The sequence below is a fragment of the Ornithorhynchus anatinus genome, chromosome 11 (assembly GCF_004115215.2).
Source record: "Ornithorhynchus anatinus isolate Pmale09 chromosome 11, mOrnAna1.pri.v4, whole genome shotgun sequence".
Classification (NCBI taxonomy): Eukaryota; Metazoa; Chordata; class Mammalia; order Monotremata; family Ornithorhynchidae; genus Ornithorhynchus; species Ornithorhynchus anatinus.
Window position 1 is genome coordinate 42,593,829 of NC_041738.1, and position 139,198 is coordinate 42,733,026.

The window sequence follows — 139,198 nt, forward strand, 5'->3', positions numbered from 1 at the left end:
ATATTAGAACCCAGATCCTTCTGATTCCCAGGGCTGTACTGTATCCACTAAGCCACACTGCTTCATATTCATCAACTTGATTAGCTGGTATTTACCCTGGTGTTTAATACAGTGCCTGGCACATAGAACATAAATACTATAAAAAATTGCGTTTCCCCCAATTATGGGGAAATTCGGAAATGCAGACAAATGGGAGAGTTGGGAATTTATCTGAAGGCAGATGCCAACTGGGTATCAGTCCATCTATGGCTCAAGGTTAAGCTCAGAAACACGCAGGAACACAAGAGGCTGGTTTGATAAGCCAAATTTTAATACCTTCCATCCACAGCACACACCTTTGAGACTGTCCAAAGGGCCTCTCCTTGTCTCCCAATCTCAGACATTTCATTCTTATGGAAAAGAACATTCAGCGACCATCTTATTTACCGTAATGTCCTTCATTGAGGTCCCTCTGAATACATTCCTTCTTGAGTGGGGAGAAGAGAGATGAAAGGAGGTTTCCTTCCCAGACCCACTCAAGTCCACCTTCGGCCCAACGGCAATTTGAATCAACTTAAAAATATCCAAAAACATTCAGGACCTGGTGGCTCTTGGAATCAACCCTGGCTCGAGGTTCAAGTCATTTCATTACTGTCATTTATATGGGTTGCGGAGGCAAAGGAGAAATACAACCAACTGAAGACATATACGTCAATCACAACGTAGCAGCGTAACGTCCGAGTGTTTATGGTTCATTTTAACATTTCAGTTGCTTCACAGTTTGGGGGAGAGAATAAAAGAGAGGAGTTGGAAAGTGAGAAGTCGAATGAACTCAGGATAGATTCCAGTAGGCTGTGTTCCTCGTAATTGGGATGGTTGTTCTAGAGTGCTAGCAGAGCCCTGAGAAAGTCAGCCGGTTCCCCCCGCCAGCCAGCCAGCGACTTCAGCTTCTTGGATTCTCTATCCACTGCCCTTTGGATAATAATCTGGCAGTAGTTGTTTTCACCCTGTCTTTTTTGCAGCTGAACTTGGTTGAAAGACTTGCTTGACTGAGCTGGCAGGTAGAAGAGGGGAGGTCATGGTGCAGAGCCGTTAACTTTGCCTTCTTGGTTTGCGGAGTGGCACTTTCAGAGCTGGGCACACCACCACCACAGGAATTTTCTTTCCTATAGTCCATTTAACTAACTAGTTCAGCAGACTATCCGCTCTTCAGCTATTTTCTATTCATTTACCCTGTAGAACAGGCACTTGTTTTCCACAGCACAGTCATCGTTTCCGAAGCACGAAGAGCAATCTACCGGCTGGCAGAAGAGGGACAGTGCTTTAATAAGGGCCCACTCAAGGGAGTTCAAAGTCAAATTCAATTTCGGGAAACCTGAGTTATAGTCCGGGTACCGATACTGATTCACTGTGGGGCTGTGAGTCAAGTCCAGCCTCTCTGTGCCTTGGAGTTTTAATCTGTAAAATGGGGAGAGGTAATACCTGAGGAAGAAGAATGCTATGCAAATTCAAGGAATTATTGGATTTCAAAGGAAATCCAATCAACAGTTCTGAGGCATCTAACTCCGATTTTGTCGCGAATGGGTGAGGTGCACAGCCTACTGCCATTTGATGACGAGATCAGTGAATGGGTGAGTCAAACACACAGAAACACGACCAGAGGGCAGGAAGAACTGTTTATCAAAATACTTTATTTTAGGAGACCCCTCAAAAAAAAAAAAAAAAGACCCTCCTCCTTAGACAGACGCCCCAACAATACCCTTTTTTTGTTGGTTTTTTTGTTTCGTTTTGTTTTTTAAATCAACTAAAACAATCTGATGCTTAAAATAAAAGACAGGAAAATTTTCCCAATCGGACTTTAGTCAAGAATATATATATATATTTATATATCTTTTTCTTGTTCCTGGGGGTGGGGCGAAGAAGGGGAAGATGTTGCCAGTAGTTCATAGAAGTATTCGGTTTTCCTGTTGCACAGTAGACAGAGCTGCGTCGCTGAAGACACTGAACACACAGCAAGGCTAACTAGAATACAACTCTTGGCTAGCAAAGAGGATCAGAGGGATGGAAAAAAGAGAAAGAAGGGGAGAGGACAGCGAGAGAGAGAGAGAGAAGGGCAGGGGGGAATCCAACATGGCTGGAATTTGGAGTCCTGGATTGATAATTTACATTGAAAATGTTGCTGTGAGTGCCTCCACCTTGCTGCTGACTTGGTCTGTCTCGCTTCGGCTCTGGGAAGGGGCTGATCCACGGTCTCACTGGAAAGCAGCTGGGAATCAGAGTCATCTTTCATCTGAGTGTGGCTTTTTTTCCTCAGCTGACAAACTTTTTTTTTCCTTTTGTAATTTTTAAAAAGAATCGCAGCCGAAGTAAGACATTAACTGCAAAATCCCAAATGGCTGCGTTTACACTATTTATAAAAACACGTAATAGTCTCTAATCCGGGCTTGGAGGGGGCTGGGGGCCAGGGAGAGGGGAACGGGAGTGGGGGAAGGAGCCGGAAGGTTCATATGCGCTGGACTATACTTTTCCAGGGATTTTGGCCCGCTTGCGAGCAATGGCATCTTCCACAGCCTTCAGCTGCTTTAGCAGCTCCTCCCGCCGGGATAACGTGCTCGATTTTCCAGACTTGGCGCCAGCCGCAGCAGGACCAAGGTCGGAAGCTTTGCCAGGCACACTTGTGACTTTGCTGGAACTCTTGGACTGTGGAGACAGCTGGCGTTTCCTGGAAGGGGAAAAACAAAAAATTCAGAGGACTGAAGATCAATCGGAACGCCATGGCCTAATGGAAAGAGCCCGTGCCCACGATTCAGAGAACCAGGGTTCGAATCCCAATTCCGCCACTTGCCCGCTAGCTGACGTTGGGCAAGTCACTTCTCTGTGCCTTAGTTTCCTCAGCTGTAAAATGGGGAATCAATACCTGTTCTCCCTCAGACCGTGAGCCTCATGTGGGACAGGGACTGCACCTCACTTGATTGCCTTGTATCTACTCCTGTGCTTAGTACACAAACCCCATAATCATCATCATCATCATCAGTATGTGCCCTTTCGACCAACCTGGGGACTCCCCGGCCCCTCCCACCACCCACCTCCACCTCCAATGCCGGGTGACTTTATATTTTGCTTTATCTTGGACGGAGCTGCTGGCAAAGATAAAAAAGCATCTTGACCACTTCTGAAGAATAACGTTCAAATATGACACCACCTAAAAATCAGTCTGTATCAGACAGTTTGTTGAGCTCTCAATTTTGTAGGTCTAAGGTGGTGGTTGCTCTTCTGATTACATTTCTGCAGTAGTAAATTTCTCCTTCAAGAGCAAACAGTCTGAGAATCCTCCCTCACTCGGTTATTTAGCAACACCTGGGCTGCCACAGCTGGGAAAGGTGAGATGCCTCTGAGTCCTGTTACTGCAGTGCCCAGAACCTTGCAGGCCTCCTGGAGATAGCAACAACACTGAGAGGAGACTCCACTCTAACCCTTTTCCTTTGATTTTCTTCTGCCTTTACATGGTACTTGTTAAGTGCTTCCTATGTGTTAAGCGCTCTACTAAGCGCTGGAGACTTGACTCCAGGGACTTAACTAGGGTGGAGAAAGTGGGGCATATGCCTCAGGCACAATCCAGAATGGGCTGAATTTTATTTTTAAAATTGTATTCGTTAAGTACTTACTATGTGCCAAGCTCTGTACTAAGGGCTGGGGTAGATATAAGTTAATTGGGCTGGACACAGTCCCTCTGTCCCATGTACAGCTCACAGTCTTAATCCCCATTTTACAGATGAGGAAACTTGAAATACTCCAAGTATTAAACTGCACAGTTTTTAAAGGAAAAGGCTCAAGCACCTGAGGTTGGCTTTTGGGTTTTTTTCAGTCCCGTCTCATCAGCATCCCAAAGCCCTAGGTGCAAAAAAAACTCTTAAGCCTGTTGTTCCACCCCAATTAAAGCTTTCAGATTAGTCTCTGGTCTTGGAGTAGCAACTATGCCTCTGGCAGAGGGAACATATGATTTGGTTGATCCCTGATTGGGAATTAGTTAAAGGGCACTCATCCAGGATAGGCCTGGAGAAAGGGAGAAAATGTTCCCCAATTGAGGATGTTTGGTTAGTTGCTCAACCCTCCAACCAAGTCTTGCTCAGGCCCTTCTTCCTGCCTGGAACTCTCACCCCACTGATCTGGCGGGGCATGGCTCTCTCCAGCCTTCAAAGTCCTTGTAAAATCCACCCCTTCCAGGAGGCTTTCCCTGATTCATTTTTCTTCTCCCTAGGTCAGGGCCTCCTAACCTCCCCACCAAGTCTGTAAATTCCTTGTGGGCAGGGCTTGTGTTTACTTCATTGTCCTCACCCAAGCACTTAGTTTAGTGCTCTGTATACAGTAAGCATTTGATAAATATCACTGATTGACTGATTCCAGTTCAGCATTTCTGGTGCCACTCAATTTTCCTGCACTCACAACCACCCCATCACTTTGAACTGCCATACATCTGCTTTTCCAATATGCTTCTATCTCATCTCTTCTCCTGCTCTCTGTAAATTAGTGTCTGTCTCCCCACTTAGGGTGTAAGCTCCCTGAAGGCAGAGATTTGGCCTACTTCTATTGTTCTCTTGCAATAAATACTAGATTGATTGTGGCAGCATACGCCCTCTCTTCCGCTTGGGGATTTTATGCATTTTTAACTTGCACGTTTACAATCTAACCGAATTCTAATTCTGTGAACCTCTACTTGAAGACAACCTCAGTCAGTAGCTTTGGAATGAACCGAACACCTTGAACATCAGTTGTGGTTCTAATTGCTAATTTCCTCATCATATTTCCCAGCCCTTGAAATCTGGTAGGGGTAGACTTACCTAGAAGGGATTTGGGCATTTGACCATTAGCCTGTGGGATTACTGTTGGGGGTGGGGTAGGTGGTAGGTAGTGGTTGGAGGGATGTGTGGGCATGTGTTGTGCGTGTCTACATCTAATACTGCCCCTTAGTAAGGTCACGCAGGATGGCCCAATCCCAACAAGCGCAGGGCCTGGAAGTTCACCCAGTGACCTAGCATCTCAGGAATTTGCCCAACCTATTGGCCTATTTCACCCTCTGTGAAATGTAAGCACAGTAAAAAATATTTCTGGGACTGATTATCCAGGCTCTCTGCTTCTTCATCTCCTCCTTCCTGCTGTTCACCTCTTGGCTATTTCCTTGTTCGCTTGTACCTTCACCTGAAGCTGGGTAGGGTGGGGGGTGGAACGGAAATCAGTCTACCTGGTTACTGTATTAGCGGTTCTGGTAAAGGGTGGGCAGAGGAGAAAGGTGGAACAGCAGCTAATTTGGGGGATTTTCAACCAGGGCAGTGGCACCGCACCCATGGGCTGTTCAAGGCCCAGCAGGCTCCTGGCAGGATTGATTGAAGATGGCCAGGTTTCTGCATTCAGGCTTGGAGAATGGGTTGATAGTGCTGCCTGTCTGGCAAAGTCCACCCTCTAAATCCTGGGCTACGGGTTCCTGAGAACTCAAGGACTCTCCCTACTTTTTGGAGACGTGGAGGAGCCCGGAACCCACAGCTGAAGTTCTGTCCTTAAATTGTTCTGCCATTCAACATGAGGATCTAGGACTCCATGGGGATTTAAACGACTCTGCTCTCCGTTGCCTTGGGCAGGTGAGAGCTGGTTGGTTTGGTCTGTAAGCTTGTTACAGGCAGGGACTGTGTACTGTCCTCTCCCAAGTGCTTACTACAGTACTCTGAACACAGTAAGTACTCAATAAATACCACTGATTGATGACCAAGTGATGCGCATATGCATCTTTTGGAGAACACCACTTGTCTGGTGCCTGGCTCCTGCTCTGTACCATTAGTTGAAAAGCATTAGGTAAACTGCCCTCCCTCTCTCGGCTGGTCAAGAGCTAAGAGACCCAGAATTGAGGACCACCTGGAAAGGAGCCCTTTACATTAGAGACCTAGCCACAAGTAAACATTCAGATCACTCTCTTTTTCTCTGAAAAGCAAACCCCTCAGTGCTTTTATGTGGGGATTTGAGTTGAGGAAAATTTGATGTGCTGTGGAAGTATCACTGGTAATCTATCCATCGTAACACCTTGTATCTCCCCCAGTGCTTAGAACAGTGCTCAGCATATAGTAAGCCTGAACAAATACCAACATTATTATTTACTGAGGACCTACTAGGTACTAAGTGCTTGATACAGTACAAGACAACAGAATTGGCAGACACATTCCCTACCCACAAGGAGCTTACAGTCAAGGGGAGACACATTAGTACAGATAAATTACAGATATGTCCATAGGTGCTGTGGGGTTGAGGTTGCGGTAAATATGAAGTGCTAAAAGGGTACAGATCCAAGTGCATAGGTGACACAGAAAGGAGAGGGAGAAGGGGAAGGCCTCTTGGAGGACAGGAGATTTTAATATGGCTTTGAAGGTGGGGAAAGTGGTGGTATGACATATATGGAGGGAGAGGGAGTTAGAAGTCAGAGGTAGGATGTGGGAAAGGGGTTGGCGGAGAAACAGATGAGATTGAGGCATAGTGAGCAAGCCGGCACTAGAGAAGCAAAGTGTTAGGGCTGGCCTTCAGGAGAAAGCAGTGAGGAAAGGTAGGAGGGGGAAAGCCGACTTATTGCTTTACTGCTAACTTAAGGTAAAAAAACGAACATCCAAACCAGAACTCCTTGAAGACCTCTGAGAACACCTGCGTACAATGGATGATTCTGGCAATTCTCGACAGTAACACAAGCACCAATAAGTCGATAAGGGAAGTCAGAATAAGGATTTATATATCACCGTCCTTTTAGATCAACAGAGTACTGAAGATTTAATATTAACAAAAGGAACTTACCTATCTGGTTGAGTCAGAGATGGTTTGGGGTTCTGTCCTCTCTGGCGTTCCTGTTTTGGGGAAGAGAGTCTCCCACCTGGTTTCCTATCCCGAGAACCTGTAAAATGGAACACAAAGGATTAACACTGATCTGTCACACATTCATCAGTATCCACTGGGAGGTCCTCGTGAGCAGGGGTTGTCTACCAACCCAACTCTACTGTATTCTCCCAAATGCACAGCACCTACGCAATCAATACCACTGATTGGGGCCACTTGACATGTGGGGTTTTTTTCAATGAATGCAGGTGCCTTCAAAACTGGACAATGCCTTTTCACCAATTACTTCATCTTAGTTGAAAAATGGTTTCTGGGTGAGCAAATCTTCTGCCCCAGGACTTCTTTCCATTATGCAAACTGGTCTGCCAATATGGAGCTCCTGAACCTTAGGAGCGAGTGAATGGTTTTGCTCCCTCTCTGTGTTTCTCTGAGTTAGCCCAGGCTCGGTGGGAGGAGAGAGGATCAAGGAGAGAAAAATACCCTTCCACTTTTATCTACCTCGTCTACTTCCACCCGTTCCATTCTTGTGCCACCCACTCTAGGGTCCCTTAAGTCCACCAGAGTTTCATTCTGCCTGGCTTTGCCTGGCACTTTTAAGATGACAGATTTGGAGTGAGTAAGATACTTTCAAAAGCCAGGCTAAAATGAGACTTGAGGGATAGGGGTTCAAGTGGGTCTAAAATGAGAAGTAGCATAGCCTAGTGGAATATGCATGGGTCTGGGAGTTAGAGGACCTGGGTTCTAATCCTGGCTAGCCAAAGGTAACCATGGGCAAGTCTCAGTGCCTCAGTTACCTCATCAGTAGATTGAATACCCATTTTCCCTCCTACTTGGCCTGTGAATTCCATGTGGAATAAGGACTGTCCCCCAACTAACTTTTTTTTTAATAGCATTCATTAAGTGCTACTATGTGCCTGGCACTGTTTTAAGTGCTGGGGTACATACAAGCTAATCAGGTTGGACATAGTCCAGGTCCCCCATGGGGCTCACAGGGAACTGAGGCACAGAAGTTAAGTGACTTGCCTAAGGTCATAGTGCAGACAAGTAGCAGAGGTGGGATCAGAACCCAGGTCCTTCTGACTTCCAGGCCTAAGTTCTACCCACTAGGCCATGCTGCCTCTCTAGTAGACTTGTATCTACCCCTGCACTCAGAACAGTGCTTAACACCTAACAAATACTTAACAAATACCATATAAAGTGGGTTGCAAATCACATTAAGAGGCAGTTTAAAGACATGTGAAATACTTGAATAAGGAAACAGAACTGCAATTGGAAGAGAGATGTGGGTACTATTTTAGCAGTTCCCTTAACCAGCTGAATGGCAGTCCAGGAGCAATACTGACTGTCAGAATGGGTGGTCAGTCTATGTCCAGAAAAAAAAAACCCCAACCCCAAATGACAACTTGTCATTAAAATGACAACTTTATATAGTTCTCACCTCTGTCAGGTGACACGTTAGCTCGTTTGGCTGGAGGAGAGGGCTGCCTATCCTTGTCTGACGGTTCATATCTCTTCCTGCTTCCTTTATCAGACGCCTAGAATGATAAGAAAATAAAATCCAAGAGCTGCAGAAGGAATGTATTGTTGGTAGGCAGCAGCAAATACCAGTGGTATGAGAAAAGAGGTGGTAGGCCAAGGTGTTCCTGCATCTTCCAACACGGAATTAGATAGAAAACTGAAAACAATTCTGTTTCTTCAGGATCAGCCTTAAAAGCCACAGCAGTGTGCGTGTCACTGCGGGGAAAGACAACAGCAAGGAAATCCATCAATTAAAAAGGAGTAAGGAGACCTGGGCTCTGTTTTCAACATTCACTGACTTTCTGTCCTTTCTTCTCTCCTTGACCTTGAGGGAGGGAGGGAGGGAGGCTGGAAAGGAAGGAAGAGGGGAAAGGAAGCACAAAAATATCTGTTCGACGGGAATAAAATGAGAGTGGATGAGACCGAGTCCCCCGGGATCTATGCTGCTCCAATGCATTGTGACCCAGATTTATATGGATAATCGGCTTTCTATTCTGGTAGAGCGGGCACTATGCAAGTTCTAGGTTTTTAAGGCCACTAGGACTAAATGGTCTAAATGGTACCTCGAGGGCCTGAAAAGGAATAATGTGGTTCCCAGAGTGCCCAATTTACTACATTTGAAAGTCGATTTCCAAACAAACTAGGGCCAGTCAGGGCCAGGGAACCAAAAGCCTGGGAAACAGAGAACTGGGGTTGGGGGATCTTTCTCACACATACACTGGACCAATTTTGAGTTATTTGAACTTTAAAACAAAACAAAAACTACCCCAGGAACCTTGATTCAGAAAACTGGTTGGTTCAGTAAGCAGATGGTCAGATAATTATCTTTCTCCTGTAGCAATTCCAACAGCTTACTTTGAACTGGGAGAGGTGCTGGGGCACTGAAAACTGGGAAACTTATCTTTCCCAGAAAACGCCTTCTGGGAAATTTAAGAGAGGTGGGGGTTGGAGGAGGAGTGGGAGGAAGAAGGTTCCAAGAACGGATGTTCTGCTCCTTCTGCCCGCTGGGCTGCTAGTATCCCTGACTCATTCATTCAGTCGTATTTATTGAGCGCTTACTGAGTGCCCCAATCAACTCTCCTTCCACCTCAGGGCTGCCCAGAAAAGGTGCTCGGGCTTCAGGAGAAGTCTCAGGGCTGGACCCTGCACAAATTAACCACTGGGAACACTGGAAGGTACTGGAAGGTCAGGACTCAAAATGTAAGACGACTCTCATTCCCTCCATTTCATCTGGCTCCCTTCTGCAAGTCCCAAGGAAAATGTGGGGCAAGATTAGTCACTTTCCTGCTGCCCCAGACATTCTAGGGGAGGGACACACTCTCTTAAAACTCTCGCTAAGCGGTGAGCTTAGAGACAGGAAGGAACGATCCTCTCTCTCTGCTTTCTCAAAAGATCGGCCTCCATTCTGCCTTTATTATGGAGACAACTGGAGGTGCTGGAGTCCATATCTTATCCTGCTCCTCTTACCTTGTTTAGCAATGTCAGCTTGATCTCTTTGTGGGCGCTGAATCCCCCTTGCTGTTGTTGTGATGGCTGTATCTGTTGTGGTGGTAGTGACTGTTGTGACGATTTACTACCTGGTGTGGGCTTTGTGGATTTGGGGGGCTGGGAGGACACCTCCCTTTTCCGCTTCTCCTCTTTAACACTGTCTTCTTTTTTAGATTTTCCTGCTGATGCCAAAAAATCAGTCAACAGTCTGTAATAAACTCTTCAGGTATGTCTTTGGGGCAGGTAAGAGCAGGGGACTTGTATTTGGTTCACTGATGTGCATACGTTGAAATAAATACGAATGACTGAAAGAAATTCACCAAATCTCTCAACAGCAACAGAGAAAAGACGGCCAAATAAAGGAAAAGAGGTTCTTAGATCACCTCGGGCTTTGGTTGACCAAAGACAGACTATTCCAAAGAAGATACTGAAATGACAGCTTTTATATTTTGCTATACATATGAGAGGCAGAATTTTCATCTCAACATCTTCCTTTCTGCTCTTTTTCCTGCAAACAAATCTGAAGTCATAGATTAGTTTACTCAAACAGCTGCATGTGCAAATGGGAAATGGAAGCGCCAGCTAAATTTGGGGTCAGAGTCTGTGCTTTCCATTCAGGTGAAATAAAACGAGGACTCAGCCCTTGTTTTTTCTACGTCATGCTAGGATCCCCATTTTTTACGCTCTTCTCTGTGCCAACTCAAACTTTACGGGGAAGCCTAGATCACCCATAACTTATTAAGTCGAAAGATGTGCCCAGATAAAGAGTCTCTCTCGAGCCCTGGTCGCTTCATGCAGGAATTCTCTTGGCGAGAGTTCAAGAGTTCAGCGGCCCAAAAAGAAACCAAAACACTCTACCTTTTTCTTTTTTGGGTTGGGCTGGGGTTGGAGAGCGGGAGCTGGCAGAGGAAACTGGGCTGGCTAGATCAGCGTACATGTCTTCTGAATCTGCACTGCGAACAGAACTGCTACTGGACGAGGCGCTAGAGACAGAGGATACGCTGCTCACACTCAGGGACCTGAAAAGACACAAAGGCATATATGCCACCAACATGACAACCATTTTGCAGGGCAGAGGAGAAAGATTTTCTACAACACCCATGTATACCAGTTCTAGTTCATCAGTAGTTCAACCCTGGTACACTCAAAAGATGGCAGACTTAGAGTTGAATTCTTACCAGCTGAGTCAAGGGCCCTAGCCAACTTTAAGAGATAGGTTGCTGGGCAGGGAGATAGGATTAAAAACCACAATATATGGCTTCTAGCAAATTTAACAAAACAAGTTTGGTACATTAAACTAGATTACCAAAACAAGGAACGGTGATCACAACCCAAGAGAGACGAGAAGAACAGGTTTAGGGCATTTCATTTGGGAAGCGGATTTCATTAGAAGCACTTAATCCACGTTAAAATTAAAGAGAGTCGAAGCTCTGGGAAATAGTCCCCACATGGTTTTAGATGTCTCCTAGTTTCTAAAAGCACCGACGTCTTCACAAATGAACTGAACATGAGCTTGAAAGGCATTTTCCCCAGAACTAATACTTTGGACTGGCATGCCAGACCCACCGGGGCTTTGAAGCAGCACTCTAACAGATGCTTGGGAGGAGACACATACCTGGATTTCCTAAGGCCATCAGTCAGTGGGTTTGAAGAAAAAAGGGAAAGAGAACCACATATTTTTTAAGTCTATGTCTTTGAAACATGTTGGGCTAAATTAATCAAGTTTGGGCATGAAAGTGTTAACTGCCCCACTGCCTGGTACACTCACAAAACGAGTTTTATTTTATTGTCTCACTCTGCTGCCGCTGGATTTGGGCATCGCAGGTGGCTCTAAAAATTGATGCAGTACGTGGTAGAATTTTGTTTTCCCTTTTGGTTACTTTCTTCCCTCTCAGGCATCCTTTCCTCTCTCTTCCTCCCTTCCTCTCTCTCATTTCATAAAAATCACCTCTCTCCAGTTTTCCCTAAGTTTTGAAACAATCTTCCTGACCACAGTGAGGACCTACCCTCTCTCCGCTCAGGAAGACTCAGAAAGGAAGCTTTCTGGAACTGCATAATGCTGCTCCACGGCTCTCTGCCTGCATTTATTTTAAAAATGGTATTTGTTAAACGCTTACTATTTGCCAGGCACTGTTCTAAGCGCTGGGGTACATACAACAATCAGATTGGACACAGTCCAGATTCCACATGGGGCTTATAGTATTAACTTCCATTAAACAGATGAGGGAACTGTAGTGAAGAGGAGTGAAGTGACTTGCCCAAAGTCACTCAGCAGCCAAGTGGCAGACCCGGAATTAGAACCTAGGTCCTTCTGACTCCCAGGCCCATGCTCTATCCACTCCGCCATGCTACTTCTGCTCAATGCTCTTCTCTGGATCTCTTCTCTCATGTCTGTGCGGGGGAACTCAGAGGTCTCTATCATAGCCCCGGTCAGCTTGGCAAAGCAGATCTTTGCCGACAACTCAACTCACTATTTCTGAGGGAAGTACGGGACTTTCACTAGCTTGGCCCTTTGGCTTTAGTTTTTGAGGCGTGAGCATCTTCTCAAGCCAAAGATCAGAAGAGATGGGGCATTCCCCAACAAATATTAGGTGCCTTGCTACTAAATTCAGGATTATTATTATTTTTTTTAAGAGTTAATGACCAATCAAGTTCAACAGAAACTCCTCATCTGAAATTTTACATAGCGTTGAATAGCCTTCGTTCTTCTATCTAGTACTGTCCTCAAGAATCAGTGGGTACGGAAGAGTCGGGTAGCCAGTTTCACTTTTCCAAATTTAGATAACCTGAACCCTGGCTCTGTGGTCTTCTTCTCACTTCACTGGAGTGGTTTTTCTGCTCTCTAGTATGCTAAGCTACTAGAAACTGGTCCCTGAATACCTGAGGGTGAAGGAAGCTAACGCTCGGCTTTACTTCTTACCGGGACTTCCTGGACCCTGAAGGGGAGGGAGAAACAGAGGCAGAAGTTGATCGGGAATGAGACCTAGAGAGAGATCTCGACAATGACCTTGATCGGGAACTAGAGCCGCTATAGCTGCTGCCGCTGCCGCTGATGCTGCCACTGAGGGTCCGCCTGCAATACAAACAACGCTCTGGTCAGCCACGTATTCGCACACCTCAAAACATAACTACAGTCAGGTACATCTGCTAGGGTGGAGGGGGGTACATCTACTAGGGTAGGGGGAGGGGAAAACACCATCCTCTTTAAGCTTCAAATCCATAAAGGGGAAAAAAGAAGTAAATTCCTTGATGAAAGCGCAATTTGCTCGCTATTTCCCACTCTGCCAGCAATCTTAGCTGCATTTAGGCTCAAAAGAGAACGCTAACTTATCAATTAACCAGCCTTTCAAGTTCAGTATGGGAAGGAGAGTTGAGCCAACTTGCCTCGTGAATGTTTTTCCAAGTTCATAAAATAGTTTCTCTCTTGGTGATAAGCCCACACCCGCAGATTTAAGAAGTAATGTGTATTTCACACGATTAGCTCCGAAAACTTGCTAAGGAGGGTTTCTGAGTATGGAAAACAGGGTCTTGAAGGGAGAGAGACCCACAGTTAAGGAACAGCGTGGCCCAGGAGTCAGAGGACCTGGGTTCTGATCCCGGCTCCACCACTTGTCTACCTTGTGACCTTGGGTAAGCCACTCTGAGCCTCAGTTTCCTCATTTGTGAAATGGAGATTAAGATGGTGAGCCCTATGTTGGACAGGGACCGTGACCAACCCGTTATGTTCAATCTACCCCAGTGTTTGGTATAGCGCTTAGTACCGTGATCTGCACACAGTAAGCGCTCAATAAATAAATACGATTGAATGAATAAAGGGTCCGGCACAAAGTAAATGCTTAGCAAATGCCATAAAACAAAACAACAAACAAGGTTACTACTTCCTCCTTGAGTCTTTCACTTATGTGCATCTGTGCAGGTGAAATCTTAAAAGACTGAGCAAAATTTATTGTATTTACCAAAGAAACAGAATCAACTTCCCAAATCTCAAGCCCATAGCCTGGTTAATACTGCAAGCTTGTTAAGTTACTCAAGGATAGGTAAATGCCACCATTATTATTATTACAGGTGTCTTTTCCACCAACAGGTGAAGGAAGCCAGATTCTGGGCTCAGGCAGAGCCCCCAGACCAGATTCACACTGGCAGCCAGGTCTCTGCAGCCAGCTGGCTTTTCTATCCCAACTCCATACTCCTAAACATTTGCTTCTCCTTTCTGTTCATATGGAGATTATGGTTCATTCCCAATGACAGCTCATAAATCCCAAGGACCCTAAAAAAGCTCATTGATTCTTACCTTCTAGGTGGGGTCCTGGTTTGACGTTCCTTCCTCCTTGCCTCCCGATTATCTCCTGGTTTGGCAGGCTCTGATGCAGGTGCAGTGGTTTTGGTGGACTGCGGTGGGGCTGGAGGTGCGGCTGGTTTCTTCAGAGATTTCTCTCTGAAAGGGGGAATTCAAATAAGCCATGATTAACGATAATAAGGAGAGGTCTCATCTACTGTAGTTCCAGGATAAAATTCAGAATTATGAAGTGGCATCAGCAGAATGAAGACATTTCCTTCTTTTGGCTTCAGTGTTAATCCCTAGTGGATCAACATCCCAACAAATGTCGCGGTTTAGTCAGATAAGTAACCGCCTCTTTTACGTGGTCCTGATTCCACTCACCATCAACATTCGGGAGCATGTCACTCTGAGGGGTAGTCACTGAGTCCTCGGTCCACACTTTGGACTCGGGGAAAGACCCCGAGGAGCAGATTCCCATGTGGCAGTAGCCTGGCACTCACCCCCAGCTCCACACCAAGATGCCCAGGGTGCTTAGGGACAGCAGTGGCCATAATCTGGGAGCAGGGTGTGCAGCTGGGCTGGCAAGGCTCTGGCCTTGACAGCTTGAGGACCTGATCCTATAGTTTTTCCCAAGCCTAAGGGAAGGGCTACAAAGTCCAGGGCTTATTCTTTCCTGCTGGTGGTAACCACTGGAAAGGGGATGGGATGCATGAGGAAGGAGAGTTCCAAGGGCCTGAGCCTCAAAATGGGCTCAGGTAGAGGCAGGTGAAGGAATGCACCAAGCCGAATTCAGGGCTCCATCTGGTCCTCCTTGTTTCACCACTATCAGCCCATCCATTTTCCCTCCTTGTTGCCGGAAACCCCGTTTCTTAACTTTTTAGGGTGGGAGAGGAGAGGATAGCGGGTTCCAGGAGAGTGGGCTTCAGCTGTCTGGAAAAGAGACTTTTCCCGGGATGTAACAAGCAAGAAAGGAGCTGATGTCAAAAAGAGTCACTTTCTAGCCCAACAAACCCCATGATAATAGAATCCTAAAGGAGACAAGAGAAGGTTTCTCGAACCAAGTAAGAGAGATGGGATGGCAAATGGCGGAACAGGTCTGGCCCGGTGGTTTGCATGCTTCTACACTGGCACTGCTACAGGGAGTAACACCAGATAATCCTGAGGTTCCTTTCTTCTCCATTTTTCCTTTCTTTTCACTGGGAAGAGAGTTGTGCTATTCTGCCCAACCATTCGAATGAAAAATTCTGAAAATTGCTCAGGTTTCTTGGAAAAGAAAATACATTACTAGAGTTGATTTTTGAACCACGGGATTATTGTTGATCACAGCAAGCACTGAATTAGCACTGCGCCAAAATTCTTTTGGCGGACTACAGTCCAAGCAAGCCATGAACTTTATCAGCAGGGCAGCAGGGCAATTGCTCTGGGGACCTGAGTATGAAGGGATTCATTTGAAATGCGGAGCTCATTATACTTCAGGACTTCTGGGAACACATTTATCTTAATGTCTGCCTCCCCCGACTGTAAGCTCCTTATGGGCAAGGATCGGATCTACCAACTCCATTGCACTGTACTTTCCCAAGAGCTTAGTTCAGTGCTCTGCACACAAGAAGCATTCAGTAAGTGCCATTTACTGACCGAACGCTTGGAAAGGCCTGGTGGCCAAGTGCCCTCTCGCCCATTGTGCAAAGTCCAAGTCCTGAGAGACATGTTCCAGGAGCTCTTGGAATTTTCAGCTCCACCCTCCTCGGAGCTGTGATGACACGAGGACCAGATATCACGGTGGCATACCATGACCTCAACCCGATGCTGCGGGGAGGGGAGGGAGAAGGCGGGGAATAGAAAGGCCTGAATAGAAATTCCATCCCATAGATGAGTTGTTGTCTCTGGGAGCCCACGATCCTTGCCTTTGCCCAATGAGGCTGCCTCTCGAGGAAGGTTGTGATGGAAGGACTGGGAAATGGGAGGATGAGATTTAATATCAGAAATTACAGATAAAACAATATCTGCCGGCCACCATTTAATATTGTCTTTAGTTCCTACAACTAACACAATCACGCTTTATCACAAGCAGCAGTCCTTTTCGCTCATGTCACTCGGAAAACTCAATATAAAATTGATTTTTGAAAGCACTGTGGATTGCTTTTTGTGAGAGGCCCAGTCAACACACTGACAGCAAGAAATCTACTGGGTGTTAGTTTATCATCTTTTTCAATGAAGGAAAATTTTGTGAAGGTTATGTAAATGTTTAAAAGGTCACCCAATGATAACCATAGTCAAGTTAGACCATACTTCCCATTTTTTACCTACTAATTATAGAACACACCCTCACCTACCTAATCCAAATGTTTTATCAGAGAGAGCTGTTACGTATTTGCTTTCTCATTTTATTGTCACTAGAGGCCTTTCCATCAGTTATGCAATCACTTACTACCCTGGAGGAAGGATTTCATGAGATTTCCAAGCTTTATAAATTTGAAAACTTGGACTTGGATCCACTTTGTAGACAGCAAGAAAAAAGAATCCCATAAAAAGTTTGCCTATATGGAGTTTCCTTCATCAACTGAGCAGCAAATATCCATGGCCCCAATGATATTCCTGGTTAACTCCCACATACCATCACCCCTTTATAGAAGCAAAAGGTATGCCTTATTTGTCAGTATCGTCAGGACGAAAACTGGTAAAAATTCAATCAACCAGAATAACAGTCAATCCCGAAAGGCCTTGGCTCCACACATTCTGGATAATCGGGTTTTTAATGTAGTGTGAAAACCGGGGAAACTACCATACTTTAGCTAACTTATTTACCTAAGAATACAAATCACACATCTCTTCATCAGCAATTTCATACTCTCCAAGCTTACCCTTTTCCAGCAGGCAGGGCAGGCTCGCCTTTAACTTTAGCAGAAGCTTTGTGTGGGGATGGAGTTGGAGAAGGAGAAGGGGAAGATGAAAAGGACCGTGACCTGGGGAAAAACAAAACAGGAGCTCTCAAGTAAAAACTCTGGCATGCTCCCTCCACTGAGTTCACAAATTCAATAACTAAAGGCATATTAACCATGCTTTGAGTGCCTGGAACTTTGAGATTATAAAAGGTCTGAAGTTTCGCCAAGAGGTTTGGGTGGGCCTATTCCTCTAATTATTAGGGACATTTTGAATCCTCTTCACACTTCAGACTTAAAGTGTCTAAATACCCCTGAAATTCACTTTAAATACCACTGAAATTACATGGAAAAAACTCAAAAGAAGGTTACCAAAGAGCCCCATACTCAACAGTGATTTCCTGGACTGGGAGTGACAGAAGTCAAATGACTACCAAACTATGTCAGAGGAGGACAAAGAAGATTACAGCAATTAAGTGATTCACAGTACTGACATCATCCATGAAGCAAACACCTTTCTTGCAAGCACTTACATTTAAAAAAGGGTCAGAAGGCAATGTTTACATCATTTTAAAATTTTCAAATAAAAACCTCTATATGACACATGAACATTTCATCACTTCCTTCAAATAATGACAGCAGTTAAACACTTCAAGAATGGATCTATGCACATTACACAATACCTCGGTTGTCATCCTGTAAATAAAGAAGGGTAAGAGTATAAAGGAAAAACTTGTCTTCTTGAGAGGCTCTCTAATTATAGTGGAAGCCAGCTGTAAAACAATTCAAATCATGGCAGACTCAGATATAACAGGGAAGGGTAATTACTTCAGCAGGCAGTCCACAAAGAATTTTGTCAACTAAGACTGTTAAAGACCTGCTGACATGAAACACAGAGTTATCACAAAAATCGACCAAGACAGTTACGGTATTGACTGTACAGTCAGTTTTACAATACGGGGATTAGACTCTTAAAGAGCCCCTTGGTAAGGGAAAACTTGTGACCCAGGAGAGGCTGCCCCCAACCACGCCATCAGGACTCTCTATGGTCTCTGCTCTAGGCTTGGGAGGAAGTGGCTGAGGCTTGTGATTTTGATGATTTCAGGGTAGGAGGATCCTGAAACGCTTCTCCTCTAGCCACAGCCTTACTGCTCCTATCGAATTTACCACTAATTTTGTTTCTTAATATTGATATGTCATATTAGCCTTCTGTAGACTGTGAGCTCCCTGTGGGCAGGGAATGTCACTCTTTAATGTTGTACTTTCCCAAGAACTTAATATAATACTCTCACCCGCTAAGTGCTTAATATATATGACCAAATGAATTAGTTTTCAGCGTGGCTCACTGGAAAGAGCACGAGCTTTGGAGTCAGAGGTCATGGGTTCGAACCCCGGCTCTGCCACTTGCCAGCTGTGTGACTTTGGGCAAGTCACTTAACTTCTCGGTGCCTCAGTTCCCTCATCTGTAAAATGGGGATTAAGACTGTGAGCCCCACGTGGGACAACCTGATTTCCCTGTGTCTACCCCAGCGCTTAGAACAGTGCTCGGCACATAGTAAGCGCTTAACAAATACCAACATTATTATTATTATCTTTCCTTGTGTGCCTGTCGCCAACTCCCTCCTGCCCCCGGCCCCATTTACTCTCGGGCTCTGAGTTCCTTGGGGGACAAGACCGGATCTACATCTTATCTTTGTACTTTATTCCCAGCGTTTTGTATAGTGCTTTGCACTCTGAATGCTCTCTGTAAATATTATTTACTAGTAATGATAATAGGATTTATGATGCTCTTACCACCATTCAGAGCTGGGGGCGGTGGGGGGGTGGGGGGAAGGTACCCCACAACCTATTACAGTAGGCACTCATTGACTAATGTCGTGAACAAATGCACAAGTGTTTCTTCTGACACTGCACACTGTTCTACTCCCAGGTGGCAACCGTCAGATAAATGGTCCCTAATTCTTCCGATGTGCTGAATTCAAAATGCTTAGTGAAAAGTTGCCTTTATGGCCTTCACAGAGAGACTCCCAACTCTGGCAAAGGGAAAAGCTGCTTTGGCAAGAGGTACTTGTAAGTTCATTCCCCTAAGGACAGAGTGTGACCACCTCCCCTGCTTTTTTTTTTTAGCGGGGGTGGGGGAGGCATATTTATAAATGTCTGTCTCCCCCTCTAGACTGCTAGGTCATCACGGATAGGAAATGTATCTACCAACTCTGTTGTACTTCACTCTCCCAATGCTTAGTGCAGGGCCCTGCACACAGTGAGTGCTCAATGAATACCACTGATGATAACAGGGATGAGTGTGGATGGGGAGATGGGCTAAGTGGATGCAGAGAGGTGTTTGGGGCTATGTTGATGAGATAAAGGAATCTGGGGTACAAGGGAAGGATGGTGTGAGGAAGGTGTTGCAATGGGAAGAGTACACAAAGTAATGGAGAAGAAAGCAAAGGGCAAGGGTAGGATGGAGCAGAGGATATCTAAATCAGTGTGTCTTATTTAAAATCGTAGTCAATTTTAAATAGATGATTTGAGGTGCCCCTCTAGACTTTGCCCGCTCACTTTCCAGTCAGCTCTGGATCTGGTTACTTAAATTTGATTTATTTTATTTACCGAATTGGATTCTAATTCCATTAGACTCCAGGACATACAGGACTAAGGTCCTTTACATTACACACTGAGAGTATTTAAAAATAAAGTAAAAATCAGTTCAAACCCCAAAGAGGAGCAGAACATGGACTTACTTACTTGGAGGGGGTTGGAGGAGGCGAGGGGGATAGTGTGAAACGAGTGGGCATGAGTCAAAGGAAGCGTTAGTTACCTGGACCTGCTGCCTGAGAACGAGCTGTGTCTGGAAGATTGGCTAGAATAGGAGCTATAAGACGACGACCTGGAACGGGATCGAGAAGAGCCAGATCCAGAGTAAGATGATGAACGAGACGATGACCTAATATATTGAAGGGGGGGAGAAGAGAAGAGAGAAACAAGTCACTCTTTCAGTCCAACACCATCCCGAACATTTTAGTTGATACAATTAGAACAGTGCTTAATTTGTGCTAAAGACTCTGAACTCCACCTTCTCACTCCTAAACATCTCCAGTGAGCTGTTTCACCTGGCAATAGGGAGGGATCTGGTCTATCTGTGCCGTGGTGCCTCTCCCGGAAGAAATAAAGCAACAACTAACATTAATAACTTTTGGAGCTGTAGAGCACAAACTAGACTCTCTATTAGAGCACCTTCCCCATTTCTTGGATTTTCAGAAAAACCCACTTTCATGATTTCTGCTCCCTTTCCCCTCCACTTCTCGCTTGCTTCCCTTAATAAACTAAAAAGGGCCCCCTTTTTAGTCCTTTACTCTCCTCTTCCTAGGGAACATTTGGTGTAAAAATTGCGGGATGCCTGTCCCTTTAGGATCAACCTTTGACAGCAGGTAAGTAATGACAGAAACTCCAGTTTTTTGGGTTAAAATATTCAGGAAAGATGCTATAGGTTTGGGGCCTGGGTGGAGCATATCCCCTCCAATTTAGGTAAATTGCAAGAAAACCACACTTCATTCTTTCTGGCTTTCCTGCAAAGTACCAATCATCCATCCCAGGATTCGGTTTTCTTAGCTAAATGACAAGCATTCATTTAACACCCACACGGTGTACCAAACTGCCCTACTCCCTTAAAAGGCATATTAAATACAGGGTCTTCCCTTGAGGAGCTTGCAATCTAATAAGTGACAAAAAAAGACAGACTACTCAAGAGTCCTTCCAGGTTGCTTTCCCACAAAAGTTGCTTCGCTAGCACTTCCTGTTACCCCCATCTTTTACTGGGGAATTTTTTTTTAAATGTGGCAGGAAAGCATACTTTATTAATATTAGAACCAAAAAATGGAATGCTGTTAGCTGAGCAGATGATGGTTGAACAGGATACGCAATGCCACGCTACACCACCGCACCACGCAGGCCCCTGGAGGGCTCCCTGTCTTTACCTCGAGGAATTTGAGGCAGAAGCTGATGAGGCAGATGTTTTTCGTCTCCTGCGAGCCCGGCTTGGAGAAACAGACACCCCAAGTTTCTTCTTAGGGGACTTGGATCGGCGCCAAGGATCTTTCCATTCATCTGCTCTCTTGACTTGAGGGCCAGTTGAGGTGGCCTCCTTCTTTGGTGGCTCAGGCTGACGGCTAAAAAAACACACAAAGACACACACACACACAAACAACATTTTAGTACAAAAAGGGGAATGGTCCTCCAGACACAGAGTGAGACTGACTCAGTGGGAAATCTAGGCCCAAGATTGAGGCTCATTCATTCACTTCACAAATCCTGCATGTGTTTAAGATGACATTTTGGAAATTTAAAAAAACAAAAAAACAAGATCAGATCTAAAAGCTAGCAAGCAGCACTCTCTTCTTGGGAGAACAAACCCAGAGGGAGGATTTTCCTTTACTATCCAGGCCTGTTACACTTTGTGACATTTCAAAGAAGATCACAACCACCTCCACATACGATCAGTAGAGGAAAAATATGAACAACTTACAAAATTAAATACCTCCTTGAAAATCTGATCATTCAATAGTATTTTCTGAGCACTTACTCTGCAGTGCACTGTACTAAGCACTTAGGAGTACAACAGAGGTAGTAGGTATGATCCCTGCCCTTATTCATTCATTCAATCGTATTTATTGAGTGTTTACTGTGTGCAGAGCACTGTACTAAGCATTTGGAAAGTACAATACAGCAATGAAGAGAAACAATCCCCCTTATGAAGCTTATAATCCTCAGGGAAGACAGACATTAAAACTAATTACAGGTAGGGGGAAGCAAGAATATAAAGATAGGCACATGAGTGCTCTCAGGGCTGGGGAAGGAAGGAGAATGCCACAGTTGGGAATTCTTTCACGAAAAAGGATTTGAAGTCCCCAAGGAAGAGGCTGAAAGGTAACAAGGTTTTGTGGAACACTAACAACATAAGAAATGAGATTAGCTCACAACACGTATAAACTCTAAAGTACTTTCTCCATTTTCTTGTCATTTTATTACTGCAGCTATGGTGTTCGTGTAAAACCTGAACTGTCTCAAGGTCAGCCTGCCTCCCCCCACTGAAGGTAAGAACTAAAGGGATATTAGATCTACCATTGCTCCAACTAAAATCCCTGACCAATTTACTCCACAGGGATACGTTACCACATAACCTTGTTTTACAGGATAAAAATAATCCAGGAAGGAAATGAGTCCCATAACCCAGTCAGCCAGAGATTTGTATCATCTCGGTGTAACTGAGAAGCTGTCACCTTTACATTTCCTGGACTGTTCACTGCCTTAGGAATCAAAACACAAAATTCAATTTCACAATCGGGATTTTGGACAGCCATCAGAATAATCCAATTTGGTTATCACTCAACCCCAAGAGGCGTTTTCTTGGAATGTGCCTCAAAAATTTAAGAACATAAAAAATGTCATTATTGGGTCAGACCAATGGTTCACCCAACTAAGTAATTTTGTCTCTAACAGCAGTACTAGGCCGCAGAGAGGATCCCTGGGAGATGGCTGCCCTCCTTGACATTCAGCCTAATATTTAGGGATGCACCCTTAACTTCTTTGATGTTACTCTCTAGATATCAATAATGAGCTGCTGGTCCATGAATTTATTCAAACCCCTCTTGCCAATTACTTTTGGCCAGCACAACTTCCTGTGGTAAAAAATAATCCATATGTTCACCACCCGCTGTGAAGAAATCTCTCATGTTTGTTTTTTATCTACGGCCTGCAAGCTTCAATGTTTGTCGCCCTCCTCCCCTCTATTTTGGTGTTGTGGGATTTGTTGAAAAACAATTGTGTGAATGCCCTATCCATGTCCTTCATTAATTTTGCAGACTTCCAGACTGGAATCTCCTTCTTTTCTGTTTTTTCTCTTCATAAAAGCTCCATTTCCCTGACCACCCTGGTTGCCCAACTCTGATTCTCCTCTTCCAGCCCTCTATATGCCCTTTCTGAGATGGGACAAACCAAAATTACAGGTGCAGGCAATGAGTGTGTTAATACTCTGCCACTATCATGTCTTTTGTTTCAATTTTAACATCACCAAACACAGACCTGCTTCAGTTTCGGACTCTGGGGGAAACGGTCTTAGGAATGGCAGCAACAGTGACATTTGATGGCCATTTCTGGGGAGCGGAAATTCTCTGATAGCAGCAGTTCAATCAATTGTATTTATTGAGCAGTTACTTGTGCAGAGATGAGTTAAGTGGCAGAGGCGGGATTAGAATCTAAGTCCCCCAGATGCAATGACAAGGTGGGTAGGTGGGTGCAGGTAGGTGAGAGAACAGGTAGTTAACCTTTAGAACAGAACAGGGACTCTTAATGACCTGCATCTGATGGAAGTTAAGGAGGAAACTGCTAAATCGATGATAGTTTCCTTACCCTGAGTCCAACTAATTTACAAGAGTTAAGATTTTAGGCTGTAACAGCAGTGAAAGCAAAAGAACAAATCATTTGTTTGCCTCCACCACTAAAGTCATGTCCAGTGGAACAGTTTCAGTTTGTGGGTAGTCTAGTTAATCCAGATTGTCTTCAATCCTTTATACCGTCAACATTTTCTTCCCACCTATTCTGCAAACGAGTGCTCAGACTCGGAATGAACTGGCTGCTTCAAAGGAACAGAATCAAACCCGAAAGGTAAACCTGTAGTCTCTATTTTTAATCTGGCCAGCTGCCATTACTGGAAGTTCAGGAAACACCGTTAGCAGAATATGAAGCAATGGCCTTCTTGGGCAGTAAAAGCCAGCTGGTCATGGGTCCGTCATTGGCAGAGAACTTGAGGACGTCCACTCAGGCAGGCAGGGCTCCTACTCCACAAGCCTTCGCTTGATACTGTCAACCCTAATTACTTCTTCTCGGGGCCAACCACCTGTTTTTGATGCAACTGAAATTCCTTAACCTACAATCCCTTTCAACCCAGTTTCAAGTTGGCAACCACATACTGATTATATCCTGTAGATTCGGTAGAGGATCTGTGGTTTTCTTTTTTTTTTTTTTTTTTAAATGGCATGTGTTAAGTGCTTGCTATATGCCATATAGTATACTAGGCAACGGGGGAGATACAAGCTAATCAGGTTGGACACAGTCCATGTGCCACTTGGGGCTCAAAATCTTAATCCCCATTTTAGAAGCAAGGTAACTGAAGCACAGAAGTCAAGTAACTTGCCCAGGGTCACACAGCAGACAAGAGGCAGAGCTGAGATTAGAACCCAAGGTCCTCTGAATCCCAGGCCCAGGCTCCATCCACTAAGTCATGTTGCTACTCATGACTACTCTTAGTATTTCAGAGAACTGTTCGGAGCGGGGGAGGGAGGAATCAAGTTTACAGCAGACGAGAACCTGACCTGAAAAATGAAGTTAGGTTGCGTTCTGCTAGATGGTACCTTGGAAAAATAAATTAAGAAACTTTTAAGTGAAATACTAGGAAACAGGTCAACTGAGAGTTTAACTTTTATACCTTTAATGAAAAGAGAATCCTTAATAGTAAAACACACCGAACACAGTCAGATGAGGAGAAATATCATTTCATGTGACAACTTTATGTCCTTCTGGTGGAGAGTGGATTTTTTTTTAAAAAAGCACTTTGCCTAAAATCTACTAAGAATACAAGTAAAGGGGAAAATCCTTCCATAAATGACGACACAGGAAATGATTTCGCTTTTCCCCAAACACCTAGAAAATATAAAAAAACTTATCTCTTGAGGCTGCTCAGAGGCCGTAGAGTTCAAGCTTCAGGACCATTGGTTAAAGAGTTATCAAAGACGAAAGTTCACCTCTACTACAAAATATAAACATACCTAGGAGGCCATGTAAAATGGTTCTAAAAACCCCCCACCTTCCTGATGTCAAACTTTCCAAAGAAATGTGAGATGCAAATGTAATAAAGGAAATAGAAATCCAGATCCACTTTGGAAATTCCAGCCTGGCTAACTTCCATGTTTGTTAAACCATCCTGCAGTAGGCATGAAAAGTTATAGAAATCAAGCTTGGAAGTATATCAAAATAAAAATCCTGGCCAACAACTGAATGTCTTAAGCATTCTTAAGACTGTAGACTATAAGATTGTTCTGCGCAGGGAACATGTCTGCTAACTCTTTTGTGTCATAATAATAATTATGGCATTTCTTAAGCACTTAACACGTGCCAGGCACTGTTCTACACGCTGGGGTGGATACAAGTAAATCAGATTGGACCCAGTCCCTGTCCCATGTGGGGCTCACAGTCTCAATCTCCATTTTACAGATGAGGTAACTGAGGCTCAGATAAGTGAAGTGACTTGCCCAAGGTCACAGAGCAGACAAGTGGCAGAGCTGGGATTAGAACACATGACCTGCTGACTCTCAGGCCCGCGCTCTATCCTCCACGCCATGCCGAGTACATAATACAGTACTTTGTACATTGTAAGCATGCAATAAAAACCATTCATTGATTGATCTTTCAATGGCATGGAAAAGGGGCCACCTGAAGCACATCCCCTCTTTTTATTAATAGTATTTGTTAAACACTTACTATGTTTCAAGCTTTCTTTTCCTTGCTCTTTCCAGGGAAGAACTCTTTGACTCTTTTTGATATCATCTGATGAAACTCATTCATTCTTGACACTCACTGAATGAGTCTTCCACTTTTGTTTTTGGAGTCCAACAAAATGTCTAAGCAGATTAAGGTATTTTTTAATGGTATTTGTTAAGCATTTACTATGTGCCAAGTACAAAGCATTGGTGTAGATTCAGCTGATCAGGTTGGACACAGTCCCTGTTCCACATGGGGCTCACAGTCTAAATTCCCATTTTACAGATGAGATAACTGAAGCACAAAGAAGTTAAGGTGACTTGCCCAAGGTCATATAGCAGACAAGGGACAGAGCTCGGATTAGAAATCAGGTCCTTCTGATTCCCAGGCCTGTAATTTTAACCACTAGTCCACACTGCTTCTCAGTGGAAGAGTTAAGGGAATAAGTAGCTAAAGGACCGTTACAGGCTTAAAAGAAATCCCCACATTTTCAGACTGCTGTTAAGACAAAACAAGAGATGTGTCTGTGGTCCAAGAACTATAATTTCAGGGCAGTGAGGCAGACAAACCAAAACCACCATCCACACTGTTCCTCAGTGGATAAACGGGAGCTCACTGGCTTCAGGGAAGTAGCAGGCTGCCCTTGGGGGTGAAGGGAGTTTTTCCTTAAGGAGTAAGACAACTGTAATAAAGCTAGCTCTGCGGCTCAACTAAATGATGAGTTGAGGCCCAAGTCGAAGCCCTGTAAGAAATGAAAGTTATCTTATACCTCCCCGAAAAGGAATAAAGTAGCACCTCAGCACATGAAAAGAATAGCTCCTAATCTAAAACAAAGAAATGAGAAGTCTCTTCTGGCAGAAGGCAGATATGGAGATATTTTTCAAAACCCATCAATTGTTACCCCCAAAGGATAAAGGGAAAATACTTCACTATTTGGGTATGAGGAGCAGAGGCTATTAGAGGTTCCCTCCTGGTATCTGGCAACTACAGGATTTTTGTGAAATTACTTAACTGCAATTTGAAAACTGAGCATGGAATGAGAGTGAGAAACCAAAAGGGAACAGGGAAAGAATGAGCGATGATTAATTAAATAAGTCATTGTGCTTCCATCTACTGACCCTCATCATTTAAAAGCCTATGGTATGTGGTGATTATGCCAAATTCACTGCAAAGTCACAAACTATCACTTTTAAGGTTGTTTGGACTTCTGGTGAGGTTTCTGAAGCCTTGGAAAAAGCACCCAGGCCAGACTTACTTCAGATTAATTAAGAGAATCTGGAGCAATTATTTAATTATTCTGACCCAGACACACCATCCAACTGGACAATTCAAGCTCCCCAAAATGCCCTTGTGGGACCTGATTTATCTGAGTTGTCTGATTAGATGGGTCAAATTACTTGGATAACGTCAACTTTTTATTTCCCCGTTTAGGTTAGGCTAGACGCATAATCCTAGAAATAACAAGCCTGACAGCTCGATTTCTACCCTGTATCCCTCAGTGACAAATCCAACCTGTATGAGGCTTAAATGAACTTTCTGTGAAGTCAGTTTCCAGGACACAAACATATTTTTTAAAGGGGTGGTGGCCACCTTATATTCAGTAATACTATCTATAGTATAGTATTTGGGTCAGAACAATAGTTCTGCCTCTCACCTATTACACACTTTTCAGGTTACTGGTTCAACTGAACAGTTGCCGGAGGCCCTGGAGGGGTTGTGGCCAAGTTACATCACAGTGCATTTTCAGGATTAGGTAACAGTCTAATGTAGGTTCCAGTAAAGAATTATTATTGAGGTTTTCAACGTCACAGGAGTGAATCAATTCCTTAGGCTGGATCACTGACTGAAGGAACTAAAAGCAACGCCACTTGGTGCTGGGTAACTGCGGAAAGTCTGGTAGGCTTAAATGGGACAATAGCCTGCCTCTGTTACCCAATACTCAGAAGGCAGTAAAAACATCCAGGTGAGAGGGTGGTGATAATTACGTAAAAATATCAGTCAATGATCAGAAGCAGAGTCAAGCCTCGTGAGCACATGATCCAAGCCTATCAAATGCCCTGGGGAGTGGCCAGGAATGTCCAAGAGCAACGGCGCTGGACTGTTTTCTGAAATCAGGGTGCTGGCTCTGGGAGAGGTGGGGGCAAAGGTCAAGGGAGTGGCTCCCAATGGGAAGTGTGGTCCTGCCCCTGTGCAGTACACATGTGATCCCTACGTCGGAAGTAAGGATTCCCTGGGAAATGAACCAGAAGGTTAAAGAGAAGCCTTAAGGAAGTCCAGGAAAGTCACCATGGGATGCTGCACTTGGCTGTGATCCCGGCTTAAATTGGGGGTGTCCCAGATCGAAGCAATGTGGCTGGAGGTGGGGCACATATAGGGTCACCCAAAGGGCCATCCCCACAGATGGAAGCCAGAGGCTTCACGATCCTCACTGATCCTCACTGGAGCTGCCAAAGAGCTACAGTTTGGTCCCCATCTTTCTGTGTTTGCCCTGGCACACAAGACACTGGCCCTGGGGTGTACTTGGCATTGGAAGAAACACGTTCCTGTGGATTGCTCCCTTCCAGGACTTGGGAAGAGCCCTCTAGTGACAGTGGCGGCAGCAGTTTCTATCCTTATTTCTCTCTCTGCTTTGCTGTTCGGCTTATGGCTGGGCTCCCGGGAGATTTGAGAATTCCTGGGATCTCAGCAAGCGAGCAACAGGGACCGGGGATGGTAAGAAAGCAAGCCAAAGCTCTTGTTTCTGGTCCCCCAGAGTTCTCTCCCCTGCTGGGGGCCCAGCAAGGTGAAGGACATAAGCACCAAGCCACCGCTACCTTCGCCGACACTGTGGTCAAAACCCAGGGGTCTTATAGGGCGGGGGCAAATGAGAGGAGCAATTTAGGCTTATTGGTTGCCACTCTTCCATTTCTTGCTGGGCCCCTGAGAAAAGTGAGAGGTCTGAGGGGGAGAGGGAAAAGGAGGGGGACCACAAGAAGCAGAAGTGCCGTGGCAAGTAAAGATAAGAAAAGTATAGCTACAGCCGCAACCGCCTCCCCAGGGATTCCCACCTCGGTCGGGACGTCACCAGAAGCTATTGAGTGCGCTGTACTGTACTAAACCTTTGCAGTATATCAGAAACACAAGATACATTCCCCGTCCACAAGGGAAGGCAGACACAGAAATATCAGTTATGCATAAAGGGTCACTTAAGTCCTTAGGGTGAGCAGAGACACGTAAGTGCACGAGAGAGCTGAAGGGGGAAACCATCAAGGGTATTTACTGAGCACTAACTGTACCAAGAGGACTGTACTAAGCGCTTGGATGATTATGATACAAAAGAGTAGGCATAGCTACCCCTGCCCCCAAGGAACTTACAGACTAGACGGAGAAGCCGATACTAAAATAAATTACAGATGGCTGTATGCGTAAGTGCTCGGGACTGGGATTGGGGTGAATCTCTGAGTGCTTAGGGGGAACAGACCCAAATTCACAGGTGACGCAGAAGGTGGGGTTTAGAAGGCTTAGTCGGGGAAGGCCTCTTGGGGAAGATGTGATTTTAAGAGGGATTACATAGACACGGGTGGGTGGTGAGAAAGACGAGATCAAGGGAGAGTGAAAAGGCTGGCATCAGAGGAGCAAAGTGTGCAGATTGGGTTGTAGTAGGAGACCAGAGGCACAGCCAGGAGAGGGAGAACTGAAGATTTTTTTTTAAAGCCAATGGTAAGGGAAAGAAGATGAACTGGGGGCAACCATAATTAGTTATGGAGGAGGCGGGACTTTAGGTGGGATTTATACAAGCATAAATAAGCTGGTGATGCTAACATGGCTGCCATTTGTCACCTCCAGCTTTTGAGCACCTTAGTAAATCTTCACTGTTCCTGCTACTTTTCTCATTCATTCTATCATATTTATTGAGCACTTACTGTGTGAAGAGCACTGCACTAAGCGCTTGGGAGAGTACACTATAACAATAAACAGACACATTCCATGCCCACAACAAGCTTACAGTCTTTGTGGCTGCCCATCCTACTGTCTTTGCTCCTGATCCAAGTCCCCCTTGTCTGATTCAATTTCTTTCAAATGGCGCAAAACATGGCCACTTCTGCTAATTGTCTACACTGCCATCTCCCAATAGCCATGGTGATTTAAAAAACAAAACCAAACCACCCCCCAAAAAAGGCAACTAGATTTTTGGCATATACTATCATCCCTAGAAAACTTTCTGGGAAAATAGACTGATGCTAAAATTAGCAACACTTATATGCTTAGCAACTGCTGAGAAGGTGGAAATGAGGAGAATACAAAACTCAGGGGGAGAATGGGTTAGATCCAATAGATAGTTTCAGAATCACGTCACAGAGGACTCTGCTATGGCGCCATCAAAAGAGTGAGGGTTATTTTAAAAACAGATTTAAGAGCCTTAGGGAAACCCTGGCTTTAAGCAATCTCAAGCTGTGGCTCGTGAAAGCAAATTAAGTTAATTAAGTCAGTGAAAAAATGAAGGCATGAGAAGCCTAGCACTTCCACCTATTGCATAGTACCTGCTGGCTCACTGGCTCTCTTTACAGAGCTAGGTGGATGACTGTTTACTACTGACTTACCATGCTAATTTAATAATTAAGAAACCTGTCAAAGCTCACCCTACTACTAAAGGGTTCCAAGCCCAATGAAAAACTAAGTTCCATATTTAAAACTATGCAGTCATTCATTCATCACTATTAATTTGATCCTGAAAATGATGCATATCGGAATAAAGGGCTAACCTGGTTCCAGGAAAATAAGTGAGCCCTAAATGAAGTATGGGTTCCTAAACAAAATAAAATTCATTAATGCTTCTTAAGACCCAAAACTGGAGTAAAGCAATACTTGAAGGAGCGTGGCCTAATGGATAGAGCACGGGCCTGGGAGTCAGAAGGACCTGGGTATTAATCCCAGATCTGTCACTTATCTGCTGTGGGATTTGGGCAAGTCACTTCACTTCTCTGTGCCCCAGCAGCCTCATCTGCAAAATGGGGATTAAGACTGTGAGCCCCCAATTTGCTTGTGTCTACCTAAGTGCTTAATACAGTAACTGGCAACTAGTAAGTGCTTCATAAATATGTCAATTATTATCATTATTGTTACTATAAGCATATTTTTAAAAAGTAATGACACAATAGCTACAAGATCAAATGGCAATATAAATATATGCCAAACATAAAATAGCTTGAATCAGGGTTTTTTAAAAAATAGGTGTATAAGTAAATACTTAATTTTCAAACTTTTATCTTCCACATCCTATTCAGCAAAAACACTATGTGCTAACACACTAAAGGGCTATCATGAATCTAATACTAAATAGAGAGAAATCAATCGCTGAAATAGCTTTTCAATCTCTCTATTCAGGTCAGTTCCAGTAATTCAAAGGTTGAGGGCATGGGGAAAGAAATGGAACACAAAAGGAGGGAGTGTTGGGCAAAGGTAATCTTTGCATGGGCTGCAAAACCACAGCATTAATGGCATGTGGCAGTATGGCCTAAAAATAGCAGCAATATTAAAATTCAACAGTGCTGACACAAAATGAAGGGTGTTATAGCGGGGCAGCGCTATATTGCTGAAGTCAGGGACAATCCTCTAGACTGTAAGCTCATTAGGAGTAGGGAATGTTTCTGAAAAACAAGGGGGTTGGCCGATGAGAGCTGACACCTGGGTGAGGACGGTCAACCCAAGCCCCTCATCTACCAAATAGAAGGCCTGCTTCTGGGATCTCAGCTCTTCCCCTATCTTCGAAGCCATTCTGAAAAACCAGCTTCCTCGGGAGACTTTTTCCAGTTAATTTTCTTCTCCCCGGGTCAAATTCCCCCTTCGATACTTCGGTCCTTCTAGCCACCCAAAGCCCTTGGGTAGTCTTCGTAGTTCTGGAGAGAAAGTCATATGAAAGAGAATGTTCAGAGCTTAGGTGTGAAGGTGTTCTACTGAGATGAGATGAGGGCAAGTGAAGGGGGAGTCTGGCAATTGATATCTCAAGTGAAAGTCTCCCAAAGTGCAGATAATTCCCAAAATCTCAGAGCGGGAAGAAGGCTGGTCTGAAGATTTTCTGAGGCGGGGAACGTCTTGGAACTGGGCAGCTTTCTAGGTGTGAAAGGGGCTGCCCTTGTTATGGAGGCTCAGCGTGTGAGAGGGCAAAGTGGTCTCAGGAGTAAGCCCCTTTGAGGGAACTGGTTCCTTTAGACCTACAAGCTCCAAGCTAGTAATAAGGGTATTTATTAAATGCTTACTATGTACAAAGCACTGTGCTATGAGCTGATTTAAATACAAGATTATTAGTCACACTTTCTATCCTAACAGGCTCACAATCTAACTAGGACCTGAGGAACTCATGCGTTTTTTTTTTTCATTCCTTTCTCCTTCTCCATGCCTAGAGTCTCCCACCAAAAGAACTGGGCTCCAGTGAGTGATAACTGTAATAATCTTATTTGTTTAGCACCCACTATGTGCCAAACACTGTTCTAAGGGCTAGGGTAGATATAATTTAATCAGGCCAGACACAGTCCCCGTCTCACAGGGAGCTCACAGGCTAAGTAGGAGGGTGAACAGACCCTGAATCTTCCTTTTAAAGCTGAGGAAACCGAGACATAGAGAAGGTAAGTGAATTGCCCATGGTCACACAGCTGGTAACTGGCAGAGTCTGAATTAGAACGCAGGTCCTTTGACTCCCAGGACCATGTTCTTTCCACTAGGCTACACTGCCTCTCTACACTACATCAGATATTTGAAATAGGAAGACACCCAAACTTTTAACTTTCATATATAGAGACACTAATTTGAAGTCTTATTGTTAGGCTTTTGTTCATTATTTTACCTTCTACCTTGAAATTGGAGAATTTGGCCTTTTGACCTGGTGAAATCTTAGTTTAGTTCTTTTTTTGTTGAATTGGCCAATAGGCTTGCAGGGAATACATCTAGTTTTAAATGAGCTGATTTGACTGCACAGAGGGCAGTTGGTTTTTCATGAATACTAGGCCATGACTGTTGAAATCTGATTTAATTCCTTTTTCACGTCAAGTGAATTGGTTTACAGAACAACTTAATCTCTGTCAATCTTCTCCTGCAATACATGTTATACTGAAGGAAAATTAAAGGAAGTGGAATATGAAACATCGGTTCACATTGGTTTAACATCGGTTAAAGCTTGGAAGTAATGACTTGATTCACTTCTCTGTTTCTGAAAGGGGGAAATAGTGACCCTTACAAATTTCTGAAATGTGAAACCAGTGGAGTTCTAATTACTTGTGTGAAGGAAGAATTTAAGAAAATATGTGAACTTTAGAATTCTAGTTTTGTCCTAAAAATCGTAGAATTCTGCCTGAGTTACCAAGTCAAATGGAACAAGGTTGTGGAAGAACGAAAGAGGCCTAAGGAGGCCATGAAGGGAAATGGGAGAACCAAAGATAAAAGGGAGTGTGTGTATGGGGGAGGGGGACAGGAGGAGAAGTAGGGAAGTAGGAGTGGAAAGGTGGCATAACAAAAAATCCATTGGCCTCTAGTTTCCCTACAATATATTTGTGTATATTTAGGATTAAGCCACATTTAAAGGGAAGTAGTTCAAATAGCAAATGAGTCATGACTAACAGTATTTAAAGTGTTGATGTATTGAACTTTCATATTTATTCAGCTGCTTTGATTTCTCTTTTATTTAATTGTATGCAGTTACACAGGTATTTAATGTCTCATAACATTGCTCTGTTTAATTAGGAGTCTTCTGTATTTAACTTGCTACTTGGTATCTGTAGTGGATGTACAGTGGATGCATAGGAAGAAAATATGTGAATTCTGCAGTTTTTCCCCATAACATTTATTCTTCCTCAACAAAGGGAACTGCACTGCTTAAGGGTAGGAAATTATAACAGACTAAGAGCTAAGTTGATAGGGCTCAGCCTTCCTCTACACCGGGAAAGGGAAAGACGGGAAGTTCTGAAAATTATATCCTAGTTCTGCAAATTCACACAGATGTTTTTCAAATTAAAAGGAAAAATTTCACCAACTTGAGGCTTTTTCATACCAAAAGCCTCTATCATAAGACTTGTGCTTCTCTTAGAATAGCTGTTGGAATCAGAAACCCATAAATACCATCAAGAAGAGGAAAGACGAATGAAGATGCTTACTCTTAAAATGGATCATGTTCTTGATTGGAATTAACATCAGTGTTGTATAGTATGAGGTCAAAAAACTCAAATAGAATCCACTAATAACTTTTATATTGATCTTCCAGGCAGCCTAGGTGCCTGCTTTATTATAAGTGAAGGGGCTATATTTGAGTTGTTTAAACCAGGGTCCCTGTTTCACTCATTCTGGGTTTTTGATAAGGCCTAAGGGATTCCAGTCAGGGCAGAAGGGATCTAAAATGGTAACTTTCTGGCCCATTAGCTCTGTTTCCTCCTAGTCCCCATCTCCTCTAAAATTCCTGTTCCCTTTTTGCCCCAGCCCTCAAAATGAAAAGTTGGCTCCTCTGGTGTCAGGCAGTAGTTTGAGTTACAGTGAACTCCAGGGTTTGTAAATGTACCTCGTTTCAGCTTTACAGCACGTTGATTTCAACTTCACAACACCTACCGTCCTTTATGGAGCCAGCTCCTTTTACTGTGTACAGTGCCATACTTCACTGAAAGAGATGGGACTGGAGGGCTAGTACGAGTTGTAGGGAAATGGGGAAATCATTTGCAAAGCTGTAAGCGGAGAGAGAAGAAAGTATAAGGGAGTGGAACGGGAGTAACCAGATGGAGGGAAGGGGATTTGCCTGATTGCAGAGCACAAGAGAGGGTCGAAACGCCCAATTCGTCTGTATCCACCCCAGCGCTTAGCACAGTCCCCGGCACGTAGTAAGTGCTTTAACAAATACCATAATTATTACATGAGAAGCAGCATGGCATAGTGCAAAGAACAGAGGCCTGGGAGTCAGGCGGTCAGGGTTTCTAATCCCGGCTCCACCGTTCGTCTGCTGTGTGGCTCTGGGCAAATCACTTTACTTCTCTGTGCCTCAGTTACCTCATCTGTAAAATGGGGATTGAGACTGAATCCCATGTAGCACAGGGACTGTGTCCAACCCGATTTGCTTGTATCGACCCCCCGTGGTTAGTACAGTGCTTGGCACATAGTAAGCATTAATACCATAATTACTATTATTACTCTACCATTTAGGCACTTTTTTCTTCACCTCTCCATCTTTCTATTTATTCTCCTTTGTCTCCTACTAGAAAATGGTTTTGTGTACCTCACCTCGCCAGATGGTAAGCTCCTTTATGGCAACAGTAGACTTTTTTATTTATTGTTCTCCTCAGATAATTTGGTCCAGTGTCTCTGACCACGGTAGGTATTCAGTAAATACCACTACTGATTTATTATTCTCCAGGCTCCCCAAGATACTTCGAGGAATGATGGATCTAAGCTACTAAGGCTACTAAGAGGCTACCAAGCTACTAAGATGTCAAGTGAAGAAGGTACTAAACTCAACAGAAATATCCAAGTGGATAATTGGGGAATGCTATTTTGGGAGTCACTGAAGTAGCAACTGATGATGAGGGAAGTAAGGCCAAGGTCTAATTGTGCTCTTTGTCCCCCTCATTTTACACTGTGGAAATATTTGGAAAAAAATATAAGGCACATCTCTGAACATGAATCGGATAAGCACAGTGAAAGGTTGGGTGCTTTGGGGGGAAGACAGAGGGAGGAAGGGAACTGGGTTCCGGACAAAAAGTGAGCTCTCTGTTCATGTGGCAAAAAGCAAACAGCCAAATCCCAAGAGACAACGTAGGAAAAGGTGAGGAACAAAAAGGTGAATTTCAGGTCCTTCTCTTTTCCCTCTAGAGAAGAGACTTCAATGACAATACTGGCAGAGCACATGGGATTTAAGATCAACAGTTGTACGCTGCTTTAATCTACATATGAATTTCTGGAAACGACAGAATCTGTGACAACGGAATTAGGTTCCATTAGAAAAAAAGACCAACAAAAAAAGCCCTACAGATCAACTCTGGTGAGTGTGGATTAAAATGAATTGCAGCATAAAAGTTTCAAAGTTTCCTCAGATCTAGGAATAAAATGAAGAACGCTGGAAGAAATTCTGTAATTTCTGAAAGCTTACCATAATGCCAAATTTAGAAGAGAGGAAACCCCTTTACTAGGGGAGAAAAAGCAAATAACTGGCAAAAAGGAACAAACTGGAAAGGGCCACACCCATCATGCATAATCAGGATGGACTAGGACACTGTACAATAGTTCAGTGGACAACCATAATGGCTAAGGCTCCTGAAAACTAGTGACAATCTCTGATTTCTATTTATCTGTTTGTATCACTTTTTTTATAGCATTCTCATCTTAACCATATAGACAACTGTAGAATGAAGACACTGCAAAATATATTGATAGTAATCGGGAGAATCATTACAGTTGGCTAAGTTTGCACAGCAAAGTAGAATTTAGAACTATCCACCCAGTCAATCCAGGCTACTGGGGCTAAGGAAGGGGCTTGTGGTTTGAATGATTTAGATTGACTAAAGGACAGTTTTACAACACATTTAAGATGTCATGACCACCAGGGAGAGAGCTGGGTTATCGGTGACAGAGTATTGCTTACCCTAAGACTAGACACAAATTTCAACAGACCCTTTCATAACTGCGAGGCAATCTGTAACTTGGCCAGGAGCCTCATGAAAGAAATAACTGGTCCAGTGAAAAAACTTCTGGTTTAGGTGGGGTAGTGTTGAAAACAGGAAGAAATTAGGGATAGGTGAAAACAAATATGGGATGAGGTCTGAAATGAAGGGCAGCCTCTCCCAGGGAAGCTCTGCAGGTTATGAAAGCCATGAAACATTTGTTAGAAAGACCGTACGATCCGAAGGTCAGCGATAGCTTACTAAGCGCTTAGTACAGTTCCTTACAGACAGTAAGTGCTCAATAAATATGACAAAGAAAGATCCGCACCTGGGGACTAGAGGTTTGCTGGACTTTGACCTTGGGTGGAAACAGAAGCTGGAATGAGAACCTCAGCTTTCTGGAGTTTATCCTGGCCAGAGGGCAGAGAAGTGGCTTTTCCCAGGGGACTGCCACGCCACCACACTTTCCTCTCCCTTTCGCATCTTCCTTCCTGACGTATACAAAGCCCCAGGAAGCCAGTGTCTCTTCCTTGATTTCTGCTGCCACCCGAGGTTGACAGTTACTCATCCCAGACAGTCCAAAAATGCCGTGGACAACGATGATACCTAGAAGCCAGTTTGTCTGAGAACTGTCCAAAGGACAGAGTCAGAAGTGCCACTGTCCTCATTTTATAATTTGGCTTTTAATTCTCCAAGATGAGTTTGTGCTTCCTTCTTTAAGAGGTGGAAGCACATAAAATACTGAAATAGGTAAAAATATATTTGTAGTTGGGATATCGGCAAATGCACCAAACTTTAAAATGACAATTCATCAGAAGCCCCTCTTCCCTCTACCAACGCTACTGTATTGTACTCTTCCAATCAATCAACGGTATTTAGTGAGCGATTACTGTGTGCAGAGCACTGATCAAAGCGCTTGGGAGAGTATACTACAATAGAGTTGGTAGTCATAGTCCCTGCCCACAATGAACTCACAGTCTAGAGGGGAAGACAGACATTAATATAAATTATGGATATTACAGTGCTCTGCACATAAGCACTCAATAAATGTGATTAACTGATTACTACGTTCCCTGAAAATCATCAAACTAGGCCATAGCAGGATCCATGCAGGTAGGGAATTCCTTTAAGAACGCCTCTTCGTTGAAATACCTGCTGCCTGCAGCAAGTGGACTTTAGGTAAGGGTAGTTGGAACAAACTGGCTGATCACAAAGGTATGCCAGAAGCCAGGTTCCAATCTATTCAGGGCCTTGAAAATTCAGTCCACAGTATGATTTGGTCTCAGTTACAAACTGGGAGACAGGGCCAATTTGCTCATTTCTACCTTACCTCGCTGATTTCCTACTACAGTCCAGCCTACACACTTTGCTCCTCCAGCGCTAGCTTGTTCAGTGTACCTCAATCTCATCTATCTCGCCACCAATCCCTTTCCCACGTCCTCTCTCTGATCCAGAACTCCCTTTATATATGATAGACCACGATTCTCCCCACCTTCAAAGCCTTATTAAAATCAAATCTTCACCAAGACGCCTTACCCAATAAAGCTCTCTTTAACCCTTCTCCCTCTCCTTTCCGTGTGGCCTATGCACTTAGATCGGCACTCTTGAAGCACTTGATATTCACAAGTGCTCAGCCGCATGGCATTTTCGAATATATCCATAATTTAATGATATTCAGGTCTGCCTCTGCGTCTAAACTGTAAGCTCCCTGTGAGCAGGGAACACAACTACAAGCTCTCATATTGTACTCTCCCAGGCACTCAGTACAGTGCTCTGCACACAGGAAGCACTTAAAAAATATCACTCATTGACTGACAAAGAGTGAGAAAGAATGGGAAGGAAAAAAAAAAAAGAAGAAAAGTTTGAAATGGTGAAAGCAGAGGTAACCCATGACAAATAGATTTCTTGGTCTGAATTCTTTCACTTGTAAGGGTCCGTAGAAGTTTTTTGATAAAGCAGAGAGGGTGGGAGAAAAAGATAGCATACTGACCTGGAAACACATTCTAGATACTAGGAGAGTCAATGGCAGTGGAAAGATCTGGTTACTACATTTACAGTTGAAAAGTGAACAGCCTAGTATTATTATATAATATACTGAGCGCTCACTGTGTGCAAAGTACTGTACTAAGCACTTGGGAGAATAGTAAAAGAGACCACAACTGAAAAATCATCCAGTCCCACTTTCATTTGAAAGGCCTAAAGTATCCATCAAAAATACATCCACGTGGTCTGACAGATAATACTAAAAGAGGTGATTTGGCAAACAAAAGATTTTCAAGGTGGGAGGGAGCTGGTTGGAAAGCAGTTTGGCCTAGTGGAAAGTGCCTTGGAGTCAGAGGACCTGGATTCTAATCCTGACTCTGCCGCTGACCTGCTGTGTGACCTTGGACAAGTCACAGCTTCTCTGTGCCTCAGTTCCCTCATCTGCAAAATGGAGATTCAATACCTGTTCTCCCTCCTACTTAGAATGCACATCCCTTGTAGGTCTTGATTTTCTTGTACCTACCCCAGCGCTTGGTGCAGTGCTTGGCACATAGTAAGTGCTTAATACAATTATTATTATCATTGCCCCAAGTTACTGATGGCATAGAAAGCTATAGGCAAGAGTAAATAAAAGGTGATCTGGAGGGTAGAGAACCACAACAAATTAAAGAAATATTAAATGTTGTGAGGGATGCTAGGCTTGATAGCAAAATTGGAGAGGGAGAAAAGTTACAGGAAGGTGTGAGCATTAAATCTAAGGCAGTTTTCAGACAGAGGAGAAAGTATGATTTGGGAACAAAGGCTACGATAGAGAAGATGCAACAGAGGTTACTTAGTGATCAGGAGGCAAACGGTCTTCGGCAGAGTTTTCAGATGTTTTTCCATCCAGTGACACATAGTGTTAAAGGCACTCTTTCCAATGGAATACATTATTTTCCCAGGTGGTAACCGAAGAGAGAAGATGTCCAAACAGGAAAGTGTTGGGATGGTTTCATTTATTCCCTGAAAGATTCCCTGAAGGGGTCATGGAAACTGACACTAGGTCTAGACTCTAGAGTATCACCACAAATTTTAATTATTAGCTGGTAAGATTTTCATACTTAGCTCAACTTTGGCTCTCTGGTTGAGAATTCAAATAGATCTAGAAGAGGTGGGTTTTGGCAAAGATTTTTCTACATTTTTTTCTTTACATAAGACGATTTTTAAGTTGGATGGGGGGGGGGAAATAAATCTCCGATCTCAGCCAGAAACCTCACAGCTAGAAAAAAAACACCTCATGTGTTCTTCAAAGAGCTTAATTTTTCCTGAAAGGAATAACAGACACACACCTGCCTTGCAATATAAGCGATACTTTGTTGGCCGGAAAATTTCAATAGTATTTTCAACAAAAAGTCACTATTCCAATCTTGGATGACTAGAAACAGAATTTTAGCTTTGGGAATTCAGTCTGGGGAAATTCTAGGTAACAGATCACAAAGTTTATAGTGGTCAGCAACAATGAGCTATTGCTGTCAAGTTGGGTGGAAGAGTTATGGTTATATGAAGGCTGGCAATTTGCAGAGGGTGAATAACTAAAACACAGCCTGACAGTTTGGATTCGAGAGGCTAAGAAAAGAAAATGAATGGAACAGAAGCTCAAAAGGAAGTGAATTGAAAAAGGAAGCCAAAAATGGAACAAGAAGCAAAAAAACATCTCTTTCTGATATTCACTGTTTAGTTCTTCGAGCACATTTTGTCAACAAGGGAAGAATGCTGGGTCCATCTTGGTGAACCACACTGGTAACTCTGACAACGACTGCTTGGGTGTCCTGGAAAAGTCATTCAACTCATTAGGACTCAGTGTTTGGTCTGTTTGTTCTAGGAATAATACATTACATGTAAGGTCTAAAGCTGTTAGAATTTCTACTCTCCGATAAAGCATTAATTGGGGTTAGCATCGTACCTCTCAAGGTGTCATTCTGCTGAAAGTGAGAACGAGGGAGAGGAGGGGGTAAAATGGAATTCAAAGCATAAGCCTGCTGGGCACTACAGTTTTGGGTACCATTTAGAGCACGAATGCCAGAAGTTTCGTTCCTGTGTTTGAACCAAGCCCCGAATTGAGGGCTTCTAACGTTATGGATAGCTCCCCTGTGGACCACAGAGTCCTAGTATCTGCATCATAAAAATGAAGCTATTAATTTCATTTATAAACATTGCTTTCAAAGTATAGGGATTCACATTTTATAGGCTGGCAATAGGATAATTTTACTCTAAATAACTAGATTTTCGAATTTCTAGTAGCAGTTTTACAGGCTCATATTTCCAATTCCTTGGATTGACTGGAAAACACGAAAATGAATAGGAAAGTTTCTAGGGAACTCTTCTAGAATTCCAGCTTACAGAGAAGTCCAAAGCTGTTCTGAGCATGTTGCTGAGCTCTCTGATACACTCTGAATTAAGCCCTGGCATACAGACTTGCCTGCCTCCTCCTGGCCTGGCTCCACTCCCAAAGTTAAAAATGATCTGGCTGGTAGCTAGGTGATGAGACGGCAGTAAAATGAGTTCTAGTTCAAGGGAGGAGAGCAAGTGGAGTGAAAAAGATAGGGGATGGGGACAGAGAGAAGAGAAGTTCAAAAAAAGAAAAAAAGACAATAGTGGTTTAAAAGTCCTTCTGGGACATAAGCCACCCAAGTCTGGCTTTGGAAGCGGTAATAATGATGGCATTTGTAAGCGCTTACTATGTGCCAAGCACTGTTCTAATCACTGGGAGAGATACAAGGTGATCAGTTTGTCCCAGGTGGGGCTCACAGTCTTAATCCCCCTTTTACAGATGAGGTAACTGAGGCACAGAGAAGTTGAGTGACTTGCCCAAAGTCACACAGCTGACAAGTAGCAGAGCCGGGATTAGAACCCACGACCTCTGACTCCCAAGCCCGGGCTCTTGCCACTAAGCCACGCTGCTTCTCTAAGCAGTAGATGGCTAATGACCAGTGAAGTCAGGTGGGGGCTTCCTGGGAGGGCACAGCTGCATAGGGAATCACAGAGGGAGGATGTCAATTAGAGGTGATGAGAGGGCAGGACTCAGAACAGTTATGGGGAGGGGAAGAGGCCAGTAATATACCACAAGTGAATAACTATACTGTCAGGCACCGTACATTCCAAATTCCAGAATAAGCCTGTATATTAATTTGACAATGGAAAAGGTTTTTGGCTCAACAGCACAGCACACTGCAAGTATCTCGAGACATTTTCTACCAGCATGTGAAAATGAACACGAAAAGCGGCTTAAAGCATAAGCTCATAAACATCCGATTGAATTTCCATATGCTTACAACCAAGAAAGCAATTTACTTTCTTAAAACTCCTATTTTAAAAAAAACCACGCGTTCAGCAAGCCAGGGAGAGTACAGGTGCCGGTAGTCGGCACCGTGGGGGTTGTCCAAACCTACCAAAGGAAAGATTAGCTGGTAAAGGTTTCTTCTAATTTGCAGGGGGTTTTAGCCCACATTTTCCACTGGGGCATCGTACTCGACTGCTCTTATATTATCAAGATACACTGGAGCATCCATTTGAGGTCACCAACGCACAAGTGGACGACACAAACCGGAAAGTGCAAAGAGGCAATCTGGGGATCTGGTCCTGGCCCTCGCGGTCAATAATAATCAAAGAACCTGCCGCACCGAGAAAGGACCTGAATGCCCACCCACTCCTACGGCAAATGGAAGCCCTTACCTTTGTACCGCAAATACAACTGAGCTCTCATCTCCTGTAGCACCACTTAGTGGTCATTCAGGCTAATTCAATATCTTGTTCTCTCTGTAGATGCGCGAGGGACACAGAATCTCAAAAGCAACTGGAGACAGTGGGAAACCATTCTGACCCTTTCAGTAACTTTGGTAAGCAGGCTGAAATCTCTCCTGTCTCCTAACTCCCCCTCCCCTTCCCCAGTGTTTTTAATTTTTGGAAAATCCAGGTGCCTACCTTGGTGGTTGAGGGGACCTGGGTTTTGGTTTTTCTTTTTCCTTTTCTCGCTCTTTCTCTCTGTCTCGGTCTCTGTGCTGCCTGTCCTTTTCATCTCTTTTGGCTCGTTCTCTTTCCCACTCCTCTTTCCTCCGTTGGCGTTCCTTGTCACGCTCCCGCTCTCTTTCTCGCTCTCTTTCCCTCTGTCGCCGCTCCCTCTCTCGGTCTCTTTCCCGTTCTCGTTCTCGCTCTCGCTGTCTGTTCTCTCTCTCTCGCTCCCTTTCCCTTTCCTTAGTTAAAAAAACAAAAACAAAAACAAAACACAACTGCTTAACACATTTATTGCCATCTCTTCTTTTATCATTTTGTAAAATTAATGCACATGGAGGCTGATTGGGCAACCGTGGTCGGGGTCTCAAGTGACAATCATACTTCAAAATCGTACTTAAGAACAAAGAAACAATGAAGCTGGTGTGGGCTGCGATGCAAATAAATGTAAAAGGCATGAAACTGGGGGTTCTTTCTGGTCTAATAAACGTCTCTAAGGTCTCTCGGGGAATTCCTGAGACCTATTCTGAGTTGTTTTCAGAGCTCTTCCTTCACTGAGTGTACTGTTCGAGTCTACCATTGTGATGAAGTCCAAAATTACTCTCATCATGTGATAAAAATGTTCCCCGCTGCCTCCCACTCATCTTTCCGCACTCTTCCCGCAACCAAGCGTGGATGGAAAGCCAGGGGTGAGCTTTGCTGCTGCCTTCAGGTCGAGCCTCTTCCCAACTGAGCATTAATTCTCATATCTAGTCTGGCTTGGGTATGGTGCCTGGTGCTTATTTTGGGATTTCACTGGGCCTTCCAGCTTCTTGCTCACCATGCCTGCTTTGTGTTGGCACTGGTCACTTGCATCCTATACCAATAACTGTGCAGGTGCTCCTGGACCTGCCAACGGCGGCTTAGGACAATAGGCTGTCGCCCCAACACTATGCAAAAAGCAAAACCCAAAAGTCTCCGTGAATGGTGGGCCTCCCGCAGACTGGATCTGAATCCGCCTGTGCAGGGGACTCTATTTCTGTATCCAGGCCAGCTCAGACTTACTCCTGAGGATCCCAGAATGCAAACATTTTCCCAGCCTCCTGCCAGCTGGAACCCAGCAGCCAGAATCACAAATGGGGCTGAGCAGAGCCTGGACCCAGCAGGGAGGAGCTTGTTGGGAACTCAAACCTGCAGTGGCTTTTATATGGTTGCTCAGCCGGCGGCTTTGGAGAGGAGGCTTAATGGAAGTGAGCTACAGGGAACAGTAATATGAATGAGTTTATGGGGGAGAGCTAAAGTGACAGATGTGCTGCTATTAAAGCATTAGACAACTCAGATGGCCTTACCCTGTAATAGCCAGACTCCAGATTGCGAGGCAAAACCATTTAGGTAGTGGAGAATCTAGAAGCAAGGCCAGAGGCCAGTCCTCGGAGGGTCTCGGACTCTACCGTGTCAAATTTTGACGAGGCCAATAGTTTGCCTCAGAAATGGCTCTACAAGACACTTGCAGGACGCTATCTGGTCGTTGGTTCTCCAAGCTCAGAATGGAATATGAGAATCACAACTCTGATGACAGCCGACCCATACTGGCTCTGAGTCCAGGACACAATGGTTCTTAAGCAGCTGCCCAGGCCCATGGAGGCTTGAGGAGGCCTGGGCCTCTCCCCATGAAGAACATCCTCAGCAGAGCTCTGAAAAGGCCCGGATTTCAGCGACTGGGCTTGGGAGCAGGCATGTTGATAGTTCCCAGGGGATAAGCTCCAGTCTGGGGACTCCAGGTCTCAGAAGAGTAAAGAGGGACATCAAGCCATTCACGATCACTCACATGTGCCGATGCAACGAGAGTAGAAGGATAAAGAGGTTGGAGACAGAACTCGATAAGGAAAATTTTCTATCACTGCACCCATCTGATATTCCACAGGGGCAATTTCATCACATCGAAGGTGATGGAGAAGGCTCAAGCACCAGACTAATATAATCTTCCTGTCTGGTCAATGGCTACAAACCTCTCGGACTAAACCATTTTACATACTACCTCTCCTAAATTCAACCATTTAAAGATTGGCAACAATAAGAAACAACACAGGATGGAAAATTTTTAACGTTACATCGCCATACTTACTCGGTAATTATGATAGGGTTCTGTCTCTGTGTATTGCACTCTGAAGTTCTCATACTGTCCACCACGCCAGAAACGTTCTATTTCATAGTCATAATAAGGATCTGTATAAGGCTCAATTCTGTGTTTAAAAAAAAAAAGAGAGAGAGAAAGATCAGAGAGTAAGTTCTACTGCACAAAGGCCTGGGGAGCAAAGGGAGGAAACAGCCTGTCAACACCATGGATTATTTTTTAAACATAGTGTGTGTCAATACAAAAAAGTTGGGAGGGATAATAAATATTGGTATAGCACCTTCAAGGAAAAAACTGAGTGTTTAAGTTTAGGAATCAGGGTCTACACCTGGGGAGGGGTCAACATTTTTGGGCAGAGATTCAAATACCACTTATTAAAAGCACCCTGTAGACTGTAAGCTCCTTATGGGCAAGGATCGTGTCTACCAATTCAACTGCACTGTACTGTCCCAAGTACTTAGGACAGTGCTCCGCACACAGTAAGTGCTCCATAAATTCCAATGATTGATGGATCGACTTTTAAGCATTGATATACGAAGCCAAAATGATTGGGTATCAGCATCATCATCATAATCAACGGTAAGCACTTACTGAGTGCTTACTAGGAGTAGAGCACTGTAATAAGCACTTGGGAGAGTACAATACAACAGAGTTAGACACATTCCCTGCCCACAACGAGCTTACAGTCTAGAGGTATGGTAGTAGGTGTGTGTCTGTATTTCCCGGTGGTCACCAAATTCATCCGCACCCTCCCAAACTGTACGGTCCCTACTCCCGCATGGTGCAAAACACTCAGCTGTGAGCGTAACGCTGCATTAAGCCTCTAGAATTAAGACGACACAACTTTGTCTCCAAAGACTTTCCCTAAAACATTCTTTAACCTCTCCTTCCCCACTGCTCCCATCAATGTTTTCTAACAGTTTGAAACAAGGTGTCACAAGGCACTACTGTTCTTTAACTTTTCCCATTTTTGATGCTTCAAACCTGAAGCCTTCTGGTTTCAGGTCAATTCATACATATCAGTCTCAGGTCAATTCATACAATGTTGATAGTTCAAATATAGAACATCCTTGGATTAGCTGAGGGGAAAAGAGCTCTTTAACTCCATGGATAATTAAACAAACAGCAGAAAAACCCCCAACACCCATTCATATGACCCACTCATGCCGCCCCCAGCCACATCCTCAATGCTAATAGTCAAAACAATTCCAGCAATAGAATGCTAGGAAATTCTAGGTGTATACTATATTTTATAAATTTATAATTTATAATACATGATTCAAGAAACCGGTTGAATGTGAACTATCCAATTTAGCTCTGAATTCTTGGAAAGTGAACCAGAGAAATGGCTAAAAGCCATAAGGCAGAAAATTGCATAAGGGAAATATTAAACTTCTCTAAGAAGGAGTTTCTCATTACTTACCTCTTTTCTGTATGGTAACATAAATGGAATCTATTAAACATTGACTATGTGCCAAGTGCTGGGGTTGATAAGAGGATAACTAGCTCAGATGCAGCCTCAGTCCCATACAAGGCTCACGATTTAAGAGGGAGAACAGGTGTTTTATACCTATTTTTTGGATGATGAAACTGAGGCATAGAGGGTTAAGTGACTCGTCCAAGGGGGCAGAGCCGGCCCGTCAAGGGGCTGGGAAGAGAACACAGGCATCCTAACTCCCAGTTTGTGCTCCTTCAACTAGGCCACACTGCTTCCCATGATTGACTGGAATTCAATCACCAGTAACACTACCATGGGGGGGAAAAAACCAACTTACCAACAATTCTTTTAAATGACCAATATCAGATAAAGGTAGCCAACCACTTGCTTGACCAATGTTAATTATCTCTCTCAGATCCACTGCTTTGAACTACACTAGGACTGTGGTACTGGTGAGATTTTTTATAGGAGAGTGTCCCAACGCGAACTTCCCTCCCCTCCTCAGGAACAAAATAAATACAAAAAAAGATTTCTGGAAGGAAAGGAAAGGAGATGGCTCCTTCTATTTCTCAGGCTGGCAATGTCTCTTGGCAACGCTCAGGGACTCCTCTCCAAAAGCATTTCTAACCTCAGTGGCCCTGGCATCAGCAAACTCCACAGGGAGAAGCAGCATAGCCTAGTGGATAAAGCATGGGCCTGGGAATCAGAAGGACCTGGGTTCTAATTCTGGTTCTGCCACTCAGTCTGCTGTGTGACCTTGGGCAAGTCGCTTCACTTCTCTACACCTCAGTTACCTCAATCTGTAATATGGGGATTAAGAAAATGAATGAAATCCAGGTCCCAAGCAACATGGACAAGAAGGGCAAATTCTGGCAGTTAAGCCTCCCTTCCTCCACCCTGCTGGCCCACAGAAATAAATCCATATGGAGCTCGCACACTTAGCTCCTTTCTAGCTACTTGAATCAGACTACCTTGTTTTGTGCTTTAAGTGGAAGGTAAGACCAAGGGATCTAGCCTCCCATTGTGGGAATCTCTTTTCTGAGACTGGAGTTGCTGGGGGGAATTTGGCCCCCACCCTGGACTCCTGAAGGACAGCCCTGAGTGTGGCAGTGCAAGCTGGGGAGGTTACAAGGTGAGGCACAGGCGGGTCTCCTGGGAAGGGTGACCGGCAAAGCAAGGATTCTCCACTTCCCCAGACAGCTGTGGGCACTGAACATTAAAGCCCTACAAAGTAGGGAAGAAACCTCATTTTTTCCCCTTACACTCCCTGGCCACACAGGCCTTGCTTGAGGCTTGCTTTTCAGGGTCAAGGAGGCAGGGTCAGAATGTCCCAGCAGCCCCGTCGAACAAAGCTGGGCATGATGTAATTGGTTCCTCTTGGCTTCCTGAAAGCCAATTTTGTAGAACAAGAGGCAAATGGTCACTAGTTTTTCAGAATTTGTTATAAAACTGTATCCCTATAGTCTCAGGTATTTTCTGCCCTCTCTCATCCATGACCCCTCATAAATTTACTTCCAACATTCGCTCTTTATAGGCAGGGAACATTCATTCAATTGTATTTATTGAGGGCTATGGGTAGAGCACTGTACTAAGCGCTTGAAAATACAATTCAGCAGCAGAGACAATCCCTGCCCACAACCGACTGACAGTCTCGAACATACCTACCTACCAACTCTGTTGTGCCAAAGTCTCCCAAGCACTCGGTACAGTGCTTTGCACAGTAGCGCTCAACAAATTCCACCGATGGATTAAACCTCCACTTACGTATACACAGAAATATCAGAGCTAAGTCACCCTTCCGGTGGAGCAGAGAGCAGCGACAGCAGAGCAGGTGACCCGAGAAAATGGCTCTTGGGAGTGTCAAAGATGAAGGAATTCTTTTAGCACAACACTCTGCTACTTTTGGCTGCTCCTCCTATTCTCCCTCTCCCAACCCTTCCCATTATCTGTCCCCATCGTTTGTCATTATGGTTCTACCCCTGATAGTGCTTTAAAATATCTTCAAGGTTTCACAACCTCTCCTCTAAGCAATGGCATTTACAAATGATAATCAATTGTCTTCCACTAACGAGGTTAAATATGACTGAACACAACCTAGAGTTTTAAAAAGTCAATTAAGGAGGGAAACCTTATATCCAGTGATTAATCAACTCATAATAAGAGGTGATTAAGCTAAATTTATAAATATCGACAACCAAATCAGTCCCTAATAATGCATTAATTTCAAGGTTTTAGTGAAACTACGTGAATGGGCTCAAATACAATTTCATTTAAATCTGACCACAAAAGAGCAGTTTTGATCTGGATGAAGGATTAATCAAGCACTGTCGTTTATTGAGCGCTTATGTGCAGAGCACTGTACTAAGTGCTTGGGAGAGTACGATACAACAGAATTTACAAACTTGCTCTCTGCCACTAGATGATTAATGGACAATGATTAAGTTTTCCAACAACTATGTATGCAAATAATTTTGTATAACCTGTGCGCTCACTGTAATGTTCTCTGCCTACCTATTATGCAGTAGGAGATGTGTACTTTTATATTTGCATGGCTCTGGGAGTCAATACTGGCTTGGCCATGTTGCTCGCTATCAGATGGAAGAGACCACGTCTATCCAACTTGCTTTTTAAATTGACCAGCTCAGTGCTATACATGAATAAAAACATTTAATGATAATATGTGGTTCCTTGTCCTAATGAAAAATGAGCCCTATTGAGGTAAGAACAGCATTTCTTTCTTAAAAAACAAAGATTTATGACAGTACTCGAATGGCTTGTGCTCAAAATCACAATAAATTGGGATTATACCTCTGCCCCAAAAGGGAAAGATTTCCTAGGAATAAAATAATTTAATCATGTAAATTGTGTTGAATGCTGAACAGACCAAAGGAAAGGAGTATTCTTTTCTCTAAGCCCACAAACCATTTTCTTCCTGACACCACAGCAGGCTGTATCCAAACAGGCTGGTGTAGTCTGGCAAATGTTCCTCAAATCCCTTACAAATGCTATAGCCAAAATACGCAGTGAAAACAAACTGATTAGTATTACAATAGTAATCACTCTTATAACAGTTGTGACTAGAGGAGATACTTGTTCATTGTTCCCAAACATGTATTTCAAGAAACAAGTGGCAGAGAAACAGTACGGCCTAGTGGCTAGATCGGGGCCTGGGAGTCAGAAGGACATGGGTTCTTTTCCTGGCTCTGCCACTTGTCCGCTTCACTTTATATCTCTGTGTATCAGTTACATCTGTAAAATGGGTATTAAGACTGTGAGCCCCATGCAGGAGGTGGACTGTGTCCAACCTGATTAGTTTGCACCTAACTCAGTGCTTAGTACAGTGCCTGGAATATATTAAGCACTTAACAAATATCATAAAAAAAGGAGCATAATCCATGGAGGGTCTCCTTGCAAAAAATCTCAGCAGACTTCCCCATTAAGTCCTCTTCCCCCCTCACCCCGCTCTCTCTCCCTTTGTCATCCATGCACATGGATCTGTGTGCTCTGGATACTTGGTATTCACCCACCCTCAGCCCCACAGCATTTATGTACACGTCTAGCTATGGATAGAGAATGTTGTACTCCCCCAGTTGTACTCCCCCAAGCATTCAGTACAGTGCTCTGTATACAGTAGGCACTCAATAAATGCAATTAACTGACAGAATCACCTTCCACCACTAATTTCTCACCCTTCAAATAGTGGTTCACACAAAGATAAACTACTCTTTGCTCCTCTTTTGGTTAAGTGATTTAAGAAAACACATGAAAGTTTTTCTACTAGGTTCTTGGCTAGCTACATTTTCTGCAAATGGTGCTGCTGATGATTATCTCCATCTGCATCACCACCTTTGGGTGCACCGGCATGGACTAGTAAAGAAAAAAGTACCCACTTACAATGTGCCTGCTAAGAGCCTTGCCTTATTTTCTTTGGAACCAAGTAAAAATATTAATTAATGATTCCTTGTTTGGGAGCTAAATTTGTAGGCTGGCACTAACAAAATCTTTAAGAAAGCATGGATCTGGGATAATGACAGTGATTGCCGGATACAACCATCAAAACAAAGGCAGCAGAGAAATGCTCTGGACTTGCTGGCAATTGGTTGCAAAACCCACAAAGTGGCAAAATTCCGCATTTGCACGGCTAATTTAAAAGTGTTCATGCGCGACAACAAAAGGTCCAGAAGAAGGGTGCTGTTCTTGGACAGGTCTGGCTGCCTCACCAGTTGTGTGAAAGTGATGTCATCTCAGTTTTATGTACAAACATATCACTTGAGACGCATTTCATTACATTCACAACTTTTGAGGTTTAGTTACGCACTTATGCCAACAAGAATATTCTTTTTTTGCTCACCTGTCACACTTCTGCACACTCAGAATTTTTTTATTCACTCAGTTTGGTTAAAAAAAATATAATTCATTTCTGCACTGGCAAATTTCAGATTAGGATCAACCACTGAGTAAAGGAAAAGCAAACAGCAAGGATAAAATCAAAGACCCATTCAGGGACATCTGATCCACTCCATTAAATGTGGTATTAAACTGGAACAAATTTAACTTGGCCCAGGTACCATCTAACCCTGTCAACTCAACAAATGTTGCACCGGACTTTTCGGCTAAATAAATCTCAAAAAGCAGACATTCATTTTCCTTTCACACAAATTGTCAAAAAGACTAATAAAAAGTCATACCAGGATTCCCCTGAAACAAAATCACAAAAGAGGAAGAAACAAAACCATTTCTTACGTTGTGTCCCTGACATCTCTAGTGATTCGGTAATTCCATTCTCGGAAAAATTCATTTTCTTTATCAAATTCCCGCTCATCTTCTCCAATGGTCACTGTAAATCTCTTTTCTTCAAAATCAGGCTCCTGCTCTTTTCTAATGGTGGCTTTTTTTAATACCTGCCAAAGAGAAGGGACAAAAATCAATACGCAACCCTTTATGACGCATGATGGTGTTAGAACGAATGACAAGACAACCAACCAGCCACTTGGATGGTAGTTGGCCATCTAGCATTCCTCTCGCTCCTGACTGTGTCACATGGGCCCCTTTCCTGAAGGGGCAAGGGGCTGAATTCGAGAGCCTTGGAGTGGTGGTTTACACAAAATTAACAAGAGTCTTTAAAAGGACAAACCAAATCAAAAGCTTTCTGAAGAAATAAGGGGATAGTTAACCTGCAGAAGGTCACTGAGTGAACTGAAACTAAATTCTGCATTGCACTGGGCAGAAGGCGAAGAAAGCCCAAAATATCTGTGCCCTGCCAACCCGCCCACCCTGGCCAACCCCCCCCAGTCACACTTCTGGATTTTAAAAATGCTCCGAACTCAAGCCAGAGGTATAAGAATACCTATGGATTTAGTTCATAGACAAGCAAGGGTCTGGAAGACTTACTTCAAATACTTTGCTAACCCCACCTTCTTTCCTAATTATGCAGCACAGCCTAGTGGATAGAGCATGGGCCTGGGAGTCAGAAGGACCTGAGTTCTAATCCCTGCTCCACCACTTGTCTGCTGTGTGACCCTGCGAAGTCACTTCTCTGTGCCTCAGTTACCTCATCTGTAAAATGGGGATTAAGACTGTGAGCCCCGTGTGGCATATGGACTGCGTCCAACCGGATTTGCTTGTATTCACCTCAGCGCTTAGTACAATGCCTGACAAAGTAAGCACTTACCAAATACCACAATAAATATAGCTTAATAATTTAAAAAACAAAATCAAATTGCACCAAAGACCCAAAGACCACGCTTCTGACCTTCTGTTCTCATTTAAAAGTGCAGCAGGAGAGATTAAAATGGGTAGACAAAAACTGCCCCTTGAAACAACCATAGTTTTTTTGACATAAAAAATACTATTAAACACTTTGCATTTCCAGCTTTTTGGCTGCTTCTTTTCACCTCTTTAGCGTGACGGAGTCCTCTCTCCCAGGCACTCTCTGCTGGGGGTTCTGGAGGAGGTGGAGGTAAAATTTCATCAACTACTGGTCCACCCTGCTTAAAGAATGAGAAAAATGACAACTTCAACTCAGAGATTAAGTAATAGCTGAAATATAAACCTGTCATCCAAGCTTCATCATAGGCAATCTCACATAAATCAGTCAAAAATCTGTAAAAAGTAGACTGGTACCCACCTAAACAGTTTATGAATACTGCAAGAGGGTCTCCTGAAATTTCATCAACTCAACTGATTTAGTTTAAAGGACACCAACAAATTTCAACATTTTGGGTTCATGAAACAAAGGCTCAATCATTATAACAAGATCAGAATTGCCGAAGGACGATCTCATACCCAGGGATTCGCTGGCATCAGTGGGTGAGGCCCAATAGGTGGTGCACCATTAGGCGAGAAAGGGTCGGGTTTGGTGATCAAGGAATAGTTTCCTTTGTCATTCACTCCTGGATGGATAAATCTACAATTCATTCCCCAAGTACAGTGACCTGTGAAAATGCAGAAACCAGATTAATGCCACTTACTTCCAATTCTGCTGCCCAGACATCCCTCCTAAATAAAGGTTTTCAAGATACAGCATTCTTTATATACAAAGGTCATGGGTCAGTTATACATTTTCTCTCCTAAGATAAAATGCCTTAGAGTTCAGACTTTCTTTTATTTATGGAATCTTACCAATCACAAACTTGTTTATATAAAAGCTATACAAGAACGGGAGTGCTTAGAATTAACCGCTGTCAATTGTCAACCCCATTTGACGGAAAGAGTTTTGCCTGCAATGCTTACAACTTTCTACAGAATTTCTTTTCAGTGGGCAAGAATGCAAGCTTTGGAAACGGAATACTGACATACCTTGGGACACAACCACTTTGACGCAGGTAAGTAAAGCCTTCCCTCTCCCCCTGGACTCAGATTAAGCAATCAAAAATGAATAGATCTTGGTGGTAGCTCTGCCCGCAGACTGGGTCACATTTTCCAGGGGTTGCTGAAACCCATGAGTAGATACTGGAAGGCAACTTTACTTAGAAATGGGTAATGCCGATGTCAATAAGCTAGCTGCGTTTCATTCAGAGGAATCATTCTCCAACAAGGACTAATTGAACTCTGGTAACCCAGTACATCCTTGAGAAACGCCAAAACAGATGAAGTAGTTATGGTCTTCCTACCATCAGCAAAACTGGGAGATTAAGAAGTTTTATATCAAGTTTCCAAGTCAATGAATTTTTTAAAATGACTGATACCAATAGAAAGAGGAGTTCAAAGGAGGCCAGAGTTGTTTGGAAAGACCTAGCCCGCTACAAATAACTTTTTGACGAAAGAAGGCTGTTGTTCAACCTAAATTGAAGAAATTATTCTCTAAAGATAGCAGAATAAGTGGCTACTTCTGTGGTCTCCTACAAGCTCATTCCCATTACAACTCTTCATTTAGCGTTGTGACGCTTTGCCTTGAATTACTTTAACAAAGATTACACCCTAGTTTAGTGATATTGACTGTTACGGTTTATAATACGTAAAATTATTTCATTGGTTAAAGTATTTATTAGGAGCTTGCTATGTGCTAAGCACTGGACTAACGAACAGGATAGACAGTTCAAGTGTGATACTGCCTCAAATCGAAATGGGGTTACAAGGAGTCACACAAAGATTCATACAAACAATCAAAAAGCTAAATTGCACCTTACTTGTCCACAGGTTCTGGAAGGTATCTTTATTTACATGTACGTCTATGGTAAAAAGCAACTCATTCTTCATACCTGATAGACAGTTACTCTCTCCACCTTCAAAGCTTTATTGAGGGCACAGCTTCTCCAAGGGGCCTTCCCTGACTAAGCTCTCATTTCCTCTTTCCCACTCCCTTCTGTGACACCCTGATCTGCTTCTTTAAGTTTTCACCTCTCCCTCAGCCCCACAGCACTTTATATACCTAACCGTAATTTATTTATATTAATCTCCACCACCCCCCATACTGTGAGCTCATTGTGGGCAAAGAATGTGTCTACCAACACAGCTGTACTCTCTAAAGCACATCATATAGAGCTCTGCTCTCAGTAAATGCTCAATAAATACGATTGATTTGTGAGGCACTCGGTTATGATCCTTGAAAATGTGGCTGCATTGGGAATGGTTGTTTCATGGGGTATATATCGATGGTATTTATTGAGTCCTACCAAAGCAATAAATGGGTTTTGGAGCAAATTAAGCCAATGAGGTCTTTGGAAGACCAAATGACTCATCTCAGTATATTTTGGACACATCATGAGGACTAATTCTCTGGAAAAGACACTAATGCTGGAAAAGTCCAGGGAAAACGTGGAAGGCAGACCAGCAGCTAGATAGATAGAAACCATAACAACAATATTGGAAGAACCGTTAGCACTTATGGGTTATGGCAGAAGACAGGATGTCTAGGAAAAAAATATATCCATAGTCTCTATGAATCAAAATGACTCAACGGCTCTTGATTATAATAATACTACATGCACAGCACTGAACTAAGTGCTTGGGAGATTACAACAATTAACAGACTCTTTCCCTGCCCATAACGAGTTTTCAGTCTAGAAGGTGTGTCTATATTTCGACAAACAATTTATTGCATTATTCATGTTGCTGGGTGAGAAAACCCAAGGCTAGGTGCGCCACAGGAAAACTGATTTGGCTGAGATCCAAAGGAAGGTATCTGCATTCATGTAGAGTAAATCCTGAGCCCCAATCCAGGACCATCAGTTTTTGCTTAATAAAAAGGATAAGAAATGTGAGATGTGGTAATGAGGTTGAAAAAATTTTTATCCATTTGCTCATAATTGATACTGTCATTAACATTACCTTCGTTGACTCATCTTAGAGAAAAGATGAAAATTTACTTTTTTCAAATAAAGCTAGTTTGGAGCACAATGCTTGACCATTTCTCACTATGGTAACTAGTAGTCTGAATAGAGAATCGAACAATCAGTTAGTGCTTGCTGTGTGCAAAGCACTGTACTATGTGCTTGGGACAATACAACATAGTTGGTAAGACAATTCTTGCCCACAAAGAGTTTAGAGTCTATAGGGGGAGACAGACATTAAAATAAACTACTGATATGGGAAATGGGAGAGAATAAGGATATGTAAGTAAGTGCTGCAGAGCTGAGGATGGGTTGAATATTATTTGCTTAACGAAAAAGCACTCTATCCCAAAAGTGTTAAATAGAAATCTGCTTTGTAAGCACTTTGCTTGGTCTGCACATTTTTCTGTATTAATGGATTCTACTTTTAACCACATAATTCGGCTGAATTTAAAAATAAGAGCTCTTTAAGGGCACCTATTATTTACCCATCTAATCTCAACTCAAGGCAAGAACATTTTTTTCAGGTAGCAAAGTTCACATGTAAGCACTTTGTTTTTACAGCTATACAATATTTACCATACAAAGCAATAAGGAAAATTAATTTAAAGAATAAAGGTATTCCAAAGCACAGCATCAAGTTCCGAGGTATAATGAGTGTCCACTGGGGAGTGTCAGCCGTGAACAGGCGCGGCTCAATGTAACCATCAGAAATGGGGTGGCTCTTTGGGGACAAAGCACTCATGCAATTCAAGAAGCAAAGACAGAGATATTGTGACAAATGTCTCATACAGACACCTAAGTGACTCTGCCAATGCTCAGTCGCACTGCACACTAGTTAATTTGGCCACATTCAATTTCGGAGACGATGCCCTCTCTGTAAGGAGAAATTTAATTCAGGAAATGTAACCAAGATGGGGAAAAAACCCAAATATAAAGAATAGGGTCTTTCCCCAAACTGGTTAGAAGCAGTAATTGTGCTTACATGATATTTGTTAGAGCTGTAATTGCAGTATTTTCTATTGCAAGATACGGTATATAAAATAATTTTATGCAACTGCTAAATACTACATTTTTAACATATGTAGTTTAAGCATTAAAACTTTTTAGTCAATGTTTCTGGATAGACAATGCCAATCCTTTCCTCTTCTGAACTGGCGTACCCTTTCATTGAAGTTTATTAATTTTAAAAAATTATTTTACAGGAGCTACCTATCTCCAAAAGAAATAACATTCACGAATGTACTGCAGAGTTACTGTATCTAATGTGGAAGGGCCTGTGACAAAATAAATTCTTAGTCTTAGAGAAGAAATCTAGTAAACTCTAGAAGAACTCTCACAGACTTAAATATAAAGACACCAACTACCACATTCTCCAACTAGGGACATCTGCACAACTCTGGTCACAGTACAAGTTTTCACAATGAGTTTTGACTATGACATTGTTAGGGAATTATGTACAGTTCTTCTGACAACGCAAGTCCATTTGGGTACAGTGCATTGCCGGGTTGTTAGAAACGGTTTGTGAAAGTATACAAGGGTGCAGGCACTTAGCATCAGACAAGGCTGAATTCTACAATGTGAGTTTTTCACCAAGTGAGGACCTTTGTGAGAAGGCAGTCTCTGCATCACAAAAGAAGTGGGGATATTACTAATAATTTCCCCTGAGGTTTACCAAGTTTGCTCTAACAGAAAAGACTACTTTTCAACTCAATGAGATTTTCAGCCTGCATCCACAGGTTTTGTGTAATTCGAGGATAAAGAATGTAAACGGTAATTCCTTGGTTGTTCTTGCATGACCAATGTGCACCTTAGAAACATGGAAAAAGACAATTCAGAACAAGAAGAAACAGAGTTTCCACAAAAAGGGTTTCTTCCTTTCCACTAGAGAGAAAATTCTGGTGTTTTCCAAAGGCCCTATAACAACTCACTGTCAAGACAAATTACTTACAACTTTTATGTTGAGTTTTTACTCAGGGACACATACTCTGATGGGGCCATTGGCTGATTTATTCCAAAGAAGGAGTAAAAATAATATGAAAATGGGTGCTCTATATTCAGCATATGACAGAGGAAAGAGCGGGCAAGGAGGCTAGCTAAGATCTGCTTGTTCGATCCACAAGGGCTCCAGTAATCATGGCTGAACCACATACCCAAACAGAATAGTGACCAAAGTCAAGATTCAATCAATACCTCAAATTGGAAAGACCACAGAAAGAAACCAAGATTGAAGTTTACAAAATGTGATTTTAAATCGCTGAGGACTAAGGTGGAGAACGCAAAGCTTGACTAATTCCATAAGCCATTCTGTGCACACAGATGCCCTTGTACCCAAGGCTTGTGTTTAAGGGAAGGGGTGGGAAAAGGCTTAACAGCTAAAATAATCCCAAATCAGGATATTTTAGCCCCTTTCCACCCTAAAATTAGTTAAGTAGGGAGATAAAGTTAACCACGTGGAAAATTTCCTCTAGCCAGGTTCCAGACTGAAACATCAGGGAGTAGGCAGCAAGCAATGAAAGCACATGGGAACTGAGCTTCTCTCTGGGGCATTCCCTTAGGAAAACTAAACTCTGCTCCATGTCTGCCCAGAGAGGGATGGGACTCTATCCCTATGGCAGGAGAGGCAAGCTACACCCAGAAAATCCCAAGGGGCTCTGGGAAATGTAAACAAATCAGCCCCTAAACACTTTGAGACATGTAGTTTTTCTCCCCTTGCCCCCATCCTTTCCTTCCTTGCCATTCATTTGTCAGGCTTTAAATCGGGCCTTGTTTAGGTTTTTAAAAATACAATGCTTTGGCTAAGGCCTGGCTGTCTAATACAAGATGAATAAGCAGCAGCAATAAATTTGCTATGAAATCATGGTAAGGCACAGTTTTGTCACAATTTTTACACCTAAAAATATGTTTGCTCATTTGGAGGGTGATGGATATTATTTCATGTAACTACAATTCAAATTCAAACTACAAACAATTTGATTTTTCATAAATTCCTGATTTGGAAGCTGAGGAAATATTTACTCTAATGCTTAAGAGTAAACCGTTTCTGATCCCCAATTTTTCCCTCTGGTAATTCATCATGGGCTTCATTCATGAATTTGTTAAATTATTCTTGAACTTCCTAATATGTTTGGCCTGCACACTTTTCTGTATTAATGGATTCTATTTTTAACCACATAATTCAGCTGAATTTAAAAATAAGGGCTCTTTAAACGACCACCTATTATTTACTCCATCTAATCTCAACTCACTGCAAGAACATTTTTTCAGGTAGCAAAATTTATACTTTATTCTGACAACATCCCCATTTCCTCCATGCCTTTAATGGATCACTAAAACCAGTGCCACGTTTATTTGATTTTATAAAACTGGATCAGCATTTTTAAAACAATTCCGGGGCCTGTCTTAAATGGGCCATCCCCCGGCCACCTGCAAGTCAAATGGGCCACAATGTATTCTTTCGACTCCATGTTTCGGAGCAAACACAGTGGCCAAATTAGAGAACAGTCTTACCACAATGTACATTTATTTGTCTAGTAACTGTACTACCTCACAATCCCTAGGAAGAGAAATGACTGTACTTCATTGTGACAGTATGCAAATGAACCAAAAAGGTAAACAGTGTCCATACAGTATGGACTGAAGCGGTTCATAGTGGTAAAGTTTAGTGAAAGTTACTTATATAGAGCCTAGAAGGCAGTAGCAGTGCATTACTTGTCAGAGATAATTTTTTAAACTCAGATTAGTCACTTCAGGTATTTTTGGGGATGAGGGGGGACAAACCTCCTGTGGTTATCTATTTAGCCCACACAGACTTGCATCTAAATAAACATATTAATATGTACAAAATGAGTGTTGATTTTTCACTGTTAGCATCTGTAGAGACAGGCTCCGACTCAAGCACACACAGACTTGTATTTAAGTATACATACTAATATGTACAAAAATAAGTGTTGATTTTTCACTGTTAGCATCTACAGAGAAAGGACCCAACTCATAAATGATTACCTTTCATGAAGAATCGGCAGGTGGGCCGTGGCCTCACCTTCCTATCACTGGGATCCTTCACTTCCCCCTCCTCCAGATCGTCATCCTGAAAGAGTGCAATATACGATTAAAGCCACCTGACTTTCACAATCATGTGTACAAAATATTTTTTTTTTAAAAAAAGCTTCCAGGCTGACTGAATATCCATTAATTCTTTCCATTAATAACCCAGGATAGGGAAGAAGTATGTGGCACTACAACTGATATAAATGCTTTGGGAGTTGGCAGGATTTGACATTTCACTTCTGAAGTATGATAGCTTGAAAATGACACACAAAAAGAGGAATCGAAGCTTTCGAAAAAGACATATTGATTTCTAAATGGCCAATTTGCCCACACTCCTGGGCTAAGTAAGAATTTAGGTCAGATATAAGAAATAGAAATTTCATTCACTCATGGAGAGGAGTAGGCTGGTAAAAAGAACACGTGGGCTGGAAAACTTTTAGTACTTTGGTTGAAAGGCTGGGCTGCCAAGTGAGAATAGCCACCATCTGCACTTGCTCACCCAATAATGACTTATACTAGGAAATAGCATAGAGCAATTATTTTTTACCAACTGGGGGGAAAAGGGCCTGAAAAAGATATTTGTGAGCTGGTAAAAGTTTTGTATAGTTCTGAAAGATTGATGGGGCAAATCAGTTTGGAGAGTATCCTTACCAAACAACAACGGCAAGTTACAGGATACTGGGAACAATCTTTCCCAATAATTTATTAAAATTACATTTTTAATCTTCACAGGAAACTTCAAGTTCATACTGTGGTAGCCACGTAAAATCTTTCTTCAGACTCCCTACTCTGCTTTTTGTTTCATTATCCCTTTAAAAAAAAGGGTTTTCATAACAGGATCATTAACATCAAAATCTTGCTGCATCTGCTCTACATCAGTGATCCTCATGGAGGAAGTATGCGGGTATGGATGAGTTGTGTGTGAGAATTCTTTATCCATTTCTTTCAGAATGAAAAATACAACAAAAGCCAACTCGTTATGAAAATATAAAAGACAACATTAAAAGCAGGTCCTTTGCTTGCTCAAAAGCAACCTCTTCACAAAAGTTTACCATCCAGAAAAATTAGTGGGTCCAGCAGTTCAAATCTTGGCTCTTGGACAACAGTTGCCAAAAATTAGGTGTCTCAGATTATGCCCCAGGATACAAAAAAAGTCGTACCTTGCAAAGAAGAAATCAGACTAAAGAGCAACTTTCATATGCCACTTTCATCTTCTCTTCCGCTTTACAATCAGCTTAATTTTAGGTAAGAATATCGCTTTAACTCAAAGTTCTTTCCATCCAAACTGCCTCATGCTGGTCCATGCACTGTCTACTGCCATCAGCCTCCTCGTTGAGCTTCCGTCTCCAGCCTCTCCCCTCTCCAGGCCATACTTCATTCTGCTGCCCAGAACATTTTCTACAACACTGTTCTGCAGGTCTCCCCCTTCTCAAAAACCTCCAAGAGTTGGTCACCCTATCCACAGCACGCAGAAACTCCTGAACACTGATTTTAAGACAATCAGCTATCTCCCCACTACTTATCCTCCTTCATCTCCCACATCCTAACCCACACTCTTCAGTCCACTAAAGTCATCCTCCGTTGCCTTGTTTTGTGACCCCTTGCTCCCATCCTCCCTCCTGCTTGAAAATCGCTATTTTTTTTACAGTACTGGTTAAACACATACTATATGTCAAGCACTGTTCTAAGCCCTGGGGTAGATACACATTTATCAGGTTGGACAAAGTCCCTGTTCCACGTGGGGCTCGGAATCAGCATGGCCTAGTGGAAAAATCACAGGCCTGGGAGTCAGGAGGACCTGGGTTCTAATCCCAGGTCTACCACTTGTCTGCCGTGTGACCTTGGGCAAGTCAATTCACTTTTCTAGGCCGCAGTTGCTTCATCTATAAAATGGGGATTAAGACTGGGAGCCCTATGTGGGATACAGTGTGTCCAACCTGATTAGCTCGTATCTATCCCAGTGTTTTAGAACAGTGCTTGACACACAGTAAGGGCTTAACAAATACCATTATTATTAATATTGGCAGACCACACTCTCCCTATCTTCAAAGCCCTATTAACATCACATCTCCAGGACGCCTAACCGCTCATCTCCCCACCATAGTTCCCCGCTCCTGCATCACCTATCACTTGAGAACTTGCCCCCTGAGCCTTCCCTCACCTTCACCCCCAACCCAAAACAGCACTTGCATAAACTCTGTTGCTTCCCCTTGTGTTATTTATTTTAGCATGGATCTTTAAAGTCATGGATCTTGTCTACTAATTTTACTATGCTCTCTCAAGCGTTTAATACAGTTCTCTGCACAGAGTAAGTGCTCAGTAGAAATTACTAATGGGTTGACTTGGCAATTCTAATTTCTCTATTCTTTCAAAGGGTAATTGATTAAGGTCATAGCCTAATACTACAATAAGACTTATAATACATTCAATTTAAATAAAGGTAGAAAAAGGACGAAAATAAGCAGGTTGAGAAGTCAAAACCAGACCTTTTGCTCAAAACTACTGTCAAAATATATATAAACAGTTCCTATCAAAAAATATTTTTAGAGGTCTCAAGTAAATTCCCACCAATTCAAAGTGGGATTATCTAGGCCTTCTACTTCTTTTCCTCCTCTTTTCACCTGACATTCTATCCCTTTCTCTATCACTGCTGCTAAGGGGTTGGCATTAAGTAAAAGGACACATTAGTCAACACTGTATTCACTGAAGTATACTTCTAATAGAAAAATTATTGGGTCTCACACCAAATTTTATAAAAGTAATTCTGAGTCACTTTTCTACTTGTTAGCAGCTCAGATAAAGTCAAAGTAAGCAGAATGGAAAAAGAAAATGAAGTGAGAGTAGCTGAAATAAGTTTAGGGATTTCAGTTATCCATAAAAAGGACCAATTCACCTGACATTTTGCCAAAAATCTAAAAAGGGCAAAGGGAGATGTTACTCTGACAGGCTGTTAGAAAAAGCCCTGCTTGGCTCATAGATCGATCCAAAACAATGTTGGAAGTTTTCGAGGAAAAAAATGAACTCAAGCAGCTTGTTCGAAGTAATTCCCACCCCGAGTTGTTGTCATGAAGAAACAATGCCTTCAGACAAAGTATCAGAGTAGGAAAGGCCTATATAATTGTAGACTCAAACTTCGGGATCTGAAATTCTTTTGAAAATAACTAGCTAACTTCTCTCTCAAGCTTCTACTCTAACATGCATAATTTACCTACGAGAATCTGAAGTATTGTTTCATCTAATGGTAACAGTCAAGCTAAGAAACAATGTCTAAATTGAACTTAGGTTGTAAGAGCAACTAATTTTACATTATCCTGATCGCATTAAAAGCAGAATGATTTTTCAAAGTTTTATAACTACTGTAGCACACTGGATGACAAGCCCCAGAGCCACCACCTGGGCCAGATAGGTAAGATTCAGGTTAGATTCTTAGGTGGGAGTGATTACAAAATACCACCGCCAAAAGTATTTATTGAATGCCTTCCACACACAGGGCTCGATGCCACTATCTCAATAATAAATTCCCCAACTGCCAATCGCCTAGCATGCAATGGAAATTTAGCCTTTCCTGGCCTAAGTCTCAACTGTGAATTTCACAGGCCAAACATGATAGAATCCTTCGGCCTAGCATTAGTCCTGCTCCTTTTTAAGAGTCAAAGTGACTAAAAAAGGGAGGCTCAAGAGGAGCCCAGTGAAGACCGTGACACTCTGAGAACCGAACAAGTTGCTGCTAACAAGTCTCATGGTTGTCACGTACAGGCAATCCAAAAATGTCATGTTAACACAGAACTAACCTCCTACCAAAACAGCTAACAAGTAGATCTGTCTTTCAGTTTGAAGATGATGTTGCTTTGAGACTTCTCTTCCACACTCTCTCCCCTCAAAACTATCCCCCAACCACATACAGAGATCACCCATCTTTAGATTGCCCCCTCACTCCGCAAATCCTATTTATGCTGCATTTGGACCCCCTACCCATTTCGAAGCACAAATCCACATCCTCATCATCACCCTTCCTGCTTACCAACTCTCTTGCTCACCTCCCCTTTTGCCTACCTTGCACACCAACCCCCGACCTGGATTTCATCAATTCCCTCATTTCAGCGCTTATGCCACAGAGCTGACTGTGGGTATTTCAGTTTTTCATCGACTCCCTCCTGAAACTTCTCATGCCCCAAGCCCCTTCCTCTCACACCTGATGACCTTGCCAACTACTTTACTGACAAACACTAAAACTATGAGGCAGAAACTTTCCAAAGCCTCCTACTCAAGTCCCCAACTCTCTCTCAAGATCTCTCCCTCCCCTGCCATTTTTAAAATTCTACCCTCTGCACTGGTTTTTTTATGGTATTTGTTAAGCGCTTACTATGTGCCACATAAGCACGGGGGTAGATGTAAGCTAATCAGATTAGACACAGTTCATGTCCCACATGGGACTCACAGTCTTAATTCTCATTTTACAGATGAAGTAATTGAGGTCCAGAAAAGTGAAGTGACTTGCCCATAGTCACTCAGCAGAAATGCTGGAACCAGGATTAGAACCCACGTCCCCTGACTCCCAGGCTCCAGCCACTAGGCCATGCTACATCTGTACATTTCTCTCCTAGAAACACTTGTACCCACTCTTCTCTTTCTCACTGCCATCTTCAACTGCTTAATGTCAGATGAATCCTTCCCTTCTGGCTTCAAACATGCCCACATTACCCCTTACCTTAAAAAAAAAAAGCTTATTGGATCCCACTACAGTCCCCAGTTACTATCCAATGTCCCACCACTACCTATTCCTGTCCAAATCCTTCGAACAAGTTGCACCCAAATAGAGCTTCCACTTCCTCTGCTCTCTGGGGGGGCGGGGAGGTGGGCTGCAGATACCTATTTGCTTGGTTCCTTCTGAAGGAATCAAACCATGAATCTGGCTCTCTCAAGTCAACGCAAGATGCAACACTTTCCAGGCCTCTCTGGGTTGCTACCTGCTCTGCCTCCTTCTTCTTGGATGTCCTCCCATCATCTCAAACTTAACATGTTCAAAACAGAACTTCTTATCTTCCCACCCAAACCCTGACTGCCCTGTGACTTTCCCATCACTAGAGACGGCACCACCATCCTTCCTGTCTCATAAAGGCCACACCCTCGGCGTTATCCTTGACTCCTTTCCCTTAATTCAAACCATCGCTAAATCCGATCGGTCCGTCACAACAACGCTAAAATCCACCTTTTCCTCTCCATCCAAACTACCACATTAATACAATCACTGATCCTATTCCGCCTGGATTTCCGCATCAGCCTTTTAGCTGACCTCCCATCCTCCTGCCTCTTCCCACTCCAGTCCACACTTCACTCTGCTGCCCTGATCGCTTTTCTACAAAAATGTTCAGGACATGTAATAATGTTGGTATTTGTTAAGCGCTTACTATGTGCAGAGCACTGTTCTAAGTGCTGGGGTAGACATGGGGAATCAGGTTGCCCCACGTGGGGCTCACAGTCTTAACCCCCATTTTACAGATGAGGTAACTGAGGCACAGAGCAGTTAAATGACTTGCCCACAGTCACACAGCCGACAAGTGGCAGAGCCGGGATTCGAACCCTTGACCTCTGACTCCAAAGCCCGTGCTCTTTCCACTGAGCCACGCTGCTTCTCACCCTCCTCCCTCCCCAAGAAAACCTCCAGTGGTTGCCCATCCACTTCCGCATCAAACAAAAACTCCTCACCACTGGTTTTAAAGCTCTCCACCACTTTGCCCCTTCCTACCTCACCTGGCTATTCTTCTACAACCCAGCCCGCCCACTTCGCTCCTCTAATGCTAATCTTCTCACCGTGCCTCGTTCTCGCTGCCGAGCCTTTGCCCTCACTCTGCCTCTGGCCTGGAACGCCCTCCTGCCTCAAATTCAACATTTTCAACAAATTCATCTCCCGTCATTCAAAGCCTTAGGGAGAGCACACCTCCTCCAAGAGGCCTTCCGTGACCAAGCACCCCCTTTCCTTTTTCCCACTCCCTTCTGTATTACCCTAACTTGCTCTCTTTGTTCTTCCCCTGTCCCAGGCCCACAACGTTTCTGTACATATCTATAATTTATTTATGGTAATGTCTGTCTCCCCTCCTCTAGATTCTAAGCTCGTTGTGGGCAGGGAATACGTCCTGTATTATACACTCCCAAGCACTTAGTGCAATACTCTGCAGACAAGAAGCACTCAATAAGTACAACAATGAATGAAAGAAAGCTACTTCACTCGCCCAGTCCCAGCCCCACTGTTGCCCAGTGCAGCTTAATTACCATATATACCACACTGCTCAACATTCCTCTGAATGGGTCAAGTACTCAAGTACTCTAGAGTATCTAAAAAAAAAAAAAAGCCAAAATTTCATAAAAGTCACCCTCAATTATTTTTCAGCATTACATGATGCACAATAGAGTATTTGCCATAGCATTTTTTCTTTACACCTCTACCTGCACAAGAATAATAATCCTAAATTACTTTGATTCCCCTTCCAGCAAAGCACATTACTAATAATAAAGACAAAGAAAAATGATGAAATTTCTCCCTAGAGCCAAGGATGAAGAAAGCAACCCTTCCTCTCTTTTTAGCAGGGTCAGATCTTCACAGTAATGTTTGTTCTTCCCATCCTTCAAAATCAGGTTCACAATTCACCTTGAAAATGTAACCTTGCTAAACCAAGCTCACTTCACTCGTCACTTTAATCACTAGAGAAATTCCCTCTATTCTTCACCCTTTGGATATTCCTAGTCACTTGTCTAATTACGTTATGCTTATTTTTATGTTTCTATCACTTTTCACTGTTTTACTGCCATTAGATTTTAAGCTCCTCAAGGACAAGATCTATGTTTTCTATAGTAATAACCCCACCAATCATAGGATTTGCATTCTTGTAAACTGTTGGAAATGGCAATGGGACACATCCAATGAATGCTGCCCATCCCAGAACTAACCGTGTGGAACTAAAGAAAACAACCATGTGGGTCTGGGATGCTTTTTGATCTGCCTGTACTGTATCTACCAAGTTCTTACCACAGTGTTGGGATTGGTATGGACTCAACAAAATACCACAAATGATGAGACATTCTTGCTCTTCCTCTGTGACTCCCTTCAGCATTCAGTACAGTGCACAATTAATAAATCCTGCTGACTGAAGATGGGAAGAATACCCTGGGAGGGAGAATTAAAGATTGGCAATAGTTTAAATGTGGTCCTGGTTGAAGGAGGGGAGGGGGAAGGGGGTGTCTTCCAGTCTCAAGGGTATTCACTTCTGCTAAGAGATAATAAAACCTGAAATTCCACATTCCTGCTTGTCTCCAGCTTCCACTTAAACTTGTCACAAGTCCAGTGGAGGAAAAGCAAGGAAGAGTTTACCCTCTCAACCAAGCCAATTAGCCAGAGGAAGAAAGATGTACCGAAGACAAGAATATCAAAATGGTTGGATACTTATTTAGTGAAGGGATGCATTACTGCCAAAAAACTCTGTTGGAAATGTTGCTGATAGGACTGTACTTAGTTGCAAAGCTATCGATTACTTACATCAATCTCCCCATCATCTATTTCTCCATCGTCTTCCTCTTTTTTTCTCTCCTTTAGAGATTCCTGGTGCTCCTTTGGCTCCTCATTTTTACAACTGGATTTCTCCTCCTCTTCGGGAGTGCCTTCGCCTTTCTCCTCCTCGTCTTCTCCACCGGCTTTCTCAGCTTCATCCTCCTGAACCCCAGCAGCTGGCTCCTCGGGAACCTCCTCATCATAATCCAATTCATGTTCATCCAGCTCTCTTGTGACCGAGGAGGCCTCGTCTCGAAGGTCGTTTGTCCTCTCTTCTTCCTCCTCCTCCTCCTCATGTAACGGGGAGCTCTTCAACAACCCGCTCTGTTCATTATTATCAGAGTCCTGGGACTTTGTTTCACTTAAATGGTCCTCCTCATCTGAGTGATTTTCCTCTTCGCCTTGACTTAGTGCCCTGGACGCATCTTCCTCATCTTCCTCCAAATCTGTGCCCCTCCCACCCTCTCCATCCAGTTCCCGATCCGACCCACTCTCTTTCAGAATGTCATCGTCCGAGAGCTCCTGTTGTTCCTCTTCAGGAGATCGGGGATCTCGTTCAGGGCTTTCAGACACATCCATCAGTACCTGCTGGTCTACAAAACAAAGACAGATATATATATACATATATATTTACTCCCTAGGATGCAGATAGAGACATAATAATAGTAATAATAATGATGGTATTTGTTAAGCACTTAAAAACGTGCCAGGCACAGTACTAAGCGCTGGGGCAGATATAAGCAAATCAGGTTGGACACAGTCCCTGTCCCACGATGGACTCACAGTCTCCACCCCCATTTTATAGATGAAGTAACTGAGGCTCAGAGAAGTGAAATGATTTGCCCATGGTCACACAGCAGACAAGTGGCAGAGCCAGGATTAGAACCTATGACCTTCTGACTCCCAGATCCATGCTTTATCCACTATGCCATGCTGCTTCCACCAACGCACTATACCAATTGCTTCTGTACCAGTGCACTTGAGGGGAGGGGCTGTGGCGCTTCACTGCCCAGGGGCAAAGGCAGTGAGAGGGGAACCTGCTGTGCTGTGGCAGTGGGACCCCCTCAGTGACTTGGTGGCCCTTACCCACTGTCACTTTAGATCAAGCCCATTTTGGGGGGGGCGGGGAGGGGAAGAACGTCCACATTCAAGTCAAAGCAAGCTTCTTCCATCAACTCCTTCCGAATCTCCAGCTTGTCTCTCTCCAGCTACCCGCAAGTGAGAAAATTGGGTTTAGTGTTTCTACAACTCTTACATCCAGCTGATCTTGACCCAAACAAGAACTGTACACAGACATGACATTTTGAAATTACAAAGACATTTGAGAATATAAAGCTTCCCCAGGAAAAGAATTCACTGCTCTCTTAAAGTGAGATTTTCTTAAATGCCATCGTTACAAAACTCGATCCTATTAACAGACATCTATTCGATTTATCGGGATTTATACTTTGTCAACAAAGGAAAAAAAAATCAATAAAATTCTCACTTTAGGGGATGAGTTAATACGGATGTGTTTTATGAAATAAAAAGTAGGATGAAGCTAGCCCTAACTTAACATCGAGCTAGCCGCAAAGTGGCAATGTTTTGTGGGACTAGAATCTCTCCAGAACACTGAATCTACCCTATGGGATCTGGGATGGAGTAACTCTAGAATACCACACAACCCTTTGGGGTAGCTGGAGAAATGTCTTCTGGAACTCTAGAGGCAGAAGTATGTTTGCACTTCACTGCAACAGGTGTTGCACAGACCATTTACAGGAGCTATGTTAAAACCACCTAAAAATCAATAGGAATTAGAAAAAAAGAACTGTATTTTCCCAGGGATGTGATAAATTAAATGAGTGGCCTGATAGGCTTGGCTATCTATCTTAACTCTCATAAACAGAGGCCTTAATTCAAGGTCATCTGCTTAAAACATGCCCCTTTAAACTAACTATTGCAAAGCCACCCTATATTACATAATTGACATTATTCTCTGACTCAGATCAAGAATACTCCTTTCCCTCTCAAACTCACCAGTGCTGGAGCAAACAACTAAGGTTACCCCATCTATACTCTGATACGATCTTTCAATGAGCATATTCAAAAATAGTGGAAAATTTGGAGGGAAAAAAGAATACATAATAAGCAATATGCTTGCTGAACAGAATTCAAGGCTGCCAGATACTATTCTAAAGGTACTGATGGATTTTTTTTGGTATTTACACTATTTAGCATACAGCTGCTGAGATCCCTCACTTTGGAGTAGGAAGAATTCCCAATCTCTTGATGGCTTCCATACACAAATTTCAAATACAGGAGATCTGGGATTAGAACCCAGGATTTTTGACCCCCAGGCTCATGCTCTTTCCACTAGACCATGCTGTTCTCCCACACAGCTTGCAGAATGAAATTTGTGTATGGAAACCATCAAGAGGTTGGGAATTCTTCCCACACTAAAATGAGGGATCTCAGCAGCCTGTGAGATGCTAAATGGGATCTACAATACAATTATAGTACAGAGCAGACTTCAACTAATTGAGTTTTTAAAAAAGAGATGCTGGACTCGAAAATGAAGAGTCCCACTCTAGCTATGGCCCAGGTTACAGCCAATCCATGATTCATACCACCTAGGGATACAGTCGATGTGGCTTAATGTATATTACCCCACACAAGAGCCCAACTGTCTTGAATTTCCAGCCAAGAGCTAAAGGTAAGCAAATCTCTTCCCTCCCTCCAGCCTGGGATGAGATGAAGCAATCAATAATGACTGGATCTTGGAGGAAGTGGGATGAAACTAACCCTAACCTAACACGGAAACTAGCCTCAACGTGGCTCTGTGTTGTGGGACTGATTTTCAAGGCACAGAAAAGACTTTGGGACAGAGAACCAAAGGAGTTGTTACATTTCAGAGGCAACTTCATTTAGAAATTGACGGGGTAGCTGTTGATGAATTAATCGCATCTCAGAAGAAAAGCAGTATGGTCTGATGGAAAGAGTAGTCCCGGGAGTCAGAGGATTAGGTTCTAATCCTGGCTCTGCCACTTGCCTGCTGTGGGACCTTGGACAAGTTGCTTAACTTCTTTGTGCCTCACTTACCTCACTTGTTAAAATGGTGATTAAAATCCTACTCCCTCTTACCTAGACTGTGTCCAATCTGATTAGCTAGTACCTAAACCAGGACTTTGAAGGTTGCTTTCCACATAGTAAGCACTTAACAAATGCCGTTAAAAAAAAATAAAAATCCCGGTCCAACAAGGACCTCACAGAACTTTAACTATCCTATAATCGAATTACAACTCCTCATTTAATGTGTTCGGCTTTGAGATATTAGGTTAAGCGAGACTGAACGACACTTTAGTGATGTCTAACACTACAGACTACAGCATGTAGAGACTTCATATTGCTTTTTCCACGGGTTCTAGAACTTATCCTAACTTGGAACATTTACGTCTATGGCGACGTTATCTCACATTGTCAATGAATAGAACGCTGCTGTACCTTTCAGAACTTCCTACTGATGACAATCTTCAGTCTTCATCATTTGCCATTCAGGCAATCCCTTTAGGTTATATGTTAAGACTAGGTATTCACAATTTGTTACAGCATTAAAAATAATCAGCTGGAATAGAGAAACGAGTACACAGTCAACAGAAGAGCAAAGGGAACTTATTTTTTAATCCATCCTTAGGGGCTTAAACGTAGGCCCACATTTTTGCTCAAATCCCCAAGGCTGGTGGGGAAGTTCAGAAAGACACCTAGGCCAAAGTTAGGAGTTAACTAAAGGAAAATGATAAGGTTAGAACAATCTCAGCTCTAGTACCTTACACACCCTTTCTCTTCTCTCCCACTCATTACCGATATTGCTCCTTGAACTCCACAAATAACCAACTGCCGGGTCCTTGCCAAGCTTAGCCTGCCTCAGACAAGACAACCGTCTAGTAAGGGGGCCTGGAGTGAGTACTGTGGGGGTGGGAGAGCAGAAAACAGCTTTTGCTGGCTTCTTCTACACTTCCTTTTCCCCCTAACCAGTGCTCACTGGCAGGCTGAGCCAGGGGTCGCACTCCACAACCTCTGGACTGTAAGTCTAGACTCCTCTCTAGACTGTAAGCTCATCGTGGGCAGGGAATGTGTCTGTTTATGTGTCCCGTACTGGGATAGAGTACGGGCCTGGGAGTCGGAAGGACCTAGATTCTAATCTTGGCTCTATTTGTCTGTGTGATCTGTCACTTCACTTATCTGTGCCTCAGTTACCTGACCCGTAAGATGGGGATTGAGACTGTGAGCCACACGTGGGACTGGGACTGTTTCCAACCCGATTTAATTGTATCCACCCCAGCGCTTAGTACAGTGCCTGGCACATAGTAAACATTTAAATACCATAATCATCATTATATTTTGGGCTCTGCACAGAGTAAATGCTCAGTAAATATGACTATGAACGAACAACTTCATTTCTCAGGCCTGGGCGAGACGAATTGTTTTCATAGGCAAACTGGTGAGGAAATGGAACTCCTGTCATTCTGCCCGAGGAACACAGGATCTGGAATCTCAGAACTCCCACCACCCCTTGTCCTCGCAGCCAACTGGCAGGGGCCGACGCAACCTTTAGAAATTTGATGACTTTGGGGGAAAATGGAATACCACCTGGGAGGGCGAAGAGGGGGCAGGGACCCCTAGTGCCACCCCGAGAATCTCTGATAGCAATTCTTATTCAATTATTGTAGGCTGAATATTTACTATTTAACTTCTCGTGATAATTACGATGATGATGTAATATTAAATTCATTCAATCATTCAACCGTTTTTATTGAGCACTTACTGTGTGCAGAGCACCACACTAGGCCCTTGGAAAGTACAATTAAATAAAAGGGCTCTCTTTGGGAGGCTCTTTGCCACAATAAAATGCCCGTTTTCTACCACTTAATCCATTGAAATAATCTGTGTTTTATTTTAGAATCTTATGTCAACATTAAGAGTATTTACTGAGTGCCCAGTGTGAGTAGAGACTGTACTGGATTCTTGACAGAAGTAGAAAACCCAATTCCTTCTCAAAGATGTTTACCAGTGAATAGAGCTTACGATAAAATCTTTTTAGTTCCAAAGACATTTAGAAATGAATGAAACCTAGATTTAAATAGACTATCAGTAAATTTGCTTGGAATTTAGTTTTCACTGAAGTCACAACTAAAGTATCATATAACTGATTGTCATTACAGACTTCTCTCCTGTCAAATACAATGCAAACATAACTTACAACACTTTGATTCTCATTACTGTTCTATTATGTACTTCAGTATTCTATTTCCAGATCTTACATGTGAAAAGCCAATCATGGAAATCATGACTATAATTTTGCTGTAAACTTATGTTTACAGCAAAACCAGATTGATTTTCATTTATGAGTAAATTTCGATGTAGAATGACAATGACTTCTAATCAGTCTGCCCTACCTGGGCATAGGAAAATAAAAGAGGCAAGTAAAGAGAGAAAGACAAATAAAATAGGAACATGAACTCCACTAGAACTCTGGTTTTGTTTCCATGGAGGATGGGAAGTTGATCCAATTTTAAAGCCTGTGAGGTTAAGTGTGGCATGAAAAGAATGATTAGATGGCATGGGTAAGGGCTGAATACCTTTCCAGCTTCAATTTCCTGGCCCTGCTTCTGCTTTCTGATGGAGTAAACATCCAGATACACAAAAATACAGTTTCTGAATTTGCTAGGACTGAAGTAATTATTATGAGCTCACAACGCTGTTGCAGAGCAGCGATGGCATTACTAACGGTAGCTGGTGGTTTCTGCCTGAAAGCAGACTTATTCCTCAAATTACACTGCTCTAGAGTATCCTTCCTGATATAATTGCGAGGGAAGTTTAAAATCTGGGCCCACCACCAACTGATTTGTTTTATAAATCCTTGTATTTAAAATCAAGGTCTGAGATTTATTTTAGATGTGCTGACTTGGACTAGAAGGTGGCTCAAACAAAACAGGACATCCCCAAATTCTTAAAACTTTTACACCGCCTAAACAAAACATTAAAAAAAAAATCAATAAAGGGGGTTCTTGGCTGATTTTAGCCGATGGTGGAGCGGGCAATAGGCATCAATAGAAAACTCTTGGCTGACGCTCATTTATTTCCATAGTACTTTTGCCTAATATTGCTACAACTACCCTTCTGACTCTCCAAATTCAATTTGGGGTTCAGGTGCAATTCCCTGTGCATCTGCAGGGGAGGACCTGGTTATAAAGACACTACATGGATATATAATTGGCATCCTTCGAAGAAAACACCCCTGATGGTGAGAAACTACACCGTATGTACTCCTAGAAAGAATACTGCTAGCCGTCAGGGCATTCTTCATTCAAGCCCCTCACCTGCTGAGCCCCCTAATATGTGGTCACCAACTAAATTCTACACCTTTATTGTAAAGCTCAAATCTAGAGATGTAATGAATTAGTGAAGAGCAATAACTCTACAGCATCCTATCTACACTGCAGTCACAGGGCACTCTGTGATTAGAATCCTGGTCTTCGGATTCCCCGCGCCAACGGCAGCAGTCTTTGCCCTGTCCCATTCTCACAGGATTATAAATGCATATATCGTTTTTCTAGCTCCAGGAAATTTAGGATCACGGCCTCTCCCAAGGGCTAGCAGCAGCCACTATCTCCAGCAGAGCGCACCTAGAAAGATGATAGGAGAACTGGAATCCTTAATACAGGAGAACTGGACTCCTTAATAAACCAATCCTATCTATTGAGCTCTTACTGTTTGCAGAGCCCTATACTCAGTGCTTGGGGGACTACAAAAGATTTGGTAATGTTCCCTGTCCATAAGGGCCTTGGTCTAATCAATCATATTTATTGAATGCTAGTGTGCAGAGCACTGTACTATGCGATTGGGATTGCAATTGGGAGAGTAGACTGTAAGCCCAATGGGCAAGGACTATACCTGTTGCTGATTTGTACATTCTAAGCGCTTAGTACAGTGCTCTGCACATAGTAAGTGCTCAATAAATACTACTGAATGAATGAATGAATGAGAGTACAAGATAACAATGCAAAAGAGTTAGTAGACACGTTCCCTGCCCAAATTGAGCTTAGAGTCTAGAGGGGAAGAAGTATCTGACATCACTTGGCCTAATGGAGGGAACATGGGCCTGGGAGCCAGAAGGCCCTGGGTTCTAATCCCGGCTCTGCCACTAATCTGCTCTGTGACTTTGGGCAAGTCAATTCACTGGGCCTCAGTTCCCTCATCTACAAAATGGGAATTACGACTGGGAGCTCCATGTGGGACAAGAACTGGATCCAACCCGATTTCCTTGTATTTGCCCCAGAACTTAACAGAGTGCATGGCACATAGTAAGTGCTTAAATACAATTATTAGTTTGACAGTACATATCAAAGACTAAAGTCATGAAATCTCGACAATCATTACTACCCAATTAACGACAATTCTGACAGGAAATCAATTATACTTACTGAGCACTTATTATGCACAGAGCATTGTACTAAGCGCTCGGGAGAGCACACACAATCCAGCAGAATTAGCAAGCACCTTCCCTACCCAGAAAATGATGGAAAACTGGTGAGCCGAAGGCCGTGACAGATGCTTGATCGACTGACAGCAATTTGCTAGAGAGGAAATTTTGGTCAACCCACTATCGGTCTGTGTCAGGCCAGTCCAGTATAATTTAGGAGGAACAGTTGCTCTCAGCATCTGTTAGGTTTCCGTTTGCTGCACTGGTAAGTAACATGAGTGTGATCAGTGTTGGGACCTCCAGCTCTCCTGGATTGATTGATTGATTGAGTTGTATTAATACCTTGATGTCTGGCCACTGCCTCACCATCTCATCAGCACATCCATTTTGGTTTATTTACCTTTGCAACCTATGGAGGGGGACCTTCCATTTGCCATTTGTGGCTTGGAGCACAGCTAAGAGGTCTCACCTATACACACTACACACGCACTAGGGAAAGCAGCGTGGCTTAGTGGAAAGAATATGGGCTTGGGAGCCGGAAGATGTTGGTTCTAATCCCAGCTCTGCCACTTGCCTGCTGTGTGACCTTGGACAAGTCACTTAACTTCTCTGTGCCTCAATTACCTCATCTGCAAAATGGGGATCAAGACTGGGAGCACCATGTGGAACAACCTACCTTCTATCTCCCCCAGCCCTTAAAACAGTGCTCGGCTTAAATACCACCACTGTTATTATTTGGAGGCGAAGGCGGCCGACCCGGGGCAGCGGGTCATTGGCAATACTGAGAAAGTTTCTCACTGATTACCTTTCCTCGGGTTGTTAATGAAAGCAAGCCTACCTGGCTTAAATCAATCAATCAATCAATCATATTTATTGAGCCCTTACTGTGTGCAGAACACTGTACTAAGCGCTTGGAAAGTACAATACAGCAATAAAGAGAGACAATCGCTGCCCTCAAAGGGTTCACGGCCTTTTGTGGAGAGCAGAAGAGTGCCCTGCCGGTAAACTGGAGGCTGCATGACAGCTTCAAAAAGTAAGTAAATAAATAAAAATAAAGGCAACCGAGGGGAGCCAACACGGGTCATTCAAAGTTGTGCATCCAGGGCAGTCCGGGGTTGCCAGAGACGGTGGTCAGGCCAGGCAGCTTGGATAACAATAATGATGGTATTTGCTAATTGCTTACTATGTGCCAAACACTGCTCTAAGCGCTGGAGCTTCCCGCGGCTCCCTCATTCAATCGTATTTATTGGGCGCTTACTGCGTGCAGAGCACTGTACTCAGCGCTTGAAAAGTACAATTCAGCAACGGAGAGAGACAATCCCTGCCCATTAGGGGCTCACAGTCTAGAAGGGGGAGACAGGCTTTGAAAACAAGTAAAAGGCATCAATAGCATCAACATAAATGAATAGAATTAGAGCTATACACACACACATTAAAAACATGCAAAATGGACATTAATATAAATAGAATTATAGATAAGCACATATACACACAATTGCTGTGCAAAGTAGCTCAGTGGCAAGAGCACGGGCTGGGGAGTTAGAGGTCATGGGTTCAAATCCCGGCTCTGCTGCTTGTCAGCTGTGTGACTTTGGGCAAGCCACTTCACCTCTCTGGGCCTCAGTTCTCATCTGTAAAATGGGGGTTAAGACGGTGAGCCCCATGTGGGACAACCTGATCAACTTGTATCCTCCCCAGTGCTTACAATGGTGCTTTGCACATAGTAAGTGCTTAATAAACATCATTATTATTATTATTAGAGCAGAGGGAGGGAGTAGGGGGAATGGGGAGGGGCAGAGGGAAAGACAGCGTGGCTTAGTGGAAAGAGCACAGGCTTACAAGTCGGAGATCATGGGTTCTAATCCCGGCTCTGCTACTTGTCAGCTGTGTGACTCTGGGCAAGTCACTTCCCATCTCTCTGCCTCAGTTTCCTCATCTGTAAAATGATGAAGACTGTGAGGTCCACGTGGGGACCACCTGATGACCTCGTCTCCCCCAGCACTTAGAACAGTGCTTGGTACAGAGTAAGCGCTTAAATACCATCACTATTATTCAAGCGCTTAATACGGTGCTCTGAACATAGTAAGCCCTCAATAAATATGAATGAACAAAAGGAAGGGCTCAGTCTGGGAAGGCCTCCTGGAGGAGGTGAGCTCTCAGGAGGGCTTTGACAGCCTTCTCCATCCCACCCCGTACCCTCCACTCCTCCGGTGCCGCTCACCTCCTTACGGTCCTCCATTCTCGCCTATCCCGCCGTCAACCCCTGGCCCACGTCCTACCACTGTCCCGGAATGTCCTCCCTCCTCAAATCCGCCAAACTAGCTCTCTTCCCCTCTTCAAAGCCCTACTGAGAGCTCACCTCCTCCAGGAGGCCTTCCCAGACTGAGCCCTCCCTTTCCTTCTGCCCCTCCTCCTCTCCCCATTCCCCCTCCTCCCTCCCTCTACTCTTCCCCCCTTCCCCTCCCCACAGCACTTGTGCATATCTGCATATATTATTTATTACTCTATTTTGTTAATGTGTATATATCTTTGATTGTACTTACCTATTTTGATGGTATTGACACCTGACTACTTGTTTTGTTTTGCTGTCTCCCCCTTTTAGACTGTGAGCCTGTTGTTGGGCAGAGATGGCCTCTCTCACCCAATTGTACTTCCCAAGCTCTTAGTCCGGTGCTCTGCACTCAGTAAGCGCTCAATAAATAGTTCGAATGAATAAAATGGGAGCCTGTGAGCCCCACGGGGGACCACCTGATGAGCTCTCATCTCCCTTCAAGCTTAAAACAGTATTCGGCATAGAGTAAGCGCTTAAGAAATACCGTCATTATTATTCAAGCGTTTAGTCTGGTGCTCTGCACACAGCGTAAGCGCTCAATGAATAAGATCGAATGAATGAATGAAAGGGAGGGCCCAGTCTGGGAAGGCCTCCTGGAGGAGGTGAGCTCTCAGGAGGGCTTTGAAGGTGGAAGAGGGGTTGTTTTGGTGGGTATGAGGAAGCAGGAGGGGGGTCAGGTTGTTGGTATTCCTATTTATTAAGCGCTTACTATGTGCAGAGCACTGTTTTAAAGGCTGGGGTAGACACAAGGGAATCAGGTTGTCCCACGTGGGGCTCACAGTCTTCATCCCCATTTTACAGATGAGGTAACTGAGGCACAGAGAAGTGAAGTGACTTGCCCACAGTCACACAGCTGACAAGTGGCAGAGCTGGGATTCAAGCCCATGACCTCTGACTCCAAAGCCCGGGCTTTTCCCACTGAGCCATGCTGCTTCTCTAAGCAGCTTCTCTAAGCAGGTGAGGGGCACCGGGGCGGGGAAGGAATACTGGTTTTTTGTTTTGTTGTCTATCTCCAACATTTAGACTGTGAGCCCGTCGTTGGGCAGGGATGGCCTCCATCTATGGCCAAACTGTCCATTCCAAGTGCTCAATCCAGTGCCCTGCACATAGTAAACGTGGTTCAGTGGCAAAAGCCTGGGTTTGGGAGTCAGAGGTCATGGATTCTAATCCTGACTCTGCCGCTTGTCAGCTATGTGACTTTAGGCGAGGCACTTCACTTCTCTGGCCTCAGTTGCCTCCTCTGGAAAATGGGGATGGACACTGAGCCCCACATGGGACCACCTCATCACCTTGTAGCCCCCCTCAAGCACTTAGAGCAGTGCTTTGCGCATGGTAAGCACTTAATGGTATTAATGGTATTATTATTAAATACGACTGAATGAATGGGGGGCCACCCCCAGACGTCCCTAAAGGTGCCTCCCCAAAGGGTCATGACCCCCTGCCCCCCCCCCCCCCCGACACTGTCTGCCCAGTTTAGACTGTGGGCTCGGTGTGGGGCAGGGCTGCCTTCTCTCTGTGGCCCGGTTATCCATTCCAAGCGCATAGTCCAGTGCTGTGCACATAGTAAGCGCTCATTAAATATGAATGGAGGGGGGGCGGGGGTGCCCCCCTAAAGGATCACGATCCCCTTCCCCCCACGACATTGTCTCCCCTGTTTGGACTGGGGGCCCGAGTTGGGCAGAGACGGTCTCTCCCTGTGACCCAACTGACCATTCCAAGCGCTTAGTCCAGTGCTCTGCACATAATCAGCACTCACTGAATGAATGAATGGGGGGGTGCCCCCCAAAAAGGGTCGCGACACCCCCCCGACACTGTCTCCCCCGTTTAGACTGGGGGCAGGGCTGGCCTCTCCCTGTGACCCAACTGGCCATTCCAAGCGCTTAGTCCAGTGCTCTGCACAGTCAGCCCTCACTGAATGAATGGGGGGGGTGTGCCCCCAAAAAGGGTCACGAACCCCCCCCCCATTGTCTCCCCCGTTTAGACTGGGGGCAGAGATGCTCTCTCCCTGTGGCCCAATTGTCCATTCCAAGCGTTTAGTCCAGTGCTCTGCACACAGTCATTGAATGAATGGGGGATGCCCCCCAAAAAGGGTCACGACCCCCCACGACACTGTCTCCCCCGTTTAGACTGGGGGCAGGGCTGGCCTCTCCCTGTGACCCAATCGTCCATTCCGAGCGCTTAGTCCAGTGCTCTGCACCCAGTCAGCGCTCATTAAATCCGAATGAATGAATGGGGGGGGTGGGAGGGGGTGTCTCCCTGCCTTCTCTCTGGGGCCCGGCTGTCCATTGCAAGCGCTCAGCTCGGTGCTCTGCACATAGTGGGCGCTCCATCAATACGACCGCAAGAATGAATGAATGGATGGATGGATGAATGAATGGCGGGCCCCGCGGCCGGTCGGTCGCCCCGGGCCCCCTCCCCTTACCTCAGCCTCAGCGCGGGGACGAGGAGGAGCGCGGGGACGAGGCCGGGGCGGGCGGGCGCGCGCGCGCGCGGGCGGGCGCGAGGCCGCGGTGGGGGTCCGGCCGCGCCGCGCCTTCCGCTCCTTCCGCTCCTCAGCAGCTCGGGCTTCGGCGCGACGCGGGCGGAACAAACGAGCGCCACTAGCCGCGGGGGCCGGCCATTGTGCAACGTCATCAGGCCGCGACCGCCCCAACGCCAGCGCCGGCGGCCTCCCCGCCGGCCCGCCCGCCCGCCCTCCGGCCCGGCCCGGCCCCCGGGCCTCCCCCCTCACCTCCCCGCCCTCCGGCCCCCGACCCCCGCCAAGCCCGCCCGCACGGGCCGCGCTGAAAGGGGCAGCGCCGCCGCCGCCGCCTCGACCGCCCACGAGACCGTCGCGGGAAGAGCTGCGCGCGCCGCTGCGCACGAGGTCTCGCGCGCCTCCCTCCTCCCCAGCCCGGCGCACGCGCCCTCCTTCCTCCGCCTCCCCGACCGGCGCATGCGCCCTACTTCCCCCTCCCTCCGCCTCCCCGGCCCTGCGCATGCGCCTTCTCTCCTTCTCCCCGGCCCGGCGCACGCGCCCTCTCTCCTTCTCTCGCTACCCCTTCCCGGCGCATGCGCCGTCCCTCCTCGCCGGCCCGGCGCATGCGCCCTGTCCTCTCCCTCCCCGACCCCCCCAGCCGTCCGTGCTGCACATGGCGTCGCAGCCCCTTTGCAGGCTGTGTCCCTCCGCTCCTCGGCTCCCTGCAGTTGAGCGTGGCTTAGGGGCGAGAACCTGGGCTTCGACGTCCGAGGTCGTGCGTGCTAATCCCGAATCCGCCACTTATCAGCTTTGTGACCTTGGGCGGGTCACTTGACGTCTCTGGGCCTCAGTGACCTCATCTGTAAAATGGGGATGAAGACTGGAAGCCCCACGTGGGACAACCAGATGACCTCGTATCTCCCCCAGCGCTTAGAACAGTGCTTGGCACAAAGCACTTAACAAATACCAACATTATTATTACAGTTAGGCAAGAGAGAGAGACAATCCTTGCCCACCAACGAGCTCACAGTCTAAACGGGGGAGACAGACACCAAAACAACGCCGCCACTTGTCTGCTGTGTGACCTTGGACAAGTCGCCTAACTTCTCTGTGCCTGATCTGTAAAATGGGGATGAAGACTGTGAGCCCCATGTGCAGCAACTTGATTAGCTTGTATCTACCACAGTGCTTGGCACATAGTAAGCACTTAACAAATGCCATAATTATTATTCTTTGGGCCTCAGTTACCTCATCTGGAAAAGGGGAATGAAGACTGTGAGCCCCACGTGGGACGGGGACTGTGTCCTACCTGAGTTGATTGTATCCACTCCAGTGCTTAGTACAGTTCCTGGCACAAAGTAAGCGCTTAAATACTATATTATGATTATACTTTTATGAAATTGGGTTTTGACATACAAGGGAGGATTACCCGATTTGTTGTTTCAAGTCTCCATGCATGACTCCCAGAAGTATGTGTGTGGTTACTATTCCCTTGTCCAATTTCTGGCTTCACAGCATCCACGCTCAGAAGGTCCGGCCACACCCTCAATTTAACATGGCGAAAACTAAACGCAACAAATTCTCCAAAGTCTTCCCAGCTTCTTCATTATTTGCAACAGCGTCGCTTGAACCGCGCCAGCTCCATGCCTGCAAACCTCGGAGTCTCAATATTCAGCCGGTTACTGAATCCCTTTGGTTCTTCCACATCATTTCGAGAATCCGCCCCTTCTAATGTATCCAGATGGCCACCACAATGGTCCAGGGACTTGTCATAGTCCAGTTTGACAATTGCATCACTCTCCTCAATGATTTCCCCACGCCCAGTTCCTCCCCTCTCCTGTCCATACTTCCCTCTGCTGCCCAAATCATTTTTTGAAAATGGTGTTGTGCATGCCTCTCCCCACTCAAAAACCTTCAGTGAGTTTTCAGTGAGTGCATCAAACAGAAACTCTTGGCCATTGACCAGGAGAACATCTTAAAACAAAGTCAGAAGCAGCATGGCCTGGTGGATGACGCACGGCCCTGAGAATCAGAGGACATGGGTTCTAATTTCGGCTCCTCTACTCGTCTGCCATACGACCTTGGGCAAATCACTTAACTTCTCTGTGCCTCAGTTATGTCATCTGTAAAATGGGGTTAAGACTGTGAGCTCCGTATGGGACAAGGACTATGTCCATCCTGATTAACTTGTATCTACAGTGTTTAGCACAGTGCCAGTCACTAAACATAGATATTGGAGGGAGGAGGCCTGGACAATCTGTGACTGCAACCTGCACCCGCTTCTCCAGCCAGAAATCACACCTGAAACTTCCTGCAAGGCAAATGGGACTCCAGGCCTGTATTAGTCTTATCGGGAGTCAGCAATAATGAAAGGATATGAATTTAAACAATTACATTGGAGCATATATACACATAAAAATTGTCCTCACCAAAAGCTTTGAGTACATTGATTTGCCACTCATCTGAGTTCAGCACTTCCACACATCTGTAGACCGTGATCTTGTTGTGGCCAGGGAATGTGTCTGTTGAATTATACTCTCCCCAAGTGCTTAGTACAGAGCTTTGCACGCAATAAGCGCTCAATAAATACGATTGAATGAATGAATGAATGTTACCACCAGACTTAAATTGTTACCATGTTTTCTACTGATGGACCTAATACTTGTTTCAATTGGACCTTTTAATAATCTTCCTTTCTCTAAACTTCAGTTCAGAGGGTCACTTAATTACGATGTCAGACTACGTATCCCTTTTTCTTCCCAGAGAGGGCTACTATCTTGCATTGAGATTTGCTTTGAAGTCTTGAAGTGCCGTATCTAACTGAGGACTAACTTCTGTGTAAAGACAGCAGCGTATGTTTGGTGCAAGGTGGCCGTACTGTTGGTCCGTATAGGCCTAACACACAGAACACACTTATTCTGCTGAGAACACACATGTGGCATCGTGAGCATGCGAAAGCAAAGTGAGCGAGTGATATGAGTAATACTAACATTCAAATTCAATAGCTCAATTATGGAAATATGCTAAAAGAGATTGCTGTAGGCATAAAAAAGCAGTGTGGCCTAGTGGAAGAAATGCAGCCCTGGGAGTCAAAAGACCTGGGTTCTAATTCTGGCTTTGCCACTTGCTTCTTGTGTGACCTCGATTTATCAAAAACACTTTTGTTATCATTATTGTCCTTCTTTTGAACACTGAATCAATCAATTGTACTTATTGAGTGCTTACGGTATAAAGAGCACTGTATTAAGCACTTGGGAAAATACAACAGAGTTGGTAGACATGTTTCCTGCTCATAAGGAGCTTACAGTCTAGGGGAAGAGGTAGACATTAATATAAATAAATAAATTATGGCTAAGTCTCCTGCCTTACTGCCTCCAGCCAATCCAAAAAGCCTCATTCCTTCCCAGAGCTTTTCCTGCCCAATAGGGAGGTGATTACTTCCATCCCACCCCTCTTTTTTCCACTAGCATCTCTTTATCCCTCTTTAACACCTTGTCTCTGAACCCAGTGGCTAAGAAAAGGCAACGTCTCCTCTAGTTTAAGAATTAAAGGTGGAGGCACTCCTTCGTCACTGGAGACAAAAGCAGGAGTACAGCTCAAGTTGTGGAGGGAGAGTTTGGGTGTCAAAATTTGGCTCCTCTCCACCCCGGCTGTATTTGTCTCAGCCTTCTGCTTTCACGCCTGGAATAGATGGTCGTCATGATCAATATCAGAATTCAATGAACACTTACTGCATGTTGAGCACTTTAACCCGCTCTTGGGCTTCTGATGAAGATGATGATGATGATGGAGTCTCCCGTCAGGAACAGTGGACAAGCCTCTGTCCAGACACGGTGATTTCGGAACCAGGCCCCTGTCCGAAGGACTTGTAACATTAGTGGTTTGTTGAGTGCCATTCACACTTTCTTGTCCCTGCCAAACCTGTCACTGGGGCAAATGGGTACAACAAATAAGAAGCAAAGTGGCCTAGTGGATAAAGCATGAACCTGAGAATCAGAAGGACATGGGCAAGTCACTTCACTTCTCTGTGCCTCAGTTCCCTCATCTGTAAAATGGGGATTATGACTGGGAGCTCCATGTGGCACATGGACTGTGTTCAACCTGCTTTTCTTGAATCTATGTCAGCTCTCACCTCTCAGGGTCGCACCTGGAGAGTTTCCAGTACTCTACCAGTCTCGGCTACATTTAACAAGTATCATTAATAAAAATGGCTACCTATTTCTACATCAAATTGACCATTGGTTTCAAGGATCCTCACTAGCTTCCTTATTTTTCCATCCCCTTCTCACACTACACTCCAATTAGTAATCTTCCTTCTTTGGGAGATCACCTTCTAACAACTTTTCTTTCACCTCTCCCATATCATTTCACATCTCCCATTTCACAGGAGGGAGAGTCAAGCAAAGGCATACGCATTCTATTCCTAGTTTGGCCAGTGGCTAGCGAGTGGAAGGCAATCTGCTACAAGCCAAAACTCACCTGTGCTGGGCAGCAGCGGCATGGGAGAGAGTCGAGGGCAGAGAATCAAGTTTACTGCGCAGAAGGAGGCAGTGGTAAACCACTTTCGTATTTTTACCAAGGAAACCTTATGGCTCCACTACCAGAACAATTGCAGATGGAAAGTTATGGGTCAGAAATGACTCGGTGGCATAAGACAAGACAAGATGTCAGCTCTTAGAACAGTCCCTGACACCCAGTAAGTGCTTAACAAATACCATTAAAAAAACAAAAAAAGGCAAGTAAGGCAGTTGGCAGGACAATTTTTTTTAATGAACTAATAATATCAATAAAAAATTCATAATGAAAACGACTTCAACAAAGTGCTGGTGCTGTGGTGAAGTTCCATAGGCCAGCATCCATTCGGGGTGTAGCCATGTGATATTCTCTGCAGGCTTTGCTACTCATATTAGCAAGGATTAGCAAGGATTTCTGCTGAGCCTGTCCGATGCACAAGATGCCCTCGGTGATTCTTCGGACAGAAGTCTTCACTACTGTTGGCCTAGTCTCAGCAGGCATTTTGCTAGTTCTGGCTGCTTCACCTCTCCCCTCTGCCTTACTCCCCACACAGTGAACTGTAGATTAGACTTTGTGGGAGGGAGGGAGGAGGGTCGGTCTTGAGAACCTACAGCAGTGTGGCGTAGTGGATAGATCATGGGCCTGCGAGTGAGAAAGTCATGGGTTCTAATCCTGGCTCCACCACTTGTCTGCCGTGTGAACTTTGGGCAAGTTGCTTCACTTCTCTGGACCTCAGTAACTCATCTGTAAAATGGGGTTTGAGACTGTGAGCCCCATGTGGGACAGGGACTGGATCCAACCCGATTTGCTGTATCCACCCCAGAGCTTAGTGCTGAAGTGCCTGGCATATAATAAGTGCTTAACAAATACCACAGTTATTCTTAGAAAACGATACTTTGATGAGTTTATAGCCTAGTGGGAGAGACAGGCACACATTGTGTACCTGTGAAGGGAACAGGAATGAAAACAGATCAATGACAAAAAATAAGGAAAAATAAGGAAGCTAGTGAAGATCCTTGAAATCAATGACAAAACTAAATGCATGAATAAAGAAGTGAAATAATCAGTATATACACATGTGCTAAAAGTAGACGATGGGCTTACATGAACAATGAGGTGGGGATTCATAACAATAATAATAATAATAATGTTGGTATTTGTTAAGCACTTACTATGTGCAGAGCACTGTTCTAAGCGCTGGGGTATACAGGGTAATCAGGTTGTCCCATGTGAGGCTCACAGTTAATCCCCATTTTACAGATGAGGTAACTGAGGCACAGAGAAGTTAACCACACTGCTTCTCTTGCTGCTGCTTCTCTTGTTGCTGCTTCATTGAGGAATGCCTCTTGGAAGACTGGTTCATTAAGGCAGCTTGATTGATTGATTGATTGAGCTTCGAAGATAGGAAGGGATGTGGCTCAGCAGATTTGAAGGGAAATGAGTCTGTCCAGGGGGAGAGCACGCACAACAGGTCAGATATGGGAGAGGTGAAAGAAAAGTTGTTAGAAGGTGATCTCCCAAAGAAGGAAGATTACTAATTGGAGTGTAGTGTGAGAAGGGGATGGAAAAATAAGGAAGCTAGTGAGGATCCTTGAAACCAATGGTCAATTTGATGTAGAAATAGGTAGCCATTTTTATTAATGATACTTGTTAAATGCTTACTCCTGTGCCAGGCACTAGTCTAAGTGCTGGTGTACAAGGTAATCAAATTGGACACAGTCCATGTCCCACTTGGGGCTCACAGTTTCAATCCCCATTTTACAGATGAGGTAACTGAGGCACAGAGAAATTAAGTGACTTTCCCAAGGTCACAGAGCAGACGAGTGGAGGAGCCGGGATTAGAATGCAGGTCCTTCTGACTCCCGGGCCCATGCTCCATCCACTAGGTCACGCTTTTTCTCTAGCCATTGGAGGTTTTGAATCAGTGGAACCAGTAACGGAAGAATTTATCCCCAGGCCCCAGACTAGAGTCTGGCTCAGGACTCCTACTGCTTTGGTGCCACAGCAACATGGGAGCAGGGAGTTTTAAAGTTCTCAGTGTTCTGGGAACATTTAGTTCTGAAAAGTGGAACATTTAGTTCTGAAACGTGGAACATTTTAGTTCTGAAACGTAAAACATTCTCACTGGGGGCTCTCAAGTTACTTTGCATGTGACAAGCTTGGGAGCTTCTGGAGCTGTGAAAAAAGGGGGTGTGAAGAAGGACACCCCAACCAAGAAAGAGGCCTCAGTGTAGTTCTAAATTGGGGAGGGAACGTGTCTATCAACTCTGTTATATTGTATCCTCCCAATCGCTTAGTTCAGAGTTCTGCAGAAAGTACGTGCTCAATAAATACAATTGATTGATTTGGATCATTGATCTATTCTGATGGATCACCATCAATTCTCTCTGTGACCTCGGACAAGATGCTTCACTTTTTGCCTCTCACTTCCCTTATCTGCAAAGTGGAGAGCCACATCACCCTTTTAGGATTCCTTCAGATGGCTCAGAAATGGAGTCACCTTGTAAAATATGGGGAGAGTAGAGCCTCTTCTGCCACATTCCCTGCATTCCTGGACTGCCGGGGAAATTAAATTCTGGCTGAGGCTGGGGCAGGTCACCCAAGGCCCTAATATGGATGTCTCCAGCCCATTGACCCACCTACCTCAGGAGCTGGAAGTTCAGGTGGATGAACCCGGGTGGGGGCAAGTGAAGAAGAGGACCCATTCAAGTTGTTTTCATTCTCATTTAGGTAGGTTTTGGGTTAAGGGTCTTCCAGAGATCACCTGTTCCTTTTTGGCCCCTGGTGTTGCACTGGGTGCTGAATAGATATAGTTCCCATCTTCTAGGGGTTTTCAGTTTGATACTTCCAGGCAGCCATAATGATCTCTGGAGAGATCTGCTATCTTCACTTGCTACTCACCATCTTGCTCTTTGTTCTTCCTGAGCTAACCCCTTCACTCATACCTCACCCACCTCAATGTCTACACTGTTTCCCTGGCCTGGAACTCCTCCTCACTGGCCAAATCCAGCTCACGATATTTACAGCCCTCCTAAAATCTCACCTACCCCATTTCACTTCCACACCCCAAGGGGTACAAAACCCACTAATCATCTCTAGTACTTATGTACATAGGGATCCCCAACCTCAGCACTTTTGTACAATAATACATAGTACATTTTTTTCCTTTTATTACTCCATTTGTAAGTATTTTTATGTAGTTCTCCCCGTTAGAGTGTTCCTTGTGAGCAGGAACATATCACTTCTCTGTTTTGTACTTCCTAAGTGCTTAGTAAGGTTCAGTAGTAATAATAATAATATTTAAGTGCTTACTCTTTGCCAAGCACTTTTCTAAGCACAAGGTAGATAAAGGATAATCGGTTCAAAGTCCCTGTCCTTCATGGGCCTCCCATTTTAAGTAGGAGGGAGAACGAGTATCTCCATTTTATAATAAGGAAATTGAGGCACAGAGAAGTTAAGTAACTTGCCCAAGGTCACACAGCAAATAAGTGGAAGAGCAGGAATTAGAACCCAGATCCTCACTCTTTCCACTATGCCACACTGCTTCCCTAATGTTGTGAAAGTAAAATGAGATAACCAATGATAAAATTATTTGGAAATAGGAAAGCTTTAGACAAGAAGCAATATATTGCTATTATATAGTCACAAGGAAAAGATTTAAAAATCACATATCAAAAATACTGAAACATCAAAAATTCACTTTTTAGGCTGGCATAATTGCAATGTATATCTGTGTGTGCGGATACATATATGTACATATATATATATATATATATGTATATATACACATATAAATATATTACCCTTCCTATTTAGATAGATATTGTATAATAATTTCAGAAAATGTACATTCAGTGATTAGGTAGCATTCATTCAATTTTTCCATAAAGCACTTTTTAACTATGCAGTTTGGCCAAAATGCTGATAGGGAATTAGGAGACATTCTTCCTACCACATACACCTTGTCTCGACAGGACTCAATTGTTGTGTCAAGAAGAATCTTTGTGTGTCTGATACGGTTCGAGTTTCCTTAAATGTGGGGTTTGTCAGGAATATAATGCCCATGTTACAGGAGAAGTGAGGACATAGGCATGAAATCAAGGCTCTCAAAGTAGAGGGGACAGACCCTTTATTCAATTAATGATATTCCTGAAAAATTCCAAGTCAGAGATTCATTCATCATTCAAATGCTGCAAGGTTGAAAGAAATTGGAATGAAAGCTAATCAACCTCAAAGTGCAAGTATATGGTAGGCAATCTGTTCATGTATTGTAATGGCTGTAATTATGTTTGGGATTCTGGATTCTAATTCACTCTCTCTTTTACAAACAGTTAACATTTATAACTAGAAACCCAGCGGCTTGGCCTAGTGGGAGAGCATGGGTCTGGGAGCCTGGGTTCTAATACTGGCCCTACCATTTGCTTGCTGTGTGACCTTGGGCAAGTAACTTAACTTTTCTGTGCCTCAGTTCCCTCAACTACAAAATAATAATGTTGGTATTTGTTAAGCGCTTACTATGTGCACAGCACTGTTCTATTCTAAGCACTGGGGTAGATACAGGGTAATCGGGTTGTCCCACGTGAGGCTCACAGTTAATCCCCTTTTTACAGATGAGGTAACTGAGGCACAGAGAAGTTAAGTGACTTGCCCACAGTCACACAGCTGACAAGTGGCAGAGCCAGATATCGAACCCATGACCTCTGACTCCGAAGCCCAGACTCTTTCCACTGAGCCACGCTGCTTCCCCTAAATGGGGAATTCAATACTTGTGCTTCCTCCTATCTAGACGGTGAGCCCTGTGTGGGATCTGATAATCATGTATCTATCTACCCCAGTGCTTAGTGCGGTTCTTGGAACATAGTAAGAATTTAACAAACACCACGATTATTATTTTATTCTAATTGTTGTTAATATTATCATTATTATTACTAAGCTCTGGGGTAGATACAAAATGATCAGGTTGGACATATTTCCTCCCTTCGTGAGGTTCACTTTCTAAGTATAAGGGAGATTTAATCCTCATAATCCCCATTCCAGATGAGGAAACTGAGGCACGGAAAAGTTAAAGTGACTTGGCCAAGGTCACACAGCAGACAATTGACAAAGCTGGTATTAGAACCTCCCACTCTCAGGCCTGTGCTTGTTCCACTAGGCCATACTGCTTCATTCATTCATTCATTCATTCATTCATTCAAACATATTTATTAAGCGCTTACAGTGTGCAGAACACTGTACTAAGCGCTTGGAAAGTACAGTTCGGCAACAGATAGAGACAATCCCTACCCAACAACGGGCTCACAGTCTAGAAAGGGGAGACAGACAACAAAACAAGTAGACAGGCATCACTACCATTAAAATAGATAAACAGAAACATAGATAAATGCACATCGTTAATAAAATGGAGCAATAAATATGTACAAATATATGCAAGTGCTCGTAAATGCTATTAGGTGAGAGGAGCGGGGATTGATTATGTGAAATGTTTAGACTATGTGGAAGTGCAGTCTATAAATAGTCTATCTTAGGACACACACTTACGTGGTTTGACTAGTTAGGAAATTAGGGAAGATTCGTTTGACAAAGAGAACTTGTTCGGGTACAACATGCGATGATTTAACAAACGGCTGGCATGCTGGAACGTGGTGTGGGAGTGAGTGAGGTCCTCAGCGTGAATTTTTGTCAACAGAGGGTTTTGCACAAACACAACTCCCACATCAGAGGAGAATTAAGTGTAAGTCAAATTAGTAGGCGGCATAGCTGGAAATACTGAATTTCTACCTCCTATTTTCCCAGCACCTTTCTGCCTATTACCTCACCTGATTGCTCAGATTTTCTTAGGGAAGGCTTTGCAGAAAACCGCCTCCAAATATGATGCTAGTGGTTAATTTGAAATAACGTCTTTTGGAAAAGGGCGATTGCCTACATCTCTCCCGGATTTCATCATTTATAGCACATTAAACTTAATAAGGCAATTGTCTGTCTTATGCCGTAGCGACACCGCGGACCCATCTCTCCCAGAACGCCCACTCTCCATCTGCAAATGTTCTGGTAGTGGATCCATAGAGTAAAAATATGGAAATGGTTTACCACTGCTGCCTTCCGCTCAGTATACCCTCGACTCTCTCCTGTGCCGCTTCTGCCCAGCATGGGTGAGTTTCGACTTGTAGCAGGTTGCCTTCCACTCACTAGCCACTGGCCAGGCTAAGATTGGAATGGGTAGGCCTCTGCTTGACTCTCCCTCCCGTAGCCGAGACTGGTAGAGTACTGGAAACTCTCCACGTGCGACCCTGAGAGGGGAAGGCAATCGTAATTCAACACAAATGAACTCAGACGGAAGACCGTAAACACAAGCAGAAAGATCCCAGCCCTGGGAGGCGAAGGACATGGGTTCTAATCCCTGCTCTGCCACATGCCTTCTGCGTGACCTTGGTCAGGTCACTTAGCTTCTTTGTGTCTCAGTTTCTTCAAGTGTATAATGGGAATCCAATGCTTCTCCCTACTACTTAGACTGTGAGCCCCACGTGGAATAGAGACTGTCTCCGATCTGATTAAGTTGTATCTACCCCACACTTAGAACAGTGCATGACACATCTTAAGTGCTTAATACATACCATAATTATTATGATAATAATGTGTTTATTATTACATTATTAATAGTTAGTAATATGAACTAACATAACCAGTCGGGGTCTTTTGTGTCTATTGGGAGGCTGGATGGACAGGGAAGCCCCGAACCCCCTAGGATCACAGCTCCTTTTGGGTCACACTGGAATGTTTAGGGTCCTCTCAATAGCAAAGACTCATCTTTCCTTCCAACCCTATGCCCCTTAAATTTTCCATCCCAGTTGATGACACCAACATCCTCCCTAGCTCGAAAGCCTGAAACCTCGGTATCATCCTTGACACCTCTCTATTAACTCTACATTTCAAACTGTCACTAAGGCCTGCTCATTTTCCCTCCACAACATTTCCCAGGTGTATCCCTTCCTCTCTAGCCAAATGGCCACCATGCTAGTCCAGGGGCTTATTGAGTCTCAGCTAGACTACTATATCTGCCTCTTTACTGCTCTCCCTCCTTCCAGGCTCACTAATTACTCTGCTGCCTGGAAATATTTTTCTAATTTTTCTCACTGCTGACCTGTTGTCCACATCTTGCCTCTGGCCTGGAACACCCTCCCTCCTCATAACCGACAGACAAGTATTCTCCCCACCTTCAAAGTCTTACTGAAGGCACAACTCCTCCAAAAAGCCTTCCCTGACTAAGCCCTCTTTTCCTCTTCTCCCAGTGCCCTCTGCATCACCCTGACTTGCTCCTTTATTCATCCCCCTCCCGGCCCGACAGCACTTATGTACACATCTGTAATTTATCTCTTTATATTAATGCTTTATTCCCCCTCTAGACTGTAAGCTTGTTTTGGACAGGGAATGTGTCTGTTTATTATTATATTTTACTGTCCCAACAGCTTAGTACCTTATTCCACACACAGTAAGCGCTCGATAAATATGACTGATTCACTTTTTCAGCTATCTTTCCATTCTCATTTTCCTTCTCTTAATTATTTTGTGTCGGTATCCATCATTAAAGGGTGAGCTCCTTGAGGGCAGAGAGTACTGAACAGGGAATGTGTCTGTTTATTATTATATTTTATTCTCCCAACAGCTTAGTACCTTATTCTGCACACAGTAAGCGCTCAAAAAATATGATTGATTCACTTTTTCAGCTACCTATCTTTCCATTCTCATTTTGCTTCTGCTAATTATTTTGTGTCGCTATCCATCATTAAAGGGTGAGCTCCTTGAGGGCAGAGAGCATTCCTTTTATCACTACTGAACTCTCTCAAGTGCTTGATACAGTATTATGCATGCAGTAGGTTCTCAGTAAATGCAAGGATGGGTTAATTGATGGTTGAATGCTGAGCAGTGACACCAGCTAACAAGGCCTCTCTGCAAGCTCATCTCTGAGGTTTCAATCAATCAATTATTAGTTTATTGATCACCTCTTATGTGCAGTGCACTATTTTAAATGCTTGCAGACATATAGGAGAAGGAAGAGATATGATCCCAGCCCCGTGTAATAATAATAATAATATTTACTAATCGCTTACTGTGCATTGTACCGAGCCCTGGGAAAGTATGCACAGGTGGGAATTCATCCATTCATTGAATCATATCTATTGAGCGCTTACACTGTACTAAACGCTTGGAAAGTACAATTTAGCAACAAGTAGAGACAGTCCCCTCTAATAATAGTAGTAATATTATTTATTAAGCCCTTGCTGGGTGCAGAGCAATGTATGAAGCGCTGGGGGAGAATACACAGGTAGGAATTAGACAACTCCTTTTCTTAGAAGGCTGACTGACGGGCGCTTCGTGGGAAGGGAAAGAATCCAGGAGAATTCTTGAGAGGAGAGGGTGTTGAAATCAGTGCTCTTCACTAGAGAAAGAAATTCAGTCCACGTTGGAGGTTCACCTGGTATTCCCTTCAATTCCCAGGGAGAGATGCTGCAGTACGAATGTGTTCAGATGCTGCAATATATAGGCGTCCGTAGGTGTATGCGGATTTTCTCTGACTTTTTTGTGCTTTCTTCGAATTGCCACAAGGGGGAAGAAAAACCCAATCCAATCCCCATTTCACATTCCAGAATAAAAAGTGTCCTTGCTGTCACCCAGCTTCGCCACCCCGTCATCGTCATCATCATCATCAATGGCATTGGTTGAGCACTCACTGGGTGCAGAGGGCTCTTCTAAGCACTTGAGAGGGTGCAGTGCAACAGAGTCGGTTGACACGTTCCCCGCCCACAACGAATTTACCAACACACTTTATCTCTCCCACTTCTAGGGCTCATTGAAATGCTCTGAACTGGTTAAAAAGCGTGTCATGAATGCCCATTTTCAACCCTGCAGAATGAAAAATCACAGTATCGCACTGGACTTGATGGCTCATCTAGAATCAGCGTTACTGCTCCTCCGGGAAGCTCTATGAAATAATCATTTTTTTTAAAAAGAAAATAAATAGATTTGAGGGAATGTCATTTTCCCAGAATACTTAGGTATACACAGTGCAGGAGACCCTTAAATCAGGTTTGGTCAGAGCATGGTGAACTTTCACGGGGAGAATTCTTCTAGAGGAAGATTTCTCTCCTGGCCTGGATCTCCGTGGGGCAAAACTCAGTGTCAGAGCCAATCTTCCCCTTGCTACCTACATAGAAAGGATGTTTCCTGAGATTTGTCCTCGTCCAGAATCTGCTCTGGGACCCCTGATGTGAACTAGTCTGCCTGCCAGAGAGAGTTTTGAATTTTCCAAGCCCCAACCCTTTTAGAAAAACAGCAAGGCTCAGTGGATAAGAGCATGGGCCTGGGAGTCAGAAGGACCTGGGTTCTAATATCGGCTCTGCCACATAGCTGAGTGACCTTGGGCAAGTCACTTAACTTCTCTGGGCCTCAATTACCTCATCTGTAAAATGGGGATAAGAGTGTGAGCCCCATGTGGGACAGAGACTGTGTCCTACCTGCTTAACATGTATCTATTCCAGTGCTTAGAACAGCGCTTGGCACATAGTAAGTGCTTAACAAGTGCTTAACCATATGACTACTATTAATAACAATGATATATTTCTCCTCTCTCTCCATGGGCACTCTGGGAAACTTCCTGACAGTCCCAAAGTGCAGGAAGCCTGGGAATCTGTCTACTGTATTTACTGAGAGCTCACTGTGTGCAGAGCACTGTGCTAAGTGTTTGGGAGAGTACGATACAACCAGATAAAGTACGATACAACCAGATAACAGACACATTCCTTTCCCACAGTGAGCTTACGGTCTAGATAGGGAGATGGGCATTAATATAAATATGAAGGACTCTCAACACCCTGGGAATCACTTGCCCATCAGGCAAACCCCTAAAACAACTGGAAAGTGCAATTGAGGATGCAGTCACATAGACCCAAATTCTGGTCCTACGGGATAACATGGACAATGGAAACAATACAAAGTAGGCTCAAATATTATCTCTGTTGGTTGCCGTGAGAAGGAGCCGAACTTCTGTGTCGATTTCCACTGACTGACATTTTTAAATGAGCTTGGATTTTGTCCTATGAGCATATGGCCATTATCGAAACAAACATATATTCCCAATATAATCTCCCTAGATACTTTTATTTATACAAAATTACTTTCATACATGTAGTTTTCTGTATTTACCCTCATGCCTGCCCCTGAATCCCCTTTCTGGCTAGAAAGCTACACTCCCCCTTGGCCTTCTCTTTTTCACTTAAGCACTCATTTAAACAAATCTCTTCATCGGCATGCATATATGCATATATCTTATATTTATGCTTGTCTAGGCATCTCTTCACTGCTCTGCATTTCCTTTTCTTTGGGCACACCGTTCTCTGTGGCTTTGTACTAAATTTCTCTCACTCATTTTTTTTTTCCTCTCTCTCCCTCTTTGTTACATGTGTTTCGTCCTCTATTTCTCCACCTTTTTAAATTGTCCTTGCTAACTAATAAGCATGTCCAACGAGATGCCATTTTCAGCATCAAGACCCAGAATAGCAGCACCTGGGGAGCTGTCCATAAAACCCAACTCATGCCCAGGGCAGACAAAGATGCCGAATGACGAGAGGGGCAAGTAACTCTCAATTAAGAGCTTGTCGAAGTCACCCCAGGACAATGGCTTCTGGAACAACAGATCGGTGGATGCAGGTTTAACAGGGAAAACACTTTGGTTGGCAAGATATTTCCAGATGCCAGCTGAAGGTATTTCAGGGCAGTGGAGATAAGAGGAGCAGCCTCCACCTATACAGCTCTAGCGATCCGAATCCGGGAACTCCACAATCCCCACAGAATCAATTTCACAGTTCATGGGATCCCACAAAGGAAATGTGATTTTTGAACACCCAGGAAAAATCTCATCTATGTTGGTAACATTGTCCCTGGGCCCCACACTTTTCTCCCTGCCACCCAGGCTTCCCTTGGCTCATCTCAGTGTGGTAATGCGGTATTTGTTAAGCACTTACTATGTGTGAATCACTACCCTAAGCACTATGCTAGGTACAAGGTAATCAGCTCCCTCTCCTACATGGTACTCACAGTCCCTCTCCTACATGGTACTCACAGTCTAAGGATGAGAAAGAATGGATCTTACAAGAGAGGAAATTGAGGCATAAGGAGGTAAATGACTCATCCAAGGTCACACAACAGGCAAACAAGGGAGGAGGACTAGAACATGGAACTCCTAAGTCCTAGCCCCCTGTTTTTTTCAGTCGGCCCCATTGCCTATGATCTCTCCATTTCCTTCTTGCCCACTGCAAATAGGGGAAGCTCCTCAGGGATTAGATTTCATGTCCAGCAACCAAGGCAGATTTAGTTTGCAAGAGGGCAGGTCATACCCTTCCCCAGCCTCCCTGCCATCTGGCAGAGTTCCTAGTCTGTGAGTGTAGCTGGGAGCTGAGCTGTTGCTCGCTTTTTGTGAGCACTTACTGTGAACCAGGGACTGTACTAAGCACTGAGGTGGATACAAGCAAATCAGGTTGGACACAGCCCCTGTTCCACATGGGGCTCACAGCCTTAATCCCCATTTCTCAGATGAGTGGACTGAGGCCCAGAGGAGAGAAGTGACTTATCCAAGATTGTGGAGCAGGCAGATGTTGGAGCCAAGATTAGAACTCAAGTCCTTCTGACTCCCAGGCCCATGCTCTATTCTCAAGGCCAAGCTGCTTCTCCTGGTGTCCTGAAAAATGGGACTACTGTTTCCTCTTGTCACCTAAATGAGGAGCATAAAGTCCCACGGGGATGAAATGACCACAGGGAAAATCAAGACCCTTATTTAGAAGGGTCCATATGAGGTCCTAATGAACCCTGACTGCTCAGTGTAGTTCTGCCCTTGGAAATATAGACCTCTTCAGAGTTGTTCTGGTCAAGGAGCAGCTTGGAAAATGCCCAGATTTCCAGATTTAGAGCTGGGAGCCCATACATTGGAAATATGTTTAGTTGCTATTGTGTATGCTTGAACCCTCTCACTTCAAGCACTAGGAGATCCTAGAACTTTACCTCCACTCCCTAACTTCCACCTCCCTCTCAACACCTTGCCTACGGCTTTCAAGTTTGCAGTGCCAAGAATAAAGGAGCCAGAAGTCCTGTGTTCCATTCCCAGTTCCACCATTTACCTGCTGTGTGACCTAGATTTGAATCTTTCCTCCCCTCACCCAATATTTGTGCAGTTAAATCAGAGCAAAATTAGGACGTGCGAAATAGATTGAATGTTATGTTCTGGGGCTTGGGCAATTGGGCTGCCCACTTGCACTTAGGATTTTAGGGGAACAGGCTATCAAATTTCCTCCCAAAAAACCCCAAACAAAATATCTGTTTCTAATAAGTTTGCCAAATCTAAAGCAGCACAGCTTTATGGAAAGAGCAGGGGCCTGGGAATCCGAGGACTGCGGTTCTAATCACGGCTCTGCCAATCACTTGATGTGTGACCTTGAGCAAGTCACTTAATTTCTCCGTGCCTCAGTTCCCGCAACTGTAAAATGGTGATTAAATACCTGTTCTCTCTTATAATTAGACTCTGAGTCCCCTGAGGAACGGGAGTTGCACCTGATCTAATTCATCTGTACAAATACCATAAAAAGAATCCTAGGACTTTAACAAACAGGCCAGATTTCTATCTTACCAAGTTAGTGAAGAGGCATGTTCCACACCTTCCTCTCCCTGCCCATCCCCAAACAGAGCCATCAACTCTAGGCCTTCGGTACATTCTAACTGGCTTAAATTCAGCGGAAAGGAGAGATAACCAAAAGCCCAGGAAAATCACTGAAATAGCTTCTCGCTTTAAATATCTTGTTGGTTTTTTATAAGGCAGTGAGGATGGGGCTGTTTTCTCATAGGTTTGCCAGAGAGGGGAGAGGTATCAGCTGATGAAGCGCTCCCTGTATATCTGTCAGCAGGCAGCTCCAGTCCTGCAGAAGGGGGCGAGTGAGGAGCTGTTTCAGTGCCCACAGAAGAGTCACAAGGTAAAAGGAAAGCTGGGTATAGGAGCGCACAGACCCCCGCAGATTGTTTTTTAAAAGGCGACAGTGGGAATTCCCATTAAATCCAATTGACCGGGAAAACAGTCTTGATTTGACTCTTCATTTCATCGTGACTGAACTGGGCTAGAGACAAGGTACCTCAAGGTAAGTTGTTTCTGGAAGTTTCTTTTGGGGTTTTCAGTGCAGGAGCCTGGGTGAGCTTAGGAGGGAATAACAGAGAAACTGAAGGAATCACACAGGGCGGAAAGAAGAGGAATGTGTCAGAAAAGGGAGAGAGGAAGAGTGAGTGAAAGGGAGAGAAAGGAGGAGAGAAACGGAGAAAAAGAGATTGATTCTTGGTGATATGTAAATTTAAGAATGGGAATGCATAGTTCAGACTCTTTCCAGCCCTCCTTAGCAGTTTAGCATGGGAAGTATAAGAGTGCACTGAATTACAGATCAAAAACAAGCAGCCAGTGCTCTCTGCTGAAATATCGTGCCAGGTTTTTACATTTCAGGACTCCAGGATTTTAACCTGCGATTGTGCCTGGAAGGGGTTATTCTGCTCACATTTCCTAAAGGAAAAACCCTCTTCGTGGAGTCTCTCGTCTCCTCAGTATTCAGCTGGGATTTGTTGCTGCTGTTGATTTGCTTTTCTGGGAAAGATAGTGTTTAGCAACAGGGAAAACAGCTGAGGGCTGGGTGAAAACCTCGAAGGGGCTGTTGCTTCTTGAGCGGATTCATGAAGTGACATAAAACTTCTCTCTCTGGGTTTTGCTGCAGTCTCCATCTCTCCAGCTGCAGGACACTGAGCAGCAGGCCTGTTTCTGGACTCTCCCCCTCCCTTGCTTCTCCTCACCAGGCCCCTTCTGGCAGGGGCTGGGGTCAGTCACCAAGACCCCTTAATGCATGGATGAAGTTCAGGAGACTAGATGGAAGCACTGTGATGGGGCTGGGGTGGCAGGGTATGGGGGAAAAGGGGATCTCTATGCTCATTCAGGGGACCCCCAGCTCCTCCTCTGCCTTCAAGTAGAATGAATTCTAGTACTGATAAAGTGCCCAGGAGGGAACTCTGCATATGGGTAACTCAGCTCCTCAATAGGGATTGTTATTATTTTCAGGGCAGGGGAATTTGGGGTTTAATCAACTTTTATCATAATTCTAGGTTAATTCCCAAAGGAAGTCCCATTCTTAGAAGCCATTTAAATCTCTGCATCACACAATCCTAGGAAATCAAGTTGGCTGAATCCTAGAAAAGGAAAAAGGGTCTAAAGGCCCATGAAAATCTCTAAGATGAGTGAGTTTCCCAGTGGGGTAAAACTAAGCTGAAATAGTTACTTCATTATTAGGTGTTCACTAAGTGCCAAGCAATGGGTTAAATCCTGGGGTAAATAATAATAATAATAATAATGTTGGTATTTGTTAAGTGCTTACTATGTGCCGAGCACTGTTCTAAGCACTGGGGTAGACACAGGGGAATCAGGATGTTCCACGTGGGGCTCACAGTCTTAATCCCCATTTTACAGATGAGGTAAGTGAGGCACAGAGAAATTAATAATAATAATAATAATAATAATAATGTTGGTATTTGTTAAGTGCTTACTTTGTGCCGAGCACTGTTCTAAGCGCTGGGGTAGACACAGGGGAATCAGGTTGTCCCACGTGGGGCTCACAGTCTTAATCCCCATTTTACAGATGAGGTAACTGAGGCACAGAGAAGTTAAGTGACTTGCCCAACCTCACACAGCTGACAAGTGGCCGAGCCGGGATTCGAACCCATGACCTCTGACTCCAAAGCCCGTGCTCTTTCCACTGAGCCACGCTGCTTCTCTAAAAATCAGTCGCCCGCCCGGACTCTTTCCACTGAGCCACGCTGCTCCTCATAGAGGAGCAACAGTTTAGAACAGGCCTCCAGATTAGGAGAATTCCATAGAGAAGGTCACTGTATTACTGTTAATGATCTTTACTGTTAACATTATTACTGAGAATAGCACCAATACCATCCATCTCCATAAGACCTTTCACTGCACAACTTGAGTCACAGTCGCTGTTCCCCATCATTAGTGGGAATTGGGCAGCATATCTTTCTAATTCCAAAATATAGAGGGAGAAACTGAAGCAGGGAGCAGGGAAGAGTTTATCCAAAGTCCCACTCAGCAAGTAAGTGATAAAACCGGCAATCTAGAGTTTGGGAGAGCCTAAGTCCAAGACTCTGTCTGTACCTAACTGCCTTCCTCCTCCCCCATCTGCCTCTATACCCTGATCTGGCTTCAGCCCCAGCTACCACCCTCACCACATGGCTGAGCCGCTGCCAGTGACTCAATAGGTGAATAAGCTTGTGACGGACCAGGGGAAGCAAACTCATCCTGATTTGACTGTCAAACTGAGTTCTGACAGATGTAAGCCCTAGAGAGATCAGGCAGCTATAGAAAAGCTCAGGGGAAACATCTTTGCTCTGGAGGCTCTGGATGCGAGTCTGTTGCCCGCTCTAGGTAGGGGTCTCTCTGACTGTTTAAAAAGGGACTTGGAGCAAAGGGAGAAAGGCTGGGAAGACCCCTCTCACCTAAGCTCTTGAGCACAGAAAGTCCTTAATAATAATAATAGTATTTGTTAAGCGCTTACTATGTACCAAGCATTGTTCTAAGCACTGGAGTAGATACAAGGTAATCAGGTTGTCCCACATGGGGCTCACAGACTTAATCCCCATTTTACAGATGAAGTAACTGAGGCACAGAGAAGTAAAGTGGCTTGCCCAAAGTGACACAGCTGACAAGAAGTGACTCAAGTGAGAGCTCCCCTCTTCCAGGTCTTTCCAGACTAAGCCCTCCCTTTCCCTCTGCTCCTCCTCCCTTCCCCATTCCCCCTACTCCCTTCCTCTACTCTTTCCCTTTCCCCCCACAGCACTTGTGCATATTTGTATATATTATTTATTACTCTATTTATTTTGTTAATGATATGTATACATCTATGATTCTTTTTATCTTGCTGATATTAATGCCAGACTATTTGTTCTGTTTTGTTTTGTTTTATTGTCTGTCTCCCCCGTTTAGACCGTGAACCCATTGTTGGGCAGGGATTGTCTCTATCTGTCACCTAATTGTACATTCCAAGCACTTAGTACAGTGCTCTGCACATAGTAAGTGTTCAGTAAATACGATTGAATGAATGAATGAAGTGGTGGAGCTGGGATTAGAACCCATGGCCACTGACTCCCAAGCTTGTGCTCCTTCCACTAAGCCACGCTGCTTCTCATAATAATAATAATAGTAATAATAATATCATTACACTTCTAGTCTGTAAGCTTGTTGAGAGAAGGGAATGAGTCTGTTATTGTCACACTGTACTCTGTGTCTGTTATATTTTATTGTTATAGTGTTATATTGTAGATTGTACTCTCCCAAGTGGTTGGTGCAGTGGTCTGCACGCAGAAAGCACTCAATAAATACAAATGACTGACTGACTGACTACTTATATTAGATAAAGCACGGACCTGACAGTCAGAAGGACTTGTGTTCTAATCCCCACTGCAACGCTTGTCTGCTGTCTGACAGTAACTTCTCTGTGCCTCAGTCCACTCGTTTGAAAATGGAGATTAACACTATGAGCCCCATGTGGGACATGGAAGATGTCCAACCTGATTAGGTTGTATCTGTCCCAGGGCTTAGTATAGTGCCTGGCACATATTAAGAATTTAACAAATACCTCAATTGTTGCTATTATTATCATTCCTAATACTACTGAATCAGGGAAATGAGTGGCAGAGGAATTAGGGGAGCTGGAGCAGCCAGGGTGAGAGTGTACTGGAGCTTCCTGATGTCACGTTCAGAAGGCCTGATCTCAGTTTAAGGAGATTTTTCCTTTATCTGTTGCCATGATTGCAGATATGCCATCTCCACCTCCTCATTCTAGGGGACTGGGGGCCTCTGGTTCCTCACCAAAGTAGCCTGGAGGATTCCTCTCTTCCTGCCCTCTCCCCAAGCTTTGGTGGTGGTCATGGGCACTTTTCCACAAAGAGTTTAGAATCAATCAATCAGTAATACTGATTGAATGTGTACTGTGGGCAGAGCATTGTACTATGCACATGGGAGAGTACAATAAAATAATGACAGTAGACACCATCCTTGCCCTCAAGAAGCTTACTGTCTAGTGGACCCCTAGAATGGCAGTAGGATGCACTGAGGAGAGCAGTGGCCAGGGGTCAGAACCTCTAATAACTATTTCTGCCTCTGTAATATAATCTTGTGGAAGAACTTTAGGAAAGTCACTGAATCTCTCTGAACCTCAGTTTCTCCCACCTGTAAAATGGAGATGCCTGTCAGGCTGCTTTGGGATTTATGGGGTGCTTTTGTGCAGGACTCTTAGGTGGGAAAATGTGTTTCCAAGTCAGTCAGCTTGTACCTGAGGGAATACATTTAGGGCAGTGACCCTGGGCTTCGGCTGCCCTCTGAGCCTAGGCTCTCTTGAGGGGGCTGCTGCTGATGTCTAAAGGGGTTGAGGTGCATCAGGGCTATGGCCCAACCACCCTACCTCTGCATTCACTGCTGCCAGGTGGATCACCGTTTCTCATGATAGATGGCCCATTAGCTTCTGATCCTTATTACTTCAGAGTACAAAGGGAGAGGCTGGTGCCAGATCTACCGAAGCTAGGCGGTAGTTATTCCTCGACACTACTGAGGAGAGCCAGTAGGTAGCCCTTGGCATTACTTAGGGTAGCCGGAAGTTACCCCTTGGCACTACTGGGGGTAGCTGGGAATCACCCCGTGGCACTTCTACTGTTATTTTGAGCCCAGAACAGCGGGTGTGAGGGAGGTAAGATCACTGGGTTGTGAGGAGGGAAGGAGAGTGGAACTGTGGTGCAATTCCAGGCACCCCGATGGCTGAGGTAGGTTTCCCAAGTGGGAATGAGCCCAGGACAGACGCCCCTTCTGCCCAGTCTTTAAACTGACCCTGTGCATTCCTTTGGCTTTTTGCTTCCACCTGCAGGGCTAGATGCTTCAAGGGCTGACCTGGTCATCCGAAAACTGGGGCTCCTCCACTTCCCCTCAGCAATTTCCAGGCCCTGAAGAGCACAGGTATGAATTTACATCGAAAGACCTCCGTCGAAATCCACGTCTCCCCACTCCTCAAGAACATCTGGTGGTTGCCTATCCACCTCTTCATCAAATGGAATCTCCTCACCATTGGCTTTAAAGGACTCAATCAGCTTTCCCCTCCTATCTTAGCTTGCTGGTTTCCTATGACAACCCAGTCTGCACACTTCACTCCTTTAGCACCACCTTGCTCACTGTGCCTTGATCTCATCTATCTTGTCACTGACCTCTTTCCCCCGTCCTCCCTCTGGCCCGGTACTCCCTCCCCATCCATATAACCAGACCCCCACTCTCCCCACCTTCAAAGCATTATTAAAATCACATCCCGTCCAAGAGATTTTCCCCGATTAAGTCCATTTTTCCTCTACTTCCTCTCCCTTCTATGTCACATACATTTGGATCTGCATCTTTTAAGCACTTGCTCTTCACCCAACCCTCAGTGCCAAAGCATTTATGTACATATCCACCATTTATTTATCTGTCCCCCTCTAGACTGTAAGCTCCTTGTAGTCGGGGAACGTATCGTCCAACTCTGTTGAATCGTAGTCTCTCAAGTGTTTACCATGTGCTCTGCACATGGTAAGTGCTCGATAAATACTATTGATTCGTGGAATTCCTGTGACTGAATGATGAAGAAGTCTATTCGTGATACAGAGAAAGTCATCCTCTTGTTGATCTAAAGTCAATCTTAGATATCTGGAAGCCACAAACCCTGTTCTTCTACCCATCCCTTCATGGCCACTCCCTGCAGAGAGGAAAGGAGGGACAAAATAAGGGAGGTTTCTTAACTAGAAAACCTAATTAGTCCATCCCAAAGGTCCAGCACCTATGACTATCCTGCACAGGGCAGAACACAAGAGGCTGCTGGAGAGCTCAAAGGTGCCCTCAGATATTGGTCATATCCATTCAATTGTCTGCTTGTCTTCTCTGCATCTCGACAGGACCCATCACCAGGCACCACAGTCTGTGGAGCTGTGAATCTGGCCCCGAACCACCAGAGCTGGGAGCTCATTGCTGTTTTCATCCTGGTGGAGGGAGTTGAGCAGCGGGAGTTCTGAATAGGTCTTCTGCATGGCTGATAGCCACAGAACAGAGACACCTCTGGAAACACTTATTGAACCCTCTGTTAGAAAAATGGCAGCCGTCTTGGGGGCAGAGTTTGGAGGCCAGCCTTCTCTCTCCAGCCCCAGGATCCTGGCAGGCCATGCCCACCTCAGTTGGGAGCACTCTGTTGAGTGGACAAGTGCCATGCCCCATGGTCAGCTCCAGGCATGGTCAGTGAGGGAAGAGAGAGCTCAGGGAGATCTTCTGCCAAGTCATCGACAGGGCAGCCTCCACTCTGGATGTATTAGACTTTTGCCCTTTCCCCAGAAACCTGGTAAGGAGCTGCTCCCTGAAGGCTGGCATGAAAACCAATTGACACACTGGGCTGTGAGACTCTTGCAGATGCTGTAATTGGCATCTAGCTAACATGGAAGAGCTAATGGGCCAGGGGGCACATCCAGTCCCAGTTTGTGCACCAAGCAGGAGCCTCAGCCCACCATTTGTCTTCAGACCTCAGGGACAATGCAGGGGTTTGGAGACATCTGGAGATCTGTTCCAGCCTGCAGCTGTGCTGGGGGAGGGAGGGATGGAGGGCAAATCCTGACCTGAACAGAATTTGGATCTGTTTGTAAGAATCTCTGAATTAACTGGAATGGAACAGAATTCTGGGGAGCCCTAGAAACTCACCCCCTTGCTCTACCGATCCCTGCTCAGAGTCTCCGGGGGGCCCAGATTTGGTCCAGGTCCTCCAGAGCTGCTGGGCACCACCTAGATTTCAAACAATTCTATTCACACCCCTGCAGCTTCAAACCCAACCAGAAATCTGGGATTGGGTGTCCCTGGGGTTTCAAAGTCAACTGGGTTAGGGGTTAGCCTGCAGGAGTCTGGTCCTCTTGTCAGCAAGCAGTTGCTCCTCTCAATTGTTCAATGGTATTTATTGAGTGTTTACTATGTGCAGAGCACTGTACTAAACATTTAGAAGAGTGCAATGCAACAGAATTAGCAGGCACATTCCCATGCCTAAAACCAGTTTACACTCTAGTCTCCCATTACACTCAGCTGGAATGCTTTGCTCTTCTAATATCTGCCTACACACTGTGCCTCACTCTCATCTCTCCAGCTGTCAAGTCCTTGCTCATGACCTCCTTCCTGCCTGGAACTGTCTTCCCCCTAACATTTGGCAGACCCCGCTCTCCCCATGTTCAAAGTTCTACTAAAGTCACATGTCTAGGAAGCCTTCCCTGACTATCCTCTCTTTTCTCAACCTATACATCACTTATGCACTCGAGTTCTTACCCTCTAAGGACTTAAGGTACTCTCCCTATGCTCCACCCTCACAACATTTATGTACGATGCCTCTAAGCTTGATTGCTTCTCCCTACTAACGGATAGTGTCTGTCTCCTTTGCTGGACTGTGAGATCTCTGAGACCAAGGATCATGCCTATTAACTCTATTGTATTCTCCAAAGTGTTTTGTACAGGGCTCTGCGTAAGTGCTCAGTAAATACTGTTGATTGCAATTACCGCATCTCGCCAAGTGTTGCTGGGCCCAGCACCAAGCCTGAACTGGGCCAAGGAGGAAGGGGCTTGAGGTGGGTTAGGTCCAGACAGAGACTCAGAATCCCCAAGTGTCCAGGGGTCGTTGGCAAATGCTGCTAGGAGGCCAAAAGTCAGTTGAGATATTGCAGATGGGTGAGTTCTTGATCCCTGAAGTCCTGAATATTGGGCCTGAGGAGGGCGGAAAGACTATTTCAGAACAGCAGTGGGTGCTTCTAACCCATTGAAAAAGTGCCAAGCTGCTGGGTGCCAAATGCCAATTTGCATAGATTTTCTTAATGCAGTCACCACACCTCAGTGAACTGTATGACTGGTTCCAGTGGTGGGTTTGAGGGCCTACAGAGTCGGTAAGACCGAAGAAGCTGTATCTGGGGACTTAAAGGGTGTTTTTCACCCAAGGAATGAAACACTAAAACCACTAACCCGCTGTCCTTGTGCTGTTCTTACAGAAAGCCGAAGATGCCAGGCTCTTTCTTGAAATCTTGGTTCCTGAGAACCTGCTTATTTCCCTCACTGTTAACAGTTCCCAAGCTCTCTAAGAAACAGAATCTCTGCTGAGGATCTCTGGAAAGAGTGGCTACGGCGGCCTCTGCCGCCACTGCATTACCGCTGCTCTTCTTGGCCCTTCGGATCCCCACTACCCGCCGCCATGGAGAATGGCAGCAAGTTGGACAGCCCCACCAACATCTCCCTGCTGGGCAGCGTTGCTGTCCCAGGCATGATCGAATACAAGACCGTCTCCGTCTTCCTGGTGCTGCTGATCTGCGGGTTGGGCATCGTGGGCAACATGATGGTGGTGCTGGTGGTGCTGACCACCCGAGACATGCGGACCCCCACCAACTGCTACCTGGTCAGCCTGGCCCTGGCTGATCTCATGGTGCTGGTGGCCGCTGGGCTGCCCAATGTGTCCAACAGCCTGGCGGGGCGCTGGATCTACGGGCGTGCCGGTTGCCTGGGCATCACCTATTTTCAATACCTGGGGATCAACGTCTCTTCCTGTTCCATCACCGCATTCACTGTAGAGAGGTAGGGAGTCATGTTATCCGTTGGCTTTTGCTCTCTTTCAACCACCCAGCCTCTCTGCTCCCAGCCTCAACTCCCTGCCCCATGGAGGGTTGATGGACTTGGTCAGGGAGGGAACATGAGACCCTCTGCTGGGAAAGGAGGCCACTGATAGGAAGTATCAACATGTCATGGTCATTCAGGGATTCAGGCAAGGGTCATGCTCTTTACCTGTAGGCTACAGGATCACAGAGGGAGGCTGAGTGTTGATGGGACAGAACCCCTGCTAGCTTCAGGGGAGGGCGTGGAGGCTTCACATCTCATTCCAACCCTGATTTCTCCAATGATGAGGTCACTGAGGGAGATGATTCATTCTTTAACTAATGAATCCATGGATCAACTCTACCTGCCTTGCTCTGATTTCTAATTAGCACCTAAATCCATAGGCTTTCGCTTGATGGGGACGATGGAGGCCATGGCCCCCAGAAATATGACATCTCAATGGATAGGGTGCCGTAAAGGTGACAACGTTAGCTTTCTAGTACATGGCATTTGGGGCAGGAAGAGTAGCTATAGAAGCAGAGTGGCCTAGTGGATAGAGCGCAGGCCTGGGAGTCAGGAGGTCCCAGGTAAAATTCCTGGCTTCGCCACTTGTCTGTTGTGTGACCTTGGGCAAGGCACTTCACTTCTCAGCCTCACTTACCTCATCTGTAAAATGGGGATTAAGACCATGAGTAGGAGTCCCAAGGTCTCACAGTAGACAAATGGTGGAGTTGGAATTAGAACCCAGATCCTTCTGGCTTCAAAGCCCATGCTTTAACCAGTAGGGCACATTGCTTCCCACCTTCCTCACCTACTTGCCTCCTCCTCCTCCTCTTCTTTTTCTTTTCCACCTCTTTTTCCTCTTTCTCCTTATTTGCCACCACAAGTTGGCCCTCACCCCCAAAATGAAAAGTGGGGACTCCTGCCAAAATCCAGTGACCTCCACACACTTTACCTCCTCTCAGGAACAGTTTGTGTCCTTAGTGGGATTGGGAGAGTTGAGGATTGGGGTATCCCTATTCCCAAACCCAAATTTGCTCTCCTGCCCTCTCCACTGTGTACATAAGTCTATCTCTGCACATTCTCTCCTCTTTATCACCCTACTGATAAAGCTGTTGGGAAGGCTGTGGGGTCTGCCTGGTGACCAGTGGGCGCCCCCGCTGCCCCCAAGTTCAGTGGGCAGTCTCATGTATTTTCTTGAATTTGTCTTCCCTGCAGCTCTGCAAAATACCATTCCCATTTCACAGATGAAGGAACCACATATAGGAACACAACCAAATTCCTATTGTTTCCTCACGCAGGGTCAACCCTATTGGACTTGGTTGCTTTGCCAACACCTGCCTTGATGATATGTGCCAAGCACTGTACTACACTGTGGGGTAGATATAAGATGATCAGGTTGGACACAGTCCCAGCCTGAGGGAGAGGGAACAGAGGCATCAAATCTCCAGTTTACAGATCAGGAAACTGGAGCCCAGAGAATTGAAGCGACTTGCCCAAGGTCACCCAGCAGGTAAGTAGCGGAGACTTGCCCAAGGTCGCACAGCAGGCGAGTGGCGGAGATGGGATTAGAACCCAGGTCCTTTGACTCCCAGGCCCCTGCTCTTTCCTCTAGGTTATGCTCTTCCTCAGAGCTGTTCTATCTGTCCCCAGGTACATTGCTATCTGCCACCCCATGAGAGCTCAGACCGTCTGCACCGTTTCCCGGGCCAAGCGCATCATCTCCGGCATCTGGCTGGTCACATCTGCCTACTGCATGCTCTGGTTCTTCCTGGTCGACATCAACATCAGTAAGAACCAAAGCCTGGAGTGTGGCTACAAGGTCTCCCGCAACCTCTACCTCCCCATCTACCTGCTGGACTTCGCCATCTTCTTTGTCACCCCACTGCTGGTGGCCACCATCCTCTATGGGCTGATCGGGAGAATCCTTTTCCTGACTTCTCTCTCCTCCCTGCCCAACCACTCCTCCAACTGCTGGTGGGAAAAAAGTACTAAGGAGAGGAACCCAGGGGGAAAGGCTGAGGGAGCCAAGATGAGCAGCAGCTCCAGAGCCAAGGGGGTCCTCTCTTCCAGGAAACAGGTAAGGAATTCCTTCCTCTGCCTTTCCTGTTGTTGGTGGTGGTGATAGTGGAAGTGTTGGTGATGACCAAAGTGATGGTGGTGGAAGAAGGAGGATTTATGACCATTTTGCTCTGTTCAGGTCATTCCCCCCATTTAACTCCATATTTAGGTAGGGGTTCCGCCCATGGACACTGCAGCTCTGACCCCATCCACTGTGATGTTTTTCTGCCTACAGATTATCCTCATCCAGCCTGGTTGGACCATCTCAGGGTGGGGCTTCAAGCCTCTGTGTTCAAAGGCTGGTCTGTTCTTGGTGTGTTCCACAGAATTGCATCGGTTACCTTATACAGGCCTTCTGTCATTTGGACAACTGACCTGTTGTTCCCCTGCTTGGTCAATCCCAGACCAACACACCAGCTTCTCAGGTGCACCTGCTCAGAAGGGAAGGAGTCAGAATAGGGCAGGTAGGTGACTGAAGTGAGGATTGACCTATGGTTCCAACCCTTTTCTTCCAGTGTTCCCACCAGCCTCATAACTCTTCTCCAGGCTCTGACTCTGGTCACTATTTTGTTTCTGTGAATAGAGACCTGCCTGTTCTCATATCCTTTCCCACCATCTTCCTCTTTGCTAAGCAAATTCATCCTATAAATTAATCTTTTAGCCATTTGAGAAGTTTGCTGCTCCAGTTATTATAAGCTCCAGGGCTAGCCAATCCATATGGACTCTATCTTTGCTCTGAGCCTAAGAGCCTAAATATTAAAGTGAGAGAGAGGAGAGGCGGGAGAAAGGATGGAGGGCATGGATGGGACAAAAGAGGGAAGGGGGAGGGGAGAAAAAGAGAGAAAGAGGGGGCGTGGAAGAGATTGGGAGAGGCAGGGACAAGGAAGGAGAATGAGGGAAATGGAGGGAGAAGGAAAAAGAGGAGGCGAGGGAGTGGGGTAAAGAGAGGGAGAGCAGAGTGACAAAAAGGATGCCTCCAATATGGCTCCAGAAGGATTCCTGGGTGGAGTACATTGAAGCAAACAAAGAAGAGGAATTGGTTGGGGGGCAGGGAGGAGGTGGGGAGAGAGAGAAGAATGTGCAATTTTCCAGCTGTAATTGCCAGAGTCAAATTGGTCCAATTTAGTGATCACTTCTTTTCTGCAATTTAAATGCAAAAAAAGCTTCTCTCTTCAGCAGGAAAGCAGTAGAACAGGTTGTTTGGGGGAAGGCAGGAGGTGGAAATTTAGCCCTCTCAACCCTGCTCTCCAGGGTGCTTCCCAAAGAGGGGTCACTGGTGAATGACTTGAATGCTGAAATCTCTTTTGTAGTCTCTTTTTTTGTCAGCAGGCCAAAGGCAGGGTTGCTGTGCAATTGTGTGTGTGTGTGTGTGTGTGTGTGTGTGTTTATGCCTGCACTGAATACTGTCATAACTTAGCAGCAAATGCCCAGTGTGACCAAATGTCCTGCATTACAAAGATCCATCTTTAATTTTGCCCCTTCCATTCACTACCTGAAAATCAGCCAGTGAGGCTTGCAAAAACAGGGCCAATGCTGGGGTTTCAGGAGCTCACAAACTGGCATCTTACAACCCAGGATGGGTAGAGAGGGGCTCAACGAGCAGAACTATCTGCTGCAACTCCTTGGATTACCTACTCCCTCGACTGAGCCTAGAAGCCACTGGCTCTGCAGTTCCGACACCCATCCCCCTACCTGGGGCCCAGGCCAAGGATGGACGGAGCATTTTAAGAGCAGAATGACTGAAGGACACCATGCACTTCAAACTGCCCCAGCCTTGGGCAGTGAAATGCTGGCTTGCCCGGGACCTCCATCCTGAGCCCTAGAAAATTATGAGCCAATACCCTGAATTGTTTGAGGGCTGGGCAGGGATTCTTGGGGGCCACCAAACTTGGCAACTCTTTAAAATTGGGAGCCTGGTTAATGGCTCACTTTGCCCACCTTAAATCATCTCTAAAAACATGGCTCTTTGGCTGCGGTGTCACGGTCGCAGCAGGAACCCCACTGCAGAATGGAGTAGGAGTGGCAGGAAAAGAGATTCAATCAATCAATCATGGTATTTACTGAGTGCATACTCTGTGAACTGTACTAAGCACTTGGGAGAGTACAGTGGAGTAAATAGAAATGATGCCTTTCAATCTAGACCTTGCAATCTAGAGGGGAAGGCAGACATTAAAAAACAGAAACTGCAACTGAAACAGTCCAAGCTCACCTGCAGAGTTAGCTCTGATACCTTCCCCAGCTCTCTGGAGTTTCCCCTCCACTGTCTCTCAAGGGTTTCTGGACTGGGTGGTGGAGGCCCAATCCTGAGGAGCCTGCAGGAGAGGCGGTCAGAATCATGGCCAGAACTGCGTTGGCTACTTTCTCTCTTCTTCCCTGTCCTCGACACTGCTGCTCCATTCTGCACCAAGAACACATGCCATGCATTCACGGTGTGTTTTGTCTATTCATCCCCCCTACCTGTGTGTGCTGGGGTCTCTCTCCTTCTCCTCTCTGCCATGTTTGAACTACTAGTTCCGCCCCCTGGAAATCCTGCTTCCGGCCTCTCTTTGCAAGCCAAGAAATACAAACACTAGTTTAAATGGTGATCTGCCTCCCCTCCTCCTTGAGGCTGGTTCAGGGCCTGGGAGGCCAAACCCAGCCCTAACTCCTCCCCAATGTGACGATGGGGAGAAGTTCTAGACTTACCTGGGAAGGTCTCTAGGTGGGCATTTATCAATGACAAGGTAAAACTAGCGGAACTGCTCAGACTGGACTCCCAGAGCGGGGTGACTGGTTCCCCTGGGACTCAGTTGACCCTAAGGATGGACACTTGGGAAAGCACTCACCCAATAGTATTCACCACATTGTTGGATCACGTGCACTTGGACGTACTTGTGCAAGTGTGTGGGGACCCAAAAGATGTTCCCAAAACAGATGATTTCTGAGGCAACCATTTCCAGACAGGTGAGACTCCAGTGCTCTCAAACGTCTAAAGGGTCCAGGGACAAGTGTTACAAAAGATCAGATCTACTCTCTCACTGACCAGAAGCTGGCAGGGAGCTGGACATTTCAGTCCTCACAGTTTTTCCATCAGCAGCATGAAGCATTAACCTCTAGCAGACTGGTTGGTGGCTAAGCTCCCAGAGACAATCCAATTTAGTGAAATATTTGAAGCCCTTTACTCACTGAATTTTTAAGCAGTGAAGCCAGCCAGATGTTGTTGCTGCTGCTGGCAGTGGCAGGGAAGCCGTTCGTGTGGGGAAGACTCCGGGGAGGGAGATGACAAATAATGAAGAGTTAAATGAAAAGCAAGAAGGTGTCTGACACTTAACCTGCCTAGGTAAAGTTGAAGACTGAAGTCTGTAAAGATGCCTTCAGTGCTTGGAAGAACAAACAACTCTGTTTCGGGGGGAATACTGAAGGCATCTACAGTCCAACGGGTGGGATACAAAGAGTGCAGAGTCTGTAATAATAATATATGTTAAGTTCTTACTGTGTGTCAAGGTCTTTACTAAGAGTTGGGGTATCAAGACAATCAAGTCCCATATGGAGCTCACAATCTAAGTAAGAGGGAGAACAGATAGCCCTCCCTCCTCACCTCCGCCAAACTAATTCTCTTCCCCTTTTCAAAACCCTACTTAAAGCTCACCTCCTCCAAGAGGCCTTCCCAGACTGAGCTCCCCTTTCTCTCTGCTCCCTCTACCCACCCCCTTCACCTCTCCGCAGCTAAACCCTCTTTTCCCCCCATTTCCCTCTGCTCCTCCCCTTCTCCCTTCCCATCCCCTCAGCACTGTACTCGTCTACTCAACTGTATATATTTTCATTACCCTATTTATTTTGTTAATGAAATGTACATCGCCTTGATTCTATTTATCTGCTATTGTTTTACTGAGATGTTCATTCCCTCGATTCTATTTATTGCTATTGTTCTTGTCTGTCCGTCTCCCCCGATTAGACTGTAAGCCCATCAGAGGTCAGGGACTGTCTCTATCTGTTACCGATTTGTACATTCCAAGTGCTTAATACAGTGCTCTGCACATAGTAAGCGCTCAATAAATACTATTGAATGAACGAATGAATTTTGCAGATAAGGGAACTGAGGGACCAAAAGGTTGACTTGCTCAAGATCACACAGCAGTAAGCGGTGGAGCTGGGACTAGAACCCAGGTGGTCTGACTCCCAAGCCTCTCTTCTTTCCACTAGACCATGCTGCTTCCCTCTTTATTATCTCTACTGGTACTTGGGCCATGAACTGTGATCTGGGCATGGCATTTTGATCAGATTTTCCTTGTGAGACTTGTCGGCTCTTTCCCTCCGGATACTTTGTTTTTTTGACATCAGTGCCACTCTATCAGGGACTGTCAATAGGGAAGGACAGGTATCAGATCACTGCCAACAGGAAATTATCTGGTCTGAACACAAACAAGACCAGTGAAGTGCAGACCATTATCTCTGTGAATAACCTCACAAGTATGTGTGAGCTGATTGGGAAGACCTTTGCTCTAAGAAGAGGATGAAGGGGCAGAGCTGCAGAGAGGAAGGCATGTACATATCAAGCAAACATAGTACCAGTATTAGAGAAACAGGAGAAGGGGCTCCAGGACGAGATGGGGCACAACCTTGGGATCCTTGCTAGGCGAGGAAGAAGTCTGAGGGTGGGAATAGAATAGATTGCCCACTGGTAATTTCATTCATTCATTCAATAGTATTTATTGAGTGCTCATTGTGTGCAGAGCACTGTACTAAGAGTTTGGGAGAATACAGACACAAAATTCCCCGCCGGCTAGGAGCTTACAGTCTAGAGGATCTGACTGTAATCCTCCTCTACCTTTCTTCCAGAAATTCAGAGTCAGATGTTACCTCATTCATGCTCACCATGTCCCCCAGGTAGCAATTAGTATTCTCCCAACAGCACATTGTTTTACAAGTGAGGAACCAAAGGCAGAATCAGTCACTCCAGCTCTGCCAGCAAGTCAGATATAAAGCAAGGAAACAGCCCCAACTCAAGACCGTGAGCCCGTTGTTTGGTAGGGATTGTCTCTCTCGGTTGCCAAATTGCACTTTCCAAGCACTTAGTACAGGGCTCTGCACATAGTATGAGCTCAATAAATACAACAATGAATGAATGAATGAATGTGATAACCCCCAGCTACAGAAAAAGACTTGCCCATCAGATCAGGGTAACAAAAGAGTTGTAAAATGCATTATACTCTTAAGTCTATTCAACCCACCCATTTGCACTGATTTGCTGTGTCCCCTTGGGCCTTCTTAACCATCCCCATCTCCTTCTCTAGGTCTCCATGTCTTATGGGCAGGAAAGCTGTTTGCCAGTTTCTGTTTTATGTACTCTCCCAGGCACTTAGTACAGTGCTTGGCACATAGTAATGCTCAAAAAATACCACAAAGAGATTGATTGATTAGTTGAAGAGACACTAGCATAGTCAGCAGCAAACACACTCAGCAAGCAGTCCCTTCCTACAGATTTCCCATAAAAACCAAACAAAAGGAAACCACCTGGCCTAGTGGATCAAGCAGAGGCCTGGGAGCTAGAGGACCTGGTTTTTAATCCCCGGTCCACCACTTGCCTGTTGTGTGATCTTGGTCAAGTCACTTAACTTCTCTGTGCTTCATTTTCCTCAACTGCAAAATGGGGATTTAATACCTGTACTCTCTTCTAGACTGAATCCCATATAGTGACAGGGGCTATGTCTGCCCTGATTAACTTGCATCTACCCCAGAGCTTAGAACAGTGCTGGACACACAGTAAGTGCTTAACGAATACCATGAAAAAGGAGAGATGAGTATATTTAATTACTTTTGGACCCATCCCCTGATTTTCAGGTAGGCCTGTCCCGTTTCTTTAATCTTTGAACCCGTGGGTCAGTACGGTTTTCAAGGTTGCCTTTTCACCCTGCCTCAAGAGCTTTAGCCTCAGTGTGGTGTTTTCCTCCTTCTGGATTTATCCGAGAATGACTAGAAAGATAAAATCCTCCTGTCAGCTATGAACTAAGCTTAAGGTCAGTCAAGATGAGCCTGAAGGACCTAACTCCATTCTCCCTCTTCCCTTCCCATTCTCTTTAGGTCACCAAGATGCTGGTGGTGGTGGTGGTCCTCTTTGCTCTCCTGTGGACACCCTACCGAACCCTGGTGTTGGTCAACTCCTTCGTGGACCACCCCTACCTGGACCCCTGGTTCATCCTGTTCTGCCGCATTTGCATCTATACCAATAGCGCCATCAACCCCATCATCTACAATCTCATGTCCCAGAAGTTCCGGGCGGCCTTCCGGAGGCTATGCAAGTGCCAGAAGGAAGGGCTGCAGCGGCGGAACATGTACCTGACCACCAACAGCTACAGCATGGTCCGGGAGTCTCTCCAGGCCAAGTCCCAGGCCCAGAGAAGACGGCGAGGCCAGCCTCAGGGCAACGTGGAGCAGGAGAGCAGCGCAGATGACCCCCAAGTGGGTGGCCAGGAAGATGGCCGGGAAGAGCCATACTTCAGCATGGTATAAAGTCTCTCTCTCTCCTCCTCCCCTGCCTCAGCCCCCTCGCTGACCGGCTCCCTTCCTGCCACTCTACAAGAGGGCTCGGTCAGGTGTCTCTGCTTAGCTGGGGAAAAGGTTGGAGTGCCAGAACAGGGAGGAGCTGTCCTGTCTCTTCTGGAAGGAAACTGGGGAGTCCCGGCCTCTGGTTGGGCTGGTCCTAGACACCTGTGGGCCCTGGTTCTAGAATAGCAGGGCTGGGAGGCCTGGGATGGAGGAACCAGAGTCAGTTCGGGATCTGATGGGGCTTTAGGTGGCAAGGAGAAAGTAGAGGGTAAATACCTTTGATTGACTGGGGTGACCAGGGTCCAGGGGACAAGATCTGTATTCATTTCTGCAGGGCCAGAGGCTCTCAGGAGCCCCGATTCCTGCATCCAATTCCCCCTCCCTGAGGCTCAGGATAGCAGGGAAACACAGGACCTAGGGAATTGAGAGACGGTTCCTCAGTAATCTTTTCCTCTTCGTCCCTCAACATCTATCCACAAGGGAAAACTGCCCGTAAGGTATGATCAGTAAATATTTGTACAATATTTGTATTTGTGTTCTGGGTCACGCCACCCAGAGGGAGTATTGCATCCAGCACTGGGTGCAATTAAAGACTTTGGACCCCAATACTAACTGGTTCCTGGCACAATCTGCCTTTCTGAGAAGAAGGTCAAGAGCTTCTCTGGACAATGACTTTTACAAAAGACCTTTTGGGAGAGTTATCTGTGACTAAAACAAACAGCGGGAACAAATGGAATTAGCCACAGGGCCCCAAACTCAGTTTTTACAAGTGGCATTTGAGCTTTTGTCTTAAATGAAGCAATATTTTGGTCTCAAAGGGTTTTGAACAATCAAAGATACTCCGGAAACTCTGGGGCCTCCCACAGAAGCTTGGGTCCCTTCCCTGGAGGATGATTTCTCTGGGCAGAGTTCTGGGTCAGGTCCATAATGCTCAGCTCCTGGACCCAGAAGAACATCACCGAAGCTAGAACCTGGGACCAGAGGCAGAGAGAGACCTCTGCAGGGCCAAGACCAGGGTGGAAACTTCAGGGCTCTGTATTCCAGTCAACCATACATGTTGCATGAGCTTGCATGCCTCACTGTTGGAGTGGCTCGGTGCTAACTGGACTGAGAAGACAGTGGGAGTTCTTTTGGGTCACTGTCAGTATTGTAGTGTTGCAGTGTAGAACTGCTTGGGCCCAGGCATGAGTGCAGCTCCTCCCTGCCTGCTGTCAAAACCCTGCTCCTTCTCCTCCACCCCTGCCCTCAACTAAAGTTATCTTGTGCCAGGGAAGAATTGGGAGCAGTGAGGACTTGGAACCAATATAGCAGGCCTAGTGAGAGAGCTCCCTTTCACCAGCAATCTTAGCCTTTCCAGCTGGCTTATTGCCCTCTTATTCCCAGACTACTGGCTGGCACTAGAGTTGGTCTGCAGATGAGGGGTGAAGGGAAAAGCCATCAGGACGGAAAGGAGAAGGTTAGCAACAGAGGGGTCCTGGGAGCAGAGCTGTGTTGTGCCCCAACCGGGGGATTTGGTTAAGGGGACTATCCTTTCCTCGTCTCCCACTCCCTTCTGTGTTGTTCTGACTTGCTCCCTTTATTCGTCCCCCCTCCCAGCCCCGCAGCACTTATGTACATAGCTGTAATTTATTTACTTAATGTCTGGCTCCCTCTCCAGATTGGAAGCTCATTGTGGGCAGGGAAATGTGTTTATTGTTATATTGTACTCTCCCAAGTGCACCTACAGTGTTCTGCACATGGTAAGCACTCAATAAATATGATCAACTGACTGACTGATGTTGCACAGGGGAAAGACCCAAATGGGGGCAGAGAGAATGGGACAAGGAAAAGGGGGACAAAATGGAAAGGAGAAAGGAGCAGTGGCCGGGAAGAGAAACGAAGGAAGAGAAACGAAGGAAAAACTAAGACAGGGAAGTCCTGATTTCCACCACTGAAGCTGCTGCTGCTAACAGTTCACTACTTCTAGCCCCTGGGCTAGGACTCGGTTGGGCTGCCACTGCCCCCTCCCAATCCCAGCTGTCTTGTCTAGGCCAGAGGGTGGGACCACCACCACCACCACTGCTGACCCCTTAGTTGTCAGCAGCCGGAAAAATCCCACCCTTTTTTAAAAAAAAAAAATGGCATTTGCTCAGCACTTATGTGCCAGGCACTTTATGAGGCGCTGGGGTAGATACAAGCTAATCAGTCCCTGTCCCACATAGGGGTCCCAGTCTTAATCCCCATTTTACAGATGAGGTAAAAGGCACGGAGAAATTAAGTGAATTAAAGACATTCAGTTAAGCACAAGGTCACCCAGCAGACAAGTGGCAGAATCAGGATTAGAACCCAGGTCCTTCTGCCTCCCGGACCCACACTTTATCCGCTAGGCCATGCTGCTTCTCTATACCATGCCACAAGGGTGCATTCACAGCTACAACAGAACCTTCAGGGTGCCTAGCCCTCTGCCTCTGGAGAGAGTTCAGGTATGGCCAGGTAGAGTTCAGTTCCGGCAACAGCTGCTGCTTTTTCTGAAGAAACAGGAAACTTCTTTCTCTTTTTCTGTAATGCAGTCCCTGGCAGCCCCCGCCTCTGCCATTAGCGTGACCATGTCAGACCTCAACTAAATTCTGCCCTGCCACCCTCGTCTATGGTGTGCTCTTCAGGTGGCAGGCAGAACCCCACCCCCTGGAAAAAAACAATTCTGTCCTGCCCGATATGGTATTTCTGAGAAGCAGCATGGCTTAGTGGATAGAGTGCGGTCCCAGTTGCACCACTTGTCTGCTGTGTGACCTTGGGCAAGTCACTTCACTGGGTCTCAGTTTCCTCATCTGTAAAATGGGGATTGAGTGTGTGAGCCCCCTGAGGGACGGACTGTGTCCAACCCGATTTGCTTAAATCCAAGCCAGAGCTTAGTACAGTGCTTGGCACATAGTAAATGCTTAACAAATACCACGGTTATTGTTATTCTAGCAGGCTCCTACTCTGTAATGTAATTAGTAGACCGAGTGGCCTGGTTTGTTTGACCCCCATGTATCCCTCCTCTTCAACTTGCTTGTCTTCCCCAGTCCCTCACCACTTCTACAGCCCAATTAATCCAGCAAGTTTTGGAGGCAGAGGCCATGAGAGGCCAACAAAGGTAGAGCCCCAGAATGTAGCCCTCTCTTCCTCCTCAACTGAGTCAAAATGATATAGACGGGGAGGGAGAGGCTAGCCCAAGTTTGGCCAGGAACAAGCTAGCCTGAGGTTGGGGTGGTCAGGGCAGGATAGCCCAAAATGGGGATGGGGTACCAGCTTGAGGTGATGGGGAGAGGCTAGTCCGAGAGGGAAAGCCAGGAGTGGTCTTAGGACTAATAATAATAATAATGTTGGTATTTGTTAAGCGCTTACTATGTGCAGAGCACTGTTCTAAGCGATGGGGTAGACACAGGGTAATCAGGTTGTCCCACGTGAGGGTCACAGTTAATCCCCATTTTACAGATGAGGGAACTGAGGCACAGAGAAGTAACTTGTCACTCAGCTGACAAGTGGTAGAGCAGGGATTCGAACCCATGACCCCTGACTCCCAAGCCCGGGCTCTTTCCACTGAGCCACGCTGCTTCTTCAACTGGGCTTTAAAACTGCCACTCTGCATTTTATCTTCTGTGCCTCTGTGTACACAGGTGCACGTACATAAATAAACCAAGGCTTCTGGATTACAGAGTGTTTAGGAACTGTTCCTTTGAAGATGAAAGGACTGAGCTACCTGCTGAAATGCCTTTTGCAGGAGCAGTTGTAAATATTCAAGTGGTTGAAGGCCGCTTCTGTCACAGCTCACTCTCTGGACTCCCGCACCCTGCCTGGAGCCAATGTGCTGGTCTGCTCTTGGGGAGGAAGAACAGGGGGATGGAGGATCCAGACCACTATGGATCCATGCCAGGTGGGGCAAGTGTCCATCTGTTCTCCCCACAGGGGACTCCCCTGGAAGGAGCTCACTTGCTCAGCGGAGTGGTGGGAGCTGAGAAGTTCTGTCCGGATGCTTGGCACTGGACACCTGGGTGAAGATGCTTTGTTCCCAGTTGGACCAGACAAAATAGCTGCAGCTTTGTGCAAAGTCAACCCAGGAGGAAGAGATGCCCAAAAAGAGAGGTGGAGGACGGGTGGGGACTTTCATCAGTGAGGCAGCCACAATCCATGGCTTATTGGAAAGAGCACAGGCTTGGGAGTCAGAGGATGTGGTTTCTAATCCCGGCTCCACTACTTGTCTGTTGTGTAGCCTTGGGCAAGTCACTTCTCTTATTTGTGCCTCAGTTACCTCATCTGTAAAGCGGAAATTGAAAATGTGAGCCCTACTTGGGATAACCTGATTACCCTGTGTCTAACCCAGGGCTTAGAACAGTGCTTGGCTCATAGTAAGTGCTTAGCAAATAACATAATTATTATTTTTATTATTACCAGAAGGGCGAGGGGCCACACAAGCTATACCTATTGGGGGTGGGGGGGGTTAGATTCCTTGTTCCCTCTCCCCCTTCTCCTTGCCCTTTAGATCACCTCACCTTTTTTTATGGCATTTGTTAAGGACTTACTATGGGCAAGGCATTCTACTAAGCACTGGGGTTGATACAAGGTAATCAGGTTGGACACAGTCCCTGTCCTACATGGGGCTCACAGTCTTTATCCCCATTTGAGAGATGAGGTAACTGAGACATGGAGAAGTTAAGTGACTTGCCCAAGGTCACACAGCAGACAAGTGGCAGAGCCAGGACTAGAATCCAGGTCCTTCTGACTCCCAGGCCTGTCCTCTATCCACTAGACCACACTGCCCATGGCCTGAGTAGCCTCAGACGGCCCTTGTGGCCTCCAGCAAGTAATGTGATAACAGGAGCTCCATTTTGTGGAAGTCCCTAAACCTAGAGCTTTTCTCTGAGATGAAGGTAGGCGGTGGGGGAGGGCCAGCCCTTACACTTGCTCCAGTGCCTTGGCCACATTCCTTCTCAATACGGACTTCACGTCCAAGCTGCGGAACTTGGAGACTGGTACTGACAATAAAAATGTCAGATATAAAGAAACCCAGTCCTGAGTTGCTATCACCTGCTGTAAACCAGACTGTCTGAGATAAATTAATTGTGGTATTTAATAAGCATTTACTTTGTGGTAAGCCCAAGGGTTAATATAAGATTATTCAATTGGACACAGTCCCTGTCACACGTGACTCAGAATCTTATTTGATCCCCATTTTGCAAACGAGGAAACAGGCACAGAGAGATTAAATGACCTGTCCAAAGACACACAGGAGGCCAGTGGTATCACAGACTAGAAACTGAGTTTCCTGACTTCCAGTCCAATCCTCTATTGACTAGTCCACAGTGCCTCTCCAGACAAATGGCCATCCTAATCTTACTCCTTAGATGGAGGGGATCTTGCCATTATGGGAAACAACAGAAAAGAGAATTAAGAAATGACCAGCCTTTGGGAAAGAATCCTCAAAAAGTAACCTGAAAACTACCCGATAAGAGACCACCTGTTCTAGGTGGGTTTGGGCAAAAGCGGTTAGCTCACCTGACCGTAGTCCTCGGAAACACTCTATTGGGAGTTTCTTGCTCTTCAAAGACAATTTACCCATCAACCAGACCCCAGAGGATTTGGATTCTAATCCTGGCTCTCCCAGTTTCAAGTCACATAACTTGTCTGGGCCTCAGTTTCCTCATCTGTAAAATGAGGATTTGATGCCTGTTCTCCCTCTTTAGATTGCAATCCCTTTGTGCGACAGGGACTGTGTCTAACCTGATTAACTTGTATCCAACCCAGGGCTTAGAACAGTGCTTGACACATAGTAAGCACTTAACAAATACTATAATAAGAATACTGATTTATTGCAGAGCCACTCAAATTCATACTGACCATATTCCCAAGGAAGCTTGCAGATCCAGGAAAAAAAGCTGGTTGTCCTTTCCTTTGGAAGACCAATCTAACAAGTACTGTCTAGGCTTTCCCCGTTCCTGCCCGCAGACCTCTGCCACAGATAATTGTAAGCTACAATTGTATCCTACTCTCCCAAATGCTTAGTTCAGCACTCTGCACACACACAGTAATCACTCAATAAAATACCAGTTGATTGATTGATAATGGCTTTGACTTTAAGGCAGAATACCTAAAACCTGTGGTTATCATGGAGAAGGGGAGAAGAGTCTTACCAATCTTCCTATAGTCAGGAAATAGCTCCTTTCTCTAGCCAGACATTTCCTTGGCTACTGTGTCTTCAGAAGGTGAGTGGGAGAGTCAGAATGCCAAGCTCTATCTGGTTTAGATCACAGCTTGACGAAAGGAAGCAAAGTCAATCACTCATCACCCAACCCCCACCCTTGTGCAATAGAGCTGTACTGATTGGCTCCCCCGATTCAATTCCAGATGACACGATGCTGCGTACAGCTCCTCACCATCCTGATGGAATGATGTGATCCATGGGGGTCACATTATTTCCCCCTCTCACCTCTTTCCCCCATCTCTGGTCCAGACAAGGCCACCGCCCACCGCCTCACCATCCCCCGTTCTCGCCTATCCCACCGTGGACCCCTGGGCCACGTCCTCCCGCGGTCCTGGAATGCCCTCCCTCCTCACCTCCGCCAAACTAATTCTCTTCCCCTCTTTAAAATCCTACTTAAAGCTCACCTCCTCCAAGAGGCCTTCCCAGACTGAGCTCCCCTTTTCCCTCTGCTCCCTCTACCCCCCCTTCACCTCTCTGCAGCTAAACCCTCTTCTCCCCCTTTTCCCTCTGCTCCTCCCCCTCTCTCATCCCATCCCCTCAGCACTGTACTCATCCGTTCAACTGTATATATCTTCATTACCCTATTTATTTTGTTAATGAGATGTACATCAACTTGATCCTATTTATCTGCCATTGTTTTAATAGATGTTCTTCCCCTTGATTCTATTTATTGCTATTGTTCTTGTCTGTCTGTCTCCCCCGATTAGACTGAAAGCCCATCAAAGGGCAGGGACTGTCTCTATCTGTTACCGATTTGTACATTCCAAGTGTTTAGTCCAGTGCTCTGCACATAGTAAGCGCTCAATAAATACTACTGAATGAATGAATATCCTTGGCCAAACCCAACAATAAATCAGAGTGAATAGGTGTCGTATTTATTGCCCACGGTGGGGCAGCCTGGCCTTCGACATTACTGTTCCCAAATGTGCCGCTGCCCCCGACATTACCTTGACTGGGCATGCTCAGTCTTGACCGGCAGTCCTGGGCAAAGGGAAGAAAGCGGACAGAATGAGGCAGCTGTGAGTTAGATGGGCAGGACAGGCTTCAGATTTGGGACTGCCCAGAAACAGAATAAAATGGGCCATCCCTTTTGGTTCCAAATGACACCATTGCATTTCGCAGCCTGGGCATGCAGAGTAAAATTGGAATTGATTGATGGATCGATTAATTTTCTACCATGACTAATGTCCTGATATCAGGCAGAAATCTGTTCTAAGCCCGGATCCCAGAGCATTTCTCCGGGTGTGTGGGGGGGTATGTGTGTGTGTGTCCCCTGACCTCATAATGATAATTGTGGTATTTGTTTAGTGCTTACTCTCTGTGTCAAGCCCTGGGGCAGATACAAGATGATCAGGTCAGACACGGTACCTGTCCCACATGGGGCTCCTACTTTAAATAGGAAAGACTTTTTTCCTATCTTACTTCAGATCTATTTTGCTCCCCATCAAGTCCTCATACCCAGGTACCACTTCCCCCAGCGACTTGTTTGCTCACATCTTTCACTCATTAAATAGTGTTCATTGAACACTTACTGTGTACAGAGCACTGTACTAAGCATTTGGAAAGTATAATTCAGCAATAAAGACAGACAATCCCTGCCCACAATGGACTTACAGTCTAGAATGGCGGGGAGACAGACATCAAAACAATAATAATAATGTTGGTATTTGTTAAGCGCTTACTATGTGCAGAGCACTGTTCTAAGCGATGGGGTAGATACAGGGTAATCAGGTTGTCCCATATGAGGCTCACCGTCTTCATCCCCATTTTACAGATGAGGTAACTGAGGCCCAGAGAAGTGAAGTGACTTGCCCACAGTCACACAGCTGACAAGTGGCAGAGGCGGGATTCAAATGGGCATTAATAGCAACAGTATAGAGAGAATTATAGATATATACACATCAAAACAAGCAAACGCACATCACCATAAGGCAGTGTGGCCTAGTGGCAAGAGCACAGGCTTGGGAGTCAGAGGTCGTGGGTTCTAATCCATGCTCTGCCACTTGTCTGCTGAGTGACCTTGGGCAAGTCACTTAACTTCTTTGTGCCTCAGTTACCTCATCTGTAAAATGGGGATCAAGACTGTGAGCCCCACGTGGGACAACCCGATTACTTTGTATCTACCCCACCGCTTAGAACAGTGCTTGGCACATAGCAAGTGCTTAACAAATACCATCATTATTGTTATAAATAGAATTATAGATATTTACATATATACACAAGTGCTGAGGGGTGAGGAAGGGGAGTACAGCAAAGGAAACGAGTCAAGGCCATGGGGAGGGGAGAGGGAGCTGAGGAAGAGGGGGGCTTGATCTGTTACCTTTCCATCCCTGTCTTCCTGCCCCCTGCCGATGGAGTCCCAGAGGCAATTGATTCAGTTTCTTCCAGTCAGAAACTGGCCCCAGGGTTCATGGTAGCAAGCCATAGGGAGGGAAGTTTTGGGGGAAAACAAGACCCTTTCCATGACTTTAATGAACGCGGGCTATAATCCTGGCTCCGCTGCTTGTCTGCTGTGTGACCTCAGGTAAGTCACTTCACTTCTCTGTTACCTCATCTGTAAAATGGGGATTCATAATGTTGGTATTTGTTAAGCACTTACTATGTGCAGAGCACTGTTCTAAGCGCTGGGGTAGATACAGGGTAATCAGGTTGTCCTCCATGAGGCTCACAGTTAATCTCCATTTTACAGATGAGGTAACTGAGGCACAGAGAAGTTAAGTGACTTGCCCACAGTCACAGAGCTGACAAGTGACAGAGCCAGGATTCAAACCCATGAGCTGTGACTCCGAAGCCCAGGCTCTTGCCACTGAGCCACGCTTCTTCTCCAATAATAATAATATTAATAATATTAATAATAATAATTATGGTATTCGTTAAGCATTTACTATGTGCCAAGCACTGTTCTAAGCACTGGGGTAAATACAAGGTAATAAGGTTGTCCCACGAGGGGCTTACAGTCTTAATTCCCATTTTACAGATGAGGTAATTGAGACACAGAGAAGTAAGTGAGTTGCCCAAAGTCACACAGCTGACAAGTGTCAGAGCCAAGATTAGAACCCACGACCTCTGACTCCCAAGCCTGTGCTCTTTCTGCTAAAACACGCTCATTAAAACTGTGAGCTCCATGTGAGATAACCTGATTACCTTGTATCTACCCCAGCACTTAGACAAGTGCTTGACATGTAGTAAGCTTTTAACAAATACCTTAACTTTTATCATTCTATCAGTGCCCTCGGAGGTGGGGGGGGGAACAGTCTGGGCCTCCTCGCTGCCATAGATCTTCCCTAGCTCCACGATGTGTCAAAACACAAAAGAGTCCATGACACGAGGGATGGTAAAAGAAGATGAGCTCTTAATAAAGGCTTTGGAGATGGTGAAAACAAATGGGAGACACACACAGAAGGGGGTAGTCAACTTTGCTCAGAAAAAAACAGAGCAGGGGGAGGGAGTGGGAAGGGAATGGAAAGGCCAGAGAAGCTGAGCGGGGGGGAAAGCGGGGCTCGGAAGGAACCAGCTCAAGCAGACTGAGGAGGGGGCTTGGACCAGACTCGTGGAGGGGCCGGTGAAGGCAGGGGGCTTGGTCTCATTTATCCTTGGGAACAGCCACTTCTCTAGGGAGAGCAAAATGGACTCCAGGCAGGTGGAAAAACTGGTGGCTTCTTTCAGTGTCTTGGTACGCGTCTGGAGGGGAGCAGATGGTTCAACTCTCCTTATTCATTTATCAAGTTGGTAGGACGGTAGGCCACTGGCAGGCTTGATGAAACTTTTTATCCTCTGTTGGTAGAAAACTAATCAATCCATCAATCAATAGTGTTTATTAAGTGCTTACTGGGAAGCAGTGTGGGCCTGTGGCAACCATAAGCTTGGAAATCAGAGGACCTGGTTCTTCATTCAATTCAATTTAACTGTATTAATTAAGCACTTATTGTGTGCAGACCACGGTACTAAGTGCTTGGGAGAGTACAATATAACAATAAACAGTCACATTCCCTGCCCCCAATGAGATTACAGTCTAGAGAGGCACTTGTCTGCTGTGTGACCTTGGGCAAGTTACTTCACCTCTCTGGCCCTCAGTTTCCTCATCTTTAAAATTTGGGATTCTATACTTGTCCTCCCTCCTACTTAGAGTGTGAGCCCAATGTGTGTCAGGGACTGTGTCCAACTTAAGTATCTGGAATCTACCCCAGCACTTAGTACAGTGCTTGGCACAAAGTAAGCACTTAACAAATAACACAGTTATTATTATTATCCTAGATCTGCCACTTGTCAGCTGTGTGACTGTGGGCAAGTCACTTAACTTCTCTGTGCCTCAGTTACCTCATCTGTAAAATGGGGATTAAGACTGTGAGCCCCACGTGGGACTACCTGATTACCCTGTATCTCCCCCAGCGCTTAGAACAGTGCTCTGCACATAGTAAGCGCTTAACAAATACCAACATTATTATTATTATTATTATTGTTGCTGTGTGCAGAGCACAGTATGGAATATTTGGGAGAGTCAGTAGAGAGGAAGAAAGAAAAGGGGGATACGTCCATGAGTTAGTACTTAATCGGGGCACGTGGAAAAGGCACGGGCCTGAGAGTCAGAGAATCTGGGTTCTAAACCTGGCTCCACAACTTACCTGCTGTGTGACCTTGGGCAAGTCACTTAATTTCCCTGTGCACTAGTTTCCTCAACTGTAAAATGGGAAGTCAGTACTTGATTTCCCTCTTGCTTAGACCGTGAGCCCCATGTGGGACAGGGACTAAGTTGTTCCTACCCCAGTGCTTAGAACAGTGACAAATAGTAAGTGCTTAAATATCATAACATACAGAAGGACTATGGGACCTTATGAGCTGACTGTTGCTCAGATGGGGCAATAGTGCTTAAATAGCTGTTGGAGGATATAACTTGAGGAAAGTAGAAATGAATCAAGGAAGGCTTTCTCGAGGAGCGGTGATTTTAAACTGTGAAAATGGAGAGAGCTATGGTCCGTTGAATATGAAGGGGGAGGGAGTTCTAGATAGGGGGAAGGTTTGGGAAATAAGTTTGCTGGGGGAGATGAAAATGAAGCATAGTGACTAGGTTAGCTTGAGGGGAGTGAAGACTGGGAGCTGGGGTGTAATCAAAGAAGAGAGTGGAGAGAAGGTAGGGGAACTCTGATTGAATGGCTAAAAGACAGTATTGGGAGCTTCTTTTTGTTGAGGTGAGGTGTTAACACTGGAGGTTTCTGAGAAGAAAACCTCAGAACGAGGGTGGCAGTGGAGGTTTGGGAGAAGGGTGGTTGGTGAATGTATCCGACCATAACCAACCTGGTTCCCCCGGCTCTCTCTCCCTCATTCCCTTCCCTTCACGGTTGGGGGTGGAGAGCCTGGCTACACTCACCTCATCTACAAAATGGAGATTAAGACTGTGAGCTCCATATGGGACATAGACTGTATCCAACCTGATAAACTTGTATCTAGCCCAGAATTCAGTATGGTGCCTGGCACATAGGAAGTGCTTAACAAATACCATTAAACAACAGTAACAAAAACAGGGTCAGCTAGCGGCCTCTCCCAAGTAACAAAGCAAATCAGGACTGGATTCGGGAAACAATTCTGACTCCATCCTCTCAAGAGTGACTTGCCTCACTCTCGACACTCTTGCCCCCCAATCCACCACTCCTGATCTCTAAGTCGAATGCTGGGTGAGGACTCAGAAAAGCCGAGGCCAGTCCAGTTTCTCTCAGAGTCTTATGAAATGAGGAGCCTGCCAGGATTCCCATGGTTCACATCCAGAGAGCCCCTTACACAGAGGTCTAGTGCAATAGAAGATGTTCTCATTAATGTTCTCTGTTTAGCATTTTTCCTGCTTTCCATTTCCATAGTAACGAAGAGGGATTTGAGGTGCGGGCTCCTGTTATTCTTGATGAAATCAGAAGTCAGGCTCCCCGCCCAACTGCAGGAAAGCAAGCAACAGCTACTTCTAAGACTGTCATGGACACTCCCCTCTGGACTTTGAGGTCAGAAGGTGGGGAAAGCCCAGGGGAGTGCCGGCCAGAGCCCTAGATCAGGGAATGAGGAGAGATGGGGGGATTCAGGTGAATGTCAATCATAGTCTAGATTGGGGGAAAGGAGAGATGGAGTCACTCAGGTGAGTGCTAGCCAGAGGCCTGGCCTGACCACCCTCAAAGGGGGCTCATAGAGTCAGTGGAAGGATAGAGCACGGGACTGGGAGCCAGAAGGCTCCACCACTGTTTGCTGTGTGACCTTGGGGAAGTCACTTCACTTCTCTGCCAGTTCCCTCAACTAATAAAATAGGGATTAATACTTTGAGCCTTATGTGGGACCGGAACTGTGTCCAACCCTATTATCTTGCATCTGCCCCAGCGATTAGAACAGTGCCTGACACATAGGAAGCGCTTAACAGATACCAGAATTATCATCATCATTATTCCTAGAGCACTGGTGAGACCCCTCCACAGTGGTAGCTGCTGGGATAAAATAGTCCCGGAAGCATCTGCCTTGAAGCAGAAGCAGTTGGGCTCCAGAGAAGGTACCTGGGTTATCTGGAGAATTTGCTTGTGTAGACCTGAACTTAATGCACACTGGCTTCTAAGATACTTTCTGCTTCCTTAAGAATAAAATTTCCTTGACTTCAGCCATTCTGAAGCTTGTTGGGTATGGAAAGGCCGACCTGTGCTCGTGCGCTGGCCTGGAACTCCCTTCCCCTTCACATCCCACAGGCCATCACTCTCCCACCTTCAAAGCCTTATTAAAATCCCATCTCCTCCTGAAGGTCTTCTCCGACTAGGCCCAGCTCGATGTGGGCAGGGAATATCACTAATTGTCATATTGTACTTTCCCAAGCGCTTAGTACAGTGCTCTGCACACAGTAATCGCTCAATACAACTGAATAAATGAATGAATTTCCTCTTCTCCCTCTTCCTTCTGTTTTGTACTTGCATGCTTTATTAAAACCACCTTCAGCACTCATGTACATATTTGAAACTTTTTTACTTATATTGTTTATATTAATGTCTGTCTCCATTTCTAGACTAAGCTCCTTGTGGGCAAGGAGCATATCGACCCACCCTGTTATACCGACTCACCCATGTGCTTAGCACAGTGCTCTGTATGCATCAAGTGCTCAATAAACAATTGACTGTCTTCAGAGATGTCACTCTCCAGGCCACCAGTTCTGGGTTCAGTTGCCCTGGGACAGAGCCCTCTTTGATTTTGGATGACCCCCACCCACTGACTTGGGGGTGGAGGGAGTCATAGAAGGTAGGGAACTCTGTGGCTTACAGGCTCTGATATTTGGTCCGTTGAGGTCAGACTGGTACATCCAGTCCCCGAGAGAACAATCAAGTAGATTGGTCTACCCTCACCTAAATTGGCTCTTGTCAAGGATCAGGCGTGGCCAATTACAACCGGTGGAGGGATCTTTGTTTTATGGAGGGGATAGCCAGGGCCAAGCTGCCTTATAATCACTTTCGGCCTGGAGGAAAAACCAGAAGTTTTGAGTGCTCAATCAGCCTTGCAAACTGCAGTAAGGCAGCCAAGTAGGGGGATGGAGCGGGTTGGGAGGTGAGGAATGTAGCAAAAACTGGCAATTTCCTTTAAATCCTGCATGTCCTTCCAGGTGGGCTGCTTGGTCTCCCCTTAGGGACGGGATGTGGGCCGGGGGTGGTAATCAGAGAAACCCCTGAGGGCTCCCTTCTCCCCAAGGCCATCCTCTAATAGGTTCTCCTGACCCCTGAGTCATTCAACTGATTCTGGGTATTGTATTTTGGCAATCCCTTTTGTTTCTTCCCCCATCCCCTCTCTCTTTCACCCTTACTAGATGGGGCATCTGCCCGGCAGAAGGTCAGTTCCTTCTGCCTAAAGTCCCATCATTTTTGCTTAGGTGTAAAGGTTGTTAACTGTATGGTAAAAGGGTGACTGCTGTGAGGGTGTTTTCTGTTTCCATTCTGGTCTCTCAGGCTTTCCCCCAACCTCCCTCTGGAGGACACTGAGAAGTACCTGAAGGAAGTAATATCATTTTTGTATTTGTTTAGCACTTGCAATATACCAAGCATTGTACTAAGTACTGGGGTAGATTATAAACTCGTTGTGGCAGGGGATGTGTCTGTTTATTGGTTATATTGTACTCTCCCAGGAGCTTAGTATAGTGCTCTGCATACTGTAATCAATAAATATGATCGAATGAACACATACAAGATAATCAGGTCAGACACAGTCCTTATCCCACGCAGGGCTCACAGTCTAAGTGGGGAGGGAGGAAAGACTAGGTTTGAATCCCCATTTTACAGATGAAGTAATGAGGCTCAGAGAAGTTAAGTGACTTGCCCAAGGTCCCACAGCAGGAAGGTGGCAGAGTAGGGATTAGAACTCAGCTCCTCTGACTACCAGACCCGTGCACCTTCCAGTAAGCCTCTTTGCTTCTCAAAAGAGTTGAAAAGTGCAGCACTAGACCACCTTAGTTTCTACATTCATTCACTTGTATTTGAGTGCTTACTGTGCATATGAGAGCTGACACTAAAAGTAGAAGATATTGTCCCTGCCCCAGAGGATCTTACAATCTAAATTTGTGTTTTCAGAGCACAAAGAAAGGAAGGCCTGCACGCTCCAACCCAAGGCCCCCCAGGCATTCTTTTGGTATTAATGCCCACTTGTGCAGCCTCACCTTGACTACTGGTCATGGTGGCCATGCCTCACGATCCCCCTCATCAACATCATCCAGACAGACCTCAACCGAAGCCTAGTAGAGAACAAGACAAGACAGAGAGGTTGAAGAGACCTCTCCTGAGAGGGGAGGGAAGTGGACAAAGTGGAGCTGAGAAATTCCCATTTTCCAGGGGAAACAAATTGGTCAAAACATCTCTGGACAGTCAGAAGGGAAAAGAGAGGAGAAGGAGAGTCCATTCCAGGCTCTTAGTTCCCTCGTCTGTAAAATGGCAGTTGAGACTGTGAGCCCTACACATGACAGGGACCGTGTCCAACCTGATTTGCTCGTATCCACCCTAGCGCTTAGTACAGTGCCCGGCACAACATAAGCTTTTAACAAATACCAGAATTATGAATTATTACCAGCACATAAACAGGAGGATGGGGAGGCTTCCCAGTGAGGACTGTGCTCTAGACTGAAATCACTGTGGGCAGAGTATGTTCTACAATATTCTATTGTAATGTAATCTCCCAACTACTTTGTATAGTGCTCTGCACACAGTAAGCACTCTAATGAGGGCCACTGAGTGAGAGAAGACAAATAATGTAACTGGGGTATGGGGAATCAGACAAGGGATGATAGCTGAAATAGTGGGGAAAGGGGCGGGGGAGAGAACACACAATTGGAAATAGAAAATACCAGGAATTTAGATTAATGTCTGCTCAAAGGTTATGTGCTATATCTAGTAATAAATATACCAGGATCCAGGAGGGAAAAGGTCATTGTGGAGGAAGGAGAAACTGAAGTAATTAGTCAGAAAGAAAAGACATTAGAAAAATAAATGGTCAGGTGGAGAGCAGAGGGAGGGGGGGTGCTGCAGGCAGAAAGGATGCCTTCAGGAGAAAGCAAGGAAGACAGTACCATGGTACCAGGAGTTGGGAGAGAAAAATGTATATCTATCACATATGGTGGGGTATGGGAGAGAGAGAAGGAAGAGCAAGTCTCAGAGTAGGTAGCATCACCTGAGGAAGAGCAAAGGGAGGCTGAGCTTGGGAACCAAATGTCCTCAGCAGAGGTTCTGGAATAATAATAATAATGGTGTGCTTACTATGTGCCAGTCTCTGTACTAAGTGCTGGGGTAGATACCAATTTATCAGGTGGATACAGTCCCTGTCCCACATGGTGCTCACAAACTTAATCCCCGTTTTATAGAACGGGTAACTAAGACACAGAGAAGTGAAGTGACTTGCCCATGGTCACATAACAGACAAGTGGCGGAGCTGGCATTAGAACTCTGACTCCGAGTCCTGTGCTCTTTCCACTAGGTCACGCTGCTTCTCTGTCCTTGTGGGCAGAGGATGTGTCTACCAACTCTGTTTTACTGTACTGTTCCGAGAGCTTAGTAAAGTACTCTGCACACAGTAAGTGCTCAATAAATACAATGGCTTGACTGATTGATTGAGGGAAGGGAACCCTGGGGCCCGGCTTTATCGTAGTGAGAGGTGGGAAGGATCCTGAGCCAGTTGACCACTGATTCCCTGAGGCCTAGTGAGGTGGGAAGGGGAGCAGCAGGGGAAGCACCATGAACAAAATCTGGACCATTTCTCTCCCGGGCTTTTTTCCTAGTGTATGGAAAGTAGAGGTTTGGGTGGAACAGTGGAGAATGGGTTGGCACCACCATGGGAGGCAGGATCCTCAAGAAGCATCCCGGCTCTGCCACTTGTCTGCTGCATGACCTTGGGGAAGCCACTTCACTTCTCTGTGCCCGAATTCCCTCATCTGTGAAATGGGGATTAAGAATGTGATCCCCACGTGGGACAACCTGATGACCTTGTATCTACCCCAGTGCTTAGAACAGAGCTTTGCACATAGTAAATGCTTAACAAATACCATAATTATTATTATAGAGCACTGGCCTGGGAGTCAGAAGGACCTGGGTTCTAGTCCCAGTTCCACCATTTATCTGCTGACTTTGGGCAAGTCACTTCACTTCTTTGTGCCTCAGTTCCCTCATCTAAAAAATGGGATTAAGACTGTGATCCCCAAATAGGACAGGGACTATGTCCAACCTGATTACCCTGTACCTACTCCAGTACCCAGAATAGTGCCTGGCACATTGTAAGTGCTTAAATACCATAAAAAAAATTCCCAAGGTGAGAACCGGAAAGAGTAATGGACATCCTCTCATCCTTTGCAGTCTGCTCTTTCAAAGCAGGCCCAGCTGAAGCCAGCTTGGGACCCAGCCGCCCCTCCACCTCCAACCTTGTTGCAATGTTTCTAAACTGTTTCATTCATTCATTCAATAGTATTTATTGAGCGCTTACTATGTGCAGAGCACTATACTAAGCGCTTGGGATGAACAAGTCGGCAACAGATAGAGACAGTCCCTGCCGTTTGACGGGCTTACAGTCTAATCGGGGGAGACGGACAGACAAGAACAATGGCACTAAACAGCGTCAAGGGGAAGAACATCTCGTAAAAACAATGGCAACTAAATAGAATCAAGGCGATGTACAATTCATTAACAAAATAAATAGGGTAACGAAAATATATACAGTTGAGCGGACGGGTACAGTGCTGTGGGGATGGGGAAGGGAGAGGTGGAGGAGCAGAGGGAAAAGGGGAAATGAGGCTTTAGCTGCGGAGAGGTAAAGGGGGGATGGCAGAGGGAGTAGAGGGGGAAGAGGAGCTCAGTCTGGGAAGGCCTCTTGGGGAGGTGATTTTTAAGTAAGGTTTTGAAGAGGGAAAGAGAATCAGTTTGGCGGAGGTGAGGAGGGAGGGCGTTCCAGGACCGCGGGAGGACGTGACCCAGGGGTCGACGGCGGGACGCCGGCGACCCGACGGCGGCGGCGGCGGGTTTCAAAAAGTGCCAGAGAACCAATGTGTCCTAGTCAGCAGCACACTTTCCCAGTGGCAATCCATTGGCAAAGTCGTGACTGCCTGGAGCAGTGAGAGCAGTGAGGAGTCTGGGAACAATAGGGTGCCTGGACGCCTCCTTTCACAATAATATGATGTGCTGCAACTCCTGGTTATTGTTTGGGTTTTGCTGTTGGTTGCTCATTTATTCTTTTTATTGTGTCATCATTTTTCTACTTGGGTGTCTGGAGCCAGTTCCTCTTCTTTCAAACTGTGAGCCCGCTGTGGACCAGGGACCATGTCTGAATGATTATCCTCATACTGTTCCCCAGTACTTCGTAGAGTGCATTACTCAAATACAAGTATTATCATTATTAATAGTGCTAGAGGGATCGAACATTTCTAAACACGAAGCGGTGGAGAAAGAGGATACAGACCCATGAGTCATCCAGTCTTCAGTCTCCTTCTCTCCAGGGATAATTACTCTGGGCTTGCGATTAATGCACCAAGCCATTCTAAAGTTCCATACCATACTTTTTTTCTTCATATCTGATTCATTTAAAAGTACACAGTCCCAAATTATCAGTAGTCAGGCAGGGCTGGGGAAGACTGCCTCCCAGCTCTGCCTATGGCTTTCCCTGCTTCCGTTGAACTCAGGAAGACATAATAATGTTGGTATTTGTTAAGCGCTTACTATGTGCCGAGCACTGTTCTAAGCGCTGGGATAGACATAGGGGAATCAGGTTGTCCCACAATGACTGAAGAATCCTAGCTGTCTGCTCATGCACCAGCATCTGTTAATCCAGCACATTCTCTGGGCAGAGAACTGTACTAGGTGCTTGGGAGAGCTCTACAGAATTAGTAGACATGATCTCTGCTCTCAAGGAGCTAACAAGGGGAAGCAACGTGGCATAGTGGATAGAGAACAGGCCTGGGAGTCAGAATGTCATGGGTTCTAATCCCAGCTTTGCCACTGTGTGCTTTGTGACCTTGAGCAAGCCACTTCACTTCTCTTTGCCTCTACCTCATCTCTAAAATGCGTGGCTCAGTGGAAAGAGCCGGGTTTGGGAGCCAGAGGTCATGGGTTCCAATCCCAGCTCTGCCACTTGTCAGCTGTGTGACTGTGGCAAGTCACTTAACTTCTCTGGGCCTCAGTTACGTCATCTGTAAAATGGGGATTAAGACTGTGAGCCTCACGTGGGACAACCTGATCACCCTGTATCTCCCCCAGCGCTTAGAACAGTGCTCTGCACATAGTAAGCATTTAACAAATACCAACATTATTATTATTATTAAAATGGTAGTGGAGACTGTGTGTCCCACATGAGACAGGGACTGTGTCCAACTTGATTTGCTTTTATACATCCCAGTGCTTAGTACAGTGCCTGGCACATAGTAAGTGCTAAATACCAACACCATCGCTTATTATCATTATTTACAACTTGAACTGCATTCAGATGATCAGATGCCTCCCTTTCAGTGGGGTAGCCATGCTTTCAAGGTTCCATCCTGCCACCTAAAAAGCCTAAAGTGTGATTGATGAAGGGTGCTGCTTGTCTTCCAGCGTGCATCACTCCTCACCTCACTGCCTGTCCCCCTCATCTGGCTCAGGAGCTTGAAGCTCTGGGGGCTGGTGACCACCAGCTATGGTGACTGTCTGAGGGTGGGCGGCAGCCCTGACCCAACTGCCAGGACGGGGCTGGAAGGGACAAGTCACCAGGCTCATCTCTCCTACCCTGGTCCAGAAGGTTAGAGGCTGGGCCCTGGACTGGGGACCTTCCCAGCAGCCCCAAGGAGAGGGGTAATCTCTAGGATGGGAATGGGGTGTGGTCCATTGCCACACTTGGGGGGCAGATTGGCCACTGGAATCATTCACATCTGAGATTCAGAGATCCCAGACTCTTTGAGCCCTTCAATCAATGGTATTTATTGAGTGCTTACTGTGTCCAGAACGCTGTACTGAGTGTTGAATGTAACCAGTACAACAAATACCATCATTATTATTGTTATTATTACGTGATTCCTGCCCATGTGGAGTTTACTGAGTCCCAGAGTTGCCTCAGCCCATCTGGGGAATGCTCCAGTCCCTTCTCCTGTCGGAAGGACGATTCCATTTCCAGACATAATTCTGTGAATAAACTCTCTTCCCTCAGGTTGGAATAAAATGAGGATGAAGTCTCCCATTTACTTCCAGATTCCATTTATATTAATACAAATTATCTTTTAATTGAAAATTTATAGGCTATTTCATCTTGCTTATTGTAGATGAAATGATTTATGTTTGCACAACCTCTGGCGATGGCTCCTTATTGAATAATGAACACTGTCACTCTGAAAGTGTCCATTTAACTTGCTTTTCAGTAGCAGATTAAGGGGAGAAAAAAATGAATTGTTTTATGGTGCTTAAAAAGAAGCATTTTAGAGGCAATGATCAAGATGCTGGAACAATGCTTTGAAAGATTCTTCAAAGTAGTTGAGAATGGATTATTCTTTGTATACCCCATTTCAAAAGAACTCAGCGTCTAAACAACTGCCTTTCTTGGGAATAAGCCTGGAGGTCAAGGAGCAGTAACCTCAGTCTGTCATTCAGTGATATCCGTGATATTTGTTAAGCTCTTAATATGTGCCAGGCACTGTAGTAAGTGCTGGGGTGGATACAAGCAAATCAGGTTGGACACAGTCTCTGTCCCGCAGCTTCATTTAATCCCTATTTTGCAGATGAGGTAACTGGTGCCCAGAGAAGTGAAGGGACTTGCCCTAGGTCACATAGCAGACAAGTGACAGAGTAGAGATTAGAACCCCCGACCTTGCGACTCCCAGGCCCATGGTCTATCCACTACGCCATACTACTTCTTGAGCACTTTGGATAGCACAGCTTAACAAAATTGATGGACATGTTCCCTGCCCACCAGCTAGAAAACTGAGGCCTTGAGCAGGAGACGGGTAAGCTTAAATTTGGGTGTGCATGTGTGTGGAAGGTTAGAGTGGGATGACTAGACACCTGCTAGACTAGACATAAGGAAGAATATCCTAACCTTGAGGGCTGATTGATTTTGGGGGTTGCTGGGATTCCTTGAACCTAAGATAGCTCCTCATCTGCCTGGGATGATTTACGGATGAATTCTAAAAGAACTGGAAGCAGGAAAGCAAACTAGTTAAAAACTTCAAAATTCCTGCCAGTCCTGAGATCATCTGATCCTGTTCCAAAACTGAAACACTTAATTCCCTGGAGTCTGAGCGACTAGAAATGAGGACAGAAAGTCTTCACTCTAAAATAGAAGGGAACAGAAGACAAGTGGTGGAGCCTGAATTAATAATAATAATTACTATTATTATTATTATTATGGTATTTGTTAAGCACTTACCATGTGCCAGGCACTGTAGTAAGTGCTGGGTTGGACAGAAGTAAATCAGGTTGGACACAGACCCTGTCCCACATGGGACTCACAGTCTCAATCTTCATTTTCCAGATGAGATAACTGAAGCCCAGAGAAAGTGAAGTAATTTGCCCAACATCACTCAGCAGCCAAGTGTGAAGCCTGGATTAGAATACAGGTCCTCTGACTCCCAGGCCTGTGCTTTTTTCATTAGACTATTCTGCTTCTCAAACGCTCTTATGCCCTTGAAAGCAGGAGACCCACCACTTCCAAAGGCAATTTTGCATTCCATTTGGCAGCTAGAATGACAGTCCAAAGACCTTCTTTCACTTAACTTCTCTTGGATTTAAAAACGGGGCCACTTTCAAGACTCCCTAATGTTTCAAAATATAAAGGGCTTAAAAGGGGGTTAGTGTTTAATAAGCATTAAAGAAAAATCATTGTTTGACATCCCAGTGGGATTGGTTGAGCTTCTCCATAAAGGGTGGTCTCTTCCATAGAATGGAGCTCTGCCTCTCGCCTGGGCCTTGTCTTGCACCTTCACCTTCCAACGGGGTGGTGACACTGGGACAAGCCCAATTCAGTGACAGGAATTAGCAAAGCGAGGGGAAGAGCATCCCTGCCTGCGCCCAAACCAGCCACGTGTGATCTTCTGCCTGTCTCTCTGCTGGCTTCCTCTCGCAGATGCCAGCAGATCCTTTGCCATTTACCTTTCTGACTCACGTCTGCATCGGTTTCTGTTTTTAGCTTCCTCGCTTCAGAGAAGCTGATCTTCTGTCCCTCTGTCTGAACATCTGTGTGGCTCGCTCTCTGTTTTCCTCGGTTTCATCTCAACCCCACCCACCTACCCACACCAGGCCTCTATCCACAGGTTTCGTGAGCTGGAGGAGAGGAGCATTTCCACTGAATGGGGTGGTGCGGGTGGGCAGGTGGTGGGAGACAAAGGGGTATGTGCCCAGGTTCAATCAGAGCCCGTAAACCAGGTTGAAGGCATCTCCCAGGCTGGTATGATAATCTGGAGCTCTCTGGCTTGCATTTTGTTGGGGGGTGGCTAGAGAATTTTCCCTCCAAATCAGAAAGTGAAAGCTTTTGGAAACAAATAGGGGTTATTCATTCATTCAATCGTATTTACCGAGAGCTTACTGTGTGCAAAGCACTGTACTAAGTACTTGGGAGAGTACAATATAACTGGCCCCAAACTGTTCCAAAACGTTCCTTGCCCACAATGAGGGTCTAGAGGGTCACCTAACCACTTCCCTCTCTGCATTTCCTGGCCACTGGAATTCAGTGCGATGAGACAAATGAGGAACAGAGAAGTGAAGGGACTTGCCTAAGGTCACACAGCAGACACATAGCAGAGACAGGATTAGAACCCATGTCCTCTGTTTCCCAGGCCCATGTTCTTTCCACTAGGTCACACCGCTTCTCCTCGTGGGCAGGGAATGTGTCTATCAACTCTATTGAATTGTATTTTCCCAAGTGCTTAGAATAGAGCTCTGCATCTGGTAAGTGCTTAATGGATATATTTGCTTGAGTGACCATTCCTGAGGGATCCACTCCGATCAGCAATAAACCCTGTCCAAAGCAGTCCTGGGAAGACCCACATGCCCAGTATGCAGCATCCCAGAAGAACAGTTGTATTGTATTTTCCCAAGTGCTTAGTTCAGTTCTCTGAGCCCAGTAAGTACTTAATAAATATGACTGAATGAATGAAGGGACAAAGACATAGAGGGGAGATTTTTACAGCAAAGGCCTTAGTTGCATTTAAAGTCAATTGAGGAGAGCTCTGAAGAGAAAAGGGACACTTGGGGAACAAATCCCTTAGCTTCCCCTAGACTGTAAGCTCCTTGTGGGCAGGGAATGTGTCTATCAACTCTGTTGTTTTGAAGTCACCCAAGCTCCTAGTACAGTGCCCTACACATAGTAAACACTCAATACCAGTGATTAAGTCTGGGCAGCTAAATTCTTCCAGACACCACAGTTGGAGACATTCCTGATGTTGAATTAATGATGCTGCCTTTCATTGTGTGCGGGAGGCATCAGAAGAGTGGGTGAGTTCAGTGCAAACCACCACCATGAGCTACAAAACAACTCAAACATTACTGTCCTGCTAGTGGAAAATAATAATAATTATTATATTATTATTATTGATATTTACTAAATGCCAAGCACTGTTCTAACCACTGGGGTAGATAAAGGGGAATCAGGTTGTCCCATATGGGGTTCACAGTCTTAATCCCCATTTTACAGATGAGGTAACTGAGGCACAGAGAAGTTAAGTGACTTGCCCAAAGTCCCACTGCTGATAAGTGGCGGAGCTGGGATTAGACCCACGACGTCTGACTCCCAAGCCCAGGCTCTTTCCACTGAGCCAAGGTGCTTCTCCAGCAGCATGACCTTCGACCTTCCCCTTCTTAGCCTTTGGTGTTTGAGCAAAGTTCCCAACCAAAAAAAAGACATTCATTTAGCACTTACTATGTCAAAAGCACTGTACTAAACACTTGGGAGACTAGAACAGAATTGGTGGACACATTCCCTGCCCATAACGGCAAGGGTTATTAGTGAATTTCCAGGGACACAGTGTGCAAGAGTTTCTCTCGTAAGAACATTCCTATTTATGGATACAGTCTCACCAATATCATCATCATCTAACCAAAAGACAACTCCCTAGAATGTCGAGAAGAAGAAAGGGCAAAGACAGTGAATTAGATGGGGAAGTGATTCACATGGGCAGATGGAGCAGACAGCATCCAGTGCAACCGTGACTCACGGAAGAAGAGGAGTTGTGATCATTCAGTGAGGAGCAAACATGGTACCAACTGGGGATGGAGATCCAGCAGGGTACGTTCTTCCTGATTCTCACTGCTAGGTCTGGACAGTCTTCTCTCAAGAAAGCCTACTGCTTGGATTAGGTAAGGCAAAATTGAACAAGTCCCTGAAGAAAAAGTAACAATAATAATATTACATAGAGGCTGGGACTGGGCTTTGGATCCTTTCTGATTTGGAGGATCCTTCTGAACTGAGGTTAATCAAGCTGCAAAGCACCTTAAGATTTTCCCCAGTGTTTTCTGAGGAACTCTAAAAGGAGTATGGGGAGGGACATGATCCTCTTAGCTTTTGAACTGGATCTGTGAGTTACCCTGCAGTTGCCATTTTTTCAGGAAGATGGCCCTGTGTAAAGGCAGGAGGATGGCCTCCATGATCTCAAAAAATCACCAACAGACCCTCTAGGACCAGAACAGACCACACACAGCCATTGGAACACATCTATTTTCCCTGCCATCGTATTTCACCATGTGCCATCTGGCCAGTTTTTCCTGATGGTTGGAAACTCCAACCCAGGTAGAGGGACTCAGACCTTGGTGACAACTCCATAGAGACAGTGGAGAGGCCTGATGCCCACTGGGGGGCCCCAACTGTAGAGCCCTGATATTCATTCCCCTATTGTGACCTGGATGATCCCAGGCCTCTGATAAAGTCTGAGGGCTTCCAGTAGGGAGAAGGGTTCAGTGGTTATTTGCCTGGCTCGAACCCACTTATGGCTGGTCTGTCTGCTGTCCGGCTGCCTGAAGATATGGTATTTGCTGTCCAGTCTCTGTCTTGGCTTGAAGCAGTGGCCACGTTCGGGATGGAGTGCACAGGCTCCCATCAGCAATATGCCCTGTCCAAAGCAGTCCTGCTTGCACACCCATTATTAACATGTGTGATATCACATATTCATTCATTCATTAGTATTTGAGCGCTTACTATGTGCAGAGCACTGTACTAAGCACTTGGAATGTACAATTTGGCAACAGATAGAGACAACCCCTGCCCATTGACGGGCTTACATTCTAGTCGGGGGAGACAGACGGACAAAAACAAGACAATTTAATAGCAATAAATAGAATCGAGGGGATGTACACCTCATTAACAAAATAAATAGGGTAATAAAAATATATACAATGAGCACAGTGCAGGGGGGGAAGAAGAAAGGGGGAGGAGCAGAGGGAAAGGGGGCTTAGCTGAGGGGAGATGAAGGGTGGGGCAGAGAGGCAGCAGAGGGAGCAGAGGGAAAAGGGGAAGCTCGGTCTGGGAAGGCCTCTTGGAGGAGGTGAGCTCTCAGTAGGGCTTTGAAGAGGGGAAGAGAGTTAGTTTGGCGGGGGTGAGGATGGAGGACGTTCCAGGACAGCGGGAGGACGTGGGCCAGGGGTCGACGGCGGGATAGGAGAGAACGGGGGACGGTGAGAAGGTGAGCGGCAGAGGAGCGGAGCGTGTGGTGTGGGCATTAGAAAGAGAGAAGGGAGGAGAGGTAGGAGGGGGCAAGGTGATCAAGAGCTTTGAAGCCTAGAGTGAGAAGTTTTTGTTTCGTGCGGAGGTTGATAGGCAACCATTGGAGGTTTTTAAGGAAGGGAGTGACAGGCCCAGGGCGTTTCTGCAAGAAGATGACCCGGGCAGCGGAATGAAGAATAGACTGGAGCGGGGAGAGAGAGGAGGAAGGGAGATCAGAGAGAAGGCTGACACAATAATCCAGCTGGGATATTACGAGAGCCTGTACCAGTAAGATGGCCATTTAGATGGACAGGAAAGGGCAGATCTTGGCGATATTGTAAAGGTGAGACCGGCAGGCCTTGGTGATGAATTGGATGTGTGGGGTGAAAGAGAGAGCCGAGTCAAGGATGACACCAAGGTTGTGGGCTTGAGAGATGGGAAGGATGGTCGTACCATCCACAGTGACAGGGAAGTCAGGAAGAAGACAGACAGGACTTGGGAGGGAAGATAAGGAGCTCAGTTTTGGACATGTTGAGTTTTAGGTGGCGGGCAGACATCCAGGTGGAGACGACCTTGAGGCAGGAGGAGATACGAGCCTGAAGGGAGGGGGAGAGAACGGGGCGGGCGGAGATGTAGATTTGTGTGTCATCTGCATAGAGATGATAGTTGAAGCCGTGGGAGTGAATGAGTTCACCGAGGGAGTGAGTGTGGATGGAGAACAGAACATATATTTTGTCTG

At 45.2% G+C, this 139,198-nt stretch overlaps 2 protein-coding genes and 1 non-coding gene across 8 annotated transcripts; 1 reads left to right on the forward strand and 2 right to left on the reverse strand.

The window, feature by feature from the left end:
- Positions 1-289: 289 nt before the first annotated feature.
- On the reverse strand, positions 290-78,304 carry ZC3H18 (zinc finger CCCH-type containing 18). 6 transcript variants are annotated; one of them, XM_039913440.1, is made up of 18 exons: positions 78,245-78,304; positions 66,020-66,624; positions 58,444-58,528; positions 51,953-52,101; positions 51,562-51,657; positions 50,411-50,568; positions 44,221-44,338; positions 42,090-42,358; positions 20,982-21,173; positions 19,826-19,951; positions 16,990-17,091; positions 14,141-14,284; positions 12,857-12,922; positions 10,708-10,868; positions 9,829-10,031; positions 8,282-8,378; positions 6,805-6,901; positions 290-2,701 (listed from the first exon to the last, which is right to left on the reverse strand). In XM_039913440.1, the coding sequence occupies exons 2-18, from the start codon at positions 66,608-66,610 to the stop codon at positions 2,497-2,499; spliced, it is 2,859 nt and encodes a 952-aa protein (XP_039769374.1). In that variant the 5' UTR covers positions 66,611-66,624; positions 78,245-78,304; the 3' UTR covers positions 290-2,496. The 6 variants fall into 6 exon arrangements, with proteins under 6 accessions (XP_039769374.1, XP_039769375.1, XP_001508502.2 ...); XM_039913441.1 differs by lacking the exon at positions 78,245-78,304 and adding an exon at positions 75,330-75,361; XM_001508452.4 differs by lacking the exon at positions 78,245-78,304 and adding an exon at positions 69,512-69,632 and having other exon boundaries at positions 9,829-10,028; positions 51,562-51,654.
- A 10,650-nt stretch (positions 78,305-88,954) lies between these two features.
- Positions 88,955-89,092, reverse strand: LOC114815408. Its single transcript, XR_003763170.1, has one exon. It is a non-coding gene; the product is annotated as a small nucleolar RNA SNORA7 (small nucleolar RNA).
- A 6,681-nt stretch (positions 89,093-95,773) lies between these two features.
- On the forward strand, positions 95,774-114,724 carry LOC100078234 (thyrotropin-releasing hormone receptor-like). Its single transcript, XM_001509264.4, has 5 exons — positions 95,774-95,967; positions 100,786-100,874; positions 103,943-104,519; positions 106,191-106,617; positions 112,659-114,724. The coding sequence occupies exons 3-5, from the start codon at positions 104,143-104,145 to the stop codon at positions 113,085-113,087; spliced, it is 1,233 nt and encodes a 410-aa protein (XP_001509314.1). The 5' UTR covers positions 95,774-95,967; positions 100,786-100,874; positions 103,943-104,142; the 3' UTR covers positions 113,088-114,724.
- Positions 114,725-139,198: the final 24,474 nt, after the last annotated feature.

Coding starts and splice junctions, on each gene's coding strand:
- ZC3H18 (XM_039913440.1), bottom strand. CDS start 66,610: ATGGATGTGTCTGAAAGCCCTGAACGAGATCCCCGATCTCCTGAAGAG. Junction 12,923..14,140: donor ACCAGGACCCCACCTAGAAG/GTAAGAATCAAT, acceptor TTTGTATTGCAG/GCGGACCCTCAGTGGCAGCA. Junction 2,702..6,804: donor TCTCTGACTCAACCAGATAG/GTAAGTTCCTTT, acceptor TTCCCCTTCCAG/GAAACGCCAGCTGTCTCCAC.
- LOC100078234 (XM_001509264.4), top strand. CDS start 104,143: ATGGAGAATGGCAGCAAGTTGGACAGCCCCACCAACATCTCCCTGCTG. Junction 104,520..106,190: donor ACCGCATTCACTGTAGAGAG/GTAGGGAGTCAT, acceptor ATCTGTCCCCAG/GTACATTGCTATCTGCCACC. Junction 106,618..112,658: donor TCCTCTCTTCCAGGAAACAG/GTAAGGAATTCC, acceptor CATTCTCTTTAG/GTCACCAAGATGCTGGTGGT.